General features: G+C 36.7%; 3 protein-coding genes and 2 long non-coding RNA genes across 5 annotated transcripts; 4 read left to right on the top strand and 1 right to left on the bottom strand.

The window, feature by feature from the left end:
• The first annotated feature begins 4,878 nt into the window (after positions 1–4,878).
• Positions 4,879–5,773, top strand: LOC138129187 (uncharacterized). The gene is made up of 2 exons (XM_069045440.1): positions 4,879–5,019; positions 5,073–5,773. Exons 1-2 carry the CDS (start codon positions 4,969–4,971, stop codon positions 5,733–5,735), a joined length of 714 nt encoding a protein of 237 aa, XP_068901541.1. The 5' UTR covers positions 4,879–4,968; the 3' UTR covers positions 5,736–5,773.
• Positions 5,774–10,478: 4,705 nt separating this feature from the next.
• Positions 10,479–78,741, bottom strand: LOC138128130 (uncharacterized). Its single transcript, XR_011158555.1, has 3 exons — positions 78,197–78,741; positions 77,812–77,967; positions 10,479–10,834 (listed from the first exon to the last, which is right to left on the bottom strand). It is a non-coding gene; the product is annotated as an uncharacterized lncRNA (long non-coding RNA).
• LOC138128829 (serine-rich adhesin for platelets-like) lies at positions 43,522–46,335 on the top strand. The gene is made up of 2 exons (XM_069045030.1): positions 43,522–44,194; positions 45,382–46,335. The coding sequence occupies exons 1-2, from the start codon at positions 44,056–44,058 to the stop codon at positions 46,272–46,274; spliced, it is 1,032 nt and encodes a 343-aa protein (XP_068901131.1). The 5' UTR covers positions 43,522–44,055; the 3' UTR covers positions 46,275–46,335.
• LOC138128165 (uncharacterized) lies at positions 55,499–57,685 on the top strand. The gene is made up of 2 exons (XM_069044347.1): positions 55,499–56,526; positions 56,563–57,685. The coding sequence occupies exons 1-2, from the start codon at positions 56,362–56,364 to the stop codon at positions 57,301–57,303; spliced, it is 906 nt and encodes a 301-aa protein (XP_068900448.1). The 5' UTR covers positions 55,499–56,361; the 3' UTR covers positions 57,304–57,685.
• Positions 62,639–62,928, top strand: LOC138129250 (uncharacterized). Its single transcript, XR_011159167.1, has 2 exons — positions 62,639–62,777; positions 62,836–62,928. It is a non-coding gene; the product is annotated as an uncharacterized lncRNA (long non-coding RNA).
• Positions 78,742–111,510: the final 32,769 nt, after the last annotated feature.

Below are 111,510 nucleotides of genomic sequence, written 5' to 3'. Positions count from 1 at the left end.
GAACTGCCATTTTAAAAAATATTTAGGGACACCATCATTTTATAAAATTTATTTTTAAAATTAGAGCCGATTCTCCAGGATCCATCCACTTGTCTAGTCTAGAAAATTTGAAAATATTTACCAAAGTCCGATTCTAAAATGCCCAAATGAAGGGATTTATAGCGCTTTAAAAAAATGTTCATTCAAATGTTAGATAGGAAAGGAATAGGTTAGAATATTCTCTTAATAAAATCTGTTACATACCTAGCAAGAGCTTGTTATTTCCTTAAAAAAAAAAATTGATCAATTACAAAACCTTCCAGAGCGAGTGAATAGCCTTACTGGTTCCGGCTCTACAGAAAAAAAAAGAAGATGCATTTCCTTAAAAGTCAGTACTAAGTGGATCACATTGATGTTTTTTTTTTGGTTTCTTAATTTAGTAGTGGGCGAAAGTTGCTTAACAGTTATTTATGCAACGAGTTTCTGTGTAAATTGGGCTTTTCAATTGCCCGAGGGATAAGATTAAAACACGAGCGTAGCGAGGATTTTAAGGCCTCGAGGACAATTAGAAAAGCCCAATTTACCCAGAAACGAGTTGCATACAAAATTTTATTGCTTGAAACGACGTCCCTGAAGCTTCCAAATCTTTTAAAAATGGCTTCGCATTTGCTTTTGACAGTTTTGACAAATTTTTCAAGACCTGTCAGAAATGTGACGTTGAATGTGTTGCCTAGGGCAATGGTTCGTTATCTGCTCATTTTGCTTTAGGGCAGTCAAGAGGCAGTTTACAAAGGAGAAAAATGAAAATTTATGACAGTTGAAAACAATAAACATGTTTATAGAATTTTTTTTCTTGAACAATAATAAATTCATTTAAAGATTCACACAATAATAAAATGATTTAGTGTCAAACATGATAGTCAGATGTTCAGAACAATAAAAAAACAAAACACTTAAAAAATAGCACACCTCCGTAATCATCAAATCTTACGTAATAGTTTGCACTAACTTTCATTTATTTAAGTAAACATTATTTTACAAACTTTAAAATGAACCAGTTGAGCGTCGATAATCCGAACTAACTCGGACCGAAGGTTGTTCGGATTATCAAAATATTGCTAATAAATAGTACAGTCGAACTTTATAACTCGAATTTTCTCTAAGTCGAACAAATCTTTGTGGCAATAGCTTTTCGGTATAGGCAATCCATTAAAAATTGTTTCCATATCTCGAACTTCTGTAAGTCGAAGTTCTCCTTAACTCGAAATATTTTTAAGCATTTTTCGCGTAAACAACTTCCGTAAGTCGAATTACTGGAATTTATTCAAGGTAACGAGCCTGCGTGAACAGCAGCTGCGATGCATTTTTCTTCGAATGCAAGTCTGAAGTCTGAACCAGTATCCCCAATTAATTGTAGTAGGGCTGACGTAAATTATGCCTCCGAAACGTGTGTTAAAGTCCCTGTCACTCACGGAAAAATTTAAGATTATCAAAGAAGTTGAAACAGGGGCTAGAAAAAAAGATGTAGCCACTAAATATAAGATTCCTGCATCAACTTTGTCAACAATTTTAAAAAATAAATCAACCATAATGAATGTGGAGAATATTCATGGTGGCAAGTGCGAAAAAAACAAGCGAATTAAGAAGCCAATATACATAAACGTGGATACTGCTGTTTTGGAATGGTTCAAAGCCGTAAGAGCTCAGAATCTACCGGTATCCGGTGCAATAATTAAACAAAAAGCTTTGGAATTAAGCGTTCGCCTTGGTGAAACAAATGTTAAAGCTAGTACTGGATGGCTTGATAAGTGGAAACGACTTTTTTGTCGGTAATGGCACAAAACGGCGGAGTTCTCAAAATTTCAGATACGGTGTTGGCCAAAAAAAAGCATGTGGAGAAAGCGCTGCTGTGAATGACGAAGACTGTGAAAGCTGGAAGAGTAATGTTTTACCGGGATTATTGGAAAACTATGAAGAGCGAAATGTGTTCAACGCTGACGAAACGGGTCTTTCTTTTAGATGCCTTCCGGACAAAACGCTTACTTTCAAAAATGAGAAATGTCATGGCGGGAAACACAGTAAGGAAAGAGTGACATGCCTTTTTACAACCAACATGGACGGATCAGAGAAACTAAAGATCTTGTTAATTGGAAAAAGCAAGAAACCACGTTGCTTTCGTGGAGTTAAATGGTTACCTCTTGACTATACGGCGAATAAAAAAGCCTGGATGACGCGAGAAATTTTTGAAAATTGGATGGTCAAATTGGATCAAAAGTTCTCCTCTGAAAACAGGAAAATTCTTATGATCATTGATAACTGCCCCGCTCACCCACCAGATTTACAGAGCAAATTAAAATCGATTGAACTCAAGTTTTTTCCTCCCAACATGACTTCAAAATTACAACCGCTGGACCAGGGAATTATAGAAAACTTTAAATGTCATTATCGACGTAGAATTTTATCAAAAACCATCAAAGATCTGGAAAAGAACGGAAGCATTCCTAAATTATCTTTGATTGATGCCATTCAGGAGGTTACGAAAGCATGGGAGAGAGATGTGACACCTACAACCATTTCTAATTGTTTCAAAAAGGCTGGTTTTGGAGAGCATTTAGTGTGGGAAGAAGATGATCTTCCTCTCGCGTTCATAAAAAAATGAGAATAATGCTGTTGATAATAATGATGGAGATCTTAGAGAGCAATATGAAGCATGGATGCTCCTCAATCGTAAGGAATTCGAAGAATCAAATTTTAATGATTTTATTCATGTAGATGCTGAAGTCTTCACATCAGATTTCCCTACAGATGATGACATTGTAGAAAACATTCAGTCGCCTTTAGAAGAAACTGGAAGTAATGATGAAGACCATGATGATCCTGTGGTTGGTATTGTACGACCCTCAGACAAAGACATTACAAAGGCCATTGAAACTCTATGTACATTTTTATAAACAGAAGAAAATACAACAGAAGAACTTTACAAGAATTTGAATAATATCGAAGCGTTTTTTGAAACAAGTAGCAAAAATAATAAAAAGCAGACACTTATTACAGATTTTTTTTCTGCAAATACAACAAATTAAGATAATTTTAATTTGTTTTTCTTGCTTATTACATACATATATATGTACATACATTATGTACACAGTTTTTCGTTTGTTCTTATGTATTTTATACTGAAATTTGTTACGTTTTTATGTACTAATCTGTATAAGAAAAAAATATATATTGCATACACATTTATGTAGAAAAAGTTTTCTGTATATCGAAGTCTCCATAACTCGAAATTTTCAAGTGGCAAATGGGAGTTCGAGTTATGGAAGTTCGACTGTAGTTGGAAATATTGGGTGATTCAAAATTATTGTGGATAAGTATGGCAACTATGTACGAATATGTGGCAACTGTGTGGGTGGGGCAGAGATGACATTTGTGATAAGCGTGCGTTTGATTTTCTTTATACCATTGCACATTGATTTGACAATTTTCAAAATTGCACGACTATGAACTGTCAAAGAAATGCCAGGTTTATCCTACCCACACTGTTGCCACATAAAGTTTCGTACATAGTTGCCATACTTATCCACAATAATTTTAAATCACCCAATACATACGAGTTTTGGATACAAAAATAAATCACCTGCATACCAGAACTCAAAAGCTTTGTATACAGTTGGTTGCAAAAAAAAACGGGAAACGAAAACCTTCCTATTGTAAATTTGGTTTTCACAGTTTTTGTATTCTGACAGTACCCGTTTTTTTGCCACCAACTTTATTTGTACAGGGTGATCTTTAAAAATTCCAAAATGCTCTAACAACTTTATTTCTTGTCTAATTTCAATAAATGATAATTATATCAAATGAAAGAGCTTCTAAGAGACTATAAACTGACATACAACAATTTTTTTAAAGAAGTAATGTAAGTAGGGTGATATGTAATTTTCTTATTTTAAATTGTGATATATGGTTTTTTCAATTTATTTTTAAATACATTATTCTGCTAAATCTTGCTGTATAATATTTTTTTTTAAACTTTAGAAAAAATTCCAACTATTCGTAAATTTTGTTTAACGATACATTGTAGGAAAAAATCAAGTGGCTTCAAATGTCACTGTCAACTAAAGGAGTTTTGTTCATTGCTGTCAAATTGTTTTGTCTACATTAAATACACCATAAGCACGCAAATTTGTCACCAACCGGGCAAATTTTTTGTAGTGGGAACTGTTCGATTAAGAAAACGCTGGTGGTAAAAGGCAAATAGCTGCCTGTGCATTCTTGCCGTACTCAAAATAAGCTTGTAGCATGTCGGTCATTTCACCAAAAATGTCCATTTTTAGTCAATGTTATGACAAATGTAATTTTTTAGTCTAACAACTTGTCAAATTAGTTGCGCAACAACTGCTCCAGCTGACAGGTTGCACAAAGTAACTAGATTTTATTTGTTTTCTCATTAGAATGTTTCCCTGAAGTATTATGTTGAAAATTATTATTTCTACAAAATTTTTCAAAAAAACAAAATTATTTTTATACAGCAATGTTTAGAAAAATATTGATTTTAAAAATAAGTACAAAAATACATATATCACAATTTGAAATAAGAAAATTGAATGTCGCCCAAAATTTACTATTTAAAACAAAATATATAATTATATGACAATTTATAGTCTATTCGAAGCCATTTTATTTGATACCTTATTTATTGAAATTGGGCAATAAGTAAAGGTGCTACAGCGTTTTGGAAATTTTAAAAATCACCCTGTATAAACACAAAACTGAAATTCAGTATCGCGATTTCGTTTCCGCGACGCAATTCCGTAATTTAATTTCGAATCGTGGTTCCAAGGTCGTCCGGATTACCGAGGTTCGGATTATTATTGACGCTTTACTGTATTATCTATTTCCAAATTTTCGAGTGGTCCTCATGCTCTCGAGAAGATAACGCCTTGTATAAAAGAGGCAGAAAAAAATGACTTTAAGCATTCGTAAGTAGCAATGATGAAGAAAATCGTCCTGGTAACAGTGGTAGTTTTGCTTGCTTTTCAGGTTTGTAACAAGAAGTAAGTTCGCGTAAAAATTATTATAACGCAAAATTGTAGCAAGTCCTGGGCGCCACCGACCAGGAAGTGGAAGACGCATACAGTGACTTCGAGAATGCCACTAAAGCGATATTCCAAGAGGTTGCGGATATGAGGGACAACTATATGAAGAGTTTCGCGGCGAACATGCAGTTAATTTTGCAGGATGGTGAACTGGCGCTGAACAAGAAAGTCGAGGAGACCAATCAACTCACTCAGTTAATGGCTGCAAGAACTGACATCGATGTCACCAAATGCTTTCCAGGTACGACCGTGGAGATGTACGCTAACGATGCTCACGATCGTATGGACAGTTGTTTGTTCGACTTGAGGTATAACACGGCATACAACATGGTGTTGGCGAAGTGGTTTGACGTTTTCCGCTTGGGGAGTGACTATCTGACTTGCACACAGAAGGCCATCGAGGACTGCAAAGGTGACGAGGCTTGCAACGACCAGATCATCGCCGAGATAGCTGAGAAGAAGACAGCAGCGGCGTCCAGTTTGAACTTGTTAACAGTTGAAATGCACGACTATGTGGACAGTGTCCCTGTCAACTGTAAAGAAAGAATTTTGATGGACGTTTTTAGCTACTCCTCAGACTATGTAGAATTTGTATCAGCTTGCATAGACAGTGTTATCAGTCCTTCTCTCCCGCGGATCTGTACCGTATCGAAAAAATAAAGCTTGATTTGGTGACCAATCATCCCTGGTGAACAATACTCGGAAGCTTTTAATATCACATGAACAAAATCAATAATTTCGTCAATTTAAATTTGCAACACGAATTAGCACTCTATCAAAATGGAAAACATCCGATTGTGCCGGAGTTTAAAGCGCGAAACTTTGAAGTTAGTTGATGAAAGCTCCCAACAGGGGACGGCAGCTATTTCGAAGTGGGCTTATCCCGTGGAGGGAGAAAAGACTGGAGATGGCATTTCCTATGCTTCCCATGTTAAAAATCCGAACCCTCTAAAAGCACGTGCAACAACCTTTTATGACCCAGTCCACAATGCGCTAGATTAAGAAGAACAATGCGCCTGGAAGGAAGGCGAAGGAAGCCATTGGCCTAGGGTCTATATTCAGAAACCTTTTATGACTCTGTAGTTTTCGCGGGCCGGTACACTTATTTGAATTAGTGCCATCTCCAGTCTTTTCTCCCTCCACGGCTTATCCGGTCGACCAAAAGAATAAACAGAGATCGCTCGTCGATTTCAAACGAGAGACAAATTATCTCGCTTTTTGGGCGGTATTAATACCGGTGAAGAGCGCAATACATTTGAAAAGCTTGCTAAAGGATTAAAAAAAATAACTGGAGGGATGAAAGTGGTGCTAGCAGAGTGCTAAAGTGTGCTGCATATTACACTTTAAGTGGTGCTCGTAAAGTCTGTACTTTAAGCTTGAGTTGGATAAAGTGAGGTATGTTTATCAAACACTGGGGATATTATTCAAAATAGAAGTTAGCCGCGATTTTTTTTTATTGTGTCCCTAACATATTGAAGACAATTCGTTTCCAGTACAAATGGTAACAGACAGTAAGCTGCGACAGACTTACATCAACAGTTGCTAGAAGAAATCTCTATTTCTTCAAAGAATGGACACAATCACAACGAGACTACTTTTAAACTGACAGACAATATGCCTAATTAATTTTTTCCTTTCAAATATATTGCCTGTCTTTTGACGTACTTTTTTTTAAATATTTGAAACACGATTTTTGATTTTTCATTCGTCCAAGTTTTGCGTACCAGGATTTAACAGTGTAAATGCTTTGCAGCGAAATTTTTATCAATAGAGCGAACAGTGGCATCTGTAAAGAATTTTTATAAATCTGCATTAAATCTAAACTGAAAAGGTGTTAAATGTTAAGTACTGTTACGATTTAAATATCTCGCGATTTAAAACCCCAAGAATATTCTCGAACGTTCGAGAACCACGGACGGACGCACGCTCTGTGGTAGTATCCGCTTTCCGCCGAAAAACACACACGTGAGAGGGGCGAAAGTTATAAGTCGAAAGAGCCAGCGACGACGAGGCAGTTTACGACCATTTGTTTTGAAGCTTTTGCAGGTGTCCCAAAGGGGGGTAGTTTAGAGTGCAGTAGGGCCGGTGTGGTATCGTCATGGAATCGACGAGGGCTGGCTGGAGCGAAGATTCTTCAGGAATTCCAGACCCAAGCGCGCACTGCGGATTAGCGGCCCCCCGCGTAAGGTTCATAAGACCTGAACGCCGAAGAGTGGATCTCTATCCACATCGGCGTGTGCTGACCGACGTCGTCCCCGAGGTTCTTCTGTAGGAACCTGGACTTCAGCCAACACCGGATCCAGGTCCCAGAGGAACGGAAAAGAAGGGGTTATTAGCTTTGATGTTTTAGCATCGCAAATTTTTTTTCAAGCATACCGTGGCTTCAAGACAGTACTTCATTATATTGAAATTGAATTACAGTGAAACTTCCCTTAACGGACACTTCTGAAAAGCGGACAGACAGTTCCGTTGAGTGGACAAATCCCGATTCTCCTTCTTCACATTATATTCTTTTATAAAGCGGACACTCCCAATAACGCACGCGGACAGCCTTTTCATTCAATTTCCGATCGCAAAAATCTCTCTAAAGCTGACAACAGCTCTGCGAAAACGGAGTCCATCCCAACATTGCATTTAATAGTGAAAAGGTCGCGCTTTCTTGGGATGTGAGACTATTCCTTTTATAAAAACTTGTCAAATTACTTAACAATACGGGATGCTCTATTTTGGCTTAAAATGAACCGAAAAGGGAATAAAACAATATATGTATGTTATGGGAATATGAGTGCCATTGAAATGCTGCTTCCACAGCAAGTTAGTCATTAGTTTCCGGCATTTTCGCAAAGTGGAGGCGTAATTCTGCCAAACACTGAAATTATAAAATTAGATTTTTTTTGTTAATGTATGTTTATTCCTTCATATAAATTCAAGCTGGTATGAATGAAAAAGATCAAGGGAAGTACAAAATTATCTACGTAGGTTTTTTTTGTTGCCCCAATCCAAAATTTGTGAATGTGATTGTACAATACATAAATTGTAAGATAAACGATCAGTATTTTTGTTAGGTACTTTAACCAGAAAACATTTTCTCGAGTCCCTTTCAATGCCTCCAAAAACCCTGTCTCCCCTCTCGCCACAAATCACTGTTATACTTCCTGTGAAAAAATTTTGATTCATCCATCTCTACAATTTTTGGTACTCCTCATCAAAGCCCCCAACTTCATAGGATTTTCATCTAAGTCTGTTTCAGAAACTTACCTACAAAAATTACATGAGTCCACAAAGCTGTGCCCAGCTCTAGATATCCCAGCTTCATGTGCAATTTGATGTTGCTGCAGGAGCTATTCCGCACACTTGTTGTTTTTGGCGAAAACTAAGTAGATGGGTAAATACTAGTTCTGGCTATCCGAGTGATCATGCTGAATCTTTTCTTAAATCTCAGAAAAATTCAACCTTTTTTCTGATCATTAAAAGTAGCAATTTCATAGGTTTTTGGTTTGTTTTGAGACATATTTTGAAAAGTCAAAAATTTAACGGTTTTTGATCCGTTTTTGACGTAATAAGAGAATTTTCTGAAATTAACGTTTTGTTTTAAATAAAAAGAAATACAAACATTTTATTCCATTTTCAACCTTTTTAAAAATAGCTATAAGGTATCAGCTTTACTTCAGCTAATTTTTCATCAATTTTGTTTAGTTTTAATGATCGCTGAAAAATTTTCTTATTAAAATTGGTTCTGCCAGTTAAATAATACAAATTTTGTATTGCATCAATCTTTAAGTCTTCATTTAGTGAAGAAGTGTCAATTTCAATTTCCCCAATGACTGTTGTGTTTAAAAAATCCGCGAAATACTCTGAATAATCATTTTCATAATTTCCACTATTGTTTAGTTTAAAAACTTGTGCGACTGAAATTATTATTATGGCCATTTAAAAAAAAAATTGGACTTGGGACAGGATTTATATATTATCTAATATTGGAAAATAAGTTTTCTAAGAGTATCTTGGGTAAAACGGCCTAAACAAACATAATGCAAGTTATAGTGCATTGGTGGTGTCCAAAAGAAACCCTGTTTGAACTGCTTTTCAGATTTTCTGTGATCCAATTTTCAATTGTTCAAACAGTTTTATCACATCTTTTCAGAAACTGACGGCATCTATATACACCTCACTATTCATAGCGCTCAGTGCCAGAGATCTAGTGCGACTAGTAACTAATCTAAACCATCTAAATAAATATTAAAACCGCGCCTCTATGTGGTTCAGAAGTCTCACAGCCAAACCGACTTTCACCTTTTCAAGAAAAAGTGCCAATTTCAGATCTTTACACTCAATTTTAATCAGTACCCTTTATATCGACAGTTTTTGTCGGTAGTGAATTCTTTTTAACTAATTCATCTGAAATTGTAATTTTTAGACTATTAGTTAGAGTTAGGTGGTTACGTAATTTTTAAAAAAATATGTGGAGCATCTGGAGTAAAATATAGTTTACTACTAGAGGATCGGAGGGATGTGGGGTTTAATTTTGAATTACAGAATCACTGCCTGCATGAACATTATATAATCTCCAAAGGGCGTCAATTGGGTAGCCACTTCCTCAAAAAAATTATTTTAGAAGAAACTATTGTAGGTTTTCCTAAAACTAGGCCAGTACTCTAGGATCAAATTGAATCCAATTCGGGCGTGATGGCCAGTTCATCATTTAAGATACCCCAATGTATTTCTTCCTCCACCATCATATTGACTTTCGTCTTCATCACATTTAAAACTTCTTCGTTCAATGTACGTTGTTGACTTGGTAAACGTTGTCTAAGTTCTTTGACAACATCGTACCCGGTGGAACCACAAGCCAATCGGATTTTATAGGCTTTCAACGTGGTTTCATTTCACCATTTGGTACCCCTCATTGATTGCCTTTGTAAAGATAATCTTTAATCATTCAAAAAAAAAAAAAAACTTTCTTTTAGTGTGGAGTTTTCCGTCTTGAGTTTTTTATTGTCTTGGCGGATTGCATCAATTTTTCTTTTATATTAACCGATTCTCTCATTGGACTTACTATTGGTATTAGATGGTTCGGGAGAGGATTCAGGAGATGGTATTTCCATAATTAATAATTCAAAAGCGAAAGTGTGTAAATATTACTGTATGCATATTTCAGTAATATTTTTAAAAGATGTAGAAGCAGTGGGCAAGGTATCAAGCTGATGAAGGTGGAGGAGAATGGGCTTGCGTCAGGTAAAGGAACATTAGATGAACCTAAATAGAGCAAGCATTTAAAGAACAAGGTTTTATACTTATGTATTGTGCTCTTAAATATGGAAATAAGTATATTTTAACAGCTAAGTTGTTCTTTTGTTATTGATTTGTCACACTCAATTCTGTTTCCACTTTCTCTCAAAAATGATTTTTTTAATATGTGGGAGGGTGGAGATTAGAATGGCTTCAGGAAGTAAAAAATTGGTCCCAGGAATGTTGAATTCAGGAAAGGAACGTGTGCAATTTAAAGAAAAGAACGAAATTGCTTTAGTTTAGTTTAATATCTCCTAATAAGTATACATAAATTACATAAACACGAAATTAATAAGATTATATGTGGTGATAAAAGTTGAGGTGAATGTCTCTTTTCAGTTGGTTTATAAAAATTGCAAAAGGAAAGCAGCTGTTGCTTCGAACCATACTTACCGCATTCACTATCTTCCCTTATACCCAAATTTAAATGAATAACTGCTTCAGGCTTCAACCTCAAATCTTCTTTCTTGCTGAAACGAATGCGAACATCAAAAGCCGATTCACAAAAGTGTGCCTAAAATATACAGACTGATTCACATAACGCACAATACGTTTTTCATTCATAACATGAATTACTTTAAACTTTTGTATGGTTTGGACATCCCTCACAAAAGTCTCAATTATAAAATTTTAAAAATGGCAGTAATCGACAATATTTCTTTTTATTTAAGAAACTGACTCATCATAAATCAATATCATATCGATCGTTTCGTCATTGGAGCACATTTTAATTAACAAAAATTATTTCAGAATTATACAAAAAGGAACTGTCAAGTGATTGTCAATAGGAGTGTCCAGATTTCGTAGTAAATAAAGGTATCAAGTAGTCACTGATTTTATTACTGGCTGCATTTAAGTTTCGTTAGGGTCGGAAAGTTATGTGAATCAGTCTGTATATTTGTTTAATTGGGTAAATTAATTAAAGAAAGGAAGTAGGTATTTCACAGAACAGACTCCCAGGTTTCAGGAGATGATCTGCCTAATACGACAATCCATTTATGCCTCAGTATGGTAGGCTTCAAAAAAAACGGGAACTGTCAGAAAAAGTTCTGTCAGATTTTATTAAATTTTTATAGTTTGAAATGGCCTTTTAGAATTTAGGTTAAAAAACTGCACTTATGTGTCAGATATACTACTGTCAAACAGACATAAATTGACAAATTAAATTTTCAGTTCACATTAGGTCAAATTTCATTTCCCGTTTCTTTTTAAGCCAACTGTACCTATATAAGTTATATTACAGCCATTCCATTATGACGGACGGGACAAATCGGAAACATTTATTCATAGACAAAATAAGAACATATAGAAGGCAAACTCCCTATACATTTTTTGGGCACAAAGCGTTTACCGCCATCTCTTATCCTGGTGAGGGTGCAAAATTACAGCCTACTGGATGAGTTTACCTTTTATTTGATTTTTTTTATCATCGCAAATTTTCACAACAAATTAAAACGCCAGCAATACTTTCGATATTTTATTTTCAACCGTTTTTGATACAGTTCTGCTTCATTTTTATAAATATTATTCCTAAATGTTACCGTTCTCGTATCCTACCACTTAAAATTAAATTTTACACCTTAAGGGTGCCCATCACCCAACGAAAATATCTATTTCGTAACTATACAACCAACCATACAACACCTGCTGACCGTTTTACGACAGGCACTACCATGCAAGTTATATTAAGAAAACATATACACTATCATATAATTAGGATAAACATGTATAATCGTATCACTATAATAATATGTATATAAGTAATCTTAGTATCATAGTATCAAAGTGCAGACCATCCGTCAAAAGAAATTATCATACCATACAATTATAAATATGTGCATAATCGCATCATTATATGTATACAAATAATCTTAATAGACCTTCAGTCAATACTAAACCCATATATATAACGAACAATTGTTAACTAATACAATCATTCTTGTACTCAAGTCACTGTAACGCTGTAAAAATAAATAATTTTTTCTTTTTCAAAAATCTCATAAACGTAATTGGCGCAGTCGGTAGGATAGTGCGATCGTGTATTATCATCTTGCATCGAGCAATAATATCGCGATTTGGGATTTCAATTCCTCAAGCACTATTCAAGAAGAAAGAACCTGAGGTAACTCCTGTATCGGACAGAAGGTGCAACAGGAAGACATCGAGCGAAGGACCTGCATCAAGCAAATCTAAAGTTCGACTTCGACAGCTGAGGACTTTGAGGCAACTGGTTCACCCCCAGACGACTGGCAATACTCAAGAACACCAGGTTAGTGGACTGAGCATCCCGTCTGATTCCCTTTCTTTTCAAAAAAAAAAAAAAAAATTCAATTAATTCAAAATATCGAAATTTCTTTTGCAAAAAAAAAAAATACATTTTTTCGCTTATTGATAGGTAATAATAAATAAAGTCAATCGAATTTTCATGAGCACAGATAGCGACACTGATTCGAGTATCGAATTAGACCATTTAATCGATAAAATAAAACATTTAAGAATTCCCAACAACATTATGGCACCAAACAACGAAAGTACCTTCAATCTTCAATTGATAAAATTACATGTCGATACAGTTCCACAGTATGACGGTAATCGAACAACCTTAGAAATTTTTATTTCATCATGCGACCATTTGTTCAATACATTCGGCACAGACCCAACAATAGCTTCCTATCTATTAAGAGTAGTAATAGGGAAATTAACAGGTAGAGCCCAAGCTCTAGTAGCAACAAAAACCGAACTAAATAGTTGGCCCTTAATAAAAAGGACCCTAAGATCGTGCTTTGGAGATCAAAGAAATATCGACTGTTTAGAACAAGATTTAATCTTTTTGAGACCTTTCAAAAACGAGTCACCTTTGAACTTTGGACAAAGAATTCAAACAGTACGTAGCCAATTATCAGCTAAAGTCAATTCACTTAGTGTATTAGAAATGTCTGATGCAACCAAAACCATATATCTAAAACAATATGACAACATGGCACTTAAGACTTTTATTCGCGGATTAACAGGTACATTACAAAGTATTATTAGACTTCGAGATCCAAAATCCTTAGAAACAGCGATGAATCTGGTGGTCGAAGAACAAAATTTCCAGTACACACAACATCCACCATCACAAATAAATCGCTTAACCCCACAGATTCAGATGCACGAAAGAAAACCTCCCCAACCTTCTTTTAACAACACACCTCACTTTACTCCAACTAACATAAGTTTACCTTACCATATGCACAACAATCAAACTCCACAAAGACCTTCACATAACCAAAACCAACAATTTAATCGAGCCCCTATACGCGAAACACCGATGTACCAATATCCTAAACAACAAAATAATTTTCCTAGTCAACCCATTAAATTCACAACTCGACCGACCCCAGAAAAATTCTTTACAAACACCCAAGTTTTTGGCCGTACAAAAAACGTCTTTAAGCCAACGGGACAGGTACCTAGTAACAAACCCGAACCGATGTCGACAACATCCAGAAATCCCACTATTCAACGCCCATTCCCGAATCAAACTTTTACCGCAAGACCAAAAAATTTCATCTCAGAAGAACTATTCCATCAGGAAAACGATTTTTATAGCACCGATGAGCCGAGTACATCGACTAATAGGAGTCATAATTACGATTATCAAGAACAAACAAGTCACAACGAACAATATCCACATAATAACCAAACAGACCCTGACGATTACTTCTGCGACAACGAAGACACACAAAACCCCGACGATGACCTTGTACAAACCACCATCGACGAGTATCAAAATTTTCCACTAGTTTACAATTCAAATACGACGACGTGACCTGCGAAGTAAATAATTCAACCTGTTACAATTCCCTTCCTTACATCCAACTTTCATATCCACCCGTAAAACTGCTAATCGACACCGGATGTTATAAATCCATAATTAGACCCGGAATAGCAGAAAAATATTTCCCCTTCGACATCTATCATGAACCCTCAAAAATCAAAACCAGTACGGGCGAAAAACCTATTCGATTCAAGGCAAAAACACAAGCATTTCCTGAATTAAACAACGATAAAATAATAGAATTTTTGTTATTTGACTTTCATGAATATTTTGATGGAATTTTAGGCCTGAAAGATTTAAGAGAGATGAAACTGTCAATTAACCTCGTGGATAAGATCTTAACAAACGGTATAATGAAAATTCCATTCTATTATAGACAACCCGACGAAACCTCTCACACAGTCAGTGTAAATTCACACGAAATTTTGAAAACGAAACTCCCGGTCAATTGCAACAACGGCGACGTGATTATATTGGAACAAACCATCAACGATTTATACATTCCTGAAACTTTAACTACTGCAAAAGATGGATTCGCACTGATGGAAATTCACAATAGGACTGATTCAAGAATTGACCTAATTTTATTTGAACCATTAAAGACAGTAAATTTTTCAGAGTCAAACAAAGAACGTTTCGAAATCTTTCATGTCGAACAATTTTTTCCTGAAACAAAAAAACGTATGTGTAATAAAACCTCAAGAATAGAAAACTTGATCAGAACCGATCATCTTAACATTGAAGAAAAGGAAGCAATAACATCACTTTGCCATGAATTCTCAGATATATTTCATAAAGACGATGACAAACTTACATTCACCAATCAAATAAAACATCAAATAAAGACTTCGGACGAAATTCCTATCCATACAAGATCATACCGGTACCCATTCGTTCACAAATTGGAAGTAAAAAATCAAATAGACAAGATGCTCAAAGATGGAATTATCAGACCGTCACAAAGTCCATGGAGTTCACCCATTTGGGTAGTACCAAAAAAGATCGATGCAAGCGGAAAACAAAAATGGCGTATCGTCATAGATTACAGAAAAGTAAACGAAAAGACCGTAGACGACAGGTATCCACTACCAAATATCACAGATATACTCGATAAACTTGGAAAATGTCAGTATTTTACCACCCTTGACCTCGCCTCCGGATTCCATCAGATCGAAATGGATCCAAATTCAATATCTAAAACGGCGTTTAACGTGGAAAACGGTCACTATGAGTTCGTTCGCATGCCATTTGGTCTGAAAAACGCACCCGCAACTTTTCAACGGGTAATGGACAACGTTCTCAAAGAATTACAAGAAAAAATTTGTTTCGTTTACATGGATGATATCATAGTTTTTTCAACCTCGCTTCAAGAGCACATTTCCAATTTGAAACTAATCTTCAAAAGATTACGCGAATGTAGACTTAAAGTTCAATTAGATAAATCCGAATTTCTCAGGAAAGAAGTAGAATTCCTTGGTCATAACGTCACGCCCGAAGGAATCAAACCCAACCCAAAGAAGATAGAAGCGATACAACGATTTCCTATACCGAAAACAGCAAAAGACATTAAATCATTTTTGGGATTACTCGGTTACTATCGACGATTTATAAAAAACTTTGCGCGAATAACGAAACCATTCACCACCTGTCTAAAAAAGGGCGCTAAGATTGAACACACAGACGAATTCTGCAGAACCTTCCAATTCTGTAAGGACATTTTATGTAACGATCCGATTTTACAATACCCAGACTTTAAGAAACCCTTTATACTCACCACCGATGCATCGAATTTCGCCATTGGAGCAATACTGAGCCAAGGAAATATACGTACCGACCTACCTGTAGCATACGCGTCTCGTACACTAAATCCAGCTGAATGTAACTATAGTACCATCGAAAAAGAATTACTCGCAGTCGTGTGGGCAACAAAATACTTTAGACCATACCTGTTCGGACGCAAATTCGTTATCGTCACAGATCACAAACCACTTCAATGGTTATTTAACCTTAAAGAGCCAAATTCGCGGTTAGTGCGATGGCGTCTAAAATTAGAAGAATTCGATTATAAAATAATGTATAAAAAAGGAAAACAGAACACCAATGCCGACGCATTATCAAGAACAGAGATCAACGCGATAGAAAACGACGACACTTCTTCAGTCATTGCTAACGTCGGAGATACCACACAAATGATTGACGAATACTTAAAAAACGAACACCTCACTCCAGTATCCGAAAATCCATCATACATGGATTCTCCAATTCCACCTCCAGACCATTTGCGTAACGATGATATAACATCGAACATCAGCAAACCAACTCCATCAACAACGTTGGGCAATTCAGTCACTCACGGTTCTAAGATTAATATAATATCTAATATACAGATAAAACCCCCTGACAAAAACCCTTCAGATAATGAAACCGTTCATTCTGCGTTAGAAAATCCAGTAATTACCATCCCGATAACAGACAAGCCCCTAAACCACTATAAAAACCAAGTAATATTATTTTGCTCCAGAAACATACTAAAACCAAACGTTCAACAAACTACAATTTTTAATAAAAATCGCCTAACGATATCGTTACCTACAAACAACATCGAATCCCACATAATTAACGTAATAAAAGAATACGTTGATTCCAAACAGAATTACACCTTGTATTTCAAAACCCTAGAATTAGCCGATATTTTTAACAATGTAATTCAAAGCTGCTTTAAAAATTCCTCCTTCAAATTCATTAAGAGTACAATACTAGTACAAGACATCGTAAATTCAGATCAACAAACAGAAAAATTAATATATCATCATCAAGGTAAGACCTGTCATAAAGGAATAAACGAAATGAGAACCTCAATTGAACGCAATTTTTATTGGCCGGATTTAATTAAAGATATTACCAATTTTGTTAACAACTGCGTGACTTGTCAAGTGAGCAAATATGAAAGAAATCCTCCAGTCTTAAAATTCAATCTGACTCCCACTGCTAATAAACCATTAGAACACATCCATATCGATACATTCAAAATATCAAATAATTCATTTCTGACAATTCTCGATGCTTTCTCTAGATATGGACAAGCCTACCACATAGCTTCCTTGTCACCGATTAACATAATAGACAGTTTACTGGTCTTTATTTCCCATCACGGATTACCTAACAAGATCACAGCAGATCGCGGCGGTGAATTTAAAAACAATTCATTAGAAAACTTTTGCGAATTACACAAAATAGAGCTCCATTTTACGACTTCCAAAAACTCCAATAGCAATTCGCCAGTCGAACGTTTTCACTCAACGTTAGCGGAAGAAATTAGATGCCTAAAAATAGATAAACCCCACGAAAATATCACTTCTCTAATGAATTACGCAATAATTGGTTACAACAATGCTATCCATTCAGTAACAGGCCATACACCATTCGAAGTTTTAAAAGGGCACCTAGAGTCGACTCATCCATTCGACCTAACGGATGGAAAAATAATATCAAATTACATACAAAATCATAAAGAAAAGACTAATATTATCTACAATCAAATTAAAGAAAAGTTAAATAATAATAAAGAAATTTTAATAAGCAAACTTAACGAAAACAGAGAAACACCCAAAGAATTCAAAACAAATGACCCCGCTTACATAACCACAAAAGAACGAAATAAAGCCAAACCTAAATTTATCAAAACAAACGTATTGTCAGATCAAAACGACAAATTGGTAACACATAGAGGTACATATCACAAATCTGCCACGAAAAACCCTCGGAAAATTCATCAAAAGGCCTTGTTTCAGAGAACGATTCAACATGATCTTCCTAATAACAATCCTAATAACATCGGTGAGCCCACTAATGACGAAAGACATTGAAGTGACACCAGTCGAGTCACAGGTCCTCCCCTTCCACCTAGGACCAGGTAGAATAATCGAAAACCAACACACTTTCATCCATTTTATCGATACGAACTCACTATCAGAACTATTAGACGACACTATCAATCAATTCAAAACAATCAACAATACCTTTAATAGCACAACCCCTTCTAAAACAAATATCTACAAAAACACATTAGAAAACCTACTGACTCACACTAACCACATAATCACCGAAGCAAAGATTAAACTAATTAATATCAAACCCAACACGAGAAACAAACGCGGACTTTTAGACATAATTGGAAAAACGTCAAAGTTTTTATTTGGGACTCTGGACTCCGATGACGGTGAAAAATTTAATAAGGCAATTAACACTCTGCTCAATAACGATAAAATTCTTAGCAAACAAATCGAGTTACAAACTTCACTGAATAGTCACCTGATAGATAACTACAACAACACTATTAGTACTCTTAATAGAAATCAGTTATTAATGAAGACCAATCTCAACAACTTCCAAGACAAAGTAAACAAAGTATTCGAAGATGTAGCAGCCTTTACACGAGCACGAAATATTATTGAACAAATTCTTTTAAACTGCCAAACTTTAATAAGGTTCTTAGATAACTTAGAAAACGCCATAATGTTTGCCAAAATTAACACACTTCATAACTCTATTATTTCTACTTCGGATCTAAAGAAAATGCTCGAAACTCTGTCCAAGTTATACGACCAAAACAGAATTCCAACATTTAAAAACTTTATTTCTTATTACCAAATCGCAAACACAAAAGTTTCTTTTTACGATAATAGAATTATTTTTTCAATCTACATACCTCTTCTTAATACAATCAATTTTGACTACTACCACCTATATCCGATCCCCCAAGCCAATCATATCATTTTACCTCCAAAACCTTACCTAATATTCAGTCCAAGAACCTATCAATACGAAGACAAAGAATGTCCAAGTGTAGAAGGAACCTTTTTCTGCGATAACAAACTGACCTATAGCGAAAAGGACTGCATCACATCCTTCATGCAGAACTTGAAGAGCAACAATTGCCAATCCATACCGGTGTCCATAAGCAATACCATCATTGAGCCGATAAAGAAGAATTTTATCCTGATTGTCCCGCATAAACCAATAAAAATCAAGAAAGTGTGCGAAAACCCCGGATACAAAATCATCGAAAAACCAAGCGTGATTCGCATCCCCCAACACTGCAAGATCACATACGAAGATTCAACATTCGCAAACGAAGAAAACGTCATCAGCGGAGAACCCTTCATCCTACCTCAAATCAAGACGGAAGATGTATCAACATATTCCACAGTTCACCTTCTAAAACTCCATCAGATCAAGTTGGACGATATTACGAAACTCCAAAAAGAAGCAATTCTGGACCGTTCAACTCTAACGTCCAATCACGAAATTGTAACCCACAGCATCTCGACAATCTCTCTAATTGTTGTTCTAGCTAGTTGCAGTTTTGCAATCTGGACCGTCATGACAACAAAAAGGAACCTAAAAAGGACCACCCTCATCTCGAAAAAGGACCACTCTACAACCACATACGAGCCAGAGAAACCAGAAAAACAGCCTTCCGAAAACAACACCTCAGTGTTATTTTCCCACTTAAGCAGGGAGGAGTTATATTAAGAAAACATATACACTATCATATAATTAGGATAAACATGTATAATCGTATCACTATAATAATATGTATATAAGTAATCTTAGTATCATAGTATCAAAGTGCAGACCATCCGTCAAAAGAAATTATCATACCATACAATTATAAATATGTGCATAATCGCATCATTATATGTATACAAATAATCTTAATAGACCTTCAGTCAATACTAAACCCATATATATAACGAACAATTGTTAACTAATACAATCATTCTTGTACTCAAGTCACTGTAACGCTGTAAAAATAAATAATTTTTTCTTCTTCAAAAATCTCATAAACGTAATTTGCAGTGCTAATAATGAGGGGATTAGTATTTGTTACCTCCTAGTGTGAAGAGGAGCACTTCGCCCAAAGGAGACTACCTGCTACTCTGCCCTGTTTCTAAATCCCGAGCCGCTTTACGAAATTTCCGTCGGATTCCCCAGAATATGATTTAAATTTATAAGTAAGAAAATAAAAAATTTTGAAATTATAAATCAGTTTATTTTCATAATTAAATAAATATACATTATTTTTGGCTCTGTAATTATGTTTTGTAAATAGTGACATGCAGGTAAACACCGTACCTACTTTACATTACGAGTTCCAAAACAACACAGTGCAGATTAATTCCCGCCAGTAGTAATCTTACGCATATGATATTGTTGCTTGCCCTGCGCGAACCTTGATTATAATTTTTTAGTTTTGTTGTCCGTTTCGGCATTGTTGATTTCAAAAGCACTGTTACGTTTTTTTACTGCTTAAATTAAAGTAATTAACTAATTCATATTTGCTTTTGTCTTTGTACAGCGTGATCAACAATGACTGAGTCTGTTGGCAATGAAACAATTGAAAAGTACTGTTTGATCTAAAAAAGCATAAGAATAACATGTAACAATAACATAATTGTAATAAATACGAGTAACATAGCTGCAGAAAAGTAAGACAGAGTAAAATTGAAAAAGAAATTATATTCATTATATTTACCTCTTATTACGTATTGCCTTCATTCTACGTTTTATACTTTTCCGGTAACCGTTTGTAGAAATCTTATTCTTACCATGGACACCCATTTTTAAAACGCACTCGGATAATAACTCAACTTCTAGTCACTAGGACGCAGTCAAAATAAATAGAAATATGTATAAACAAACACAGCAAATTTATATTCAAGATTGTACCTGAAATGGGGATGAATAACGGTGTCGTCCAATAATGATCCTTTAGCTAGCCGAAACAGCCAGGGGGCAGGTAATTTGGACACGGCAGATTAGGAAAACTTCCGAGAAGAATTATATATTTGGAATTTTGTGATCTTATAAAGAGCGATCAAATTAATTTGTAATCAAGTTATCCATGAATCCGAAATTGTATGTCGATACTGGAACTCCACGCGCCAATAAACATAGGTTGAAACACAAGTTACATACAACGTGTAACAGAAATAAGTACATTAATTTTAACTGGTAATAGAACTCGTCAAAAGGAACAACTTTTCTATCTACCATTTTGCCGAAAAACGATGTTTAATTCACGTTTTTAGGTAGCTTAGTTTTGGAGATATGAACGGTTTTAGGAAAATCTTTCCTAAGCCACTACGCAACGTTTTTCGCCAAAATGGCAGAGAGAAAAGTTGTTCCTTTTGATGAGTTCTATTACCAGTTAAAATTAATGTACTTATTTCAGAAACACCCTGTATTTTCATATCAATACGTTCCACTATCTTGTTTTTGGTTGTCACGGCTAAATATGTTATGTTACAACAATGACCGAATATTTTTTGACTTTTTAACTTTTCACTGTCAGATTTGATTTATAAAAATAAAACAGTCTGGTAAGTATTGCTTCCCTGTAACTCACCTACCGGACTCAAATTGATCATTTCCTAAAAAAAGCCCATTTGGCTTATATAACTGCCAATTTTGACATAAATTTTGTTTTTCATGGAATACATAGCAGCAACGAACTAACTTTACCTACAGTTCATAGAAAATCCTATCCCATTACGGTATCTACATTACCTGACTCGAGTTTTCCTATAATCCACAGTGTAACTTAAATCCCCCTTTCTGCTTTTATCTCGTTTTACCTGGAAATTACTTTCTTTCTGTGATATTCGTTCACTTTCAATTTTTTTACAATAAGAATCGTTTCTGTCATAATGTCGAAAGTTACCGACAAATTAAATAAATTTGTGCGGAACTTTAGAAGTCTTATTTTTTCAAGTGATGCTTTCGTGTTGTTTTTTTGTAAGATCTGTCAAAAATCAGTGAATTTTGAGAAAATGTATTTGATTGTTGTAAATGATGTTTTTTTTTCTATAATGTACAGTGAATCACTGAAACAATAATACTTATAGCAACATTTAATTGTCAATGTTTATCTTCGAATTTTTAATGCCTTTTTCCCTGCCTATTTTACCGATTTTTAATGCTTAATGCTCTATTGATAATGTAATCGAACATCTACCGGACAGTATGAAATTAAATTTTAAAGACGCAGTCGAAGTATTTGTAGACAAAATCGGCAAACAGAATTGGTACCTAGGTCTGTGTCTATTTAAAGCAGTAGCGAAGCGGCGAGTCCGACCGCTCTCCAGGGGGGCAATATAAATTATGAGGGCTTATAAATCACCCCTCGAAGAGGAATTTTTCGATGCAAAAGTTACGTTGCTTCGATTCATTATTTTTAAATAGAGAGAATTATATTCCATTTACTAAAAAAGTAAACACACACCTACCTAGTTCGCAAGATGCTCGTCATTTTGGTGTAAGTCTGAAGATTGGCAAAGAAATAGGTTTGGAGAAAAATGTATGAAAAGTTTTTCAATTATTGTGTTTTTTAAGGCGTTCGGATCAAAATTTAAAAATAATTAACCTGTCCTGACATAGAAAACACCTTTGTCATCCTGTATAAATATCCATCTCCCTTTAGAATTGAAGATTAAAGATGTTATTTATCGGTAAAAAATAGGTGTTTTCTCGTATACATTTTCGGTACTGATAGAGAGACTTAATGTAAATGTGGTTAAATGAATTATTTTACCAATAATTTCATCTTCAATTTTATTTTTAAGTGAACGAAAAATTAACATTAGGTACTTATGTTTGAATTACCGTTAAAATTTTGCTTTTAATATTATCGGCCGAAATTATGTTACTGAATATAATTTTGAAAATATTATGAATCTTATTAACATTTTTTACCAACTCTAAAAAACTCACACTTGCCACTTTCTGCAAAATTTTAGTATACATCCAAAAAAAGTGCTGTTTTTTAATCCAAAAATTTTTCCAAAGTAGGTACATATGCGTAAGTGTAGGACTGCTTCCTGCCAAAATTTTGTGTGCCCAGGATTTTTGTAAACTCCACAAGCAAGAGGTTTCTCGCAACGTGGGCGAAATGTCCCTCCCTCCAGATTATTATCAAAGAGTTTGTCGTGATTGTTTTTGCAGTTCCCAAGTCTTCATCATTTATGTTTGTTCTACCTGTTAGTTAAAATATATATTAGATTATTAACAACAATGTTATTAGAAATTACCACAGTTAACTAATAGCGTGATAATTGAATTAATCATGATTATGACGACTCAAAACTTGAGTTGCATAGGACATCTTTTGGATCTTATCTGCATGTTCGTAATTTTGTGGAGGGCTCTTAATTCGCCCCACGCTGAATCATAAAGATAAACCTTCACTATATGGTCCAATTTCACACTTAAAATTTCTTCGTTTACTTCCCAAAACAAATCTTTTGTTATCCTATAATTTCTAATTCCTTTAATAAGATATGGTGCATCAAATAATGGTGTAATCTCTTGCTCTTGAAGTATTATTTTTCTTTCAATTTGTTGACTGTTTTCTATATAAATTTTGCTTGATTCTGTCAACAACAAATTTAGCAATCTTAGCAGCGGTACTACATTATTTGTGAACGTGACACAGCCTCATTTTGAATTACAAGATAGTGACATAAAGATTGACACTGCTTTGACTGATTTTTAGATTATTGAGATTACTTTGATTTTAAAGCTTTTTTAAAGTAACATTTGCGCCCTCTTGCGGTGTGGTGAGAGATTTTCCAAAAATGTATTAGGGACTTTTCATTCTATAGTATTTTATTTTCTCTATGCATTTATTCAAAAATTCTTTTTTTTTTTTAATCAATTAGTACTTATATTGAAACAAGATTTGACAATACTGCTCAATGTGATCCAATGATTCATTTTATTGCTAAGTTTTACCGCCTTTATTGTTTACTTGTTTTTTTTTTAATTGCAAAGTTGAATGACGGACGGGACATGAACTATTGAGGACAAATTACTTTAGTCGTCAAAGTCAGTTGGCTGACATAAAGTTGTAAAGCAAGCATTAGGACAACTGAAGGAGATATTCCTAGGAGGAAAAATTGAAAAGGTTTCCACAAGGCAATTTGGCCCATGGACAATCCCCCAGAAACAAGGGAGATGATTCTAAATTTTTGAATGGTGGAAGGTGCCATATTTTTGACAAGAGAAAAGTCAATAATTTGAAATTGTCATCACTATTGACTTGACGTTAATGCTTGGTTTACATTGATTTGTTTTGAAGTGACAGAAGAATGACGACCAAAGTATTTTGTCCCCAATAGAACATAATGTTAAAATAAATTCCAAGTGTATTATCTACAAAATATGCGAAATTATTAATAAACCAAGTAGAATTGATATTACTCTGATGTTGTAATTTTTAAATCAATGAAATGTAACAGTCACGTTTGAGAAATGGTGAATGAATAAGTGATCATTGATTTTTTTAAGTCATGATGGACGGGACATGACGGACGGGACAATAATTACTTTCAATTTTAATATACTTTATTTTACCAACCATTACAATAAACAAGTACTTTTAACTACAAAACGAACAAAAATAACAATAATTCGTACTTCATTTTATAAACAAAGTTCAAAATTTTTTTTTTACTCAATTTGAGGACATTTGCACGCACACAACTGAGAACCAGATAATTTATCATTGTAGGAGTACTGAGCAACTAAAAATTTAAAGACAAAGGCAAGAAAAGTTGCAGCTAGCACAAAAAATACTTAAAAAAAAACAGGTGGGGGCCCTGCTTCCCCTGAAGCAGAAGCAGATTGTGTGACCGATGCTGTGCTAAACATCATAAACCAAAAATCGGTGTTTGGTTTACACTTAGTGGGTGATTGTGATGTAAATTTGTGGGCTGTTCCTGAAGAACCGAGGAGAGTTGAGTTATCAGCTGACAATGATAATATTGTAAGCAATTTTCAAAATAGTGTTAAAATTCCATAATTATTTTTTTTTTTTTAAGGTGGAAGAAATGTATATTGTGCCGCAATGTAGTTGTAGAAAACACCAATGAGTTAGATCCTCTGACATTACATGTAGACATTCCAGAAGCTGCTCTCACTCAATCCCTAACAGAAAATGTGAAAAGTGCAGTGAATAAAAACATTAACATACCACAGGCTAAACAAAATGTTAGTTTTTGACTATTAGTGTTTGTTTCATGACTATCATATTATCTTTTTTGCTAGTGGAGCAGTTATATCCCTGCCAAGTTAAAACAGCCAATCAGTAAAAGATTGCGACCAAAAATGCCAAATCCAATCTTTCAAGTGAAGGAAGAATTTTACAAATCAAAAACAAAACTTATAGAAAACGAGATTCTACAACTGAAAAGAAGACAGGAAAGAGAAGAAGAAGAATATGAAAGGAAAAAAAATATTATTGGATTTGCAGATAGAACTAGCAAGAAAACAATTGAGCAATAAAAACTAATGAATTCATAGAATATCTTTATTTTCTAAATACCTACAAGTCTCCAAAATGTTGATTTATAATCAATTGTCATTTATTATCGAAGGGCCAATAAGAAAATGCCAGAGAGAAGGAACTGAGCCCAAGGTTTATTTCCCTCTCTTTCTATATGGATACGGAGTCGTACATTAGCAGTCCATACTATAATTATGTGGATGATGGTGTTACCAATGTTGGAAAATTTATGTTGGTAACTTGAGACAGATGTCATTACAAATTTCAGTTTTTGAGATTTTGAGTGTGTTCTTTCGTGCTTTCTTGGTTTTTCTGCAAATGCAATTTTCTGTTGTCATTTTGTTTTTCAAAAAACACTCACTGGGGTTACTTCGGACACTATAAAATAAAGAATTTGGAGTGGAAACTATCTACTGATTTATGTAAGGATCGATTTTTCCGATTGTAACAAGTGGTTTGAAGATTTGTTGAAACTTTGCACCGTCACTGTCAAAATTTAATTGTTTAGATTTTCAAGAACCAACCGGGCTAAGGGGTGAACTACGAGGTCATCGTGCCCGCCCTGTTCTCCGTAAGATTGTGCATGGACGACAGCATCGCCAACTTCAAACTGGAAATCCTGAAAAGAAAGAGAAGTCGGAACAAAATTTCAAATTCGACGACATGATCGAAATCAACCCCATTTAAGAAACGCTGCTCTAGTAGCGTGAAGTGACAACTGACAGACGTCAAAAAATAAATCTCGCAGAGAACAAAGAAAATTAATAAATAACAATGAACAAAACGTTGAATATTCATTCTGAGTTTGCAGCAAAATATGGAAATTGTTGGCAAAGATCCCACAGTATCACAACCAACTCCGAAACGATCTAAAATAGCAAGAACAAAACTGAAAGAAGTGTCTTCGTGCGTAAAAGATTTACAAGACCTAGCCACTTCTGTCAAATCTGTAGATCCTCAAGACGAGTTTGATATTTTTGGACAAAGTGTGTCTGTACAGTTGAAAAAATTACCACTTCAACAAGCCATTGCGGCTCAAGGTGAAATACAAAACCTTTTGACTAGGTACAGACTATCCAATGTAATAACTAATACTCCAATACCATAATCAAGCTGCAATAGTCTATTTTCACCGGTATCTGCTTACAGCAGTTACAACTCACCATCAGATTCAAATAATGCACCAACACCTGAACCAACATACACGCACGAAGAAGAAGAGTACAACACTTCTGATGTTATTGTACAAGCTATGAACAATTGTTAATTTACATTACAGTTTATACAAATTATTGGTTTAAATTTTGTGTGAATAAATGATATAAAGTTCTCACCTGTATAAACTCTTTCAACGCATCTGGAATGAAATTTGAAATAGCAGGCCGGGATACACGAAATTGTTGTTGTAAATTGCGAAAACTATTTCCAGTGGCTAAATATGATTTAGCTGGAATAGCTGGTCTCATTGTAGTATCGACTTGTTGTATGATAGAAGATATTTTTTTGAGAAGAGTTTCAAAACGAGCAGGAGACATTCTCATACAGTTTTTGTATTCTTCAATGTCCTCTGTAGCAAGCTCCTTAAGAAGCATATTTGACGCACCGTGGGTGTTTCTTCGTGCTAACCACTTTCTGATCCATAGCCTTTTTCTTTGTGGATTCTCCATTATTAAAACCGTTTGGAAAATATCAATCAACTCTTCACATAATATTTTGACACATGATTTCACTGATTTTTTATATGGAAACTACGTCTTGGAATGCCGTTCATTTTTTCATTTGCTTCGTAATAAATAACCTCAAAATTCTCTACTAGATTTTATAACTTAATGTCGTGTGAACATATGTTTTTAGTACTAATTTTTCGCTGCTTGACCAAGTCACTCACATGCTGTGTAGACGAACACTGTGCTTTCAAGCTCTCGTTTTTAGTACTCTCTTTTAGTTACTCGGCCGAGTTACTGGCAACGTGTAAATTCGCCTTTACTTTAACTATGACTAGTATAAACAACGCTGTGAACAAAATGCGAAATAATTATCCGTCTGTCAACCCGTTTTAATTTGGATAGATTTTCTAAGTACGTTTTGCAATAATGTACAAGTTTCTTGATTAAACCTCATTTATTCACTTCAGCTTTCAATATTTCACATTCAGACACGAATTTGTTACAATTTGAGGTAGGAATTTCAAATGATTTAGCTAGCGGAGATAATAACTTCACGGACGCTGGTCAGCTCGTTAGATGCCATGACAATGAAGTTACACTTTAGCATTATCAATGCAGCAGTATCATGTCATAATTTACGGACGTTTGAAGAAAAAAATGATTTACTTTCAAATTTTTTTTACTTTAAATATTTTTGAGTTATTTGTTACAAAAAATATTGAACTCCCTGATTCTGTATGGAGACAATTTACAGCTTTTTGCGAGGAGAAATCATGGAAATACCAGTGTTGGTTACATTGTTTTAGTGATCAAAGATTGGGACTTCAACATGAAGCGAAAAGACGGCGAAGAATACATGGAAAACGTCGTAAAAACCATGTGGAACATCACAGCCAAAAAGTTCTTTTTCAACGATCCTTTTAAGGATATACTGCTGCCAGTCTGCAGAAAGACCCCAGAAAGAAAAAAACAGCTCCATGGCTTTAGAGTCAACGGATCATAAAAAAATGTGTCTTCTGTGGGACGAAAAAACGCCGGAAGGACTGCAGAAGAGACTGTACCATATAATAGCGGTGGAGAAGCCACAAATTTTCACAGAAGAACTTGGTAATACAAGCCAATCTACACGTAAGAAAAATAAAGAGATGTTGCAATAGGGTTATTTATGTATCAAGGCCAAAAAGTGCATCTTTTTCGTCCGAGTCCGGGTTTTATAGCCGAGGCTTGAAGACAGGCGAGGACAAAAGGCACTTTTTGGCAGAGGTGCACATTAAATTTTTTAGGCCACCGCACCAACTACAAAGCAAAAAAAAAACATTGGAAAAGTTACAAATTTATTTTGTATCTACATTTTTCAAATAATAGTATATTATGTTATGAGGAGTAAAAATGAAGTTTTATGTGCTGCGGCTGATAGATTGGCAGACAAACCAGCCAAAGCATATAAAACCATTTTTGCTCCGAATAACATATACTATTTTATCTTCAAACGCAATAAAACCATAAAACGAACACCATTAGAACGTAATTTTAGTGATTTAAATTATTAATAAGTATTGTGTTCATTCATTCATGATAAATCGTAATACCTAATACAATTTGTCACAATAAATATTAATAAATGATTTCGCTGAACTCTTTAATTTTTGTAGTTTATGTGATTTGGCACATAAAATAGTCAATTTTGCTATTTTATGTTTTTAATCACATAAAATGACACTTTTACCTTGTCATTTGAGTGACACAATTTGTCACTTTTATGACGTTTGAAGATAAATTTATTAATACATATTTACAATTTTTCAATTCAGGCATTTTACAAAATAACTGAAAACGGCAGGTCATTTCGAATAATTGAAAATTATTATGCAATGACAGACAGAACCCGAATGTACCAACGAACAGACTGTAGACTTTATATTTTTATTCAATGCTCTAAAAACTGGTCCAGAAACCAAAATAAGGATGTGTTGGGCAAATATGAAAGAGAACTCAATTTTTACCATCAGAGAAGCCGTAATTGCAACATTGGCGTTAGTTAATAGATAGTTCATTTCATGGGTGATTTATAAAGTGATCAACAACTTGTTTTTGCAGAGATTTGAACGTTCTAAGCGAAGAAAATTGGTTAAAAGTTAAGCGGGCTACAGAAATTCTTCACATCTTCAATGAAGTGACAATCCAAATTAGCTCGGAAAACCAGTGTCTGTATCAAAAATTCCAGTATTCGTCCATACAATGCATCGACATAATTATTTCATCGGAAAAATTTCCTGATCACTATTTGAAACCAGCGTGTTCCAATATGATTGCAGTATTGCCCAAAGAGTTAACAGAAATAGTTGATGGATATGACGACATGAGTACAACTGGAGTTGAGAGAGAGAGAGAGAGAGAGAGAGCTTTAGGCTAGTAGAATTTTAGAAATATCTAAGTAAATGGACGTATGTAGACATTTATTAGAACAAACTTAAAAAGAATAGCATAGGATTTTTGCACAGAACAAAAAAAAAATTAAAAACAACAAAAGCGCAAGTGCTGTTACTGTGACACGTACTGCGCATGATAAAAGGATTTATTCAAAGTGACAAGACAGTATATTGCGATGTTTTCAATATGCCTAACTGCCATCTAGCATTTTGCAAAATGTTTCAGTCATTTAGCAAAATGCAGGTCATTTTGAACAATTGAGAGTTATTATTCAAAGTGACGCTGTTTTGCAAAACGCCTAGGCTTTTTGCAGAAAAATTCTCAATACATTAAGTCGAAAATGAAAACCAAACCGAAACTTATCAAAAAAAGTCGTATACATAGTGCGGACTCTGATTATGGTAAAATTGACGAATATAAAGCAGATTCAACAATTTCTGATTTGTCTTTAGAGGAATATGAGTAAAGAAAAAATATTTTTTTAAATAATCTAGTGAATTGTGATATTAAATTAATTCAGGAAAAAACTGTTAATCAAAACAGCGATGATGAATGGCGTCAAGAACGAAGTATACGTTTAACAGCAAGTAATTTCGGAAAAATATGTAGAATGAAAGATAATATCGGGTGTTTTTTTAATTTCACCTGGCAGTAGGCGTTGAAGAGTCGATTAAACGGGTGATCCGTGATTCATAACCTGTATAGTACGTTCACAAACGACCCTTCAACGCCTACTATGAGGTGAAATAAAAAAAAAAAAAACAGCCGATACAAATACAGCAAATAATGAGGTATTTATATAGCTAAAGAAAAATTCAAAACAATGATAGAGGTTGAGGTTCTTTCTTGTGGTTTATTCGTCGATGAAGAAATCAGTTTTTTAAGAGTTTCACCGGATGGTTTATAGGTTCCGATTCAACTTGAGAAATAAAACGTCCGTTTGCAGCAAGAGATCAAACAATTGAAGAAGCTATCAAAGCGAAAAAGATTAGCTCTTGTACAATCGATCCCACTGAATATACAGGTGAGAGTGATAAAATAATTATATTGAAACCTACGAATGTTTATATGTATCAAGTGCAAGGCCAGTTACATATGACAAAGCGGAATCAGTGTTATTTTGTCGTCTACACAAAAAAAGATTTGAAATATGGAGTAGTCCAAAAAGATGATGACTTTTGGAGCAAATATATGGTACAACAATTAGAGTGTTAAAAAACAGTGTTGCACAAAAAAGTTGTCCAGAGCAAAGAATTTTAACTTTGGGTGAAATTAGTGAACCTATATTTTCAAGAAAGTGTGGGGAGCACAATCACAACAAAACTGAAAACAAAGTCTTAAACAGACAAACTGTTAGCAACAGGATCTAACGAAGAGCAACGGAACATTTTTCAACAAGACCCTCAAAATTAATTCATCTGGAATTATCCCTGGATGTAAACATTCTAGCAACTTTCACAGATAAAGACGTGAAATATACTAGAGATACCATACACAGACAGCGATTAAAACAAACACCAAAATTGCCAAAATGTAAAGAAGATGTGCATGATTATTTAAATTCTGTAATCATTAAAATTGATGGAAAAGAGGAAGATTTTGTCTTAACTAATGACAAAGATAAAAGCATTATAGTTTTTACCTGTCAATCAAATATAGATTTTATGTGTCGTGGTGACATATTTTACGCGGATGGAACGTTTAACTTCTGCACCAAGAAAATTAAGGAAGTGCTGGAAAAAGCAACTACCTTCGGGAGACCTTGTCGTTTTCCGAATCTTGCGTTCCGGTCTAGAAGTGGAACCTCAAATTTTCGGGTGAGGACTCTCGCCTTTCGTTGACGCTTTTCTTATGAGGGTTGTAGAGTTGCGCGTCTGGCGAAACGTGACCGAAGAAGAATTGTTCCAATCGGTAAACGATTTGTTCGAAGGACGAGCTCTGACTTGGTACTGCTCCACTCGACGACTGGCGCTCCCTGGTAGCTCTGCTGCGCAATCAATTTCAGCCTCCCGATTACAACGACAGGTTGTTTGACGAAATTCATCGCCGAACTCAAGGTCCCGACGAGAGTATTGCAATGTTCGCCACGGTTATGGACAGTATGTTCGATCGGGTGACCGTCAAAGTTCCCGAGGCTACGCGTCTCAAAATCATTCTCCCCATACTACCAAAACCAACTGGGTCTGTCTCTCGATCAACTACTCGAGGCGGGTAGGGTATTGGAAGCCAGAAAGGCATCCGTAGCGTCCTACGTTCAGCCGACGCGTCGGAAGGAAGCTTCTTCGTCGAAGAGCTCCACCTCCAGTCCTTTCGACGTCCGGCCCGTAAAGGCCATATCGGGAAAGTGTTGGGAACTGCGGCAAGCCCAATCATTCTTTCCGTTCATGCGCCGAACCCAGGAAGAATTTTTGTTACCGATGTGGGGCTCCTGATTGCACCGTAGCCACGTGCAGTAAGTGCTCGGGAAACGGGACACGGAGGAAGTAGATGGTCGTGTGCATTCCTCCGGTTCTCGTTCGATCATCGACCGCACCAGAATAATTCTAGACTACGTCCTCTCTCATTTACACGGCGATGAGCGTCCCTACTTAAAAGTAAAAATTATGGGAACTCCTATTCTCGGGTTGCTCGACTCTGGAGCTATGCGTACCGTCGTGGGTGGTGTCGGTTGGCGAAAACTGCAAAACTTAGATCTACCTCTTCAGTCAAGCGTCGTTGACTACACGGTTGCCGACGGTCGAGTCTGCAGAAACATGGGTTCTGTTCAGGCTCCGTTTGATCTTTTAACACTTTGGCTACTATGTGTACCATTTTTGGTACACACTCGACCTTTACCTGCAAACTATGTGGCCAGATTTGGTACACATTTCACGACTCAATTTGATCCACTGTGTACCCTGTACGGACACGATTTTCGTAGTTTACAAGGGGATTCTCGATAGTCGTAGTTTGTGAGTAAAGATTGGTGAAGCATTTCGAAAAAAAAATTACAAATGTCGCCTAGGTCACCTTTCTAATGCCTTTCTAACTACAAATGAATATAGACAAACAAAAAATGTTGTAGTTTGTGGGGACATTTTTCAAAATACCCCCGTAGTAGCCAAAGTGTTAAGGAAAATCCGACTCATAGAAATCCACATAGGTAGTACCCGATCTGACGGAAGGGTTGTTGCTGGGAAAATATTTCTGGAAGACAATGGAGGTCGTCCCCGACTTGAGTAAAGACGTCTGGTATTTTTCCTCAGTCTTGGGCCAGACCTTAAAAGCTGCACATTTTCTGTAAAATAGTTTGATTTGTCCAAATACAAAACAAGTTCAAATATCTGAAAGCAAGATATGTGTAAAAACAGACAACCAAGGAAGTAAAGGTACACGAGAATTTCCTTTAAATTTTGAATTTTTCAAAGAAAATGATGAAATTTTTGGAAGTCAGTCTAATATTACACAAACAGCTTCTGTATCATCATTAAGAGGGAGCTTTCCAGCTTTGTCACTGATTCTGAAAGTGAAAAACAAATTTAAAATTTAACAGAATTATCCATGAACAAAACCAAAAAAAAGAAGTCTCGAAAAGAGTGCTCGGCTGGGCCCCGTGCTTGGAAATAGTTGTCGTGCCGGAAAATTCACCTCCCGTACAGTAATGTAAATAACCATTAGTGTAGAAATAATATGGAGAATCCACTGGAAGGCTGCAAACTGATCAAAATGTCGTCGATTAAGTGGAAGAGATCGTTGCAGAAAATCCTCATTCCTCGACACGTATGTCTGATCAAACTAATGTGTCCCACACCAACGTTAGAAGGATTCTGAGTCGTCGCTTACACATGCATCCACACAAAATGTTTGTCGTCCAAGAAATCTTGCCGAGAGGTCACAACAGTCGAATGCAGTATTTCAACAAAAAATAAACAACGAGGACGTTCTCGATCTAAGTTTCTTTACGGACGAATCTTGGTTCCATTTAAGTGGTTATGTCAACAAACAAAATTACCGAACATGGTCTGCTGTCAACCTTCCCAATTTGCTTGAGTTTCCTTTATATCCTGTGAAGATAGGAATACGGTTAGCTGTATCCAGTCGTAGAATCATAGAGCCAATATTCCTCCACGATACAATCAGTGGTTAATGTTGTAGGGAAAAATAATGGTTGCCGCCATTTTTTAGATCGGGTCAGGTCATCCCGATGAATTTGAAAATGGTTACTTTCAGCAAGACGGTAGACGGAGTAACAGCTCATACTAGTCGAGAAAATTTCGGATTTCTTGAACTTGGCCAGCAAGATCACCAGAGCTCACACCGTTAGACTCCTCGATATTTGTCTTTGTTAAAACTTGGGCCTTCAAAGAAATTATCAACAATTTGCAACATCTGAAGGCACAGAACACTGACATGCAACGAGACAACACCGGATATATTGCAGCACATTTTTAATAATACGAAGTATTTTTCGGTCTGCTGGATCCAGCATCGAGTCAGAGGTGAAAACCTATCTTTGCTTTATGACTATTTGATAAACCTCAAACCAACTAGCGTAGAGGCAGAAAGGGCCTTCTTCGCAGCCGGATATACATGCAGTTCTTTAAGAGGTCGGTTGGGATCCTACTTCCAGAAAAGTAAAAAAATCAACAAAAGTGAGCGATTTAATTCTTGAAAATACATCAAGGCTAATATTTTATAACTTCTGCTTCTAATAAGAGTTTTTAACTTTAATCTATAAGTGGGCTAGGCAATGTTATTGTCTAGTGAGAAACTGCGACTACCACGTTAGTTAAATAGTTAAATTAATTACACCAGCTGAATTCGCGCTGGTATGATGTTGGTTCAGCAAAAATCCACCTTGATTGAAACCGTTTTTGGATTGCAATCCCTACCCACGTGCCCGTTTTGCAAGGGCACCCACCCCGCTTGGTCCATGAGCTGCCCAAAATTCAAGGAGTTCGAGATGTCCGAAGACACCTCCGTCCTCCTGTGATAACAGCGATGGGCAACAAGAGCCCCTCATCACCGCCCTGAAATCCATCATGATGAAGATTCTCTTTGACCTCTTCCCCTACAGCGCTCCAAGATCCAAGCCATCTTGGAACAGACTTTTCAGGCCGTCTTCAACGTGAAGACCAAGATCTGCCGCTCAGGGAACAAAATTCTCTTTATCTTCAACCAGTAAAGTGTCACCCCAACATCTTCGAAGAGACTGTCAAGACGCAATGGCGAAAGAATCGTCGTTTATCTAGCCCAATCGTTGCTAAACAGCGGAGAGAGATCATCTTGGACAACTGGTATACTTCCATGAGGCTTGGTGAATTTTTACTCACCCAAAATACGTATCTGACAGGGACAATCCGATCAAATTGAGGAGTTCCAAACGAGTTAAAATTTCCTTTGGAAACCTATCAATCATGTTTCATACGTAAAGATATGCACGTTAGATACAAAGACACAAAGGACGTACATTTATTGACTAGTAAGCACCATGCTGGTTTCTTTGAGAAGAGTCGTTACATGGTTGGAGGAAAATTACAAACATTTAAAAAGCCAGCTCACATAGAATTTTACAACCAAAATATGGGCTCCGTGGATGCAGTAGACCAAGATTTGGAGCCATACATCATCATTACACGTCACGTGTTTTGCTCATGGACTTCACCGGATTTGTGAACTAATTCGGGAAGAGATTCCTGATGTCAATACTTTGATAAGCACTTTCAAGAAAATTCTGCTAAAGGCACCTTTTTGGATGTCGCTATATAAACAAATGTGTCCAAATTTAACTTTACCACCACAACCAGTTATTACCAGATGGGGAACATCGTTGGAAGCTTCTTTTTTTTATTCAAAATATTTTGAAGAAATAAAAAATTTTGTTTCAAACTTACCCGACGATGCGGTAAGCATTAAAGAATGCAAAAAAGTATTAGCCAAGGAAGATTTGCACAATCAATTGCAATTAATTCAAACAAATTTTGAAAAAATCCCCCTATGTATTAAATTTTGCCAAGGTCGAAATATTAAACTTAGTATTTCTTTCAATAAAATCGAGGGATTGTTTGAGGAATTGAAAATGATCGAAGCTCCATTTACGGACAAGTTAAAAAAGAAAACTGACGCAGTAGTTTCACGAAATCCGGATTATCATATGCTAAAACAAATAGCTATGCACACTGGTTTTGTAGATGAACCTACGTACGCAAAATATCAAAGTCTAATCCCCTTTTTTGAATTTGCCCCGGTGACCAGTTGCGACGTTGAAAGGTCTTTTTCAAAATTCAAAGACGTTTTAACCCCTAAGCACTGTAACTTTTCTGAAGATCATTTAGAAAAAAATATAATTATTCACGCTTTCTACAATTACTTCAAAGAAGATTGAGAAGAAAGGTAAGAAACGGTAATAAGTTGAATAATTAAAGGTTTTTCTTCATTGACTGTGTAATGCCAACCAGCTGAATCGTGTTTATATGTGAGCGGGGTATTACGCAAAGTTGTACTGGTCGACTTGTCCGGTACTATCATCAGTTTGTATACAACTCACGTCCTTTGGATTTACTAGGGTTTATAAGAAACATTGAGGAAAAAGGCGCTGCACGCCATTAGAAATAATGGGAAAAAAATACGAGTAGCAGGAAGAAGTTTCAACATTCCAAAATCAACTTTAAGAAAAAAAAATGTCCAAAAAGATGCCCAAACCAAAAGATTAAGTTCTGACATTGTGAAAATTATACTACGGTTTAATACATAAGGAACTCAGAGGGATAGCCGAAAAATATACCTCACACAAAGAACATTTTGATCTAAGGTTAAGACAAGTTGAAGGGACAAGCTTAAACGGAGTTGCTGGATTCAACAAAGGAGGAACAACATTATTTTATTATAATCTTAAGACACTTATGGAAAATGTTTAATTTTAAATATTTAACGTAAGAAAGATGAGTCAAAACTGTTAAGAAGAAAAGCCCAAAGGTCTATAGACGTAAAACCGCAAGAGGTACGTTTGAGTATGCTTTGGAACCTTCGGAGAATATCCTTATGTCCAAATGGAATGATAACAGCGTGGTCACCGTCGCCACTAACGCCGGCTCCATATTTCCATTGGTGAGTGTAAGCAGGTACCCCCAAAAAGAGAAAAAACGAGTTGCAGTTGAACAACCCCAGGTAATAAAAATGTATAACTAGAATATGGGAGGTGTTGACAGGGCCGACCAAAATATAAGCGTATACCGAGTGTCCATACGGGGAAAGAAATGGTATTTCTCATTAATTAGCCACTGCATTGATATGGCGGAGCAAAATGCTTGGCAACTTTATTGAAAGAATGGTGGAAAGTTGGACCATATGAATTTTAGAAGATCTGTTGCGAAGAACCTTTTGGAAACGCACAAAAAAACAACTAAAAAGGGTCCGGTAAGGTCTTCTGAGTCTGAAGCGTAGCACCTCCACCAACGTTGCAACTGCATCACCGAAAATCGCGTGGTGCAAAAGCTACCTTGGCCTATATTGCTGGCTTCATTGGCAGATCGCTTTTGAATAAGTATGGAGGTTGCAACATGTGTAGGGAAATGCTAGTCAACGCTGATGGGACTGTGCCGCTGGAAGTCATTGAAGCCAAAAGATACAGATATCCCAGTTTTTTAAAACCAGGCACCTTTTTATTTTGGGCTACATCTGAGGCAACTACACGGCTCATGCATGCAATTTCCCGATTTTGTTCGAAAAGCAATTTACCTGTATTATGAGAGAATATTTTATCTACTTATATCAATTTCTCTGTTTTCAACTGCAAAGACCATCCATTTTAAGGCAGTAAAGTGTTATCTTTAATCATAAAAACCTTGCTATATGCGTGGATCAAACAAGTTAATTTGGTATTGAATGGTAAAGATGGTAAGTTTCAACTATTTTTAATAATAAACCCTGATCTACGATTAGTTGACCCTGTTAAATTGCACGCAAACAATATGTATTTAAAAAAACAACTTCGTAAGAAAAATAAATAAATGTTTCATTAATGTTTTTTTTTTTCATAGCTTACTTTCGTTGGGAGTATTATCTGCCTGATGTGTAACATTAACAGTTTTTACACTCGTAATTAAAATTCAAACTTATTTTTCATAACTGGAGTAATGTGTTGAGATTAGTTTTCCCCGCAACCACTGGGAGTTTCCTATCTAAGGATATGTGAAAAAAAGATATTGTGGAAAAATTAAAGCTGGATGTACCAAGTGACAGAATTTTGGTAGATGCAAGAAAAGTGGAAAGCTGAAAGATTGAAAGAACTAATTTATTGAATAGACATGACGTGAATTATTTATCTCATAAACATAAAATTGACAAGAAGAGGCATGTGGATGCCAACAGCTCTAAAAGTTCAAGATTGGAATGCTAATGGAAAAACCATGCCCTTTTGTTTAAGAAACAAGGTAATTTATTTTTTATTTATTTCAATAGATAACTCTACCATGGAAGTCAAATTAAGGGAATACCAGAACATAATATGTTTAGAAGGAACACATAGGACAAATAAGAAGAAAATGGAATTAACAATTATGTTGGTGAAGGATGACAGAAATAGAGGATTCCCAGTCGCTTTCTTTTTATCAAATAGGATGGATGAAATTGTACAAGAAGTGTCTTTTATGGCAATAAAAGTGAAATTACCACAAGAAATTAAACCAAGTTATATTTCAATGCCTGGGCTAAAGTGATGGACAACAAACCAAGAAAATTGTTATGTACATGGCATGTGATCAAGAACTGGAACATACAAGGAAAAGCTAAAATAAAAAATTTGGATCTCAAGAAAACGAGGAAATTTAGAGATGAAGACGAACATGAAATAAATGTCCGAACAGCGATTTAAGATGTTATGCCAAAACTACTTTCAAAAATTAGAAGAGGCTGATGAACAAGATTTTTTAAATTACCTTAAACGGCAAACAATTTTTCATAATTATTGTAGATCACAGACTACTACTTATTTTTTTGGTTATTATTTTCAAAGTGAAGAGAGAGTCCAAATGTGGGCTCATTGTTTTAGAAAAAACGATGGGATTAATACAAATATGTCAATAGAAAGTCTAAATAATTTTTTTAAAACCAATCAATTGAAAAGGAATTCGAAAGTCACCATAGATAAGATGTTGCTTACAGGAATTGGTGGATGTGAAAATGTGAATCTTAAAAAAAACAGAACGACCTGATGCAGCAAATTACCAACACAGAATAGTTATGAAGGCTCATAAGAAGGCAGAGTTGATGAAGAAGAACTTTGAGATCACCATTCAGAAAATTCAATTTAGAGAATTTAAGGTATAGTCTTCGCAAAGGGATTCTTTTTATACTGTTTCCTACGATGAGTTATGTGAGAATGAATGTAAACAAAATTTTTGTAGAGTACGTAAGATGTGTGTTCATCCTTACAAGTGTGAATGTTTAGAATATTTGAAAAATACCATGTGCACATGGTCCGTATGTATGATCGAGAAAGGGGTACTAACACTGTTTTAGACGACATTGCAAATTCAATAACTAAAGACTGCTTAGAAATTAATCAGCACCATCAGGAAGAAATGCAACAATTTGTAGAAGAAAACGCACCCAAGAATGACGAGATGCAAACAGATCAGGAAGTAGTCAAGCAGCAAAAAATACTGAAACTGAGACACTTGCTAATTATTTAAGAAGTTTAGACACATTACTTACAAAACTCATGGGAATGTTTCAATCTGACATTCGGAAAGTAGAAGACAAAAAGGAACCAAGAAGTGATATATTTAAGAACGAGAAAGTAGCGAACTTGAAAAAACCGTTTGGACGAAAACGAAGATCTTAACTTTTTTGAACGATTTCGATTAACAAAACCGACTACTTTAAGATAATTAGAACAGATTGAGCATTTATTGCGCCCCCGAAGCAATAGGTAAGCCATTATTTGCAGTTATTTACTTCTCCAAGGAACAAAATTAATAAATCGAAGCACAACAATCTGTGGATCAGTACCGAGAGGAAATTAGTCGGAACATTTATACATACGCAGATATTCACAAAAGAAGACTAACAATAAAGGCCGCGTTTGAAACAGTAAAAGATGAAGAAAGTGTTAATTTCACAGCAAAAATCCGTTCATTTAGACATCTATTGCCTACAATGGGTTTCCGTTGGAAGGAAACATAGGACAAGAGAAAAACATTGGTTGAAAAATCTGATATCAGGGCAAAGGGGTAGAATATTAAAGGAGGATAAAGAAACACAGGGAAGAAGGGTGGAACATAATTTATTGTGATGAAGCATAGCTACACAGTTCGCTCACTTCACCGAAAGCATGGGATGAGGGTTTCAATTGTTTGAAAGCCCCAGTGGCAAAAGGATCACGTCTCATTATTTTGCAGGCAATAGGATTTGTGCCAAATGCACTAACAATTTTTAAATATGTGGTGGTTGTAGACAATGCTTCCTACCACAATGTCCAACGTCTGCACGGAAATGCAGAAGTGGCTGATGGAGAGAGGAATTTTCTTTAAAAAAAAATGTACCAAGGCAGAACTATATGTTATAATTAAAGTCCATAAGCCTGTGCCCAAAATCTAGAAAATAGATCAAATATTGGCGCAGTCTAATATACCAGTACTAAGACAGCCACAATACCATCCGGAACTAAATCCCATTGAGAAAATATGGGCGCTAGTAAAAAAGCATGTGGCAGCATACAACCCAACATTCAAATTGGATGATGTCTGCAAATTAGCAGAAGGCAAGTTTGAAGCAGTTACTGTAGAACAATGGCAGAATATTTGTTCTCATGTGGAGAAAATTGAAGTGGAGTATATGAAAAGAGAATATATAGTGGATGAGGTTGACGACCGAATAATTTCAATTAATGGCGAAGAAAGTGACGATTCTGATTATTTTCTGTCATCAGATGAACAAAAGGTTGAAGAAAATGAACCCGAAAAAGAAGTTCTAGAGGGTAGCTATAGTTCAAATCTAGCTGATTTGGGTTGTGAGTTGTTAACTTAAATAAATACCAACGTTTTAAGAAAGTGTTTAAAAATTTTTTTTTCCTTTCACTAATGGTGTCAATAAGTTAGCCATTTCAGATAACGCTGCAAACGTTAAAAAAGTAACTTCAGTGATTTAAAATGGAGACACTTTGGATGTTACGCACATACCCTAAATTTAATTGTAGGAAATTGACTAAAAACATTACAAGCAACACTAGGAAAAGTCAGTAACATTGTGTCACTTTTCAGAAGAAGTGCGAATGCAAAAAGTAGATCAGATAACATCCAACGCCAACAAGGTAACGAACCCAGAAAACTCACAGATGTGGTCACACGATGGAACTCTACATACCTAATGCTGAGAAGATTTTTAGAATTAGAAGAAACTATTAAACCAACACTAGCCTTAATTGAAGTTTCAGAAAAAGAGAAGCAGAGGGTCAGACTGTCAACAGACATTCGACATATGGAAACAATTGGACCATGCTGTTTCGTCTCAGCCAACAAGGAATCAAAGTTCGCAAGCTCGTGCCTATTGGAGGGTGTTATTTACACATAAAACAATAAATTGTTACATTTGCTATTGAGATTTTAGAATCAATTTAGCCGTGGGCCCTAGGAGGCTAAATAAAATAGCAAAACGCCTGCCGGAAACATAGTGGCAAATAATATCCCAGCCATCATCGACAAACAAAAAGCGGACACTCTTGCGAGATTTTACAGTGACGTACACAACCTTCAACTTGACAACAGACAACAAAACAAAAAGAAATTAAACAAATCGCGGAACTTATACACAAAACGACTTACAAAAACTCAAAACAATACGACAGACAAGCCCCGAAGAAATCCGTACCATTATCAAATTCCTTCCAAATAATAAAGACCGGGTTCAGATAACATCCCCAATGAAGTAATTAAAAACCATCAACTCAATAATCAAACTTCAACATTTCCTCAGACAATGGAAAATAGCAACAGTAGACATCAAAAACCCCAGCAACTACCGCCCCATAAGCCTCCTCACGGGGCTTGCTAAGGTGAGATATGAAGTAATTAATCAGAGACTAAACACATACGACGAACGACTCAACTTGACCAGACAAGAACAGTTTGGATTTAGACCAGGACATTATACAATACAAGTTACGAGAATTGTAGCGGACATAATTACAAACTACAACAAACAAAAAGTGACATCGATGACCCTGCTCGACATACAAAAAGCGTTTGACAGAGTCTGGATTCAAGGACTGATAATAATCAAACTATACATATATACAAAATTCAAATTTACATGGTCAGGCTAATTCAATAATATCTATAGTTTGTCTCAATTCCAAATATCCACCACCTGTTGAGTTACGTTGGCAAAATAAAAATATTTCTAAACTGGGGATTCTTATAACCAAAGTTGGCAATATAATTACATATTTTATAAACATGATTCGAAAACATTAAACTTAGTTCGTAAGTTTATTTTGCTTTTAGAATTTGCGGTAATGAAGTTCTTATGCCACTCAAAATGAGTGGCGTAAGTGTCATTTATCCTACGGGCGTAGATAAAACCACATTCTATATTAAAAACATAAATTTATCACAGTTTCTTTAACAGTGCTAATATTATTACACTGTCCTCATATGAGGTTAACACAGAAACTGTGTAATGTAGAACACACACAAGATGAAGCACAATTGAATACATAATCTAGTAAATTTTTAATCTAGTACTCAAACTGTTGCCAATCTAGTGCACTTACTTGCATTACTAAGCCGGAGCAACACTTGAGAACACCTGGTATGTGTAAAAACAATGAGAAAAGTTAATTCGATGTCTTGGCAATAGTAGAACTACAAGCCAAACATTTATGATGATGACAACATTTATCATGGAGGTAAATATGAAATAGTCTTACAGCTTGTGACAATTGCGAACAGTTAATTTTGTAACTAGCCACATCAAAATTGTAGTCATTTTTACATGTAATACCGTCTCCAATTCGCGGAGCTGTTGCAAGAACACCAATAATACCCAGCCCCACGTATTCATTGAGCCCAGAACCAATTCCTGGACCTTCTCACGTTTGCACCACTCTTCTTAACCCTGAAGTTCACATTGAAGACCTTGTTGAAAGCCCAGAAAACCCTGCACCCATCATTTTTGTTCCAAGTCCAACTGAAATTCCACAGATCCGTAGAAAAAAATGTTACTCCCAAAAAAAAGTGACTAACCATCGGCGCTTACAAAAATGGAGCAACTAAAGCAAGTCCTGGCAGACACCTTACAAGTCATTCGTCAAGTGTCGGACGGAGTTATCTACCAACAACAACCGTCGAGATTCCACGATCTGACCCTTTCAATGAAGACAACGGAGCAGTGAAATGGTGTGAAGAAGTAGATAAGCTCGCTGAAACCTTTCAGTGGAGCGATTGAGAGCTGTTGATCCGAGTTAAAAGAGCGGTCTAGTTGGGGAAATTAGAGAGAAATTAGAGTAACGGTTTCTTGTTGTTAACCTAGAAAACAACTCTTCGATTTCGGCAGTTTACAGACATTTGCTGTAATTATAAGCAACAATTTATTTATTTATCCGAATACTCTTATTTACCTATTGTAAATTAAAAATTACTGCCAGTCATTAGAAATATTTATTTATGTTTTAAAGTAAGAGGTGGTTTCCACAAGGGTGGAAAGGTCACTCAAGTGTTATTTCCGAGTAAATGATTATAATTGATTATTATTAATCTCACTTTTGTGTGTCTACGTAAGCTTATAGGTTATCAATTGGGAAAACCAGGAGCATGACCCTATAATCAACGATAAATTGAAAGAGTATCAGATGTTTGGTTCATTGAAATATACGGGGTCATTCAAACAACAGTATAAGGTTGTGAAATGTAATTTGGCTTGCGTGTTAGGCTAGTACTATTGTGTGAATAAGGTTGTGTAGAGACCGTGCAAAATTGTTGCTTAATTTTTCCTTTACATATTTGAGAAGACTTGAAGTTGTTATAACAAACGTCCACTCTACCTTTTATAAAGTCCTTGTAATCCATCACTGCAAACAGAGAAATCTTGTTATTCAGCAGAGTGATCGAGACGGTTTCACAAACGAATTAAACCAAATATGTATGCGAGAAGTCTTATTAAATTGTCCCACTTCTGTTTCATTGTTACACAAGAAAGAATCAGTGGTATGTCTTGAGATAGATTCTCAAGTGCTACTTAAAGGATCCCACAAACCAACGCGGTGGCGGTAGCGGCCGCGGTGGCGATCAGATGTTACAATACACTTGTAGTGTTCCTGTTCAGACAGGAGCGATCTGGCGATAACTTCAGCGGTAATTTGCAGCGTTCACAATCGCGGTGGCGTTCAAACGCGTCCTGCTACATTTGACCGCGGCACGCGCTGATTGTTTTCGTGATTATTGCACAAAAATGTCGATCACAACCGAAAAACTTATTGAAAATGTAAAAAATTATAAAATTCTATATGATCTTTCTCATCCAGAATATAAAAATAATCGAAGAAAAAATAAAACGTGGGATGAAATAGGAGCCCTGTTAAACACTGACGGTGAGTACCTATTCATTACTAATAAAATGTACAATAGGTATTTTATATTTATTTTTGGAGATGCAAGTAATTATCTACAATTCAATGCGAAGTGTTAACACGAATTAGCAATTATTATTGTCTATTGAAGTAATTAGTAAATCTTTCGCGAACTTCAAAAGCGAAATTCGTTGCTCTTCGTCCATCAATTGGTAAGGGAGCAAAACCGTCCACTATTGGTTCATACGGGTCTAACAAGTGAAGAAAATGCTGATCAGATTTTTTGACTCGTAAATAGTTGTGTAGAACACATGCTGCATTTACAATCTGTTTTGTAGTCTCCACCTTAACTTCAATAGGCCTAAAAAATACTCTCCATTTCTGAGTTAAAATTCCAAAAGCATTTTCCACTACACGTCTAGCACGACATAATCCCTTGTTGAAGTTCTCCTTTCTGTTGTCATGTCGTACTTGTCTATATGGATATGGACGCATCAAATATAGAGATAGTGTAAAGGCTTCGTCACCGACAAGTACACAAGGGGTAGCTTCATTCTGCCCTGCTAGTGGTCGACTTGGTGGAAGATCAAATGTGCCACTAGCAAACCTTTGCCCCATTTTTGACACCTCGAAAATTCCTCCATCACTATTTTACCATACGCACCGACATCGATACAACTGAATTTATAATCTGGGTCCACAATAGCGAGTAAAACGATAGAAAATTTATGTAAGTAGCAAAAATGATTTGAGCCAGTTTTGTTAGGGCATTTTATGGTTACATGTTTGCCATCAATGCTTCCGATACAGTTTGGAAAGTGCCACTTTTCTTGAAATCCAGATATTGCTTTCTCCCATATTTCTGCAGTAGGTTGAGGCATGTATGTAGGTTGAAGCCTTTGCCAGATTACATCACATACTTCGGCAACAATGCTACTTACTGTGGAAAAACCCCTGCGAAAACTATGACCGATAGTGCTAAAAGAATCCCCTGTAGCCAGAAACCTGAAAAACAAAAACATACGTATAGGTACTAATTTAAATTGAAGATCATTCCCTTGAATTAGGTATTAGTAGTTCACTAATTTCTCCATTAGCAGAAACACAGAAATAAAACACACCGGTCGACTTAATAAAACATTTCTGGGTCCCTACCCTATTGGATACATTAATCAACTAGGTACTTATAGGTACTAATTTATTTTCAGGTGATACTTTGAAGAAAAAATGGAAAAATTTGCGCGATTGTTATGCCAAACACTTACGATCAGAAGTTGTTACTCACACTGGTCAAGAACGAAAAATCCTCGATCGCTACAAAACATGGCCGTGGGCGAAGCAAATGGAAATATTTAAGCCTTTTTTGCAATTTGCTAGTACAAATACTAATGTAGCTAACGTACCAGGTGGATATGAGACAATCCCGTTGCAAAGTGAGGGTGAAGAGGTTCTACGATCTGACAATGCAGGCGCCGATACAGTTTCCCAAAACGAAGACGACCTTTTTCATGGGGGACCACTATCGCCAAACGCTTCCATAATAACTAATGCTCCAGTAACTAGCACACAAACTGTAGTCACTCAAACAACTAACACATCAGACACTGCTAGAACAAAAACTCCAGTCACTCCTAGAACCAACACTTCTCAAAGAAACAGTACTACTCGAAAGAGGCGATTAGAGGAGCAAACCCAGACGCCAACCTCAATTGATAAAGTTATAGCATATTTCGACAAAAAACCTTGCAACAATACACAAGCGGCGTATGATGACGTAGATGTAATATTTTTAAGTTACGCAAAAACTTTGAAAACATTTTCGCCAAGACGTCAAACTATGACAAAGTTCAAAATAGCCCAATTGCTCATGGAAGAAGAACTAAATCAACAAGCGGAAGACGGATACACCACCACTACAGTCAGTGTACATCCTGGCCCATCTTCTACGGAGACATCTGCTATGACTATAAACTCTCCTGTCTCAGAATCAGATTATACTCAAATGACATACTCGTCCAGCGACACCAATGATCATACTACTCAAGGTGTGGCTACTAGTGCCTCCTTCTACGAGGGATTTTCAGAGTCTCTTCATTATTAATCCAATTAATGTATTGTTTAACCCGACTAATTAATAAATAAGTTGCATTAATCTAAGAATATATTACGACTACAAAATGATTTTCTACCTTAGTGTGACTGTCAGACGTTCCACTGGTTCGATGGGTTCCCGATAATTAGTGCACTGCTTTTGTATATCATCTTTGATAAGATTTAAAAGTTCATCAAAACATTCGAAGTTCATTCGAAAATATAAGAAAAATCTTTCCTCATCATTTCGAAGGAGTGGGTATAATGTGTGAAATTCACCGTCCTTCCGGCGGACCATATTAATTTCATGCACCCATTTCCTTGTTTTCCTGAATTTAATTAAAACAACAAAATAATTACATCGTTCGGTACTTACCTTATATTTTCGGCGTCTTCTAAGAGTGCAGTCAAAACTAGAAACTCTTCAGATTCACATTCACAGGAAGCCATATTGATATCAACACTAAAAAAAAAAACAAATGCGACTGCGATCCAGCGAACAAATCGCTTTGGTTTGAATGCTACTGATCGCGATCGCAATCGCCACCGCGGCCGCTACCGCCACCGCAGCCGCCACCGCGTTGGTTTGTGGGATCCTTAACCCTTTAGCTCACAGTGTACACATATTTTGTATATTTCTTATACAGGGTTATTCTAAATGATTGTAGTTGAAGCAAGCCATGCTCATGTTATCAAATTTTTGTCACCTCATTTTGAACTGTCAGTTTTTGTCACTGTCACTGTCATTTTTTAGGTGAAAAATGCGATGATGAGAATTGTATTTATTTCTTTTTAAATTAACGATCGAATCTATCAATACTGAGTTGTTTAACTCCTCTGTGTGAACGGTGTATATTCACTTATTCACATTATTTTGGAAATTTTTATAGGGAGCGGCAACCATTAATTTTATGTTCAGTTTTTACGCCAACTTGGACTACAATAATTTAGAATAACTTTATATAAAATTAAAGCAGTTTTACCCGTTATCTCATCATGGTAATTATCATGTAAATGCTTTACGAGTATATCCCATAAAAGAAGGTTAGTAGAACTGACTAATTTGTGTAGTATGTTGCCTCGTTGCCATTTAAAACAATAGTTTGAATTTTTTCCCCCGCAAGAGTTACTTGTGACGTCATAAATTAGGGGTTACTCAAAGACACCTGCAACAGCTGATATTTGTGATGCTTGGACCTCACAGCGCATTAATGCATTGTTCTCAAAGATGAAAATTCAGACTGAAAAATCGTTTAAGGGGTTTTTGTACGACTTGTCCAATGATAAATCTTTTCTGGGACATGTACCCTGAAGTAAGAAGCGAGATAATGCGGGATCCCGAATTTCGGGATCCCGGACCAATATTTGGTCCCAAAAATCCCGGGATTGGAGATCATTAATCCCGGGATTTTCGGGATTGGCATAGATATTAAGTAGGCACAAATACATGGTGTTGGTACATTTAATATATAATGCTATACACTTTAAAACGCTAATGAAGGATAAAAGGAAATATTTTGTTCGTGACTGTACCTGCTACCGTGCTACCATTATGCGTGCTTGCACATACCTACAAGTTTAAACGAGTTTGTCCGTCTGAACAACACGTTCTGTGAACAACACTCTCAACTTGTCACTGTACTGACACTGTGTTAGTTTAGTCAGACTTATGACTCATAATGCATTAAACTTTTACGACAGAGTCTGTCGATCACGCATTAGGTGTTCCCTCACTAGAATAAAACCCAAAAAAAAACACCCAATAAACTCCACGGAGCTTACGAACCTTGGGTTCTATTCACTCTATTCACTCAAAATTTTTGAGTTAATTTTACGTCGCGAGTTACTTTTCCCCCCGCCCCTCAATTTTCAACGAGGCAACCTACCATACAAATTAGTCAGTTCTACCAACTTTGCCATAAAACAGTTGTGCTGCCATCTAGGAATAGGTTAAAAAAAACTTATAAACACTTCTATTTTACTTTGCATATAAATTATTAGTACCTCTTGCAGCGCTCTATTTTATTGTCGTTTTTTGCTGTACAACTGACAGTGAGAAGTGGAAAAAAAATGTTTGTTAAAAAAAATAGTGATTTTGTGGACGTAAACAACCGAACGCATTTTGTTAATATTTATTGTGCATTTGACATAACAATTTCGTACACTAAGGTGTACATTGTGAGTAAACGGTATCAAGGAAAGTGGTAAATATAACCTCACTTTTTTTTATATTTACTGAAATAAAGACAAGGAACTCTTGGAGTTAATTGAGGCACGTATATCTGCTGAGTGATGATAATGATGACGGGTGGGAAAGCGATGATGGACCTGTTGATGGTATAATTTCACCTAAGGCAAACCTATAACCCATATTATTATTTTTTATCGTCTAGATATTCATGGGGAAGAAGAATTCGATGAGAAAGAGGTTTCAAGTTTACAAGAACATCCAGGAGGATTCTCCCAAGAACCTAGCGAGGTTTCCGAACCACAACCAGGATCATCATCATCGAAACAGACAAATAAGTCTAGAATACATGCCTTTTTTGAGAAAAATTAACAAAAAAAGATTATTATCAAATGGCGACAATCAATTACTTATTTAACGCCAAAAATTAAATGGTATCAGCAACCTGCTGGCAACATTGTGGAATTGTCCAATTTATTATTTTATGCAAAGAGATTTTTGTGCTTATGGCAGAGAAAACAAATTTGTATGTTGTGCAAAAACAGATAAAATTTGCTGCCATCAATGTCGAAGAATTAAAATAATCTGTAGGCATGCATATCTTGATAGGCAATTTACACTACCCACGATTGCCATTTTATTGGGATGCCAAATTATGCATTCCAACGATTGCAGACCATATGCCCACCACAAATCGATTTTACAAATTGAAACAACATGTTCATTTTGTGAATATTGAAGAAAATACTCCAGGTAGTAAAGATAGGATCTGGAAAGTGCGACCATTATATGATTCAATAAGGGCTAAATGTTTCCCTTCCATTAGAAAGTAAGCTCAGCATAGACGAACAAATGGGCCCTTTCAAACGTTTTACTACTTACTAAGGACCTTTCCTTTACGCAGGATGGGAGGGAGAAAATCGCATCATGGCAACACGTCTTAGACGCTTACCGCGTTGATCAATAAATGGGTTTGTACAGCCAATTTGTAAAGCTTACAGATGAACATATCTTGGCTGATAAAATAAAGAAAATGAGCGTGCGACATTGTACGCAAGTTTTCAGCCATAAAGTTGCAAGCGCAATAAAGACCAGGGCATTAATCAGCCAGGAGTTGCAGCTTAGTTCACAATATTATCTAGACCCGGCAGCCTCCGACACGAGTGAACTTTTGCTGTTTTTTGACCAATTATTTGACAGCGTGAATGGAAGTCAGTTTAAGAGTCAAGACGGGAAAACGTTGCGCAGTGCAGTGACTGATGCCACAAACCACATTCCTTTTTGTGAGTCGTCCATTGTTACATTGAAGTCGATGTATTTTACCGCTCCAGGTTCCACCAAACCCGTAAGGACCCAATCTTCGAAGAATTGGATTTTCACTTTCCAGAGTTTTATTTATTTGTGGAGAAAAGTTAGGAGCATTGGATTTAAATTCCTAACTCCAAGGGCCTTGAATCAGGATCCCTTGGAAAATTTCTTTTCCTGTGTAAGGGGCTATGGCGCAGCAAATTCAAAACCCACACCTACTTCACTTGTCCACACCACTAAGGCACTGCTGGTGAACAATTTGGTCACTCCTCGTGCCAGTGGAGCCAATTGTAAAGATGATGGGTCACTTTCATATTTGGACAACTTGAAAACTTTTTTGAACACTGAAGTTGCCATCACAGAGACTCCTTTGGTGTTGGCTCCAGTTTACCCCCCTGAAGAGAATGTCCAACTTCCCGATGAAGATAAGATGGATTTGGGAACAGCATGTGTCTGGTGAGATTGGCAAAAAATTAAGAAAAAAATCGTCTGCGTGCCAATCCTGTCAAGTTAATCTAGAAACAGAAGAAGACTTACCAGAACATATGCTGATTCGGGTAAGAGAGTGTGTTCCAAATGCTCTAGTGCATCCCAGTGTTGAGTTGTCACAGGCTGTAGATTGGACAACAAGACTTTTTTTTCTGTGTTGCCACGTATGATAACAACATACAACATTAAAAAAACGTTTGTTAAATAGGATTGATATAAATTCGCCAAATTTTTGCAAAACTTTTTCGTGCAGAGCATTCCGTCTCGAACACGGAATCGTTTTAAGAATTATTTTAAATCTTGTGCTGTATTTTTATATTAGTACGGTTAATAATATTTTTTTAGAATCTGCGTCTCTAATAGGTCTATTATTGTATTCAATTTGGAGTCGTTTATGGCTATCACTTAAAGCACTCGTAGTTTAATAGATCTCAAAGAAAATTGTTATCAATATTTCAGTGTATTATTTATTGGCGTCCAGCGTACGATCCGAGCTCGGTCCCGTGCCTTGGCCTCCCGCGGAACCATCTTGCTGCGAGGCTCCGGTTGCGCTCGCGAGGGTGTCCGGATGTCCTCTTCGGCTGCCATTCAACGGTCAGCTCAGAACTGGCACGGACCGGGGAAATCCGACTGTCTAATTAAAACAAAGCATTGCGATGGCCCCAGCGGGTGTTGACGCAATGTGATTTCTCCCCAATGTCAACGTGAAGAAATCAAGCAACCGCGGGTTCCCCCTATTCGGCATTGAGGGATACGGCGGGGCCGTCGCTTGAGGTGTCGGACACTGGCTTCCCGGGTAGGGCTGTCAGATGTTTTTCAGTGTCCGAGACGAGACCCGGTGCAGACCACACGGCGTAGTCCCCTAAAACTTGTTTGTTCGATTTGCGGGCAATTTGCTGCGGGTGGCTCTATCCCAGGTTCTCTGGGCAATGAGGACCGCAGAGAAACTAAGAGGTGTGGTAGAGCCTTGTTTATAGCTTGCTATTTCCGGGATCCAACGTTGTGGGGGCAACCTTGCTAACATAAGTACGGGCTGGTGCCCCCTCAACGGTGTCGGCCTCTTAGTGGCGTGGCTCGCTTAGGTTGGTTTTCAGTGGCTTGTGTTCGCTTGTGCGCGCATGGGCCATAAGTGGGGGGATAGCCTCCGATATATCCCATCCCAGCCGTCCTGTGAAGGCGTGCAAGCGATCCTAGAGAGAGGTGTCGGGCCCGCCTCAGGAGTCTAGTATCCGAGCTTAGTACTGCCGCATTGGCAGGCGATTGAGGTGTCGGATAGGCGGTGCGTTTCTGATCCAGGGCCGAGACTGGTGAAGGGCGTGCTGCTACTCTAGTATTCGAGCCTAGACCGATGTGGGACGGTCCATGCTACGGGATTAGGCAAAAGAAGAGTGTTCTATGTTTAGACCTCGTCGGAGTCGGCGTTGTCGCGACCTGAGATCTCCGTCTACGAAGTGTATGATTGTACGGGCCATGCTGGTGTTTTACGCGGACATGGTTATAAGGGTTTTCTACCCCGGTTCATGCACCGAATACGGCAGCTAGGGAAGCGTCTCCGCGGCAGGCACCTACTGAGCAAGCCTGGGGGGCCTAACCGCCCCCCAGACCCCCTGGTGGTGGTCGTAACTCTCTTTTGAAGTGGGGTTGCTCCGCCCACCGAACCTTCATGAGGCGAGTGTGGAAGAGTGGTGCCACCGCGCGATTCCGGAGGGCCGATCCACACTGATATTACTATGGACTGGGCGGCGTGCTTCGCCTGCCGCCTCACCTTCCCGTCCATCCGGAGGAGGAAATGTTTCGTATCGTACACCAATTTAATTTTGTTCATATACATTACATTTTAATATTGTATTATTCTATATCTATTCATTGACTGCTTGCACTGCAAGCTTATATCAGCAGAACCCTGGTTTTGTATAATAGGGAATCTGTAAATATAATATAATGTAATCCTTTTACTAGCTTTCTCAAATGTTCACTACTAGTGAAAACTAGAAATGTTTATCACATGCTTATGTTGAATAAATTGTTTAATAGCCAAATGCCTCGTCATCTAATTAGTGACGCGCATGAATGGATTAACGAGATTCCCACTGTCCCTACCTACTCTCCTACTCAGTTTCGATCGAGCGGTCGAAGAGAGCGGACGTGTCTTAGTGCAGTTCGCTGTTATCGTTGCAAAATCGAAGCGTTTTTGGCTGAAATTGTGTTTAAAGTGTTGATTCTTGTGCCTTGTGTGCCGGGATACAGCTTGAAACCATTTTAGTGGAGATTGGGTGAGATTAAATTTGTTTTTTACACAAAAACAGTCGACCACGTGGAAGCGGAGGTTAGGACGCCACAACGGGCAGAGAAACGGCCCGAGAACTCGAAAAGCAGCTCTGCTGTTAGTCTTGGAAAATTGGAGAGCACGAGGGCCGGGAAACGAAGGAAGGGTAGGAAATTTTCGAATTAAATAATTTTCAGGTGCACGTGGTGACTCGACACCATCTTGACGGCGTACCCGACCGCGTCAGCGCCACCAAGCAGGAAAACCGATAACTACAGGTAGAAACCTGTAAGAATAGAAATTTGCACGGGAGACAAGCCACTTATCGACGGGAAGTCGAATCAGGAGTCGGACACTAACCCCAAGGTTGGTAGAACTGACTAATTTGTATAATAGGTTGCCTCGTTTCCATTTAAAGCAATAGTCTGAATTTTTTCCCCCCGCAAAAGTTACTCGTGACGTCACAGTGTACTAAACTTTTACTACAGAGTCTGTCGATCATGCATTAGGTGTTCCTTCGCTAGAATAAATCCCAAAAAGCCACCCAATAAACTCCACGGAGCTTATAAACCTTAGGTTCTATTCGAACACCCAAAATTTCTGGGTTGATTTTACGTCACGAGTTACTTTCCCCCCCTCCCCGCAATTTTCAACGAGGCAACCTATTATACAAATTAGTCAGTTCTACCAACCTTGACTAACCCGAGGGACAGCGCCACCTGAAGGTAGAGCGCAGAACAGGTTACAGGAAACGGTACCGACGGTAACGCCACCGAGCGGCGAGGGGTGGAACTGACGGTAGGACACTGTAACTCGGGGACAGCGCCGCCACACGGCAGGGCGCGGAACAGATTACAAGTAACGGCACCGACGGTGACACCACCGAACGGCGAGGGGATTAACCAGCGGTAGGACACTGTAATTCTTGGGACAGCGCCACCAGAAGGTAGAGCGCGAAACCAAGGGCAGGAAACGACACTGACGGCAACGCCACCTGACAGGACGAATCCGCAAAAGGAAGAAAAGGAAAACGGAGCCGAAGAAAATGGACAGCCACACCGAAAACGAGGTGGTGGCGGAGACGCCAGCAAAATGGGACGAAAGGGAGGACAGCAGTGTGCCCCACCCTGGAGATCGAAAAGGAGCTGGGGACGATCGCGTAGGCGATCAAGAAGGAGCAAGCGGGGAAAATTTCCTTCACGAAGGAAGAACAGAAGAGGATCCTGGAAGCATCAGGAACCATCCGAGCGAGCGTAATGCAGCTGCTACTGGCGGTGATAGCGACCCAGCAAGCGCAAAAACGAGCCGAGGAGAGGCCGGCGAAACAAGAGGAAGAGACGGAGAAGCTGAAATAGGCATTTAACTGCACCACAGCTCCAGAATGAGCTTCATAATGCCAGAAATGTTGAACTGAGCGAGAGCAGAATCTGAAGACGACTGGTAGAAAACAATTTAACCAGTAGAAAACCTGTGAACGGACCATTACCGCTCCCACATCACAAGAGAGCGAAGTTACAATTTGCCCGCAATCACATTCGTTGCACAGCATATGCCTGAGGAAGGCTTCTCTTTACGGATGAATCCAGATTTGCTCTAAATTCACCCGATGGTGGTCTTCGAGTATGGAGAAGACCTGGAGAACGTTATGCACCATTGTGCATTCACGATGGTCGGTAGGAAAAGTTTTGGTGGCGGAACTGTTATGGTCTGGGAAGGAATTAATCTCCAGACTAAAACAGATCTCGTTCATGTCGGTCATGGTGCTCTAAATGCCTATCGATACATAACCCAAACATTGAAACCACACGTATCCCGTTTTTTATTCGATATTTTACCCCTAATACGCTGTAATGTTTGGTATTTCAGATGCTGAGATAAAACAACCAATAGACAAGAATGGTGTACTGAGAAGATCAACACTATGAAATAAACGAAAAGGGTGGAAGTACATTTCAGTGTGTTTGTTCAGAAGAGCAAAATTGAGAACTAGTTAATTATTCATTAAGCATGGAAAGCAGCCTGTTTGGTGTCATCATGCGGGATTTTTGTTGCTTAGCGTATCAGTTGGCTCAATGAAATAATTTACCTCATAAATATAGTAATGGAAAATGCAAGGCTGGAGAAAACTGAGTAAAAAGCTTTGTAACTAGACATCCAAATCTAAGCATTCCGGAGTCTGAAACTACCTCGGGAGCAAGAGCCATGGGGTTTAATAAGGTGGCAGTTTGTCATGGAGAGCTAGACTACCACAGGCCCTGATGGGGCATGGCTGTTTCCCGGCGTTCCTCCACACGATCGGCAAGCAGCAGGATGACTGCTGCTGCCACTGTGGGGAACGGAACGGTGCCGAGCACACGCTCTTCGTGTGCGAGGAGTGAGACAAGGAGAGGCTGGCCCTAATGCAGAAGACCAGGCACTGACACACGATGGAAAATTTGTTGATATATTGCTGCAGTCCGGAGAGACTTGTATACTCATATGAATATTTTCGCTGAACACCTGGAACCTGAGCTGTTGGGGCACTTGTCAAGTATACCTTTATTATTGAAATGTTTATAACGGAAATAATGTATTTTTAGCATTTTAAGTGAAATTATTCCAAAGCCGGGGAATTTTTATGAACGAGTGATTCCGTCATATAACTTGTCAACAGGCTTTCTGCATTTGAATTTATTTTGCAACAAGTGGCTAATTGCCCAGAATTCCTAAAAATGAGACAGGGTTGAATTTGGTGAAAAGGATCAAGTGACCATCGAAAAAGCCCTGCTAATTGCTATTTGGACTCTAGCGATACCCGATTGTTACCGCTCTATAGGTAAAACGTTTGGGGCGTGCCCATCAAATGGACACTTATGTTTACAAACTATGGTCGACATAATTGTAAAGTTCCTGTGTAAAGTGTTTTTCAAATGGCCATCATACACGTAGTAAGAAAGAATAATAATTTCACTTCAGTTTGGTCTATATGGTTTAACAAATGTGATTGGAGTAATAGATGGGTGCCATGTACTATCGGCGCCATCGAAATGTGAACGCCAAATTTTCCTAGTGTGTGTTGAAGCATTAATCATAGGCGTGCGTTAATGTGACAGATTTGTGACAATTTTCACAAACATAATTAGTCAACAGATTTAATTTATTTTTAAACAATATACCTGCCACGACACTTGAGCGATATAGGAAAAGCGAGGGCTGTTGCCAAACTCGACGAAAATTGTAAAAATTGTAATAGAAAGTTATAGGTAATAGAAATCTTTTCTTAACTTCCATACATATAGTACGCCAGTGAACAAAGTTTTATTTAATGTAGAACAAAACAGAAGACGTTTCTATGGCACCAGAAATTCGTTCACATTTCGTTGGCGCCGATAGTACCTATAAAAAAAAGCTCCTGTGTATGAAGATTATTTACAAGCAATTTGTCGCCATAAGAGGTGTGCATGATGCGAGGTTATTTAGGAACTCGGATTTCTTTTAATGTAGCCAACACATAAAAAAATTTAGTATTTTTTTTAGATGCACCTTTCTACGGTGGACATATTTTATCCCCCCTAAAACAATGTGGTGTTGACACCAAAGAACAAATGAATATAAAATATTCCACAAAACGTTCAACTCGCATATGGCCGTTGTCAATCTTTTATTTTTTGATATTGCAGTATTGAATGCTTTCCCAATATTCGTTCTCAAATAGCCAGACTTGAATGAAAAAAAGCGAAATCGACTAAGAATTACTAATTACTGGAATTAAGAATTGCTCTAATCACTAATCAAATTGAAGAGCGAGCAAGAAGTCTAAATGGACTCTAACGCAATATCATAATTTCATAGGATCATTAATAAACTATGAATTTCAGGCGTGATGCTACACCAGGTGCAAGACTCTGCAGTTGCCATTTTCGTGATGGTAAAAAAGAAAATGGGCCAGAATTATTTGCACATAATATTGAACAGGCATTTGAACCACACCATCTAACTCCCGAGAAAAAAAATGGAGAACATCTTCAAAATTAAAAAGGTAGGTACGTTCTACTGAACAAGCTCTAGTTGTTGCTGATATATAACTGTTGTGGTCAACATCAGATTGAGGCTAGCACAAGTGCACAAAGTATAAATCTGCAAGCTGCTATTGAAATGCAGGAAGAAATAAATATTCCCAGTGAACCTATTCCTTCAACATCTGCAGTTACCATGCCAATATTAGAAGTTCCTGCAACATCTGCTAAACCATTTGTGTGCCTTCCTGCTTTAGAGGCTGAGATATATCTCTTAAAGTTGGAACTTGAGAGAAAGGATGCAGTGATAAAAACATTAAAATTACACTTTTCATATGCTAATATTTGTGACCGGGAAGATTTGGTGTTACTGTACACCGGACTTCCTACTGCAGCTATATTCGAGAACCTTTGCCAACTTCTGGAAAATATTGAGCTGAACTATTATTTAAAATGGAATGTTCAGAAATTGAGTAAAGTAGATCAGCTACTACTTACTTTGATGAAATTGCGGCAGAACTTTCCACAACTTGATTTGGCACAATGGTTTCAAGTATCACAAGCCACAGTTACAAATGTTATAATTACACATGTGGATATGATAAAAAGAACACTTTGTGACCAACTTATGAAGAATGTACCCCCTAGATTAAAAAATAAGTCCTGTCGCTTTTACCGTCCTGCTGAGACAAACGACTGCAAAATCCCGTATATTATAATTGGTGATGAAGCCTTTGGACTATCATTTAATACAATGCGTCCATATGGAGGAAAAATTCTTTCAATGAAATAAAGAACATATAATTATAGATTGTCTCGGGCACGAAGATACATTGAATGTACATTTGGAATTTTATCAAACAAATGGAGGATATTTCATAGACCACTCAATATATCAGTTGAATCTGCAGAAGATATTGTAGAAGCCTGCACTGTGCTGCACAATTTCGTACGCGTACGAGATGGATACAAACACGAAGATGCCTTGTCTTACGAAGGATTTTATGACAATAATAATGATAATGGTACTGCAGAACCTTCGTCAAAATCAGCGATTGCCGTTCGAGACTACTTTGCGGATTAGTTCACAACTACTGATGTATTGGCATGGCAAAATTTGTATCTTTAAAATTTGTAATTAAATATGTACTTTAATCAATAAAGATGTAAAAATATTTACCATATTCATTTTGCCTAACGGATGTTAATTCATCAAAATCTGTGTTCATGCTTCAACGTGTTATTCACCACTGAAGCATGGTGCGCCAATGATATTAGTTGCAGTCGCTTGAAAAAGAATGCATGTCTGAACACGTGCATTTGACATAATGTAACATCTGTATCTGAGATACTGAATTTGTCGCCGGCGGCTGAAGAACCGAGATGCAGAAATTTGGTATCGGGATACAGTCTGCGTCGCTCGAACACGTGTGAATAGCTCCATTTGACCACATGTATAAGCTGAATGCGAGATACGCGTATCCCGGATACAGTATCCACGTCTGAAAGTGCTCTTAGACAATACACATCGCCAAAGTGTTATTAAATATAATCGTAAAGTCACCGAAATTATTTAGGAACACAACTAGCGTTTGGAGGGCATAATGAAAATGAAAATTCATTTAATCAGGGCAATTTTAGAGAACTTGCAAAATTATTAAGTCGACATTATGATAAATTGAAACAATTTTTAGACGAATACATGATTTCCACGGGTTTGTCCAAGACCATACAAAATGAAATCATTCAAACTAGGTATTAATAATGTAATTACAGTTACGGTTAAGGATGAAGTAAAAAGCGCCCCTTGTTTTTCAAGGCGAAACATAACATTGCCTACTCGTGGTATTATACAGTGTGGAAACTACTTATGCAATGAATTCAGTAATTTCAAAACTAATGACATTTGTCGAAAACGCTGAAACAGGTCGATTTTCATTTCTCATACTGCTTATTTTAAGTTGCTTCACTTGTTCATGACGTTATCCATTTTTGAGCTATTACGTCATCACAATTTTTTTTTAAATGACAACCCCCACTTTTTTGTCCTCTTTCTGATAGACCTTCTTACTACCTAATGTCACCGACGGTAAAACAAATGAAGGGCTAGCCAGACCACCCCGTATCCCGGGGTTTGTCGCGAACCAATCAGGTGCAACTACGTACACTCGACTTTTGGTTTTTGTTTGTTTCTAAGGAGAACGAAAATAACAAGAAAAAGTTTTTAGTTTTTTTTAGACGGGTCAAGTGAAAGTGTACTCGTTTTGTCGATCCTCGTAACGGTTTTAATTTTCATTCCTTAAACTCCGAAGTTTGTGTTCAATACATTGTTTCCCCCCTTTTTATTTAGCGAAATTTATAAATTCTTGTTTAAACAAAGTCAAGTTACAAACCCACTATTTTAGAAAGACGCGCTGTATTTTTCTGAACATTTTGATATCCAATTTAACCCTAATTTAAGATGGAGTAATCGTAATTCTGATGTACAAACCAATTTTCTTTATTTAATCATTATAAGCAAATTTTGCACCGTACGATTACTGCCCATTTACTAACATAGTTTTACAAGGGAAGTAGGTAGAAGTTTCTGTAAGAAAAACGTAGGAAATCGTGAAAATGTAAAAATAGTACCGCTGTAGTATTGGGGGCGACATCTAACAGGGGGTAGTACTACGAAATTTACAGTTTTCTTACGTCTTTCTCCCATATGCTTTCCGTAAAATTTAAACAAACAAAATTTGTTGTTACATTCATTAACCACCTTCAGTTCAACAATTAGTTGCAAACAGAACAACAACCGATTTTGGAGTTTAATTTCTCTTTCAGCGTAATTGGGGTGATTCGTTATCGTTACTGTGTTGTATTATATTGTCCAATGGACTAACAAATTGTATGTTTAATAATGTTGATATTGCGAATCGAAAAACCACCCTAACTAGGAAATAATAATAATTTTAAGCGAGTTAAACGAGGTTTGATCGAATGCCAATGCGTCGTAAGAGTCAAATTTGCATAATTCCACACATACGGAAAATGAGTAACAAGGGAAGGGGGGTAAGCGAGTTAGCGTCCCCTATTTAAAGTTTTGGCACATTTGTTTTGGAAACTTCGGTTTTTGACTGTCTTTCTAGCTCGTCGATATCCGTGTGTCTGCCTTTGCGATTTGGTTTAAATTTTCCAAATTTAAATTAATTTTTTTTAAAATCACTTTAGCTTCGTTAAGAGTGCCGAGTGCTAATAAATAAGTTAGTGCCAGTTCAAACAGGTGCCGACGATCAACCAGGGTGTTAAACTTGCTAGGTAAGCCCGAGAAAGGGTTATATTATTTTGATTAATTAACTTTATGGAAAGATTTACTTGTTTTCCGTTGAACTTATTTTATCAGTCATTCACCATGCAACCTAGCAACACTGGCGTTAGCGTACACGGTTATTTGAAAAACGTAATGCGAAAACTCTCTATTTTATGTTGCATAACGTTAATAACCCTGTAGTGTAGGGATAAATGTAAGCTTATAAACAGAACAGCAATATGCATCTGATTTTGAGTTGGGTAGAAAGTAAATAAAGTTAAGCGATTTAAATTATGAATGTTCATAATTATTCAAATTATAGTTAATGCACAAGTTAGCCATTACATCATAACTGTATATATTTATTTTAGGATGGACTTCCAGAGAGTATGAAACAAATGTTGCTCCGAAGAAAACGACATGCCAGAAAATACTTGCCAGAACTTCGAAGCTTTGCAATAACCTTACAATTTTATTCAATCAAAGCCTACAATTATATAAGAAAAGTGTGGGGAAACGTTTTGCCCCATCCAGCAACATTAAGAGGCTGGTATAGAGTTGTAAATGGTGCACCAGGTTTTTCAAAAGAACCATACGAAGCCATTTCCAGGAAAACGCAACCTGTCTGTAACATTGTAATGGATGAAATGTCCATTAAAGAACAAATATTATTTTCACATGGAAAATTTTATGGTGGAGTGAATCTAGGAACAGGTCTTGATAATTCTGGAGACAATGCAGAGTTGGCAAAAAACGCCCTTGTTTTTATGGCTGTTGCTCTGAATGGATCTTGGAAAGTACCTTTAGGCTACTTTTTGATAAAGGGTTTAACAGCATCTGATAGAGCTAATTTGCTGACGAAATGCCTAGAATTAATGCATGACGCCTCAGCAATAGTTAGATCCATAACTTTTGATGGTGCAGCAGTAAATCTAAGTATGTGCACAAAACTTGGAGCGAATTTTGATTATGGGCAAGAACAGTTTAAGCCATTTATTAAACACCCAACAACCAAGGAGAAAATATTTATTTTTTTCTTGATATGTGTCACATGATTAAATTAATCAGGAATACCTTGGGATATAAGGGTTATCTATATGATGGTAACAATAACAAAATATCTTGGAATTGTATAAGAAAATTACAAGAACAGCAAAATGAGGAAGGCGTCACTGCTGCCACCAAACTAAGAAAAAGGCACATTCATTTTGAAGAAAACAGAATGAAAGTCAAATTCGCTGTGCAGACTCTAAGTGAAAGTGTATGCAATGGTTTAAAATTTGCAAAAAGGTTTGAATTTAGAAGGGTTAGAAGGTTGTGAAGCTACAGCTGAGTTTTGTTTAAACTTCAACAATGCTTTTGACATATCAAATTGTAAGAATAAATTCTCAAGAGATCGTTTTCGTGTGCCTCTCAATGAGGTGAATTACACAAAGATACACACTGAAGTGAAGAGGTTGATAACGTATATAGAGAATTTAAAAGACAATACAAGAACACCTATTTTACAAAGTAAGCGGAAAACGGGTTTCCTAGGTGTAATTCTCTTTTTTAAAAATATGTTTAGTCTTTACCACGCCTTAGTGGACGGAAACGAACTGAACTATTTGTTGACTTTTAAATTGTCACAGGATTTTTTACAAACATTTTTTAGTGCCATTCGGGCAAGAGGTGGTTGGAATAACAACCCTAACGCCCTCCAATTTCAAGCGGCCTACAAGCGTTTGCTACTCAGGCACGACATTAGAGATTTCGAAACATCCAACTGTCTTGCAGATAGCGTCGAAATTCTCAGTGTATCTGCCAAAAAACAACATGAAATAGATCCAGTGGCATTGGTTGAAGACGAATATGTAGCTACTGAGTGGGACCATGACTACATACAAACATTGTGGGATTTAAGTCCATACGTTGGAAATGTAGTGTCTTACATTAGTGGTTTCGTTGTAAGCAGGGTTTTGAAGAGACAAATATGTGCAATTTGCAGTGACCATTTAACGTCTCCAGATACTTCCCTGCTAATTGCATTAAAACAAAGGGGTAAACTAATAAACCCAAGTGCAGAGGTTATTAGGATTTGCACAGTTGCAGAGAAAGTGCTGACAGAAAATATTTCTGCTTTGTTTACCACCTCTAGCGTTGTAGAGGTCTTAATTAATAAGATTATTAAAAGATTGGGCGTCACGTTCAACACAGAACGTATGCACCAGCATATTTTATCACAGAGTGTGTTGGATAACCACGTCACGCAGCTGGTAAAATTAATTTTAAAATATTATTTAACTGTTCGACTTCATCACGAGGGTCGATCAAGAACAGAAAAGGATTCGAACATTCGACATAAATACACAAAATTAATTTTATTCCAAAATCAATAAGTTTATCTGTATTTTTTTTTCTATACATGTATAACTTTATTATATTTTTAAAAACCTATCTGCGTTTTTCTGTCCATATTTTTTTACAACTTTTATTAATTTAAATATACCGGGTGTTCACTCTCAAAGTCGAACATAGGCAATTAACACTATGCACAGTTTATAGATATGCCATTATTTCGATTTATCAAAAAAATAAAATTTGTTACACGGTCTAGGACTGCTATAGCTATTTACGTTACAAGACCGGTAGTAACGTTTTTATGGACGAGCTAGTGAATTACAGGTCGAGCCCGATAGGGCGAGACTTGTAAACTAGCGAGGCCATAATGCGTCTACCGGTCGTGTGACGTACAAGATTTTTTAGTATACTGAGACAATTATTTAAAAGAAAATAAATTTAAATAAAAAAATTTGGCTCTGAAAAAGATTGCTGTGCCTTGTTACTATGATAACAAACGATTCATCACAATTCAGTCTGTCGAAGTTTTTCGTGTGATTTCTTTCATTTGCGCTAACTTCCTTTAATAAAATAAATTCTCACAACCGAACCGAAGCAGAAGTCAAGTTTTCTTCCCAGACCACCTTTTGGAGAAGGTAGATAGTGCGCGATCAAACTTATTGCTCCAAAAATCATCGGGAAGATATTTCACAGAGTACAAGTTGTTCTACAATTGGAGAATACGAAATAAAGTTGTTTGGATTGATCAAAGGGTAATGCTTGGCTTTAGAAAACCATCTCAATGATGTAAGTAATTGTACATTTAATTTTTATATAAATAAAAACCAATAAATCTGACAAATTATTTGACATTTGCTACCGGCCGCGGTGGAAAGTAAAACGGACTAGACCATAAACATGTGTCTACCGGACTCGTCGTCAAGCAGGTAGACACCTACTACCAGCACACTATACTAAAAAAGAATTAAATTATAATATTAAAGTAATTAACAGTTTTAAGCAATTTTTATTATAAATTCTTTGAAAAAATTACAATGCAGTTCCTACCTTAGTTAATAATAAATCTAAATTTTGACAGTAATTTACCGAAATTCGCTGACTTAACCCAACAAATTACTAAATTTTTTGACAAATGCTGTCCAATTTGAAAATCATGGCATGTCATATTTAAAAATCGCCACGTTTTAAATTAGTATTTTAAAATAAAAATAGCACCTTTAATCTTATTATTAGTATCATTTCAAGCGCAATAATTTTATCTTTCTATTGATACCATTACCTTACCTGTAAGTTCAATTGGCGAGCATAAAAAAAATTCAACGGTAATTACTAATTATATACAGGGTGTTTTCGAAGTTGAGGTGTTCCTTGTAACACGAGGTACTATACATTATTCTTAAGAATTTTTGCCTAAATCTTCTTAGTAAAATGTTTGTATTAACGGAGATAATTGATTGTATATTTTTATTGTTTTCTAAAATTTTGAGTCCGGTCCTGTCTATTTCTCCGCTGTACTAGATTAATAACTGACATGGCCCAGGATGGTGTCTTTCTGGAAATCGCTCTGCGTACTCTTTGGACGCCCCAGCTGCATTCTGATAACGTGATAACATTGCCCATACATTAGCAACATATCCGTGAGCTCATTATTTTCGTAATGATAAAGCCATTCCGACTAATTAGATGACAACTCTGACAGTATTTTTGACTAACGTCCATGCTCATTTGATTTTTTTGTCATTTGTAATTTCAAACAAATCAGCGCAAATTTGAGCAAGACCGGTTTTAAAAATTTCAAAAAAATTAACTTCTTGTATCTTCATTGCCGTACACATTTTACTAAGGTGACTTTGGCTAAAACTCTTTAGAACAACGCATACTATCACAGGTTAAAAGGAACACTTCAACTTCGAAAACACCCTGTATAAGTGATGATAATTTTAACTAGATGCACAAATCTTTGTTGCTATAGAAATCTCACGAGTGGACGAGTTCAACAAAAATATATAGTTATCACTAATGTTTTTTTAAAAATTCGGCGTGATTATTTTTTTAAACTATGTCAAAATCCCGGAATGCCGTTCAAACCGAATGTTTTCTTACTGATGCGCATTTGTGAGCAGTCTCAACGAGTGAGATGACACTTGTGTTTTGTTTCACTTTGATGGCAAGACTTTCTACCCATAGGGAAGGTAGCTAAGGCGCATTATATCTGTTTATAGTTATATGGGGTTACTAGACGAGCCAAATAAATTTGTAAATCAAATTGAGAGTTTAAAAGATAAATTAACCGCTAAAAATGCGATAATTTACGACATCATCACGATCACAATGGACTACAGTACCTTACATAACAATTTTTTTGAGAAAATGACAAATTTTACTTCAAAAATTTAATTTAATTTTTAATGTAAAAAAATTAATTGACCTCAAACAAAAAAAAAAACAAACATTTAAGTTTAACAATAAAATGTAACGCAAATGTTAAAATTGCCCCCCGCCAATTATTTAGCACTCACACAGGAGTTTAAACATTGTACACCGCGCTCAATAATGCTAGGGCTAATTTGTTCCATTTCAGCGCGAATTCTGTATCGTAAATCTTTTAAATTGATTGGTCTATTGAAGTAAATCCTCGATTTTAAATAACCACATAGAAAAAAAATTAAATACATTAAAAATTAAAGTCTTGAAGTAAAATTTTTCATTTTTTCAAAAAAATTGATACGTAAGTTACCAAATTTTTTAATTCATAGTTTAGGTAGTACGCAGGTCTATCAGAAAGAGAAAAAAAAGTGGGGGTTGTCATTTAAAAAAATTGGTGATGACGTCATAGCTCAAAAATCGATGACGTCATGAGCAAGTGAACAAACTTAAAATAAGTATTACGAGAAATAAAAATTGATCCGTTTCAGCGTTTTCGACAAATGTCATTAGTTTTGAAATTATCGAATTTATTCCATAAGTGATTTCCACACTGTATATGATAATTTTTTTTGGAATTTGGTTTTCTTTTACATTTTTATAGAGTATTTTGTTACGTTTTTTTATAAATTATTAGTTACGTTACCTTACCAAATTCCTTAATCCCCTCTCCTAGCAAGAGTTGCTCTAGCTAGACCTTCCTGCTGGCTCTTGCTGAACAGTGAATTTGTTCTTTATCAAAAAAAAAAATATTTTAAATAAATATGGAACAAATACGGCGACAACTTAGAGCATTTAAAAAAAAATACCGTTGTCATGACAATAGTATTGTCACTTTGGTTTCAAACTGTCACTCTATAAGCCCTATTGGCAAAGTAGTAGAACGAGTTGGGTTTATTGAACGAAGAAAAGGGAAAATTCAAGTTGACTGCCCAACCGTTGTAATGAAATACACCAAGTACATGGGGGAATTGACAGATTTGACGAAAACATAGATTCCTTACGGGTAAATCTACGAGGGAAAAAGTGGTAGTTTCCATTATTTGCGTTTGGGCTTGATGCTGCATGTCATATCGCTTGGTATGTTTACAAACAAATTACATCCAAGTCAATGACGTACTGCGAGTTTCGTCGAAACATTGGCCAGGTAAACTGTGGAAAATTCGGAAAACTTCCAGAAAAAAATCACATTTACTGTATCATGTTGATAGAAATAAAACATGTATATTACGATCATAAAATTTTGGACATCAAACTTCTGTCACATTAAAAAAATTACTCTAAATCATGCTTTATTGAAACTGTCATATGAAAGATGAAATTGTTGTCAATTTGACACCGGTTTAAAATATAATTTTTTTAATATGCGAGTACATTCGGGTATTTGTTTTATATTTTTTATTAATTAAAACCTCGTTCTATTCCATTTGTCTGATTTTTACAACTTTTTGAATATTTTCTCGGTAAATCTGACATTCACATTTTCAAAATTGAGGTTATTAATACATAAGGGTCGTTTTAGAATGTATGACAGCACGACGACATTAGTGTCCAAAATTTTTTGATCGCAATAGTAAATGTATGTGAGCAACCTATTAAAGGTAACTTTTATAAGGATTTGTGTAAGGCCTTTGCTGCTGCAAATATTCCTTTGAACAAACTGCAAAATCTTGCCTTGAAATCTTTTTTTAAAAAATGCACTGTATAATCTTATTCTATATTCTATGTTTATACCTGAACACCTTTTTAACATTAGGATTCGAGATCTGTACCTCAACCAGCACACTTCCAACCGAGTGAGCTGGTCAAACTTTTAATAAACTGTTATAATAAAATCTAATTTTATTATAAAATCTGAACCCTCCACCACCCGGCGGCACGGCAATTTTGCCGGAGTACATACACTATTACGGATATTACTATCGAGTAATAGTGTAGTGCTAATCAACATAATTACCGACGTCTCGCTTCCACATTTTTACTTTGTTGTGTTTTATTATGTTCTGTGTCTATGTTAAGGAACTTCCTTACAATGTGTTACCTAAATCCAGAATTTTAAAATTTTTAAAAAGAGATTGCGGTACTATTCCCGTAGCTGAAATTATAAGTGGTAAAATCGATTTTTTTTCTAAACACCCAAGATTTCTCATAGCAACGGAGAGCTCTAAATGTTTATTAATTTTTGTGTTAGATGTCTGTGTTGTATTATGTGAATTTGGAACAGCTATATCTAAAAGATATGCTTGCTTTTGTTGTTTATTTAAAATAATAATGTCTGGTAAATAATAATAAATTTATTTATTTTTTATTATTCACAAAGATTTGACCTCACCGGGTCAAACATACACTGATGGCCTATCTACCAGACAAAACAACATTACGTAGGTTATCATAGGTATCCATTCTCACGTAATGGAGCAAATAAAAACACTATTGATATTTTAGGAAGATGTGTTGTTAATGTTGTTGTTGGCCTATTACATCCAACAATACCATATAAACCATACGTGTTTGAATGTCACCTATCCGCCAAAGTTAAAGCAAAAATTGTTTTTTCTATAATTGATGAATGTTTAAACTCTAGATTTGATAATGCAGAAGAAAAATATGAAAAAGTGCTTTATTCGTGAGTGATGGCGTTCAATACATATGTCGAGAAACTTTGAGGATAGGAAGCATTTGCATTTGAGTTTTTCCCGTGTGATTTTTCGAAGATTTGCAAATCAGGCATTTATCAACAAATTTGCGAACTGTTCGCGACATTTTGAGAAACCAGTACAGGACATACAATTTATCAAAATTTTTATTTATTTATTTTTTTAACTAGGTGTTTCAAATTAGTGTGTATCTACATGTGATTTATTATCGACCAAGTCCCTGCTTGGGGAACAACCGGTAGAAAGCGTGTGCGATGGCCGCGTTGAATTCTTCGAAAAGAGTATTGGCCCTAAACATACGTCTTAGTTAAATCTGGGTCAAGTTCATTCGCTTTAAGGGCGGCGATTATTTTTAAAACCTCATCACCTCGTTGTTGTGCGAGAGCTAACTAGTCCGCCTGTAAATCAACGATTTGAATGTTTTTATGGGTTTTTTTTTAAGGGCGCCATGTTAAGTGGTGGATTTCGAGAAAAGAAGACGGCATATTTCATGCGTTTTTCTTCGCCATAACGAATATCAAAATCAAAAGCTTGCAGAAAAGTCTACCAGCCCTGTGCTCGAGGAGTTAGGTCATACCTACTTTGTACGTGCTGCTTTGAAAGAATTGCAATTTATAATCGGTCACTACCGTCAAGCGTCCTCCGACCAGGAAGAGTCGAAAATGTTTCACGGCATTTACGACGGTTCAGCCACCACGGAAAAATTTCGAATAAATTGACTGAATGAACTAGGAGCTAAAACCAAGAAATTGACAGAGTTGGATGGGCGTTTTCTAACAATTTCGCTCTCAGTTGTAGCTAGTCAGTATGGTCTCCGATAAACAAATTTATCACACTTTTAAACGGATTTCAACTTTCAAGAGTACCGGTTACCCTTCCTGACGGTACAACAATAACAAAATTATCTTGATGTTTACTTATGTAAGATTCATTTAAAATAGCAATTGTAAGATTCATCAAAATACCAACAAAAGTCGGAAACAATTCCATCGTAAATGAGGAGAGGTACTTTCTTAAGTTAACATGTCATTGATTCTAAACTAAAGCCAGATGCTAGATTCCTTCACATCCCCCACGCCCCGTGACATAAACAAAACGAGACAAAAAGGCGAGGTAATTAATACAAGGTCACGCGGCTGGGTCGTCTTGGGTCTCCACTTTGACGGCTCCAATCAATTCCAGAAAACACTTGAGAGTTTAAATAAATTTTGACTCTCGAGATAACAATAAACCGGTGGAATTTAGTTAAACGTTAATGTTGTATGCTATTAAATCTCTGCCAGTTACAATGTCCACGGAAGACATGAAATCAACAGGTACCACATAGAACGAATTTTTCAATAAATATGTCTTAAATTTCAACCACGGTTAAAATTTGGCCATCACAAAAAGAAGATTCATCACGACCAATCCCTATCAGTGAGGTCATGTTGTTAAACTGCTTGCCATTCAAATAACGAGAAATATTGTCAGATTTAAGTTTTCTCCAAATATGTACCGATTGTTTTTCGTAAACGTTCACGTGCCTCTCCACCACTTGCTCCCGTTTCGACTTTGAGGGACAATTTGTAACAGGTAGGCGTTTAGGCGTCAGCACGCTTGTTCCTCGCACACCGTTGTTCAAATTCGTCCACAAAAATGGCATTTCTCAGGGAAGTGGACCCGTTTTTCGTTGTTGGGCTTGTTGGAAGACGGCGACAAAGCTCGACGCTTCAATTCGGTGTGATGACCGGAAGGAAATAGCGTCGCGCCTTTACCGAGTCTCCATTGCAACATTGTACAGATACTTTTGGTGTCTTCTCTGGACGAACCTTCACCTGAGAATCCTTTACGCACGGACTCGTCACTTTCCGCGTTACTCCCAGTATTGTCCACACGCCACTTTGACGGGGCAAATCCCACTTCTGATGTCAGAATAACAGGAAGAGGTCTCAACCGCCAAGACATTATTATTTGATATTTGTTATAAATAAAGGGAATAAAGAACGTAACGGTCCGCGCGCGTGTACCTAACGCTCCACTCTCCAGTTATTCTGGTACTATAGTCCATTCATTTTAAATCTTGGGTTTAGTAATAAAACTTGCCTGCTTTGACACTTGTCCGAAACTCAGTGAATCTAAAACTGTGTTCAATACCGAGTGTTAACTACCAAACCTGACCATAGGAATTTAACATGAAAAATAGTTTTTGCGTGATTTCAGGTACCTACTTCATTAAGAAATTGATTAAATTTAACATTTGTTAAATGGTCAAGTTATTAGAAACATTTTTATTCACATTTATCAAAATGTCGAAATATGTTTGTGTTTAAATTTACTACTAAAATCGCCCAATAATTTGATTATTAAAAATACCATCCGAAACATTAAATTTCTGAGGGCATTGCGTTCTTGTAGTTAAATTTATCCGCGGATTTTCTTGAGACAAATATCGAGTATTCTGGGTGGCTCATTATTTAACATACATTTGCATTCGTCAGTAAAACATCTGTTTTTAAGTACTATAAATATGTTCTGCTTACCTTATCTATACGACGGGTGCAGGTAATAATAAGACATCCCAAGCGTAGACAGAAAGTACATAATAATGGGGTTTTCCAGAATTTTAAAAATACAGGACCGGCCGGCCGTAAGCCACTAAACAATTATAGTCTTAGTTGTACCGTTCAAGAAATAACTTGTGTTGTGTAAAGTGAATTCAGTGCGTTAATTTTACTCAATATGTCAGGTGGTTTGGGTCATTTGACTTATCAGTCTGAACAAATTATTCTTAATGTGCTGGAATATTTGTTGCCAATACTGGTGAATCATCTAGTGAATTTGATTCAGATGACGATTATGTTATGATGTACTGCTAGCCAACACCCTCCTTTTAGCAGGTAGATTAGGGATTATTTAAGAGGACGCCACCCCGGTGGTCGAGACAGTTCGTCTTATCGTTTTCTGAAAACTAGTCACAAACGTTGTAATTTTTAATTGTAAATAAATAGATTAAGGACGACCTCTAGTATTATTACACATTCGACGACAGGCAGCCCGAAGAAAGTGTAGCGAAGTACCGTAAAATCGGGCTACACAACAAAATTGGTGTCAGGTGTGGGGTTAATGCGTTAATGTCGGTTGTTAAGTCGTCATCTCAGTTGTGCTACTGTTGTGCAGTGTGTGTATGTGAAGTTCACTTCGGTTTGAAATCATCGAGAATTCAGTGTACAGTGGAAGTATCCGTCGAAAGTCACTGATCCGACTTCATCCAGGATCCAGGGGTCAGAATCAAAAATCGACGTTCCGTACGCGAGGAGTGAGCAATCTAGGGGCCACGTCGGCGATCAAGTCAAATAATCCAGTCCAGTCCAGCAATCCACCACGACAGCGATAAGTGCAAAATCTTAGTGCCTAATTTTTAGTCATTTAGTCAGTTAACGCAAATTATATGCAAACTCGAGCTCAGAAACGTAAGGTCGAGCTTCGAGCCAAACTTCCATCGAATTCATTATCATTATACGAAACCAGTGACGCAACAGATCAATCAAAAATGCCTTTTAGTATCGAAATAGCGTTAAAGATGATCCCCGAATTCAAGGGAAGTAAAGAGCAGCTACATAAATTCCTGACATGTTGCGACATTGTTTTTGACACTGCTATCACTGATGCGGAACAAACTACATTTTTAAGTGTTGTAAAAACTAAACTTTGCGACCAAGCTTACAATTTAATTAAGTACAAAACAATAAACAATTGGGCCGAATTAAAAACACTAGTCAAAGATCATTATAGAGAAAGACGAACAATGGCTCAAATTCAAATGGAACTGCTAACTTGTCGTCAGGGCAAGACCGATGTAAGATCATTCGCGACAAAAATCGAAAAAATATTAGGTGAACTAGACGATGTTTGCATTTCCAGTCAAGGTGAAAACGCCAAAGAAACGATTCAAAATTTGAATAGAGCAACAGCTCTTAAGGCATTTGTTGATGGTTTACATGATTCGATTAAACTTATAATTAAAGCGTGTCGTTTCGATGACTTGCCTACAGCAATCGAGGCGGCTTGCGACGAAGAAAGGAATGTTGCCATTAACAGTAGAAGTCGGGAAAATAATTCAAATCAAAATTGTAAAAAATGCGGTCGATCAAACCATATCACCAGCCAGTGTCGTTACAATAACTACAGCAATGCACCGAATCAAACCTCACAAAACCAAAATCGCGGTAATCATCATAGTTATAATGCAAATAATCACAACTTCTCAAATCAAAACCGTGGTCAAAATAATTGGTCGAAAGCTAGTAATCAAACACAAACCAATTCCGGTACAGAATTATTTTGTAGATACTGTAAACGCGTAGGACATGAGATTGAATTCTGTAGGAAAAGAATATATAACAACAGTCGAAAAAACATTAACAATGATGTCCAAAATTCGCAAGAGACGTCGGGAAACGAGAACGGATCGAGTTCAGGCAGTCAAATCTCGGTCCGCGAACTCAGGACTGCTTCCCAATAAATTCATTTGAAAAGCAAGTATTTGTTTTGACAAATAAAAACTCATGTTTTGTCAAACTTCCGCTCAACATATCAAACTCTAAAATTGCAACACTACTACTTGATACGGGATCGGATATCTCACTTTTAAAAATTAATTCCGCCGATGATGACGCACAAGTGTCCATTGAAAAAAAAATTAAAATCAAAGGTATTGGCACAGAAATCGTAACATCTTTAGGCGTATGTTTTGGGAATTTCCAGCTTTCTAATAAGGTGTCAATTGGCCATGCAATTCACATTGTCGATTCAAACTTTCCCATCCCCGGAGATGGCATTTTAGGTAAAGATTTTTTGGAAAAACATAAAGGCGTCATAAATTTTGCAATACCGGCTCTACAAATAACGATACAGGACGAAACCTTTTCATTCCCCATGAACCAGATGTTCCAAGAAACACCCGTCGTAAACCAATCTCTCTTAGCGGAAACCGTCCCTCAAATAACGATTCCGCCTAGAACGGAATTTACAACGAAATTAGGGGTAAATTTTTCTGGACCCAAACTTTGTTTACAAAAACGAGTGGTCGACGGTTTATATATTCCAAATGCCATTGTAAAAGGCGAAAGCGGATACTGTCGAGTGAGAGTAATAAATTCTTTAGAAATACCCTCAGAAATAAAAATAACTGATTTCGAGTTCGAAGATCTAGACAATTACCACGCAATAAATTTCATAGAGAGTTCTCATTCCAAGCGGTTACAATCATTAGAATCCCAAATACTTCAGAATCATTTAAATAAAGAAGAATATGACTCAATTTTAAAAATTTGCCGAGAATTTAATGACATCTTCTATCTCGAAGACGATCAATTAACGCACACTAATGCCACAAAACATTCAATATCCTTGCTAACACAAAAGCCTGTATTCGTCAAACCTTATAGAATTCCTGAATTTCAAAAACCCATAGTCCGACAACAAATCGATCAAATGTTAAAAGATGACATTATAGAAAATAGTGTTTCTCCTTACAACGCACCAATATTAATTGTCCCTAAAAAACCCGACAATATGGGAAATAAAAGATGGCGTTTAGTTGTTGATTTTAGAAAATTAAACGACATAACTGAATCGGATGCTTATCCCCTGCCAAACATTACCGAAATCTTGGAACAATTAGGTCATTCTAAATATTTTAGTGTTATCGATCTCGCGACAGGATTTCACCAAATTCTTTTGAGCGAGGATAGCAAACCATTTACTGCATTCACATTTGAAGGACGCTATCAATATAAAAGACTTCCTATGGGATTAAAAAATTCTCCCGCCACATTTCAAAGACTAATGAATCATGTTCTTACGGGTCTCCAAGGAATAAAATGCCTTGTCTATTTAGACGACATAGTTATTTATGGTAGTTCCCTGAGAGATCACAATAATAAACTGATTGACGTGTTTAACCGGCTTAGACAGCATAATTTAAAATTACAACCGAGTAAATGTTCATTCTTAAGGAAAGAAATTACATACCTAGGCCATGTTATTTCGGAAGACGGGATTAAACCAGACCCCGACAAGATACAAGCGGTCAGGGATTATCCAACTCCAAAAAACAAAGACAACGTCAGATCTTTCCTAGGTTTAGCATCATATTATAGAAAATTTATTCCAAATTTTTCACAAATAGCATATCCGATGAACAACCTTCTAAAAAATAATATTGAGTTCAATTGGACATCTCTGTGTGACGAATCATTTGATAAATTAAAAGCCAAATTAATAAATCCCCCTATTTTGCAGTATCCCCATTTTAATCAAGAATTTATTCTAACAGCCGATGCAAGTCAACATGCAGTCGGTGCGGTCTTATCCCAGGGCATAATCGGTAAAGATTTACCTATCGGGTACGCATCGAGAACGTTGAGCAAAGCTGAAAAAAATTATTCAACCATCGAAAGGGAATTAGCCGCTATAGTCTACGGTGTTCAATATTTTAGGCCTTATCTATACGGAAAAAAATTTAAGATCGTGACTGATCACAAACCTTTGATTTATCTCTTTTCAATTTCAAATCCGTCGTCTCGTCTTATGAAATTTAGACTAAAATTAGAAGAGTACGAATTTGACATAATTCATAAGCCGGGTAAATTAAATACAAACGCCGATGCCCTCAGCAGAATTTACAAACTTAACGGTGAAAATAGTGAATCGTACGAACAATATTTAAAACACATCAAATCTAAAGTCATTATAAACTCGAACGTGCTCGAATCGGACGAAGCCATGGAGGACAGTTCCGATGATGTCAATCTTGTTTATTTTACGGACAAACATTTCGAATCAGAAGTAGAGTATCATAATAGTCGTCCCGAACTGAAAACACAAAATGTCAACATCTCAGACATCGCTTTTTTAAAATCTGACAATCGCTATTTTCTATATCTAATTACCAAAGAAACACATGCCCATAAATCATCATATGCAGACATTTTCCAAGGCTTGATCAATTTAAAGGAGTTTTCTTTCAAACATAGTATTGAAAAAATTGGTATATCGACTTCGAATTTGAAACTACATAAAATTAAATTTGAATCCATAAGAACCATGATTCGCTACATCTTCAAAGATACTAATATTCAAATAATAATTTTTCATAATAATACTAAAAAGGATCTAACTCGAAATGAAATTCAAGACATTTTAAAAGATTACCACGTAAATCCTCTTGGTGGTCATCAAGGTGTAAATCGGACTTTTAATCGCATAAAAGAACATTACAGGTGGCACAAAATGTACAAAGACATTAAGCATTTCATAAATTCATGTCAAACGTGTCAACAAAACAAAATTAGTCGGAAAACGAAAGCTCCAATGACCATAACTAGCACGTCATCCAAACCTTTTGAGAAAATATTTTTAGATGTTGTAGGTCCCCTTAATCCAACCGAAAATAATAATAAATTCATACTGACTTTCATCGACGATCTCACAAAATTTTTCATAGCCATTCCCATTCCAAACCAAGAAGCCAATACTATAGCCAAGAATTTCACTACTGAAATTATTTGTAAATTTGGTATGCCACAAACCGTACTAACTGACCAAGGCACAAATTTCGAAAGCGCGATTTTCAGGGAAACGTATAAACTTCTAAAAATTAAAAAAATTCACGGAACAAGTTTCCATCCCCAAACAAATGGCAGCCTCGAGAGAACACACCGAACATTAGCCGAATACCTAAGATCATTTATTAATCGGGATCGTGATAATTGGGACGAGTTCCTACCATTCGCAGCATTCACATATAACACAACACCTCATACATCTACAAAAATTACACCTTTCGAGCTATTATTTGGACATAAAGCTTCAATTCCTACATCATTAAAGGAAAATCCTGAAATCCATTACAATTATGATGATTATTATGCAGAATTAAAAGCAAGATTGCAACATTCACATCAAATTGCGCGAGAAACTATAATCAGGGAGAAAGAAAAATCAAAAAACAGATATGATTCCAACGTAAATCAACAAAATTTCTCACCTGGCGATAAGGTTTGGTTAACCAATGATGCAAAGGCACCAGGAAAATCAAAAAAATTAGAACCACGTTTTAAAGGTCCTTTCACAGTACTTTCAAAAGATTCAGATGTTAACTACACCATATTAGTCAACAAAAAGCCTACTACAGTCCACGTAAACCGCCTAAAGAAATGTTCCTAGAAAAAAAAAAAAAAAAAAACAAAAAACAAAAAAACAAACTTTTACCCATGTAATTTTGTTATTACCTTGCTTTACCATAATCTTGTAAAAAAAAAAAAAAAAAAAAAGTCTATATTAACACTTTATAGAATAGAATAAGTAGGTACCGATGAATCGTTGTTATTCCAATTAGGTAAATATTTAAGTCATATTATATCATTAATTATTGATACGTGTAATCATACTTACTTATAGTTATTGATATTATTATGTATGTATTAGAATAAAATTTGTACCATTAAAAAAAAAAAAAAAAAAAAAAGTATGTAATTATGTATGTTAATTTTATATTCGATATTATTATATATTTAAATTTTAATATGTATTTAGATTAAAATTTGTATCATTGCACAAATTTTTCAAATGTGAGGGGAGGTGTTATGATGTACTGCTAGCCAACACCCTCCTTTTAGCAGGTAGTTTAGGGATTATTTAAGAGGACGCCACCCCGGTGGTCGAGACAGTTCGTCTTATCGTTTTCTGAAAACTAGTCACAAACGTTGTAATTTTTAATTGTAAATAAATAGATTAAGGACGACCTCTAGTATTATTACACATTCGACGACAGGCAGCCCGAAGAAAGTGTAGCGAAGTACCGTAAAATCGGGCTACACAACAATTAATTTTCTATTTGTTTATGTAAGTATTTTATTATTTTATTTATTAATTTACTTTAAAGTATACATGTAATGGATACTTTATTAATTACTCTTATTTCTTGATTTAGTAATCTTATTTCTCAAATACAAAATTTCCCAATACAAAATCAACAATCTCTTAACATTTTTTTGGTCACTGATCGCAAAATGTGTTTTAATTTTTTTTTATTTGCGGATACTTTAAGGTCTTTTTCTTTTGCTCGTCGATAAGATGGTGAAAGTACGACGTGGTACCAATTTTATGTGAACAGAGGGATTACTACTTTACAGTACCCACACGATGAAAACTTGCCGCTTTCGTAATTTACGGCGTTTTGAGTTTACAACTTTACCCAAGATTTAAAATGAATGGACTATACCCTCGCGTCACACACGAACGTTCCGTTCGTCAGGGGTTGCCCCGCTGACGCGTTCTTAAGAACAGTGATAACATGTTTCTAAAAATAACTCTATTTGGTATAAGGAGTACAGCCAAAGCATTAAAATAACAAAATAAATCTTTTCCACGAGTGGCGCCGACACATATTAAAAACTGGGAAGTTATTAAAAGAAAGATATACAAATATGTTGCACGTTGCTTGCAAGTTAGATATCTGACCTCACCAATTTTATATAATGTACTTGTTTATTCCAGAATAAGTTCTTTAACCGCATTATTTCATAAATAGTAAAAATATAATTTCAGTTAGATATCTGACCCCGCTATTTAAGCAATTATAATGTCACTTACTCATTACAGTTAGAGTTCTTTAACCGAATTATAGTAAGAATACAATGTTATCCACTATTTCCAAATATCATAGCTACATTTGTGAGCCCATCATTCATATTCTTATCAAATTATAGATATTTAACCCTGTCACATTAACACTGTTTTCAATTAGTTTCAAAACAAGAAAAACCTATATATATATGGCTGTAAGAGCAAGATTGATAATCAGTTGTAATCAGTTGTTATTAGTCGTTGTACCGCCGTCGTGTCTGTAAATAAAGTTCTTTTTTTTTAAACTTGTTTATTTAACAAGAAAATATAATTTGCATAGCTCATGCATTGAATCGAATTTGTGAATTTATCAGAAATAAATTTCCCGATGTAGATAAACTAATTAGTACTTGTAAAAAAAATTTTCTGAAATCGTCGCAGAGTGTAGCTTTGTATAAGGAATTGTGTCCACATTTTCCCTTGCCTCCTCAACCCGTGCATAAAAAATGTTTTTGTTAATTTAAACAACGATGCTGGGAGTTAATTTAATTTGAAATGTTAAATGTTATTTGTCATGTCAATGATGTGCGGATGTGCCTGTCAGTGTCAAGCCGTAAACAACCAACTCAAACAGTCCTTCTTGTTCACCCCGTACTTGCACCTAGTATGCAAATCTATGAGACATATTAATTAATATGCTTCTGGCCATTATATAAAGTATATCCTTCATTGGATAAATCTTTCCTTTTCTTGAAAATATAAATTGAGGTATCTTACACTAGGTAAACAAATGCACAATGGTTTCTTACAAACAATGTAACTAATATGTCAAAATATAATAATAAAATAATTCACCCATTGTCAATGTGCTCCAATATTTACTGCAACAATGACCTGCGATAATTATAAACATATCCACTTACTGAACATCTTTATCACATTCTGAGAAAGCCATACCAAGTGCTTAAAAACTTACCATTCAGTGCTGAGTTACTAATTGTTTCAAGTCTTCGCAAGTGATTTCCAAAGCTCGTACCTCCTCTTGTACAAGTTGTTAGTATTAAAATATTATGAAGCATAACTCACCGCTGAAAAACCACACACAACGGTCCTTTGATCGGCATAGTTCATTCTGTAAAATACAACAGAATAAATAATAAACACGTTCAGTAGAAACTTGGATTATACAAAAAGATAATATAACCTAAAAATGGCGCTACTCGCTTTGCATTCTCAATATGTAAATTTTAACCGGAACCAAATAAAATAATATAGGTATTTATGCCTCTATTAAGATTATCATGAAAAATGTAATCAATAATGAACATGATAAACAAAATATCAAAAGAAAAACTACTTACAATTTCATTTGCCGCACTCCCACTGTTCGTTCAAAGTTCCATCACCAACCAAAACAAAAAAAACAAAATGGACGATTGCGGATTGCACGACGCACGTGTTGCTGCGTTACCAAGGGTGCGTTCAGAAATCGTACCCAGGTGCACCTATAGGTCGCCATGCGCCGTTCGTAAATTGCCGGTAATGCAGACATGGTCATCTGTCATGCGTTCGGAATTGTTTAGGTGATTGCCTGAAGGTGTTCCCAAGTTACCATGCTCCACGAGTGTGGGAAGAATTGCCGCACATGCGCAATAATAATAAACTGATAATTCACGGTCATTTTGCCCATTTTGGCGCCTAAATAATAAGTTGGGGCTGGGTAAGTCGCTAAGCATTATTACCAATTTGGTGATTTTTTTACCTTTACCTATATTTCTCTAATTTAATAAAATAATATAGGTTAAACGGAGTAAAACAATGTAATATTTGTTTAAAAAAATTTATTTGGTTTATATCTTCTCTTCAATTGGCAATGTCCACATTTTATTTTATACGTATGTACAATTGTACAGTCGATGGACAAATAAAACTGGGACAAAAACGACTCAAAAAACTGCCAGAAAAAATACTCACCCAACGGACTCGTAATTTTTTCAGAGGCAGTTTTTTTCGTTAAATTGCCAGGCAACAAAATTCTCATTGAAATGTCAAGTTTACTTCAACAAAAAAAAGCTCTCGTGTAATTATAAGTGATAATTTAATTCATGTATAAAAAATCCCATTAGCCGCGATGCATTTGTCACTTTGACATCGGATAAAGTTAGCCCTAACTTTGCATCTGGATAAAATGTGCTTAAACTTCCATGACAAACTTTTTCGAACCTGATTATTGTTTGTTGTTATGAAAACGAACCAACATTCTTAAACATTGACACAGCTTGTAATAAATTGACATGCAAAATGGCGAATTCAATTTTTCATAATTACCTACCTATCATTATTCATTAAATTATCTCATCGAATTACGCTCCAGGTTTTTTTCGTCCAGGATAAAATTTCATTTTTTAAACTCTAATTTGGTTTCTTTTTGGTAAATTGACTCCACAAACCACCAGATAAAAAAACTCGTCCTTCGGACTCGTTTTTTTATCGGGTGGTTTGTGTCGTCAATTTACCAAGCAACCAAATTATCGTAAAAAAATTCAATTTTATCCGGACAAAAAAAGACCTCTCGTGTAATTACAGTCGACAAAAATGACATTATTATTTGAAATTCAAATGTACGGGGTGATCAAGAAGGACTGTTTAAGTTGGTAACACTGGATCGTATTTTAAATCGTATAACAGGAGTAACTTCCGGTTGTTGGTGGCTTGTCGTTGTTAATGCTATACCTATATCAGATATTTGTCAAGTAAACCAACAAAACATATCCAGTTGCAGTGTTATAAATAACTGAATTTAAAAAATTTCTTAATTGTACTGCCAACTTAAACAGTCCTTCTTGATCACCCGGTATTTTGTATTTGGTCTATGCGCGTTGGCGGTCGTATACCTATTACCTAAAGTCTAAATTTGAAGGTATAGTCCTACAGAAACTCTACATAGTGGAATTCGACTTTGGTTGTAAATTTATGTTTGTCACTTGAAAAATAGAATTTTATGCTGCAGCAATAATCCTACTGATAAATGCTAATGAGGGTTGTCAGTTTGGGGTTCGCAATGTTAGCTTCAGGCAGGGATGTTACAGGTAGTGGTAGTTGTATGTATTTATGACAACGGTTATTACTTGATAATAGAGAGTTGTCGCATTACGTTTTTCAGATAACCGTGTACCCTAACGCCGGTGTTGCTAGGCAATAGCGTAACCGATTCATTATTACAATAAGCGATTACGGTAATTGCTCGCGAATAGCGTACCGGTTATTTTAACGGAACGTAACGCGAAAACTCCCTAATAAAATCTTATTCTTCGGTTATTGTTGAATTTTACTAAAGTTTCTGTAGGACTATAAAACCGGATTTTTTAAATAATCCATTAGAAGGACATTATACAAACATAACTTTCCGACCCTAACGAAATTTAAATGCAACCAGTAATACGTTATGCAGCGATAACTCCTGGCACTATTGACAATCACTTGACAGTTCTTTTTTGTATAATTCTGAAATTATTTTTGTTAATTTAAAATGTTCTTCAATGACGAAAGGATCGATATGATATTAGTCGTGTTCTTTTTACAAGCGTCTCAGATCAATCTGAGGTGAGCTGAGATGATTGGGATGAGATATTTCTTTGTATAAAAAGAACGTACTATTGCGGGCAAAAAAAGTGGGACATCAACGTCATTGTCTTGACTTTTAATGTGAAATAACCCTTATCTGATTCTAACCCTACTTTGAATTGATTGAGGTTGTCATTAAGTGTTGTAGGTTGTAGGGAATGATTGTAAGTAAGCACATAGTGAATATTTATTTAATGCAAGGTTCCAATCAAAATCTACCCTTATCAAAAAAGAGGGCATTTGGAAAAGGAAAATAGGAGTATAAAATAAATTTTTAAACTGTCAGCTGGAATAGTGTCAAAAAAATGACAATAAAGCTTGAACTACATCGAATATTTCAAAACTGACAGGAATTTGATGTCCCACTCTTTTTGCCCGCAATAGTAATCAATCACTTTTTTCTAACACAAATATCTTATACTGTTTCTATGATGCATTTGAGCTCACACCTTATGTTTCCCATAAAATACGCTTTTCTCTATAAGACACGTCGTCAATAGCAACGTATCTTATAGAGTCATAAAATACGCTCACACATATTATTCAAGTAACATTTTATTCATCATTTTTACATTAATTATCGCAAAAGTGAAAAGTACAATAGCTTCGTGCTCTTGTTCCTAACATATTCTTCTTTAACTTCTGTTGTTTCATCCAATGCAAGTGCCCGGCCATCGAAAACTGGCAATCTTTACATTTTCTTCAAATGATTCTTGCCGTAATGTGAATTAACCTTTAATGAAGTTCTACACACTTACCCCATATCAAGAAAAGCCAAAATGACATCTTCCGTTACCTCCGTGATGTTTTCCATAGTATATGTGATTTTTTTCGAAGAAAAAATTTCCAATATGTAATGCTATTTTATTTATTTATTTTCGCGGTTACTATTAAATGGATTGTAACTATGGCATATCATTGAATTCAGAAAAATAATCTCTTTCAAAATCGGAATAAAAAAATATACCAAACTATTTGAAAAAACAAAGCTCACGAACAAAAAATTACTTTAGAAAAATCCGCTTTGTCTGATTTCATTCCCTGTTGAAATAATTTCTTCAAGCCCAAATGATACTGACCTATTATCCGTTCACGATTGTTTCAAATTCGGACTGTCTATGAAAATCTGACATTTTAGTTGGCAATATTGTGATTTGACATAATAAATCTATTTTAGGTTATAATTGAATTACACTGAATCAATTAGGGAATTGACCACAAGACTAATGTTTAATAACGAAACGTCATATGACAGGACCTGACGCCAATCTAACAAAAAAATATCGTGGCCTCCTGCGTGTTTAAAACAATCGTGAACGGCATATAATAGCAATGCCTTTCGGTACTAACTAGTTAATAAATTAATCATTAATTAAAAAAATAATACAAATATTTTTGTCAAGTTTTTTTTTTAAAAAGGGGTTAAAATTTTATAGTGTCATATTGACTGTTAAAAGACCTATCAAAATAATGACGAATAAATATACAACAAGAATAATCGCCAATGAAATTAATCTTTGTGATAAAATTGATCCAGCTCGTTTTCTTGCCGCACAAAGAAAGGAATCCAATGCTTGGCTTCATGCCTTTCCTTCAAGAAACATCGGTACTTTTATGGATAACAAGATTTTACAAATATGTGTAGCAAATCGCTTTGGTTGTGAAACTTTTGAGAAACATACTTGCTATTGCGGCTTTAGAGTTTCAAATGATGGCCGTCACGGACTTAGTTGTTCTAAAAATAAGGGCAGATTTTCAAGACATTCGGATCTAAATCAAATTATCCAGCGAGCCCTAAGTTCTATCCACATTCCCTCTTGAACCATGTGGCCTCTTGAGAGACGGTGGTAAAAGACCTGATGATGCTACACTCATTCCATGGAGTAAAGGTCAACGCCTAATATGGGATGTAACATGTGTTGGCACTTTGGCTAATTCTTACATAAGAAAAACTTCCATAATTGCAGGATCAGCTGCCGAAGAAGCAAGTAAACAAAAACATGAGAAATATCAAAATTTAAAGTCTGCAAATTATATTTTTAAAGCATTAGCTTTCGAAACGTTAGGTCCATGGAGTTTGGAATGTAAAACATTTATAGATTTCATTGGTGCATAACTTATATTTGAATCCGGAGATTCCAGAGCAAAATTTTTCTTCTACCAAAGAATCTCATTGGCAATTCAACGTGGAAATGCTGCAAGTATTTTAGGCACTCTACCTTATGTAACTCCACTTGAAGAAGTACATTGTTTATGATTTATATGTATAAATTTAACTATTACTATTATTATTACTATTGCTTGTTTATTAATAAAATTCGTTGCTTCATGTCAATAAATATAGGTTGCTGTTTAAAAAAATAGATGATGACGTCATTACTTTGACAACGAACACCTATATAAAAAAATATTACGTCAATAAACGCGAAATTGAAATTAAAAATCGACCTGTTTTTGTTCTTTCTTCAAAACTCAACAGTTTATGATTTATCGAATTGTTGCGTTACTTTTGCCCCTCACTGTATAAATGAAAGTAATTGGTAGGTATAGTCCGTACGCTGATAGATTGCACGTTTTTAAATTCGAGTTCTAAAACATAACGCAATGAAAAATACTAAACTCTCCATATCAGTTGTTTCACGTTATCTTGAAAACCGTTGTAGCCTTGCAGATTAATTCTCACCACGCTTGTCTCTGTGTCTGTCTTCTGCCAAAAAACGTGCTATCAGAGTACGGAGTACTTAAAGGGTGTTTTTTTTTAATTTGGCGTCGAAGTAGGCGTTGGAGAGTCGATTGAGAGCGCACCACTCGTGTAAAAGCGTAAGTTTTAAACAGCTGATCCGTGATCCGTAACCTGTATAGTGCGTTCACAATCGACAGTTCAACAAATATGTTAAACGCTGTTCAAAAATCAAAAAACAATTGTGGTGTAAATGATTTATCTGTCACTGTGATGATAAGTAATAGGAAATGTCATGAAAATGTGTGTTATTTTAACCACAATGGTTTTTTGATTTCTGAACAGCGTAGGTATGTCGTGCCTTCAAATAAATTCGGAATTAGAGTAGGCTGTGATTTATATATTTTGTCTATTAACGGTTGGTAATAGACGTTTAAACACGTGTCTTATGCTGTCCAAGGTCACTGCTGTGCCTTTAAAAATTCCATGTTACCATTGTCTAAGTAGAACTACTTTCTACTTAGACAATGATGTTACCAAATTCATAATAAAATCAGAGCCAACTCTAATTCCGAATTTATTTGAAGGCACAGTACTTACATTTGTCGCCTTCTTTCCAGTTCATGCAGCAAAAGAATATTCATTTCGAACGCCACTACAGGTAGTTTGGGACCGTTTTGACGTAAGTTAATTTTTAACGGCATCAATATAAGAAACAGCTAGGCTGACAAGAACCCCATACACGTCGGTCTATAAAATTGTTAACCATGGGATTGAAACAACAAAAATATGGAAAGACAAAGACACCTTTAAACGGATCAGTGAAAAAGATGCTCATCTAATCAGGACCACAATTTATGAATTTTATCAATTAAAGCTTGCCCCAAGCATTAACATGCTCTATCGAAAATTGAGGGAAAATAACGTAATAAATTGTTCACAGAAGACTTTGACAAGATTCGTTAAAACGATAGGATTTTCTTTTAAGACAATTGGAAAAGTGAAAGAATTCAGAAGTGGCGCCGGAAATATTTAGAAAAAATTGAAGAATATAGGCAGCCAAATCGCTCAATTATTTTTGTTTTTGGATGACACATGGTTTGACAGTCATGACAGCGCAAAAAAGGGATGTACTGACAATAGCAGAAGATGTGCAGTGGATATTCCACCGTCCAAGGGTCAGGTCAGTTTGCATGTGGGATCATCGGATGGTTTTGTTAATGGCGCATTACATCTGATAGCAAGGAACATCAAAGACACTAAAGCTGACTACCACCAAAGAGATCAACGCCAAGGTATTTCAAGGCTGGTTTGAACATACCTTACTGCCGAAATTGCCGCCAAGGAATGTAATAGTAATTGACAATGCACCTTATCATTCGGAACAATGGGAAAAAATTCCCAATAAACGAAGTACAAAAAGTACCATTCAAATCTTTTTGGAGAAACATAATCTGTACTATCAGGATAGTTATACCAAAAAGGAGTTACTTGAGGTTTTAAGTACAGTTTCTTTCGAAAAAAGTTTTACGATTGATGAAAATGAATGAATGAATTGAATGAAAAAATATGGTCACACAATTTTACGCCTTCCTCCGTATCATTATCAAGGAATGTGAAGGTGACAGTAATAATCCAGTGCAGTTTTGCAAGCCCCAGGGTGTCTATGATTATAAATACCATTTGAAACCATCCGATTTTTGCCTCATTTTAATGAATAAGGTTCAAATGGAGTCAACAAAATAATTTGCACATAAATTTGTTTCTATTGATGGTACCCATCGTACAAATCCTTACGATTTCTAATTAAATACTTTAATGGTCAGCGATGAAGTGGGCGAAGGAATGCCAGTGGCATATCGTCGGCTTTCTTTAAAAACCGTGTAAGTCCTATTTTCTAGAATTTTTTGTTTTTAACGTTTTTTAAAGTTAAACTGTGATTTTCAACTGCTATTAAAATCTCGTATGTCGGCAATGTCGTCTTTGTCGTTGAATTTAAAAACTGTGTAAGAATAAGCGCCAAAAAAATAGAATTTGAAACAGTTTTATGTGTCTCCTGAAAAATCTTGCTAATTGGACATACACGGGTTTTTAAAGAAAGCCGACGATATATGACTTCAAATACAGGGTCATTATAAATTATTGTCTCATCGCAGTAGGTGTTGGTAACGTAGTTGAATGTGCCGCAAGCTTCATAACATGAGTGAGACTAATATTGCCGATAGGTAGCGCCACCGGCGGTAGTGGAAATCTGTCTACTAGTTTGTCTAACGTTGCGAAGCTGGCGGCACATCCAAAATTTGTGTGGGTTTTCAACGCCAACTGCGATGGGACAATCATTTATAATGATCCTGTAGAAAAGATACTAAGATCTGCGAGATCGACTGAAAACAATAAACGCAAGCCATAGAACTGCTTTGAAATCTAACTTTTATTTGAGAAATAGTTGTGAAAATGATGATGACAATAAAACATGGTCTATATTTAACAGCGCAACAGAAAAACCTGTTATTGCAGAAAGAACAAGCGGCAAATGTTGTGCACTGATATGCCAGAGGTCCATTCATATAACTGTACATGCACAGACTATTTTATAAAATCCAATATATGCAAGCACATTCATTTTTACTGCATTCATAAAGCTGAAAATTGTGAAATGGTTAATTCAACAGTCATTACTGGAGGAAATAATACAGAAGAAATAAATTCTTGTTTACAAGGTCTTAATAAAGTGCCAAAAGAGAAGAATATTTTACAAGAGCAGTTAGATAATGCTGCTTTACGATTAGTTACCTTACAGAGTTGTTCTGTGTTTCTTACTTCAAATAGCTGATCTATCTAATATGCAGCACTTTGAAATGCCAGAAACAGCCAAATTAGAACCCAGCAATAAAACGATTACAAAACAAATTCAGTTTTATCTACAAAGAACAAAAGGGCATCTAAGAACATTACTCAAGATTTAAAAGTACCGACCAGTGTTGAAAAATCTACATTAGAGCTACTCCTTTCAAAAGATTTACTTACATGAAGGTTCAACCAGTGCATTTAATGATCAAAATTACTATGAAAACCCAAATTGATTTTTTTTTGTTATTTCTAAATAAAAATTAGTGAGGGCCGGTTGCACCAACGCAAGTTAAAGTTAACTGTAGGTTAAAATACTTTCTTACTTTAGTTACCTATTGTTATAAGTTATAAGAATATTTTCGTATATTTTAAATTTAAGTAGTTAAATTTAACTCAAGTCGGTGCAACCGGCCCTTAATCTACCTTTCTTTACCAATACTTCGTACGGCTTATTTATTATATTACAATATTCTTACCAGAAATAAATACACAATTAAAACAAATTGAATTTTTTTTATATCTGAACCTTTTGCAATATTCACACTTAAGTACTCGTATTTTCAATTTGGCGGGCAACTGTGGGACCCGAACAGAAGCAAACGTCAGCACAGTCAACTTCACGCCCATTTTCGGGGCCGGTGTCGAGATTTGTTGACCGATGCCCAGGGTTGCCAACTTGGTGATTTTTTCACCAAAACTAGAGATTTTTAGGACGCTGTTGAGAATTTTGAGATGTTTTTGAGATGGGTCTCCAAAATGGTGTATTTTTTATTCTAATCGGAGAATTCTGGTGAATTTGAACAAACAATACTAAAATTGCCAAGGGAAATTTATTCTTAACTTAATTCAGTTGGCAATAGATTGGCACTAACGACTCTTTTTACATCCTTACATCTAGTTCGCTAGTTCTGTCCTGTGGTTCTGTCTCTGTTTGATGTTAAGCTAAGCCTATGAGCTATATTAATCATTCGGTGTTCCGTGCAAGAGAAAGACGAGAAATTTAGAATTTTTATTTGAAAAACGTGGTAAAGTGCCAACCTAACCCTACTTTTCTTTCTTATGTGATAACAGAGTGATAAAACTGATAAGTGCACTTCGTGTGTATGCATAATTTAAAAGTTAGCTGTTATGTTAGTTAATGAATTGTTATTTAAAGAATATATTTTGTTTAGTGCCTCCATAATACGCTCAAAAATACAGAAACAGCTGGGAGAAATTACCAGCTATGAAAGGCTGGCTTCAACCATGTACCACAGCCAATAAAAAGGCGTATTGCAAGTACTGCAAGACATTCATAAACGCAAAATTGGGCGACCTAAACAAACATAGGCAGAGTATGAAACACAAAGCAGCCGAGAAACCTTTTTCCTGCCCAAGACAGCAAAAATTGAATCTGCAACCACTTAACAAAACTGTGACTGAACAGCAACAGAAGGAAGGAAAGACTTGCCTTTTTGTAGCTGCACACACGTCAATTAATGTAGTTGAACACTTGTGTGAAATACAGGATGTTCCCTTTCACCGAACAAAATGCACAAATATAAAAAATGTTGTGGGCCCCTATTTTCTTAATGACTTGTTAGATATTGGAGACAAATATTATAGTTTAATTATTGATGAATCTACTGACATGACGGTTTTAAAAATGTTAGGACTTGTTATTAGATATTTTAGCCAAAAACATTCTAGAATAGTTTGCACGTTTTTATCATTAGTTCATATCGAAAATGGAACTGCTGAATGCATTGTCGAATCCATAAAGGGGCTGTTGAAAAAGTACAACTTAGATTTGCAAAAGTTACAGGGAATTGGGACCGACAATGCTTCGGCAATGGTGGAGATTAATGGTGGGGTTTTCAAAAAATTAAAAGAAGACATACCACATTTAGTTTTGGTGCGGTGCATTTGCCATTCATTACAACTGGCTGTTTCAAGTGCTTCAGAAACAACGTTGCCTAGAAATATTGAATATCTAATTAAAGAAACCTACAATTGGTTTAGTAACAGTTCAATTCGTCAACTTGCCTATCAACAAATTTATAGTGTGATTAATAATGGGGAAAAACCGTTAAAAATATTACAGATGGCCGCAACACGTTGGATATCTATTGAGCCAGCAATAAAACGCATTTTAGAACAATGGGACAGCCTAAAGGCTCATTTTGATATTGTTCGCATCAAGGAAAAGTGTTATACATCTGAAATTCTATACTCTATGTACAAAGACCTCAACAATAAGGTTTATTTGGAATTTATCTACAACATTGTCAATCTTGTGCAAGCTACAAATAAAAGCTTTGAAGCATCTAATGCCGATGTTACAAAATTATTTGTTAATTTAAATAATTTGTACTTAACTGTAGTTAAAAATATTGTTATTCCAACTGCAAAAATTAACTCTATTGCTGAGGACTTTGAAAACCGTTTAGACCCCAATCCCTACTTGGGATATGCCTTTGAAAAGGCTTGTACCGACTGCTCTGTGAGCCAACATGATAAAGAGATCATTAAGAACCGCTGTTTTCAATTTTTAATTGAATTAGCTAAGCAGCTGAAACAGAGGTTGTGTGATAATATAAAAATATTAGAAAAAATGCAATACTTTTCAGTCACTGAGTGTTTAAAACCAAATAAAATGCCTATTACAGACATTGCATGTCAGTTTTATGCTGACCCACAAACAATATCGAAAATTGAAAATCAATGGAACAGTTTACAATTGATACCTTGGTCTGAAATACATAATACAGAACTGTTTTGGATAGAAGTAAAAAATTACAGAGATGCATCCAATGAAAATCCTTTTCAAAATTTAGTCGATGTGGCATTAAGAATCCTTTGCCTACCTCATTCAAATGCAGAAGTCGAGCGAGTTTTTAGTTCGATGAATATTGTTAAAAATAAAATTCGCAACAGAATGAAACTAGACCTCCTCAATAACATATTAAATATAAAATATGGGTTGAAGAGAATAGGTAAATGCTGCAATTCTTTTAATTTACCCGATGAGGTTTTGCTAATGTTCGATACGAACGTTGCTTACAAGAGAACTAGTGATGAAGCCGAAAATTTAGATGTAGACAATATTTTGCAGAACTTATGTGTTGACTGAAAAAAAAGAAATTCTACCAAAGATATTTTTTATTTGTTTTTTGTTTTAATATTTTTAATTCTTTATGTTAAATAAGAAAAACAAATTTGTTATTTTTTTTTCAATGTTTTATTTTTTGTTTGTTAAATAAGAATTATTATTGTTATCTTAATGTTTTTTTAATGTTTGATGTTCAAAATGTTTAACGTTTCTATTTTTATACAAATAAATAGGCACCTACTTATTTAAATTTTTTATTATTAACCTTTCAAATTTGGAGAATTCTGGTGAATTTTAAGGTTGCGAAATGAGAATTTGGTAATTTTATAGTTGGCAACACTGCCGATGCCTTTGTTAACGCCGGGGTAGCAGATGCATACCGTCGAAGAAGAAAGCCGTTTCGCAATCCAGCCGGTTTACCCGGACCGTCAGGCAGCCTTTTGTGTAGAGGAGAGGAGCACGAAAGAAAACAGCCTTCTCTTCATTTATAATAACCTGTATAATGCTAAAGAACAAATGATTGGAAATAACACAAAACAGTTGGATATCACATAATTTTATTTTTGGAGTAATTATTTGTTACTTAAGTATAGCGGAACTAGGATAATGTAATCTAATAAAGTTTCCACTTAAAAAATATTGTAACACAACTTAGGTAGGTACTACTTACTCCGGCGGTGCTATACTATAATAGGCACAAGGCAAAATTGGTGAGAGCAGAGCATGGAAAGTGCAATTAACGCAGTCAAGAACCAAGGAATGCCAATAAAAACCGCCAGCAGAAATTTTGGAGTTCCTGTAATGTCCTTAAAACATCGAGTGAGGAGTAGGAATGTTATTACTAACACTCACAAAAAAATATATTGGGCAGCAGAAAGACAGTCTTCTCTGATGAATAGGAAGAAGAATTGGTAAATTACATTTTGGACATGGAAGTGAGAATGTATGATTTAACTACACATGATGTTTGAAGTTTAGCATATCAACTAGCTGAACGAAATGGTATTGCTTATCACCCATTTTCGCTTGAAAAGGAAATTGCTGGTCGAGACTGGTTATTTGGTTTCCAAAAGAGACATACTGGATTATCCCTGCGTGTCCCGAAGCAACATCGGTTGCCCGAGCAAAAGCTTTTTTTATAAACCGGTTGTTTCAAAATTCTTTGATTTATTAAAAGCTGAATACCTAAGCACAACTATCCAGCTCATAGAATATACAATGTGGACGAAACTTCATTGTCCACCGTTCCCGTACGCAATTCGAAAACTTTTGCAAAAAAAGGTCGCCGTGTTACTTCCGCAGAACGTAGACAATCATCAACTGCAGTGATGTTAGCTAGTGGCATTTTTGTTCCACCAATGATTATTTTTAGTAGAGAGAAAATGAAACCCGAATTAAAAGATGGAGCTCCTTCAGGTACCATTTTTGCATGCAATGAATCTGGCTGGATGAAAAAAGAAGTGTTTTCCTTATGGTTTGAACATTTTTTGTCTTTTCCAAAACCTTCGCCAGAAGATCCAGTTCATTTAATTTTATATGGGCATCTGTCCCACACAAAATTTTTTAATGTCATCGTTAAAGCAAAGGAAAATTTTGTTTCTACCTTATGTTTACCTCCACACTGTATGGATAAGCTCCAGCCACTAGATGTAGGAATTATGTTTCTACTTAGTACAGCTGGCAGGGCTATAACAACCTTTCAAATAAGTAAAAATTTTTGTGAGGGATATCTAAAGGCTTGCACTCCAGCCAATGCGATGAATGCATTTAAAAAAACAGGGATTGTGCCTTACAACAGTGGTATTTTTAATGATTTAGTTTTTATAGCGGCTGAAACCACTGATGAAAAAGAAACAACTGAGATTGAGTTATCTTACAATGTTGAAGCAAATGCCACTGATTTAGGTGAAAGCAGTACAAGTAACACAAGTCCAAATAAGACTGAGGATGTTGAAACTGATAAGACTCACGATACGTCGTTTACCAAAGTCGGTCCTGCCACACTTAGGGCCTTGCTTAAAATAAGTGGACCCCGAGCACAGAGGAAAAGGAAATCTGTAGGTACTGTTACGTTATTAAATACTCTTTTGGTATACATTTTTCAACTTCCACTGGGAAAAATTTAAATAACGTTTTTTTCTGTGAGTAACTGTCTCCTCGGTCTTATACACACAGAAAATTATACAACGTCTAACAGGCACGGTAAAATTCCAGGAGTTGGATGGAAACTCAAATTCAAGTTACAATAGTTTAATTCCCCACGTCAGGTATTACAGTGTGATAACCAATAATTATATAATAAGACAACCTAGATGCCTCCTCGGGCGATACAACTGTAACCTAAATTTTGTTGAAGACTGAACTCTGATTCTAAATGATACAATAAATTAAAGTAAATGTTGTAACTGCAAAAGTACGAAGAGAGACGAATACAATGACCTTAATTAACAGATGAAATATAAAGCAAAGATTTTAAATTTGATTCATGAAAAGCGCAGAAGGCGCGTAAGATACAAGGTAAAATTCACAAAAAGTGCCGGTTCAGACCAGGCGATTTTTAATTTGAAAATGAGGAAGTTGATCACAAAATAAATTTTCTTACACCGGGTCTAGGGCGTGAAAGTCAATCCAGAAGATTCCCGGGAAGAGCGAGCTGAAAGGAAAGGTCCTTTGAGTCCTTCTTTCGTCGCTAGTCCACTACGCCGTTCGTATCCACGGAAGGTCCTCGGGGCCTTCCTCCCTTCGACCCTTCCTAGGGATGAAACGTAATAAAGTAAGAAAATAGCCCCGATGTAAAAAAGTGACAAACAAAAAAAACTTGTCGAGAACCAGTCGACTCGTCTTTTCTGGCGAGGTTGTAGGAAGTTGTAGATGACCATTCCTTATGCCCCAAAATGTCCTCTACAAGATAGGATATGTCTCATTTAGTTATACCTTTGAATCACTAATTCATAATTGCAGTCCGATTTTACTCCACTAATAGAGCGCGCCGACACTGAAGGTATTGTAGTGGGAGTTATTCGCTAGCGTTTGACCATTTTTCGCCGGTCTCTGCTGATCACAATCATTGACAATTATTATATCATTGGCTACTAAAGAACAAATAGTCAAAATCTTTTTTAATATTTAAAATAAACGAGATCAAAGTGCACCTTTTGAGCCACCATATCTTCAAATCGAAAAGACACAGGATTTTTTAAGCCCGACGGGCCGCCCTCAAGATCCGGAAGCGGTTCCGACGAGCACCGCGCAACCTCCAGGAAGGGAGACCCGGATCACCAGGGACGTCCGGAGCACGACCGAACCCGACGCCAGTGGGCCCAACTGCCAGCGGGGAAGCCTCCTCGCTCCCGCAAACCTCCAAACCCTCCTCGGACACTGACCTGCCGCCGACCGCAACCACGTCGACCTGGACGCCTCCGTGCGACTCAACTTGGACCACCGCCGTCCCAGTAGCAACAACTGTAGTCGGCATCACGGCGTTGCCAACGCAGGCGAACTGCCAACCCGCCGCCCCGCCCGTACTGACATCGGAGGAGAACCGAAAACATCCACCGTGTCCCCGAGGGACGCATCCCCGACAGCCCCGCCGCCGAAGGATGAGGCGAGCATCCACGGGGGAACGCGTGCTCCGGTATGTCCGGCCCGACGGGACGCCACTGGCAGCTGGACACGAGACCAATCCCCTCCCCAAACTCGCGGACCCGGCGCGAGTGAATCCCAAGAGCGAACCTTTCATTATCCGGCCGCGCAACACCTGCACCCCGACCGCCAAACTCATAACCCCAGTGCGCCGTGACCAACCCCTAAACTCCCCCCCGGACCTGACAAGGTGTGTACCCCGACTCCGGAATCAACCCCGCCGGCCCGCTCCCCCGACCGAAACCCCAAATCGACAACACGACTACACTCGTCTACCCACAGGTACCCCCGACGTCCGACGAGACCAGCGCCATGGACCACCTGCTGGACCTAGAATGGACGGTGGTGGACGTAGCCCTTGCATCAGCAGGAAGCCCAGACCCCAGCCCAACAGCCCGCCGCTGTGACACGACCCGCGCAAGAGCCAACCCGACCCAGACGCTCCAGCGAGGAAGACCGAGGAACTTCCACCATCCCGGCCAGCGACTTCGCCCCGGCCCGAGCTCATCATCTCCCACGAGCCGCCGCCCCCCCTGCCGGAGCACCCGGAGCCCCCGGCAACCCCAGACCGAGCTCCGTGCTCACTGTGCGGCCGCCGCCGGCGCCAACGCCGCCACCACCGTTGTTGAGCCCGGCCACCACCGGCGACAAGAAGCCAGCTTCAGTTGTTAGAAGACACCTTTAGTTCGTTTAATTTCTTCAAGAAACCGTTTTTGATTTTTCGAGAAACCGTCCTTTGTTTAATTTTCAAGAAACCGTTTTTGATTTTTCGAGAAACCGCCCTTTGTTTAATTCCTTCAAGAAGGCCATTTTTAATTTTCAAGAAACCGTTTTTAAATTTTCGAGAAACCGCCTTTTTCAAGAAGCCGTTGTTAATTTACGGCCGCGCGCAGCCACCGAGTCAACAAAAGGACCGCGCAGAGCCTGCAGAGCTCATTCCGATTCCGATCCTCAACCCGACTCTCCTAGCTCCCCTAGTGAGCGAACCAGGTCATCCCGCTCATCCTCTGTTTCCGGCCCGTTCGCTCCCCTAGTGAGCGAACCAGGTCATCCCGCTCATCCCCTGTTCCAATCCCGTGACGTCACCACCGGAAGTGATCGTCACAATACTCAGACTTTTCCGTGGTTGAAAGCCATTACACTCAGAAGTCGTCTAAGCGATTGTATCTAGATTCAACATTACTAAAATGTACGAGTACTTTCTGTATAAGGAAGAAGATAAACCTGCGGTCAATCTTATGATATACAGATGATTCCTTTGCACTTAATTCAAACCTCCATTATTCAGGTGTTTCAAAAATGTGAATAAACTTCATGTGGATTACAGATCCAACAGGTATGCCTGGATGGTGTACGAAATATTCGAAAAGGATTTACGAGATTAGGATAAAGAGCCATGTGCGTCAAAATAGTTATTTTTGTATTAAGTGCGCAAAATGATGTTTTTTGTTGGGGCATGAGAATGAGTTTGAAGGTTCGACCTAACGGTCTAGACCAAAAACTCATTCTCATGCCCCAACAAAACAATCATCTTTCGCACCAAATACCAACACAATTTTTTCTACATGAGAATGAGTTTTTGGTCGAGACCGTTAGGTCGAGACTTCAAACTCATTCGAATGCACCAACAAAACAATCGTCTTTCGCACCAAATACAAACACTATTTTTTCTACAACAGCATTTTAAAATTTTTGAATTTTTTAACTTTTGTAAAATTTTCCTTGGATGCTAAAATATGTGTCAAAAATGACATACTTTGCGACTTGATAACGATGCATAAATGTCACGTTTTTTTTGACGGTTGTAGAAAAAAGAAATTTTTATTGTTGGTGGATAATTGCAGCGCTCATCCAAATACGACGTCCGTTTTAAAGCCCCTTGATCAGGGTACCTCAAAGTGCATTTCGAAGGCCTTTACTCATGAATTGCGAATTGCTTTCGGCATGCTAAATTTTGCTCTTCAGCTTTCTCCGAAGCATCATCTTCACTTTCACAATGAGAATGACATTCCGTTGAACCAATTAATCGGAGAGAACAAGAAGAGAACGACTGGGAGAACCACCGGGTCCCCCACATAATCCAGAGCACAGTGGTGCCGAGGAAGGCGGGGGAAACCGGATCAACGAACGGTACATCTTCCGACATTCGAAAACAAAGAGGGGGAAACTTGGAAGGCACAAACGAGCTTCTCCACCAAAAAATGTTGGAGTGTCTGACCACACGTAGCGGCTTGCAAACTGAATTGTGCGTGCCGTCGTACGCCTCAAGGCTGGGAGGAAAAGACGCTCCCTCTACGGCAGGAAACACGAAAGAGGGTTGAACAGTGGCGGTACCCTCGGCTGCGCCGACCTAGAACGGAAACTCTGGTGGTCAAAGCAAAGGAAGAAACCGCAGACATGGAGGAGGTCATCAGGCGGATGAAGTCTAAGGTGGACATGGCCACCCCTCCAAGGAGCCGTGAGACCTTGTCGTTGGTGGAGGGGCTTAAGTAACCGGAAGAATGCTCGGGGCGATGCCGGCGGGAGCTTCGTGCTCCTGGCAGGGTTACCCACGCCGGCAAGGCTCGAGCGGACCGGCGAAAAACAAAGGACGGCTCAACCCTCAGGATCCACCACGAAAGTCGTAGCACGGGAACTGGCGAACCCGAGGGAGATCCGAGCTACGGTTGGTCGAACGCGGACCAACCGTTACAAACCGTAACCGCGGCTCACACCTCAACAACACTTGCGAGCGTGGTAGGGGCACGTCGTGTGAGGACTCGCGGCCGGGGGGCTTGCCTTAACCGGCTGGCCCTAGAGGAGGCAACCTCCATAAAATAACCGACAGCGAAGTCGCAAAAACCTGCGGGGCACCTGGCGCACCCCGTAGTATGAATGCCTTCTCCCAGGGATGGGCGTCACCCTTCGTCCCATTTTCGTGGGAACAAAAAATGAGCACTGCTCAAAACACAAAAACAATACTGGTGAGGGAGCACCACAAGCACCCAAAGATAAAATGTCAGCCGAGACTCCGGTGAAGGCCGCAACGGAAGAACAGACGCCTAGGAAATGTGTGGAAGATCTTAGGAAGAGTCAGATATTTGGATGACTCTCCGTCCAAATTTCCCCTTCAAAAGGCTCATCCACACCCGCGGCAGGGAAACTGTCCCCGGGTAACATGACCACCTTCGATTATAGGTGGGACCACGACGAACATAAGTCGATAAAAAAGAGAAAGATCGAGGAAACCTCCCTTGAGAAAGAGCTGAAAGATGTTGAAAAGGCAAGAATCCTGCTTGCAAGGAAATATAAACAGTTGATAACAAGGCTCGGGAAAGAGACCAAGGCGCTCTGCCAAATCGTCAGAGAAAACTAAAACACCAACAGAAAAATCAAGGAAGTCTCTTACAAACTAGAAAGTACGGTAAGCCAAATGAACACCGAATTTTCAAAAAATTACATTATTATGTACTTTACCTTACAACTGTATTAAGAATCAATTACGGGAGGGTGGGCCCCCATGAGACGCGTTTACTATGAGACAGTCGCCATTATTTTTAAATAACGTTGCACAAGTTATCGTTATTCACAGAAATATCATGTTGCAGACATGTTAGTCTTATTTCTGTTGCTAGAGAAGCCGCACGTGCGTTACCGAATTTTTTGCCGGTCACAACTTGTTTTTGCCATTGTCAAATTTCTAGTTGCTGTGAGTTCCGTACCTCATAAATTTTGGTCTGAGGAGGTCAATAGAACAGGTAAATATTAATTTTATTCTTTTTGTGTATTACGAATTGATTTTTTCACGTTTTATTAAAATATTGCGGTTTGTAACTCAGACCTACCATGGGCTACAATGAGACACGAATTTTGGGCCTCCTTGAGACGTGTCTCAGTGAGGCCCATATCTAACGATTTATGTTGAAAAAAAAAATGATTAATGTATGTCACGAGGACGGAAAAGAAAATCTGAAAAAGGCATTTTTAGTGCCGAATCAATGAAAAGGGCTGTCGAAGATGTTATTAAACACAAATTAAGCTTAAAGAAGGCAGCGGAGAAAAACAATGTGAAACATCAAACATTGGCGAGATATGTTAAGATAACACAAAATAATAAAAGTAATGAAAAAATGTTATCCTACTGCCCTCATTAAGTCATTACGATACCCGGAGAGTGTTTTCCGACGAACAGCAAATTATTCTGTTGCATTAAATAGTGTTGAACTTATAGAATTGGTTGTTATTTTTTGGGACCTAGGCTTTGAAAATATTCAAGAAACAAATAGTGCGTTGTATTCCTTACAAATTGGCCTTTCAAACGAGGTGTCACTTGAAAAAACTTGAAAAAAAAAGTTGGGGGTGGTTGCGCACTTCCGGGAGCAGATATGCAAAAAACCATATGCGTCAAAATGTGGGCAAGGAAACATAAAAATTGACCTGTTTCGGTATTTTTACAAAAATCGCCTATTTCCAAGTTATGAATTTTATTCCAGTTAAAGTTTCCACCCTGTATACCACTCCTTCAAGCGCTCAGTAAACGTTTTCTGAAAATTTGTATTGACCATTGTCCTTCTCGGTTCTCCTATCTGAATGGACAACTAAGTATTTTATCTTTTGACCTCCCGATAGTTGATAGTTAAATTCTTTTTGGAAATTGAAAATGTTGTTGGGGCGGCTTGTCCAATTTGGTTTATTATGCTGCTTCCAATAATTCCGCCGACAAGTACCTACTTTCGGTACATAGAATTCTCAAAAAATTGGTTAAATCCCATCATTCAACGTCTATTTGTCGCCATCCTGTGGCAAAACCCACAGGAGGCAACGTGGAACGAAGCAAATGTATTATCAATTTAGTGAGTACCTGCATAAGTGCTGAGCCCAGTTCAGTTGAGGATTAAGCAACCCTTTTAATAACCTGACTACCTGTTCCTAATCTGTGCGCAGTTCGAGTGCCTCCTTTTAATTTTATCCTCCATTTAACTTAAAAGCAACTGTTTTTTCTACGTTTCTGGCTACCGGCGAATCCTTTAGATCATTGGCATTTCAATTTCGAATATGTCATTCGTGGATTGGAGTTACAGTACGACAGGTGGCAAATAGCATGGTCACAAAAATGCTTAATATCATCATACCCCCACCATCAATGGATGATTTCCGCAAAATTTCTCAAAAAATATTTATCCAGCTGGAATTTTTCTAATTGTCTAGGAGCGATAGACGGCAAGCATATACGAATAAAATCATCCAAAAACAATGGTTCCCTGTACTTCAACTACAAGGAATTTTATTCTATTGTCATGCTTGCAATTGTCGATGCAGATTTAAAATTTGCTGCTATTGACGTTGGATCATACGGTCGGGAAGGAGATGCAGGGATATATCTCAAAAGCAATTTTGGAACAAAAATTATAAACAACGAATTTAACATCCCTCCTCCACAAGCACTTCCGCAAACAAATACTGTTCTTCCACATGTCATCCTTGGAGACGAAGCATTTGCTTTACATGAAAATCTGATGAAACCCTTTCCAAAGAGACAATTGATCAGTCTATCTCGCGCAAGGCGTACAACTGAAAACAGCTTCGGCATCTTATGCGCATATTTTCGCATTTTCTTTCAACCGATTGCTGTTGCTCCCGAAACAACTGATAAATTAATTACATGTGCTTGCATTTTGCACAATATCTTACGTGAAGCCAAAGTGCTGGCTCCATATCAAGCTGCTTTGGATGATCCTATGCCTCTACCAACGCAAAATTTATTTTATCTTGTTGAAAATAATGCACGTGCTCGACACACACCGCTTGACATTCGCGATCAATTTAAACTTTATTTCAACGGACCCGGCACTATTGAATGGCAAAATCGTTACTGTAGAGAACATTGAAATAGAATGTATACTTCTTTGTAATTATAAAATAATAAATAATTTTCACCTGTTTTATGTAAAATTGCACCAAATTCATGCCATAATTTCTGCTTCAGTTGAATCTTCCTGTAATCCGCCGATTCTACATTATAAAGAGCTTCATGATTTCTCACAAAATCAATTACAATTTCATCTTGTTCAGTGGACCAATTATTTTGTTGAGCCATTTTGAAATGCTAAACCGTACAATTTCTACACCGGAGCACCGCAAAAACACTAAAATTTCTACACCGCACCCAGACCGCACCGGACAAAAACGTGCTACCGTACAGAGCGGCCGCTTCAGAGAATACGGTGGAGAATTTCCAGGTGGCGGCAGCCCCTAACGCTCTGGAGGAAACCACTGGCATTTAGAAGCACGTGTGCGTTTTTTGTGACGAAGCTTTAGTGAAATATCCAAATCAGGCACCCGCAAGACTTATGTTGACATGTTTGGAGTTCCTTCTATTCGCTGTGACAACGGAAGCCAGTTACGTAGTAGAGAACTTAAAAATTTGGTTCAGAAGTATGGCACAAAACTGTTCTTGAATCCACGTTATCAGTTATAATAACCCTGAGTGCAACCCGAGCGAAAGAACCAATCGTATCATGAAAACGATTGTTAGAGTTAAGCTAGCATTCCACGCCGAAAGCAATGAACGAATATAGGACAAAGACTTAGGAAAAATTACTTGTGCTCTACGCACATCGAAGGGTGACACCACCGGTTGTACTCCATACTTTCTCAATTTTGGGAGAGAGATAATTCTGTCAGGTGATCAACATCACAAAACACCTCTAGATGAAAACCAACTTTCGAACCCAATTAAAAGATGAGCAGCTTTCCGACAAATCTACGAACTGGTCGAAAAACAAACTTAAAAAGGCGAGCGAAACGCAAAAGAAGTACTACGGTTTAAGAAGACGTAGCCACGAATTCCTAGTAGGTCACAATAAAAAACGCTTCCGTATCCTACTATGTAAGCGTAGCCTCAACACATAATCTCCCACCCCACAAATCCTGCAGGTAAACAAGAGACAACGGCCTGGCAACTCATCTTTGCTTTAAATAAAAAGAGAGAAGGCGAGCAACATTAGGTGTCTAGTGTCCTTGTGGGTAGTTGCCAGGAAGCGAGATGCTAGACACCCACTAATTAGTATGCTGTCACTGTAAAAAAAAAATGTATTTTTAACTTACCCGACCAAAGGTAGGTAAGTTATTGTGATCGGTCCTAAATTTCGAATTGCTAATTTCATCAGATCTTAACGTTTTGAGGTCCTCTGAACACGTTTATGAAGTTTTTAGAATGATGTCTGTCTGTGCGTCTGTCTGTGCGTCTGTCTGTCCCACTTTTCGTTCTCCCACGATTACTCAAAAACGCTTTGACCGATTGCTTTCAAATTTGACCAACACAAACTTACCCGTGGTCTCTCGAGTTGAAAAGCTTTTGGTGTCAATCGGACCACGGGGGGTGGAAGAGGGTGGGGGTAGGTCGAAAAAATTATAAGGGAACATGGAAATTTGACTTTACCATTTGAAAGGGCATGTGTTTTTATGTCGGAAACGATGTTTACCATTTGCGGATTTTTCCAATATGGAGGACTTATGAAGTAATTTACGTCTTCATAGGTCGACGGCGATAACTGCAGAAACTTTTAACAAAAAAATCTCGGATCTTGCCATTGGAAATAACTCTGTAGTAGTGACCACCGAATAGAGTTTGGTGTCAATCCGACTACGAGGGGTGGAAGAGGGTGGGGGTTGCTCGAAAAAATAATGAGGTGACATGGAAATTTGACATTACCAGTTGAAAGGGCATGTGTTTTTATGTTGGAAATGATATTTACTATTTGCGAGAATTAGAAGACGACTTATGTGGGTTAACACGGATAAGGTAGGTATCTCGGGTCAATTCAGATTGGTTTAAATTGATGTCGGGTAAGTTACTAGGCCGGGTCTTCGACTCGGCTCCGTCCCTCATTTTTTGTATGTATAAAAAGTTCATTATGTTCCAACAATAAATATATGCTTCAAAATCAATGAAAGAAAAATAAGCGCGTCAAATCCACACTGCCACCTAGTGTCCGACCAAAACCATGCTTTCCAGCCGAAACCGAATTTCGGCCTCTGTTACAGTTTCGGCCGAAACCAAAAGCGACTTAAATCAAATCAACAACGAGCGAGACGCGACGAAAAAGAGTTTTGGTTGGAGCCAAAAGTTCGACCGATTTTTGGCCGAAACCGAAACTTCCCCGAAACTCTTATTTTTAGCCGAAATTGGCCGAAACCGAATCTTCGATCGGAAACTAGCCAGCTCAGTCCCCTGCAGACCCTGTCTACTCTATCGAAAAAGGATCTTCAAAAGAGAACGTAACCGTCGTATGTGCCTTTTCTGCCTCTGGTCAAACATGGCCACCAATGATCATCAATCGCTACCAAAGAAGTCCGGAAAAAATCGTAAGAACAGTTCCACTCCAATGGGGTACACCTATTGCCAAAAGTTGGTTGGAGGTGTTTTACGAATGCGTAGCCAACATATTTCACCTATATTTGGTGAAACAGAATGTTATATTCCTCGTCATCCTTTTCGTGAATGGCCATAAATCACACATTATCTACGATCTGAGCGTTCTGTGTAACAATCTTCAAATAGAGCTCATGCTCTCTATTTGAATGCCATAAGAATATTGCAGCCAGCGCATGTGGCTTCTTTTTGACATTACGAGACTGTAAATGAGATAAATAAAGATGGTTTGCTGCAAAAAAGTGTAAAGTGTGTAAAACCAGAAACGTTGATAAATGCTTTCAGTGTATATGGGGTTAGCCTGTTTAACGCTGATGCTGGGCTCAGCAGGTAATATAAATGAAAATCACGACTCTTGGCACCTATGAAGAAAATGTTGTGTCTAGAAGGACAATGGATTACGAAGCATTTCTCAATATAGTGGGTGTGGATTGTACAAATAAGTTTATTAATAGCATGCAGAACGATGAAACAGACTGTCTATACTAGGAAAAACTTCGTAGAATATTGACATACATATTTAGGAGTAACTAGACACCTAAAAAAAAAATAAGCGACAAGTGGAGAAGACACCCTTTAACGGATAGATGGGATGCGGAACTGGCAAAGTGGCAACGCCAACACCCCAGCAGAAATATTCCACAAAAAAAAGATTTTCATCATTTGTTGGAATCATATGGACAAAATTTAACCAGACCTTGAGTAGCTCCGCTCCGGAGTTGTTGTTTGTTTACATTTTTTTTACTGAATAAAGCCTGTGTTTACTCCACCGTGTTGCATCTGAATCGAACCCTTCCCAAACATCCTAAGCGTATCATCACCAAGTACCATCCGACTTGGGGTACCGATACACGAAGAAGTGTTATAAGCAGAGACCGGCGAAAAATTGTTAAATGTTAGCGAGTAACTCCCACCACAAGACCCTCAGTGTCGGCGCGCTCTGTTAGTGGAGTAAAATCGGACTGCAATTATGACTTTTATTAGTGATGCAAAGGTATAACTAAATGAGACCTATCCTATCTTGTAGAGGACATTTTGGGGCATAAGGAATGGTCATCTACAACTTTTTTTAATAGGACCGAACTTTGAAAAAACTACGTTTCTCGTAACATTTAACGCTGTGTTAATTCAACTATTGAAGCTATAATTTTGATTTTCTGTATATTTATACTAAAAAGTACAGCGCTTCCAACAGTGAATTTCGCAAATATCAATAGTTTTGAAAAAAATAATTCATGAATTTCAATAAATCAAAAATGCGCATCGTAAACTTCACTCTGCTGAGACCAATGTGAAATATTGAAAATTTCGATACACATGCAGCGAGTCAAATGTAACTAAGATATTGGAAAAGTTTTAAAAAAAGAATTAAGTCGATAGCTTGTGTACTTTTTGAGAAAACAATTTTTTTATTCGACGAGCAGAAATAACCCGGAACTTTGAATTTTTGCTAAAATTTACCTATTTTAAATGCCTTCTTCGTCATCCTCATTCTCATATAAACAAGAAACAGTGTTCAATTCTGTATTGCCAAAATCAAAAATTGGTTTTACTCGTCCGAGATATAATTTTCGAATTCGCAATTGACAGGCAAACAATTCATTTGGCGTTGGCGAACTCAAAGCTACCAAGCCACTGTACTAAAGTGGTGGGAGGCGAAAACCTTTTTCCGCCGGTCTCTGGTCCCACGTAAGGCCCGAACCCGGGAGGTGCTGCAGCTGTCGACCCACGACGACACCGATACACAAAGGATTGTTACCACACATTTTTTATACAATCGTAGACAATCTGTCATTCTCCGTGAATACCGGGTTGTCTGATAAATCGGAAGATGAAGAAATCTCCAGTGAGTTTAACCTACTCGTATCTAGGATAGTTCCGTTAGATTCTGATTCCGAGTAATGGTTAAAAATAAGTTAATAAAAACCTCAGTAACGTTCAAATTTAAAAATGTAATGAATAACGGTCGAATTTCGACCGCTGGGCGACGTCTAGTTTACATAATTAGACTCCAAATTAAGTGAGATGGAAATATTGGCGCAACCGTTGTGCGAGCCAGTGTTTACCCCCACCACTTTTCGTCACACAAAAAGGTTGCCGATCAGAATTTGAAACCCCTCCCATAAAAAGTTTCACTTCAAAATTTTGAGTTTCAACGGTGTTCTTTTTTGTTTCACTTGCATTATTATAGGTGGCTGTAAAATTTTTCCCCAAAGACATAGAATTAGCTCAATATCAAATTTTACTTACATTGACACTAGTAATAATGCACTTTAAAAATTACCCTAAAACTGATAAAGAAAATTAAGAAATAATAACTGCTTACTTGGAAAAATAATACGCAATATAACATAAAAATAAATTTATATTTCTATAGGACAATTTGGACAAGATTGATACGCCACTGACTATGACTTACGTCAAGTTTTGCGCAGATTCTTGGCTCCTCCCTTGTACATCTTACAAAAATGCACTCTACAACCCTTACTCCTTAAGAGTGTGACATACCACAAAATGAGAAACCTGAAATTCACAAACTAACGGCCGGGTACTTACTTGTTGACGGGTTTCCTTCCACAGTCTCTAGAATTTGGGGTTCGACGTCTAACACCCGTGGCGTACGCCCTTGGCCAGCCAGAACACGACGAGCCGGAAACATTTTGCGATACAAAGCTTGTGCCTTTCAGCCTTAAGGAAACACATTCTGCACTTTAGTAACAAAGTACCATACCGGTCATTTCACTATTGGTATAATTTTCCATTGAGACGCAAAATTCCATGCAAACAATAGCCGAAGGTAGCACTGAAAGCAACTAATCTGCACGCGGTATTAGCACACGCGATAACTAAACTTTTTGCACCTTTTTTGCGTTGCGCCTCGATAACTTTTTAAATCTAAAGGACCCCACAGACTGCGCTTTTGTTCGACAACAAGTTGTTCGAACAAAAACAATGCAAATCTCAAGCGTGTGTCTGGAAAACGATCGTTTTTACTCGCGTACAGAAATGATGAAAATTATCAGGTTTTCCCTGATTATGTCCGTCGAACTTCTCAATTCGAGGAAATCTGAGGTGTGTGCGGTAAATAGTTTAAAAAAACGTCGGTTTTTCCAGTGGTTTAATACCAAATAATAAAACCAGGTTTTGGCAGCTTGTCTTTCGCGACAAATTATTGTTTGAATGTGACGAATCTATGCCAGATTAACAGAAAGTTCTTACTGGAATTTATAGAACTGTATCGTAGCCTACCGAGTTCATGGAAAATAAAATCTAGCGACTACAGTGATCGTACCTATTAAGAAAGAGAAAGCATATGGACAACTATTGGCAAAATTAAAAGAAGTGGAAGGTAATTCAACAACAGAATCAGCAAATACAACCCTGACAATTCTTTCCTATACAGGATTAAATTAAAATAGGCGGAAATATTCTAAGCCGTAAACGAGCAAGACCTTTGAAGACGATTTGCGGCTGAAGTTGTGAATTCAAAAATTTAAAATTCACCTCATTCCGGTCCGCGGTCGACGCCAATGAAAGTGTACCACACATTAAAATTACCACAAAAAAATTTCAAATTATTCTTTAGTTTCTGTTTTATACGATTGACCTGTTTTAGCTGACTCAGGCTGTATATGACTAATCCAATAATCACGCCAAATTTAAGCTTATGGATGACCAAGGTAAAAAAAATGGCTCAATTATGTAGTGAGGTGTCCGCACCAATATTTTGTGAGATTAAAAATTATTCAATCTATCATAAAGCATTGGTAAGAAGGCCAAGATGAAATTTTGAAAGACATTTTCAAAGACAATTTTCTGGAGAATACTCGTAACGAACATATTGATCGTTCTAACAAATTGTGATGAGCAAGAAATGCAACAAAGTGAAAATGCAATGGCAGCTAGTAATAATCAAATTCAAGTAGAGGAAACTACTCATGTTCCAAAAAGTAATGATGAAATACAATGTCAAAATGAAACCGAACAGGATGGAGCTCTTGGCGAAAGTGCAATGACTACTATTATTAATAAAATTCAAGTAGAAGAAACTATCAATGTCCCACAGAGTGATAAACAAGTTGTAAAGAAAGTAATTATTGATTGTACTGATGATGAAGTAAACCAAATTAGGGATGTGGAAGATGGACTTCAGCCTAGCGATACTGGTAACAATTACTAACACTGATTGAAATATGATAATTGCGAATTTTAATTTTTTGCAGTTCGACAGATTGAGAGTGATACATCCAATCATGAGGGTGTCGCAAGTATTCTTCACAATGTGAAAATGCCAGCCAAGATTAAAAAACGTGGGCGTCCAAAGGGATATGACAATACCGAAATTGGACTTAAAAGAAAAAAATTAAAGAAAAAATAAAGGCGTCTATTTTATATCTATTTTATGTACTCACTACTATATTTTATATTGGTACCCTGGTACAGTCGCGATCAATAAATTTTGGACACTAATGTCATCATCCTGTCATACATTCTAAAACGACCTTTATGTATTAATAACCTTAATTTTGATTGTTGTGTCAATTTTGAAACTGTGAATGTCAGATTTAGCGACAAAACATTGAAGAAGTTTTAAAAACTAGACAAATGGAAAAGAACGAGGTTTTAATTAATAAAAAATAGAAAATAAATAAATAAAAACTATCAACTTAATATTTTGTCATCGCTCATATTGACAAATTGTAGATAAATTTGACAACAATTTGATCATTCATGCGTGACAATTTCAATAAAGCATGATTTAGAGTTTAGAGTTTGTATATGCCAGAAAAATGATGTCCAAAATTTAATGATCGCAATAGTACCTATACTTATTTCATGTCATACTGCATTAAGAATTATTAATGTATGCATTTCATTTTTTTTTCGTTAATTGTTTATAATATTTTATTATTATCCTTGTGCCTGCAATATTTACTGTGTTAGAATGAATGAACATATTTGTGTTTTGTTCATTACATATACATACTCGTATTAAGTTTGTTCCTACAGAAATCCGAAACTATCCGCAACTGTCAGGATTCTGCGCAGTGAAGTTTTGAGCGTTCCAACAGCTTCCAGCACAAATCCATGAATTAAAAATCCCTTGTTCCAACAAAACTTCAACCTAGTTCATAACTAGTCGAAAAAGTTTCTGACAAATCCCGAAATTTTGTATCCGACGCATGCGCATTCTTGTGTGTGAGTGAGACATACGCGTATGTACGTTCCCCAACCTTTCCCTTGCCTTTATCTTGTCAAAATACTCAAAATATAACCTCAATCATCTCAATATTTTGATTGCTGTCTTGTGGTTGTGTTGTGCGAATATTGTGGTTGTTGGAATAAAGATGAGCGATTTTTCATTGGAAAACGATGATTCATTATCTTCGCTGAGTGATTCCAGTGGGGATGACTTAGAAGAACTTTTAGAAGACAGGGTTCGGCCAAAAAACGAAAATTATTTTGAGGAAACAATTCCGCAGTACAATGAGCAAGAATTTATGGAGCATTTTAGAGTTAGTCGACAGGTAGCTAATTCTATTGCGGAACGATTTGAAATGAGCGATTATTTCAAACCACAATCAGGATGCTATGGAAAATTATCGCCTCTTCAACAAACTCAAATTTTTTTATGGTTTACCGGGCATCAGACTGCAAGTTTTAGAGATGTTGCAGATCGATTCAACATTACAATTAGCAGTTTATACCAAATTATTCGACGTTTCATATATTTTTTAAGCAATTGTTCACCTCAGGTCATAAAGTGGCCAACACAAATTGAGAAAAATCAAATAGAGGAACATTTTCGGCAAAATGGATTCCCAGGAGTCATTGGCACTATTGATGGATCCCACATAAAAATCGATAAACCTTCAGATGATCCAGAGTCTTACATGAACCGAAAAGGATATTACTCAATTCAGGTAAGTACTACAGTATCTACATATCTATTTTCAGTTAGCGTATTAATATGGAGCCTACCTACTTTATTTATATTTCTTTGGTTTTCAGATCCAAGGAGTATGTGATCATCAGGCGCAAATAAGAGATGTCTTCTTGGGATTTCCAGGGTCAGTACATGACAGCCGAGTCCTTAGATGTTCTCCTTTATTTGACTCCCTTGCGGAGAAATGCCAGAATTTTTATTTATTGGGAGATAGGGGCTATCCTGTGTTGCCCCATTTATTAACTCCATTTAAAGATAGAGGACAATTGTCAAGAGCCCAAATTAATTATAATGGAAAGTTGTCAAGTAATAGATATGTTATTGAACACTGCTTTGGGTTACTTAAGCAAAAGTTTCGTCAATTGTATCATCTTAAATTGAGAAAATTAGAAGATATGGTACATTTTATACGAGCATGCTGTGTTCTGCATAATATGGCACTAGATGATGATTTTCCATTAAATGAAGAAAATAATGAAGCAGGAAATGTAGGCATTCCTTTTTTAAACAATGATGAAAATGATCCAGATGACCGAAATGGTGTTCAAATTAGGAATCAGGTGGTTAATATATTAGAACAAAGAAGAAGGGGTGAAAGAAGACAATAAATAGCTTATAGTGTAGAACAATATATGCATATGATTTATAAAATAAACAATACTGTATGAACACTTACATTTTTATTAAACTTAAATTCGACAAATACTTGAAAGTAAGTAGGTATGCTAAACTCATTTTAAGCGCAATATTCTAAAACGCTAGACCGTTACTTTTAATTACAACATATCAACATGATTGTGCATCAGTCTGTTTTTTTCTTTTAATTCTTTTCATTTCTGCCAATTTTTGTTTTTGAATTTAATTTTTTTCGTTTTCAATTTTCAAGCGTTCTTTATAATATTCTTGCGATTTCTGTTGAGCACTGATTGTTGTTTCCGTCTTGGTGTTTCAGTGGGCGTTTGCTGTTTCAAGATAGAAGTAGGTTGTTCAACCGTAATTTCTTGTAGATCTGCAGATTCTGCAGGAGGTGCACTTATTGTTTCCGTGGAAAGAAGAATTGCTGGGGTTATATTTCGTTTCTTTTTGAAAATGCTATCCATTTCTTCGGCATATTCAAAATACTTTCGACCTCTACCAGTTTTGGTCTTGTTGTCTACATATTTCTTATACCCCCTCTCAAGAACACGCCACCTATTTTCGCAATGTGAAGCGGTCACATTACTTTTGCACATAATGTTAATTTCTTTTGCAATAAGCTCAAAAAGTTTTTTAATATTGCGTAGCTGCAGTGTCCCCACTTTACTTTTGTGCTTTTGGTACAGGTCTATCAATACCCTTGTACTTTGAGGGTTCCAGGACGTGTACTGCGGCTGCGGTTGCATATCACGAAGTCTCGCTTCAGAAGCTCCAACTTCTGTATCGGCCACATTTATTATTATGCAATTATTGTTTTTTAATTTTAGGAAATCAACACTGGCGAAAGAAATTAACGCATCACTTTTAAAACTTTTAAAAACTTGGTTTAAATTAAAATATGACTGCAACTATCCATTGTAACAACTTTACATTAAACTCAAGAATTAAGACAAACAAATAACTTAAAAAAATCACGACACAAATAAAAACAGAAACTTTTAACTCCTTATAACAAAACTTAACATGTGATTAGAACACTCAATATTTAGTATTTCCTCCTCTTGCTCAGTTACTCATTATCATTACCTACCTTCTAAAGTATTAGATTCCATTTTCACCAAACACAAAACAATAATTGTTATAAAATGTGTAGGTTACGTTTTGGACACGTTTTCTAAAACCTACAAATGAAAATTGAAATACCTACTGAAAACCAAAAAAGAATCGCGAATATCCGTTCCGTGATCGACTGTGTTCGGTCTACCTCGGTAGTTTGCTGTTCCATCGGAAAATCCCGAACGAATTGCAAATTTGTCAAATTTGGCGCACGCGCATCAGTAAAGTTGGAAACTTGTCAGAAATTAATTTGGAATATTGTGTAGGAACATACTTATTATAAATTACACCAGAATGTGTAATTTTAATATTGAAATATTTAGAAAGTTAGATATAAGTGGAATCACCGGCAAAACCAAAAAATCCTTTACCGGCGGCTAATGCGGATGCCGACGCCGTTGCCGGCAGCTGATTCTGGCGCCGACGCCGTTGCCGGCAGCTGTTTCGGGCGCCGGCGTCGTTGCCGGCAGCTCATTCGGTTGCCGTTGCCGGCAGCAGAGGCACCGCCTATTAAATTTGCGTTCTCCTCGTCACTTGAAACGTTTGAAATCCGTTTTTAATACTTCGCCAAGATAATAATAAAATGAATAATTTGGAAAAGTATGCGATTTTACAGCTTGATGAAATTTATATAAATTCATCTCTTCATTACCGAGGTGGAAAATTATTTGGTATACCCGAAAACAAAAATTCAAATGCAGAGGAAGCTAAAACATTTCAAGCCTTTCTTATTGCCAGTGCTTTCGGAAAATTCAAATCTGTTGTTTCATTGACACCTGTAAAAAATGTAACTGGAGAACTTTACGATCTTACACAAAAAAAAAAAAAAATAATGTTTTATCTTGTGGTTTGAAAATTATTAGTATAATATCGGACAACAGATTAAATAGAAATATGTTCCAAAAATTCTCTGACAGCAATGTTTTTTTAAATCTTGAAGGAGTACCCGTCCATATTTTGTATGATACAGTATATCTGTTGAAAAACATAAGGAATAATTGGATAAACTTAAAAGATAGGGAAAAAACATTTGTATATCCGTCTTTTGAAAATCAATTTATGTGCCAAGCAAAATTTTCAGTTATTAGAAACTTATACAAAGAAAAAACAAATTCAATTGTAAAAAATCTCCTAATCTAAATTATAAAAGTTATTATCCAAATTCTTTCGAACGACAGAATGTTAAATTAGTAACAATGACACAGCAGATTTTATTATCTCATTGTAAGGTTTGTACCATTAGTAACAGTCCTATTTTAGATAAGTAAGTTTCCATTTTTTCAAATATTTGTTTAAATAAATAGAAAGTTAAGAACAGATGCTTTAATCCGAAACAAAACTGAAACAAACTTATCAAGAAAAAGAAAAATACAAACTGTATTATAATATTGTTGGTACATTTCTTCTTCTTCTTTTATTATGCAATAAAATTGCCTGTTTTCACTTTTTACCACTGTAACGGCGTGTCTTCCGATGTCGTTGCCCAGTTTTCGATTCACCGCTTTGGTGGGTGTACTACTTTAGAAAAAAATCTTGTCCTGAGCTGTACATTGTACAGGTGGCATGCGTTGGAATTTGCACTGGAGCTAATGCAATCACGGTGAACTAAAAGGACTTCTATCTTCATTTTGGATAGGATACTTGTTCAGAATACAGGACTCTATGAAATTTTACTAACAATAGCTATCTTATAAAACAGGATACACATAATTATCTCTACTTGGATACCTGATATACTTTGAAGTAAAATTGCAATACGAGAATTAGAAAAATCTTTCGGTGATGATTGAGTGAGTGATCACAAAACTTCAAAACTAGTAACTTTTTCTAAAGGTTGGCCAAGCAACGTTGCTAGACGTTAGTGGGCCATTCCACAGACCACTTTCTGAAGTCAGTGTCAAGGCCTGTTAAAATAGAGACCGCCTTGAATGTACTTAACTTAACGTTTCAAAAAGTTGAACCAACTTCAACTTAACGAATTCTTAAGTTACGTCGGTTAATTCTACCAATCAGTGAACTCTTAAAACGGCATAGCTATATATTGTGCGTTTTATTTCGGCGACTAATTCCACCAATGAGCAGGCGTTGAAGAGTGAAACGGTATAGGGAGGGAGCAAGTGTCGCTCTTGCTCAGATGGTAAAGTATCCTGCATAGAGAAGAGCTAAGCCATGAGCATCTGTTTGTTTGTTTTTTTGTTTGTGTCAATTTTTTCAATTAAAAGATGTTATGAATCGGTGGAAACATCTCGCTTTCATTCGCTTCAAACTGAAGGCGAAAATTCCGGTGAAGGAGGAAACCACAGTGAAGATCCAAGGGAAGACAGTGGAGGAAGTAAAGGCCAAACTGGTGAGGACGCTCGACATCGAGAGAATCGGGGAACCACTGAGCCAGATGATTCCCACGAAAAGAGGAGAAGTCGTCCTCGTGAGCAGGAGCGAAGAGCAGCGAAAAATGTTGGAAACGGTGCTGATAACGACGGAAGGAATCGAAATCGGGTCGAGAAGGAAGCTGAACCCCGTCGTCACGTTGACCGGTCTGGAGACAGGATGGAAAGAGGAGGAGATTGTCGAGGAGGTCTTCCAGAAGAACGACTGGATTCGGAACACCGGCACGATGGAGGAATTCAAAAGGACCTTCAAGTTCTTGGCCAGGAAGCGATGTCAGAAATCCCCAAA

This window comes from Tenebrio molitor, chromosome 4, assembly GCF_963966145.1.
Source record: "Tenebrio molitor chromosome 4, icTenMoli1.1, whole genome shotgun sequence".
Lineage (NCBI taxonomy): Eukaryota > Metazoa > Arthropoda > Insecta > Coleoptera > Tenebrionidae > Tenebrio > Tenebrio molitor.
This window is presented reverse-complemented; position numbering and strand designations above follow the sequence as displayed.

What these genes read in the sequence shown, in the direction of transcription:
- LOC138129187 (XM_069045440.1), top strand. Translation starts at nt 4,969, where the DNA reads ATGATGAAGAAAATCGTCCTGGTAACAGTGGTAGTTTTGCTTGCTTTT. An exon ending in TAGTTTTGCTTGCTTTTCAG is followed by an intron (nt 5,020 to 5,072) that starts GTTTGTAACAAG and finishes GCAAAATTGTAG; the next exon opens with CAAGTCCTGGGCGCCACCGA.
- LOC138128829 (XM_069045030.1), top strand. Translation starts at nt 44,056, where the DNA reads ATGTCGATCACAACCGAAAAACTTATTGAAAATGTAAAAAATTATAAA. An exon ending in AGCCCTGTTAAACACTGACG is followed by an intron (nt 44,195 to 45,381) that starts GTGAGTACCTAT and finishes ATTTATTTTCAG; the next exon opens with GTGATACTTTGAAGAAAAAA.
- LOC138128165 (XM_069044347.1), top strand. Translation starts at nt 56,362, where the DNA reads ATGAATTTCAGGCGTGATGCTACACCAGGTGCAAGACTCTGCAGTTGC. An exon ending in ATGGAGAACATCTTCAAAAT is followed by an intron (nt 56,527 to 56,562) that starts TAAAAAGGTAGG and finishes AACAAGCTCTAG; the next exon opens with TTGTTGCTGATATATAACTG.